Genomic DNA, 144,179 nt, shown 5'->3' with positions numbered 1-144,179 from the left:
ACCATTTAGGAATGTTAGGTGATTTATGCCCTTTATGGATTAAAACGAGACTCTGCATCAACTATGTAATTTTCCATGGGAGTTTTGCCATGGATCCAACTCCGGCACGCCACAGGTGTTAGTCCACTTGAAACAACTTTTAAATCACTATTGTGGCCAGAAAGAGTCCCTGTGGGTTTTAAAATTTGCCTGCCCATTGAACCAAAAATGTTATGTTCGTGACATCACTACTCACATTATGATGTAATTTCACACAAAAGGCGTGTGTATACATGCCAATACATTTTTTTTCTACCCTATTCATTTTTCCGAATTAAATGTAGCATTCTGGAAATCTTCTCCTCAGACAGACAAATAACAATCACATCTGTATCAATCACTATGCCTAAAAATTCGAACCTTGTACAAGGCAAAACTGTCTTTTCAGGCGCCAGGGGAATGTCAAAGTGGTCAGCCACTCTGACCAGAAAAGACTGTAAAATAGACAAACAATCTACAGTACCCTGTCTACCCAAAAAAAAAATCGAAATAGTGCAAAATGCCACCACCTTCAAAAGAAGACCTGACCATCCACTCCAAAAACTTAGAAAAACTTTCAAAATGAAAACATGACAAAGAAAATCCCATGGCTAGGGCCTTATCAAAATAAAAATAACTGTTGAACTGAAAACCCAGGGAACTGTAACCCTTAGCACAAACCGGAAGCAGCCGAGAGGCTGACTTTATGTCAACCTTGGCAAAAAGTGTACCCTGCAGCAAAACCAACGCTGACTCAAAGGAAGCATACTCAACAGAACACAAACTAGGGTCAACCTGATCATTCGAACTATATAAGGTATCAACCTAAATGAATTAGGCTCCCTCTTTGGCACTGAACCCAAGGGGGAAAGTCTAAAATTAGATGGGGGGGGGGGGGGGCAACAAAAGGGCCCCTTAACCCTCCCTAACCTCCCTGTCAATTTTCTACTGCATAATGGCAGGGTTAAGGTGTTCAGAGCGCAAATTGTCCACCCAAGAGCAGCCCTCACCAGCAAACTCAGGGACATCAAAACCATGAGTAAACCCATTCAATAACAAATTAGCCTTCACTCTGTAAGGATACAGAGCGAGCCAGTGAAGCAAGTTTTGAACCTTCAACAGCATCCAAGCTTTTGGATAAAGATTCTTTCGTGGAGGGCTGCTGCTGGGTGGACAAAGTATGTTTCTTAAAACATCTGGACAAGGAGTGAGCTCCCTTGCAATGGGAACACTTGTGTTTTTACTTAATTACCCTGCCATTTACATTGGAATTCATTGTATGCAAAAAATACTCCCTTCAGAAAGGAAGAAGTGTTATTACCTGTCACCTGTCTAGAACGCTGTGGGATCATCAAATTAATCCACAAGCTAACATCTTTCTGTCCCCATTTAACAGATGGATGCCAACTTCTGTCGGAACGTCTCGTTTTAGGTGTGCCACAATGCACCCCCAAAACTATCCACATGCTGGAACAACGCGGCACACCTATGAGGGAACATCTCACCCAACACGGAAGCATATATACAAAAACCTTGCAGCCAGTTGTTAAACATTTTCATTACTGCTGACCTCCTCCTCTCCTCCTCTTTATCCAACTCATCCCTAACAGAAGGTTCCTTGTAAGAAGGCAGTAAGGAAAAAACATCTATATATTTGCCTTTTCATATCTTCTCTTTAACCACTAAACAAAGGTCATAACCCAAAGGTGAAACCTCGCAGGTAATGACCTCCTTCAAGCAAGTCTCAGGGGCAGATTGAGTAAGTAGAGGTACAGGAGAAACATCAGAAGAAACATCAGCAGTAGGAGGAGAAGAAACATAAACCTAAGGTAAAGTATTAACAGCATTAGGTGACACCAACCGAAGAAACAGCATCTCTAACCCCTTCAGTATCATTATTAACAGGTAAGAACTCAGGTCGCACCACTGGAGCCAACAGGCTCGCCACAGAACGAACTATCCCCAACCAATGTTGGTGGATTAACCCATGCTGCAGCACAAGAGCGCTCAGCACTAACCCCATGTGCCCATGCAATAGCGGCTAACATTTGAAAAAGTGCTACCATCCCTAACATAAGCTGTTGGCCTGGCAACCTGTTCTCAACCTCCTCCTTTGACACCAGACCAACAGGCAAACTCCAGTCACCAAGTGAAGGTCCTTTCACTCCAAATGAATTCGGAGCCTGGATGGAAGGTGGTGCCACACCATGACCAGGTGAAGGAGGTGGAGCCGACAGATTCTCATCCTGAGGAAAGGAAGGAGCCGCCCCTCGGCCATTGAGTGTAGCTGCCCGGCTCCTCTGGCTGGAAGATGCACCGGCTCCAACAATACAGGGAGGGAGGAAGCTGCTCTTCTGGACAGCTGCCACTGGACACATAACACCTGCTGTCCGTCCGGCCAGGGGGACTCCGCTCCTGCGGAATCCATGTGATGAAGACCGCACTAGAGTCGGGAAATAACGCCGGCCCTGATGCGCAGCTTGCCTGCTAGAGCACAGCTCCCAACGTCACATCCGGCCGTCATCACAAATCTATCGGCGGCCAGACAAATGGTAGTTTCTTGTACCGACCAGGAGTTTTCCACATTGACAGCAGCTACCGACTCTGCGCTGCTTGTTCCAGTTGCCCCGAGATCGAGGCAGCGCTGCAGCCAGATGTCCCCTCTGAATCCTCTTCCGGGCTTCTGCCCGTCTAGTACTCTTCTGGGCTTCCAGTACTTTTCAGCTGCTGTATGCTCCAAAGTTCTTTTCTTTTTGAATTTATTTTCTGTCTGACCACAGCGCTCTCTGATGACACATCTGTCCATGTCAGGAACTGTACAGAGCAGGAGCAAATTCCAATAACAAATCTCTCCTGCTCTGGACAGTTACTGACATGGACAGAGGTGTCAGCAGAGAGCACAGTGGTCAGACAGAAAAGAGAAAACAACTTCCTCTGGATCATACAGCAGCTCATAAATACTGGAAGGATTAAGATTTTTAAATAGAAGTAATTTACAAATCTGTTAAATTTTTTGGCAACAGTTGATTTAAAAAAAAAAATCTGAATCTACACAAAGCTTTTTTGGTAAAAGTGACACCTTATCTTTATTCTGTAGGCCCATCCAATTAATCCTGCTAGCACTTATCAGCTGCTGCTGTTGAGTTGCTCTTTTCTGTCTGACCACAGTGCTCTCTGCTGACACCTCCGTCTGTCTCTGGAACTATCCAGAGCAGGAGACGTTTGCTATGGGAATTTGCCCCTACTCTGGACAGTTCTTGAGACAGACAGAGGTGTCAGCAGAGAGCACTGTGGTCAGACAGAAAAGAACAACTTAACTTCAGCAGCTAAGTACTAGCAGATTTAAGATTTTTTAATAAAAGTAATTTACAAATCTGTTTAACTTTCTGGAGCCAGTTGATATGAAAAAATAGTTTTTCACTGGAATACCCCTTTAAGGGCCATTCTCAACGGGGAGCAACGGCAGTGTGAAAGGGACCTTATGCTAAGTCTTTACAGAGGACTATTTATAGCAATCTTTTGATTGCTATTACTGTTCAGTGCTATGCATAGCCATAGCACTGATCAGTGATATCAACAATTTACTTATATGGTCTGCCAAAGGACAGACCATGTAAGGGTAGGGTCACATGTAACGAATCTACAGCGTATTTTACGCTGCGGATCCGCCGGTGACCCGACCCATTTTGGTCCTACAGCTGTTAAATACGCTGCAGATGCCTTAAGTGTGACCCTACCCATAAGAGGATCGCTAAAGCAGCCCTGGAGCAGATAAGAGGATCTCTGGCCACCATCTTGACTCCTGATACATAAGTACTGATCGTGGCATTTAAAGAGTAAATGGCATGCAATCAGGTTACCATGGGAGATGGCACCAGTTCTCCTCACTTTTTCTTTTTTTTTACATCATCAGCTGGACCATAGACTTGTGCCAAGATGATACATCTCATAAAACCAAGTGCCCTTTATTCATTTGCAGCAGAACTGCCGTGCCTTCTGATGTGGCAGCTTTAAAACTGGACTTGAGGATCTGAGAAAAGCAACAGCTGTAATGGAAGCAGAAGAAATAAATGAGCTGTGACACCATACAGAGGAAGGAGAGAACATAAGGGCTGTGTGTAAAACCAGGGACATCAGGCAACCTGCAGAAGGTTTACTGACCTGGAGACATGCAACTCTTGCTGGCAAATCCATGGATTTGCAATGAACTTTAACAAAAATGTTAGCGTCTTACCCTGATATCTGCTTATTTTATCTACTGCAGTTCATTAATGCATTCTGACAGTGCCATATAGTAACTTGAAGCTCCTAAGCCCAACTGAAAATATATAACAGGAACTACCTTTCCTGAGATCCCCATGGACCATTGTGTGCCAAGACTTCAAACTATGTAAGATCTATGCCCTATAAGGTTAGGCTCACACTACAGAATTGTCAGCCATTATTCTGCCTAAAAATTATGCTCAGAAATTTAGATGCAACAGAATCCCATTGCTGTCAATGGGATTCCATGCACACTGCAGACTACAGAATTTCTGCTGCAGAAGTTCTGCTGACGAAATTCTGCTGCCAAAAGAATGATCCTGCTTATTATTTTGGAGGAATCTTAGTGAAATATCTATGGGGCAGTGACGAATAAATAGAAAACTGCCCCATAGCAAAGCTAAAAACTGGAGCCATATCAGGTGCACCCACTCCCCTTACATTTACTTCATTGTTATATAATTTCTTCCCAGTTGAAGAGATGATATCACAGCTTCTTAACATTGATATGGAAACGAGACTTATCTGGAACAGGCCCTGTTTTCTCCAGGCATCTCATAGAACCTGTTTGATACTAGAATGCCAGTGGCACTGAAGCAGGAATGAATTTAGTGGTAAGTAAAGTTTTTTTTTCACCCCTGTGCCCATGACAGCACTTTTTAAAGGGGTACTCTGGCCCTAAAACATCTTATCCTCTATCCAAAGGATAGGGGATAAGATGCCTGATCGCAGGGGTCCCACCGGGGGGAACCTCCGCAATCTCTCATGCAGACACCCATCTGTGGCAGCTGCACAGAGCGATGTTCTCCTACGGTGCTAAGATGTCTTAGGGCCAGATTACCCCTTTAAGAGGACCACTGGAGGAGAGGAAACCTGAAAAGATAAAAGTAAGACACACTTGCTGCACTAAGCGATGGGCACCTTGTCTTGCTTGGGTCGGGGGAGCAGTACATTAGAGGGAGGCTGCAATAGTGTGGAAGCCCCTTAGGAGAGAGTGCTGGGCATGTCCAGCTCGCCAGCCTCTGAGTCCAATGCATTATGTTCGCGTGAATAGTGTCTAGTACCGTTTCAGCCCCACTGATGGCAATCTTTGGCCAGCCCGTGCCACTTTCTGTGAGAATTAACAATCTAAATATCAGACAATACTCTTAGGCTGAAAAGACAGCAACCCCCCCCCCCCCCCCATGCCCCCTCAATGCAAGTCTATGGGAGAGGCGGCACGCCCCCTCCCATAGACTTGCATTGAGGGGCGTGGCTGTGATGTTACAAGGGGGCATGACCGTGATGTCACGAGCCTCCGGCACCGCATTGCCAGTTATTCGGCATGGAGATTGGGGTGCCGCAGCTGAGATCGTGGGAGTCCCCAGCGGCGGGACCCCCATGATCATACCTCTTATCCCCTATCCTTTGGATAGGGGATAAGATGTCTAAGGGCGGTATACCCCTTTAAATCATTAGGATTTTTATTAAATCTGAGCTGCTAGAGGGGATTTCACTGTTAACACCAGACATGTCAGCCCATTACATGGACCCTCCATTGATTTTACAGAGAACTGTGTGTAACGTTTTATTTTTCCTGAATGGGGACCCTGTGTTTCCGATCCCTTTGTAACTGATTGTTGGAGGTCTCATCAGCAAGCCACACTTATTGCCAAGGACTGTCTAACAATCTGGGACTGTCCGCACTACTTTAAAGTTTCTAACAAGTAAAGCTTCAGTTAGTGGAGAGCTTTGTGAGGATTACAGGAAAGCAAGGACTATAGAATATTGATACTATAACATCTGATTGCTATACTGTAAATACTATGCTTCTCAAGACAGTTCTTAGTCCCAACTAAGAAGGCCCATGCCAAGTTTTCTAATAGTTTGCAAATCCCAGGAAAACAATATAAAAATCTTCGAAATAAGGAAAAAATAAAACAAAATGCCAATAATTACATTGCTCACAAAAGATTTCACAGTAAATCATAAGTAAATGTTTATGTTCAATGAAGATAATAGAGAACAGAAGAATTCTACATTCTTGTGGAACATTCTCCAGAGCTTAGAGAACTGATAAAGCTTCATTAGCTACAACTATTTTCTGTACTTTATCAGGGATAAGAAGGCCTAATATTAAAGAGTTGCTTCATTTCAGCCTTCTTTTTCAACTCATTTCGCTACTGCCTTTTTTCATTACATGTACAGTCTACAAAACCTGATATTACACATGGCTATAATTTGCAAATCCTGATATTAGAAAAAGCAGCACTAGTCTTCAATTACCTAAGTCAAGTAGTACCGATTTACAGAGAGCGGAAAACAAATTACAAATTTACCAATTATTTAGATCCTCAAGCCCTTGAGAAACTGAGGATTTTTTTTCTTATTTACCTTAAGATCCAGTTGTTCTTACTTTTTTATTTAATTTGTTTGGGGAGGAATGCAGATAAAAGTGATTCCACCAAATGTTATACCATATACCAATAATCCTTAATAGTGTTATAAATTCATTGTTCAAGTTGTTATTATTATATGGTATATCAAAAATGTCAATATTTTGTGGTGGCTTATTTATCATGAAATGTGTTTGACATTTTTATCACAAAAGCGAATTCTTTAAATTTGACTTTTTGTTTCTGAGGGCTTTTGTCTTTGACAACCCTGCACTGTCCATATGCTCTATAAGGGCATAAAATAAAGGAAGCAGCCATGCAATGGCTTCACTCTTAATGTACCCAATCAACATTGCAGAGGAGTGTGGGTAGGTTTCTGATGCATTTGGTTGCCTTCCAGACATAACAAGATTTATTCTCTCTCCTACTTTGTAATACTTATTAGCCCAGATTTGTTAATATTAGGGATGTCCCAATACCATTTTTTTAAGACAGAGTACGAGTACCGATACTTTAATTCTAGTACTCGCCGATACCAAGTATGAGTACTTTTATATTAAAGAGAATATCACAGCAGGGTGACGCGGTTTCTGGCGCTGTTTACCGTATGATATGTGGGTCCTTGTTGTGTACAATGGAGGCGGCTGCTGTAGTATGAGCCAAGATTTCTCTCTTCTCCATTGGACAGAACAGGGAATCTGCATTGGCGTCGAGACCAATGTCTCCGGAGCGTTTGCAACGATGTTCACATGGTGAGCAGCTGTAGAAACCGAGTCACCTACTGTAAGATTAATAGTAGGTAGTAGATCCTTGTAGGTAGTATAGATAGTTGCAGCCCCCCTTGTAAACAGCAGGCCCCCATTGTAGACAGTGCCCCCTTGTAAAAAGCAGCAGCCCCCCCCCCTTGTAGACAGTGCCTCCATGTAAAAAGGAACAGCCCCCCCCCTTGTAGACAGTGCCTCCTTGTAAACAGCAGCATCCCCCTTGTAAACAGTGCCCCTTGTAAACAGCAGCCCGCCTTGTAGACAGTGCTCCCTTGTAAACAGCAGGCCCCCACCCCCTTGTAGATAGTGCCCCCTTGTAAACAGCAGCACCCCCCCCCCTTGTAGATAGTGCCCCCTTGTAAACAGCAGCAGCCCCCCTCTTGTACACAGTGCCCCCTTGTAAACAGCAGCAGCAGCCCCCTCTCTGTACACAGTGCTCCTTGTAAACAGCAGCAGCCCCCCCCTGTACACAGTGCCTCCTTGTAAACAGCAGCAGCCCCCCTTGTAGACAGTGCCCCCTTGTAAACAGCAGCAGCAGCCCCCCTCCCCCCGTAGCTGCTCACCTGCAGTTACCGCCCCGCTGCCCGCATCCCCGTTCTGCTATCAGAATCATAGCCTCCTATGGAGGAGCATGTGACATACACGTCACTCCTCCTTCCTCCGTAGCGTTACGCTGGGTGCAGGGGAGGAGGTGGAGTGACGTGTGTGTCACATGTTCCTCCATAGGATGCCATGATGTGGATGGCAGAACGGGGATGCGGATGGCAGGACGGGGATGCGGACAGCAGAACGGGGATGCGGCCGCAGTGCAGCAGGTATCGGCCTTGGTATCGGGGACATAAAATGAGTCCCCGATACCATGAAAATGCCGGGTATCGGCCACGATACCAGTATCGGTATCTGGACATCCCTAGTTAATATGTTCGAGCCAAAAACTGGAGCGATATTCCCAGGGGAGTATGCAAAATTTTCTTTGCAGGAGAAAAAAAGAAACTATTCTGACACAACATGATCACATATTATTCTCAATGTGAATTCAGGTAGAAAAAACAGACATGGTCACACATATTGTGTTTTGATCTAATTGCTTCTCAGCATAAATTCAAAAACGAACAGGTTGTTAGTGTGCATTTTGATCAAAAGGTACAAGCCCACTCGCCATGTCAAGGCCACCTAATTTGAGTGGGTCCCTAATGTCCCTTGCATAAAATGGTGTAGCACTGGGCGGCGACCACCACTGCCGTGACACCAGTGCCCACAGGGGGAACGACCCAATGGCAAAGCGGCCCCAACGCCACTCAATCCAGTCCATGGGTCACACCTCCCCACAGACACGGCGCCACAGCAGCAATGTGCGGCGTCCATTACTGCCGTGGTGCCGTGTCTTAACATGTGTCTGCACTCTGCCCCACCCCCTCAGCTCAACCCTTTATAAGTAGTAGTTAGCTACACAAGGGCCTTTTCTTTCCTAGCAGCCTCCCAGTCTCACTGGGAGTGCATGGTAAGTGAGCTTTTAGACACTGTTCACACTGGTGTGGTGCTGTGCGGCGTCCATTGCTGCCATGTCTGTGGGGAGGTGTGACCCATGGACTAGTTTGAGTGGCGTTGGGGCTGCTCTGCAATTTGGTCGTTCCCCCTATGGGCCCTGGTGTTACGGCGGTGGTGGTCACCGCCCAGTGCTACGCCATTTTATGATAGGGACGTTAGGGACCCACTCAAATTAGGTGGCCTTGACATGGCGAGTGGGCTTGTACCTTTTGATCAATATGTATATTAACAACCTGTTAGTTTTTGAATTTATGCTGAGAAGCAATTAGATCAAAACACAATATGTAGATGTGCAACCATGTCTGTTTTTTCTACCTGAATTCACATATTATTCTCATATTGTTACTAAATAAAAAAGACTATGCACAGACCAATATCCCCCATGCAGTTCCCAAACCTACTCTATACTGTCTCTGAAGAGCATGTACAGTGGGGATCAAATGTTTGGGCACCCCAGGTAAAAATTTGTATTAATGTGCATAAAGAAGCCAAGGAAAGATGGAAAAATCTCCAAAAGGCATCAAATTACAGATTAGACATTGTTATAATATGTCAACAAAAGTTAGATTTTATTTCCATCACTTACACTTTCAAAATAACAGAAAAAAATAAATTGTGTCTGCAAAAGTTTGGGGACCCTGCAGAGTTAAAATCTTGTACTGCCCCCTTTGGCAAGTATCACAGCTTGTAAACGCTTTTTGTAGACAGCCAAGAGTCTTTCAATTCTTTTATGAGGCATCTTTGCCCATTCTTCCTTACAAAAGTCTTCCAGTTCTTTGAGATCTCTGGGCTGTCTGTCACGCACTGCTCTTTTAAGGTCTATCCATGGATTTTTTATTATGTTGAGGTCAGGAGATTGTGAAGGCCATGGCAAAACCTTCAGTTTACGCCTCTTGATGTAATCCCCCATGGATTTCGAAGTGTGTTTAGGATCATTATCCATTTGTAGAAGCCATCCTCTCTTTAACTCCAGCTTTTTCACAGATGGCATCAAGTTAGCATCCAAAATTTGCTGAAATTTTATTGAATCCATTTTATCTTCTACTCGTGACATGTTCCCTGTGCCACTGGCAATACAACCCCAAAGCATGATTGATCCACACCCATGCTTAACAGTTGGACAGAGGTTCTTTTCATTAAATTCTTTTCCCCTTCTTCTCCAAACATACCTATAAGATGTTTTCTTCTGATGACTCTTCCATGAAGACCATATTTGTACAAGTATCTCTTTATAGTGGAAGAGTGTACCACAACTCCAGTGTCTGCCAGATCTTTCTGGAGAGATTGTGCAGTGAAACGTGGGTTTTGAATTGTTTTTCTCACAATCCTGCGAGTTGTTCTGTCTGATATTTTCTTGGTCTTCCAGATCTTGCTTTAACTTCCACTGTTCCTGATGACTGCCATTTCTTAATTACATTCCGAACAGAGGATATTGACATCTGAAAACGTTTTGCTATCTTCCTATAGCCTTCTCCAGCTTTGTGAGCGTCAACTATTTTCAGTTTCAGATTTCTAGACAACTGCTTAGAAGAGCCCATGGTGCTGATTGTTGGGGCAAGGTCAGATGAGTATGGACATTTAAAACCTTTGAGATTGACATCACCTGGTCTTCCCAGATGATAATTGAGAACAATCCATGACACTGGCAGGTCTATGCTTTGCAAAGGGGGCAGTGCATGCTATAAATTCTGCAGGGTGCCCAAACTTTTGCAGACGTCATTTTTTTGTTTTCTGTTATTTTGAAAGTGTAAATGATGGAAATAAAATCTAACTTTTGTTGACATATTATAAGAATGTCTAATCTGTAATTTGATTGGCTTCTTTATGCACATTAATACAAATTTTTACCTGGGGTGCCCAAACTTTTGATCCCCACTGTAAGTGATTTTAGTGCAGTTGCATCCAGTGACTTACAGGATACGTCTTCTCTGATCAGAGTAAGTCACTTTGCCTTTTTTGTGCCCATCCAGCCCAGACCACTAGAATGACTTCCTCCAGCCATAAGTCCTCTCCGCAGAATCTGCGAATAATATAAGGCTCTGCAGTTTTCCAGCCCTCTCCTTACCTTTCTCTTGTCTATTGTTCCCTAAAAAGAATATATGCCCCCTAGGTGTACTGTCTAGTAAAGTGGTAAAGTGGGCAAGTAAGTTGGTTGGGCGAAAGAGTAGGTAGGTCATTCCAATGGGTAGACAGGCCCCATCAATATGTAATTGGCCCACAGTAGGTACGTAGCTCCTTCAGTAAACAGCATATACATGTGCCCCCAAGTAGATAGGTTCCTCAATATATTGCCCCCAGTAGGTAGTTTCCCCATGTAGATTGGCCCTCAGTAGGCAGCAGATTGCTGTGGACAAATAATACCAGTTTTTACTCAAATTGATAAATCTAGGCCATATTTTCTTTGTATTTTTACAAGAGGCTAAATAAGGAGAAGGAGACAAAATAGATACCTTTTTGGATATATATAGAGGTTTGAGTAAATTGTTGAAGCAAGCTGCATTCATTGTACACACAAAGAGTTATCCGTTCTGCTTGTGAAATACTGCAGTGGAGACCTGCTATGTATAATAAAGAAATGCCACACTGTATATGGTAGAGCTATAAAAAAAAAAAAAGCTCTGCACATGACAAATACTTTTTCACGGGTTGAGTACTGTGAAGGGCAATTTTAACTTCCCCTCCAAAGCAATTTGTCTGGGGCTCCAGGAAGTTCAAATGTATTCTGTTGCTTGCAGGGTCCATGAAGAAAAGGGCTCATATGTCATTCTAGGCCTTTTGTTCAAAGGCTACACTATTGAGATACCACTCTATTGATCAAACTGACTGTGTACTGACGATGAGTCAGGTTTATCCTAAAGGTGTGTGAATATGTCCTGCTGGCTTCTTTCCATCCATTTTGTTTGATGTTCTTTTATGACCACAAGCTCAGTTCACCCTTATTTTATCTTTTATCAGAGTAGAGTGGTATTACTCACATTTTATCAACTTTCCATGAACTATTCCATTCATTCAACAAAATTGCACATATACACCGATTAGCCATAAGACTGAAACCACTGGTAGGTGAACTGAATAATAGTATCACATGACAATGGCACCTGTCAAGGGTAGTGAGATGTTAGGACAGTATAAGATTCCGAGCGACTCTGACCAGGGACAAATTGTGATGGTCTGATGGCTAGATCAGAGCAAAGCAACAGAATGTTCCCAGTATGCAGCAGTTACCAAAAGTGGTCAAAGGAAGTACAACTGGTGGTTACTGCAGCCCATGGCTCACTGATGTGTATGGGAGGTAAAGGCTAGCCTGTTTATCCCAGTCCCAAGGTGGCTTGGCCTGATGAATTGTCACGATTCGGCTTCCAGGTAGTGGATCCTCTGTGTCAGCGAGGGATTGGCGTGGACCGTGCTAGTGGACCGGTTCTAAGAGGCTACTGGTTTTCACCAGAGCCCGCCGCAAAGCGGGATGGTCTTGCTGCGGCAGTAGCAACCAGGTCGTATCCACTAGCAACGGCTCTACCTCGCTGACTGCTGAGAAGGCGTGGGACAGAAGGACTAGGCAGAGGCAAGGTCAGACGTAGCAGAAGGTCGGGGGCAGGCGGCAAGGTTCGTAGTCAGGATGGGTAGCAGAAGTTCAGGTACACAGGCTTTGGACACACTAAACGCTTTCACTGGCACAAGGCAACAAGATCCGGCAAGGGAGTGCATGGGAGGAGGTCAGATAAAGGCAGGGAGCAGATGGAAGCCAATTAAGCTAATTGGGCCAGGCACCAATCATTGGTGCACTGGCCCTTTAAGTCTCAGAGAGCTGGCGCGCGCGCGCCCTAGAGAGCGGAGCCGCGCGCGCCAGCACATGACAGCAGAGGACCGGGACGGGTAAGTGACCTGGGATGCGATTCGCGAGCGGGCGCGTCCCGCTGTGCGAATCGCATCCCCAACGGCCATGACAGTGCAGCGCTCCCGGTCAGCGGGACTGACCGGGGCGCTGCAGGGAGAAAGACGCCGTGAGCGCTCCGGGGAGGAGCGGGGACCCGGAGCGCTAGGCGTAACAGTACCCCCCCCCCTTAGGTCTCCCCTTCTCTTTGTCCGGTAACTGCCTCCCCTGGGATGAGGACACCGGGAAAGAATGGAGGGTTTCCTCAACGGCAGGCAGTACAGCAGGAGTGGGGATGGGGAGGGAGGGCAGAGGGCGAGGCCTGGCACGGGGCAGTGTGACACCAGGACGGGGGCCATGGGGAGGCACAGAGGCTTGCCTGACGGGACTGGGAGGGGGGGAGAGGCACTTCCTGTGGCAGGCAGAGTCCCAGTTCCTGATCTCCCCGGTGGTCCAATCAATGGTGGGGGAATGAAGCCGGAGCCAAGGCAGACCGAGGAGGACCTCAGAGGTACAGTTGGGGAGAATGAAGAACTCAATCCTCTCAAGGTGGGGTCCAATAGACATGAGGAGGGGCTCTGTGCGGTAACGCACGGTGCAGTCCAATCTGGCTCCGTTGACCGCGGAAATGTAGAGCGGCTTGACGAGACGGGTCACCGGGATGCTGAATTTATTAACAAACGACTCCAAAATAAAATTTCCAGAGGCACCGGAGTCCAAGCAGGCCACGGCTGAGAGGGAGGAGTTGGCTGAAGAAGAAATCCGCACGGGCACCGTGAGACGTGGAGGAGCAGACTTGGAACCAAGAGACGCCACACCCACGTGAGCTGGGTGCGTGCGTGCGTTTCCCAGGCGTGGAGGACGGATAGGGCAATCCACCAAGAAATGCTCGGTACTGGCACAGTAAAGACAGAGATTTTCTTCTCTACGGCGATTCCTCTCTTCCTGGGTCAGGCGAGACCGATCCACTTGCATGGCCTCCTCGGCAGGAGGCCCAGGCAAAGACTGCAAAGGATGCTGTGGGAGAGGTGCCCAGAGATCTAAGTCTTTTTCCTGGCGGAGCTCTTGGTGTCGCTCAGAAAAACGCATGTCAATGCGGGTAGCCAAATGGATGAGTTCTTGGAGGTTGGCAGGAATCTCTCGTGCGGCCAGCACATCCTTGATGCGACTGGATAGGCCTTTTTTAAAGGTCGCGCAGAGAGCCTCATTATTCCAGGATAGTTCAGAAGCAAAAGTACGGAATTGTATGGCGTACTCGCCAACGGAAGAATTACCCTGGACCAGGTTCAACAGGGCAGTCTCGGCAGAAGAAGCTCGGGCTGGCTCCTCGAAGACACTCCGGAGTTCAGCGAAGAAGGCCTGGACTGTGGCTGTGGCAGGATCATTGCGGTCCCAGAGCGGTGTGGCCCAAGACAAGGCCTTTCCTGAAAGAAGGCTTACTACGAACGCCACCTTAGACCGTTCTGAAGGAAACAAGTCCGACAACATCTCCATATGCAGGGAACACTGAGACAAAAATCCACGGCAGAGTTTAGAGTCCCCATCAAATTTGTCCGGCAGGGACAAGCGGAGGTTAGGAGCGGCCACTCGCTGCGGAGGAGGTGCAGGAGCTGGCGGAGGAGATGGTTGCTGCTGTAGCAGAGGCAGAAGTTGCTGTAACATGGCGGTCAACTGCGACAGCTGCTGTCCTTGTTGGGCAATCTGCTGCGATTGCTGAGCGACCACCGTGGGAAGATCAGCGAGACTTGGCAGCGGCACCTCAGCGGGATCCATGGCCGGATCTACTGTCACGATTCGGCTTCCAGGTAGTGGATCCTCTGTGTCAGCGAGGGATTGGCGTGGACCGTGCTAGTGGACCGGTTCTAAGAGGCTACTGGTTTTCACCAGAGCCCGCCGCAAAGCGGGATGGTCTTGCTGCGGCAGTAGCAACCAGGTCGTATCCACTAGCAACGGCTCTACCTCGCTGACTGCTGAGAAGGCGTGGGACAGAAGGACTAGGCAGAGGCAAGGTCAGACGTAGCAGAAGGTCGGGGGCAGGCGGCAAGGTTCGTAGTCAGGATGGGTAGCAGAAGTTCAGGTACACAGGCTTTGGACACACTAAACGCTTTCACTGGCACAAGGCAACAAGATCCGGCAAGGGAGTGCATGGGAGGAGGTCAGATAAAGGCAGGGAGCAGATGGAAGCCAATTAAGCTAATTGGGCCAGGCACCAATCATTGGTGCACTGGCCCTTTAAGTCTCAGAGAGCTGGCGCGCGCGCGCCCTAGAGAGCGGAGCCGCGCGCGCCAGCACATGACAGCAGAGGACCGGGACGGGTAAGTGACCTGGGATGCGATTCGCGAGCGGGCGCGTCCCGCTGTGCGAATCGCATCCCCAACGGCCATGACAGTGCAGCGCTCCCGGTCAGCGGGACTGACCGGGGCGCTGCAGGGAGAAAGACGCCGTGAGCGCTCCGGGGAGGAGCGGGGACCCGGAGCGCTAGGCGTAACATGAATCATGTTTGTTTTTACATTTACATAAAGTGTCCCTGTCAATTGAAAAAAAATTGCAACATGTTGCATAAATATTTAATGTTTTGACTTTAACTCTTTAGTGACTGTCCAAATGTTTATTTGTTTTTTTACAGCAGCCACTAAGGGCTTTAGGTTACTGCAGCAGTAGCCCCCCCGATTAATTTCCCCCCTCACATTCACGACATCCCTGTGTTATGAAAGATCTTTTCGGAACACAAGGATGACCAGGTTACCTTTCTGCGGCCCCGCGGCAGGGGCTGCCGGGAGGTAGCACTGACGTCCCGTGCATGCGCCCATAGTAGCAGAACAGAACGGAGTGGAGCAGCGAGGACACGCGCATGGTAAGTTACAAGTGGCAGGTCATCTTCAATGCTCTGACCACCGCTCCTCCGGTCCCTACTGCTATGGCCTATAACAGTAGATCATGACCCCTGACCAGTGGAGCAGTGGACTGAGCACTGAAGTGGGGCAGTACACAGACATACAGCCTCCAGCCATACACTGTATATGGCTGAAGGCTGTATGTCTGTGGGGGAACTATACGGTCAACCGAATGTGGTGGAACTATACTGCCAACCTAATGTGGGGGAACTACACTGCCAACCTACTGTGGGGGAACTACAACCTAATGTGGGGGAACCATACTGCCAGCCTAATGTGAGGGAACTGTACTGCCAACCAAATGTGGGGGAACTACAACCTAATGAGGGGAAACTATACTACCAACCAACTGTGGGGGAACTACAACCTAATGTGGGGGAACTATACTGCCAGCCTAATGTGGGGGAACTATACTGCCATCCTATTGTGGAGGAACTACAACCTAATGTGGGGGAACTATACTGCCTTCCTAGTGTGGGGGAACTACACCCTAATGTGGGGGAACAATACTGCCAACCTAATGTGGGGGAACTACAACCTAATGTGAGAGGGAGAGAGATACGTACATTAGTGTTTACATACAAGTGTTTTAGAGAGTGTCTCTAGTTGTTGCAAAACTACAACTCCCAGCATGGCCGGACAGCAAAAGCCTGTTTGTGTATGCGGGTAGTTGTAGTTTTTCAAAAGATTTCAATACAATATTTGGAAAACACTTATATATGTGTTTGTACATATATAAATGCATATAGCGATGTATAAATATTTATAAAATTATTATTACATCAACATGATTATACTCATGTATCTACAAATAAATAAAGATCTGTGTGTGTATAAGTATAGTATGTGATTGCTATAAAGGTATACTCTTGGATATAAATGCATATATGTCTATGTGTGTTTGTGGACAGTGGGAGGATGATGGGAGTATGGTCAGGCTTCTTTCCCACTACCGTTAGCACACGGCAGCGTGATGGCCACAAGGGGAGCCTGGGGAAATAGAAAAAAGAGAAAATTACTGCTTGTTCCATCCTTATATCCCGCTAATCCCATCTAAATATAATGGCGTCCGGAGGCCCCCATAATAGTAAATGGGAGCCGCCAGGATCCATTGTTGCCTGTTGCTCCCCGTCACAAGAACGACCGTTAAATTAATCAGGAAAAAAGAGCCTTTAATGGCCGTTCTCAATGGGTAGCAATGGCAGTGTGTAAGGGGCCTTAGTATGAGGATGATGGGAGTGAGAAAACTGTCAGAATAATGGAAGTCAGGCAAGTGGGAGGATCAAAGGCTGCAGCAGCACCCATGCAGTAGCCAGTAATACAGAGCGGGGAGGTGGAGGTAAGTAATGTATATTGAAGAGCCGGTTTGGAAATGTCTGGAGACCTGAGGGGAGGAGCGTACGCAAATTTGTCTGGGGCACATGGAACTCCATCACACCACCCTCTCCACCTTAGGATCAGGTGCGATGGTGGTGGTGCCCTCTGGCACAAAGAGCAGTGGCTGCTTGTAGTGGTGATGGGTTGCAGACATGCCATGTCATACCACACACTGGTTCAGAACCTCAATATTACAACACCATTTTGTAAAAGTTGGGGGCATCTGTTTCTACACAGTGCACCTTTCGGAAAAAACGACACACTATCTCTATTTTGTAGGTCCATACGGTTACAACAATACCCAATTTATATAGGTTATTTTTTTTCTTTTACTACTTTCATTTTTGTACAAAAATGAGTATGCTTAAAATTGTACTATTCTGATCCCTATAACTCTTTTATTTTTCTGTATATGGGGATGTATGAGGGTAATTTTTCTGCGCTGTGATTTGTAGTTTTTATCGGTACCATTTTTGTTTTGATGGGACTTTTTAATTGCTTGTTAGATTTTTTTTTGTATTTGAAGTGACCAAAAATGTGCAAATCTGGTTAGTGCACTATTACGACTTTTGGGGCCAAACTTTAGATTTTGCCCAGGGCCACGCTAAGCCTAAAACCAGCCCTGGCCAGAGGCCTGGCTATGTAGATTGCTTGTCAGCAGAACACTGATCAAAGATCACGGATGGAGTTCTGATTCTGCCTCCAATAAACTCTGGTTTTGTCATTCCTCTCTGACCTTCCAGTTTTGACCCATAGGTGCCCCCTATCTAACCTCCAACCGATGGCAACCATTCCAACCGATGACTATTCTGAAGACATGGGAGCAGTTACAGACGTGGGCAAAATTGTTGGTACCCTTCCATTAAAGACAGGAAAACTGACAATGATTCCTGAACTAACTTCAAAAGAGACAAAAGTAATAATCAATAAAAATTTACTGAAAATTCACGGATGGAAATCAGACATTGGTTTTGAATTGTGATTCAACAGAATCATTTGGAAAAACAAAATGGACAAAAATAATGGTACCTGAACATTTTGTTGCATAACCTTTTCAGGCAGTCACTGCTATCAAGGTTTTTTTGTAACTCTCAATGGGACTTCTGCATTTGTCTACAGGTGTCTTGGCTTCAGCTGTCTCCGGTGTGAAGGGTATCTTCCCTATACTACATAATTCAGCTAATTCTACAAATGTTCAACAGGATTCAGAGCAGGGCTCACGAAGGCCACTTTATAATTGTTTAGTGTTTTGCTCGTGCTTTTTTTTTTAGCTGTGTGTTGTGGGTCATTATCCTGATTAGAGATGAGCGAATCGAAACATACAAATTTGAATTCGTTACGAATTTCCTGAAAATCCAAATATCGCCGCGGGTCGATAAAATGAATCATGTCATTAAACTCTATTTAGTGCGGTCCAGGCCAGGGGATCTAGAATGGCGTGTGAGGACATGGGGCAAGGAACTCTGGGAAGGCGGGTAGGCGGTATCACCCTGAATCACATGTGGCATGCAGCTTATCAGCAGCCAGCCAGTCCTATGATGTCACAGCCCTATATATTCGGCAGCCCACATCACTGCAGGCAGGCAGGCAGGCAGATAGACAGGGACAGTAGAGGGAGAGAGAGTACACTTTATGCTGCAACTGTTCTGGGATGTATTACTCTAAAGCTAATAGGGGCCAGTTAGTGTGAGCACTAAAATACCTAGTCACCTGCTTTTAACGCCTAATTCAGATGTAACCATACTGGGGCGTATTTTCCTATCATAAGTGGTATATATACGCACTAAGCACTTTTACGTTCTTTCCTGTTAAAGGGGTACTCCACCCCTAGACATATTATACCCTATCCAAAGGAGAAGGGATGAGATGTCTGATCGCAGGGGTCCCGCCACTGGGGACCCCCGCAATATAGCATGCAGCACCCACCTGTTACTGCTCCGGAAGTGCTGGAGGGTCTGGCTCCCGACCACGGGGACGGAAGATCGTGATGTCATGAGTAACAGGTGGGTGCTGCACGCTATATTGCGGGGGTCCCCAGCGGCGGGACCCCTGCGATCAGACATCTTATCCCCTATCCTTTGGATAGGGGATAAGATGTCTAGGGGTGGAGTACCCCTTTAACCCCTTAAGGACTCAGGGTTTTTCCGTTTTTGCACTTTCGTTTTTTCCTCCTTACCTTTAAAAAATCATAACCCTTTCAATTTTCCACCTAAAAATCCATATTATGGCTTATTTTTTGCGTCGCCAATTCTACTTTGCAGTGACATTAGTCATTTTACCCAAAAATGCACGGCGAAACGAAAAAAAAAATCATTGTGCGACAAAATCGAAAAAAAAAACGCCATTTTGTAACTTATGGGGGCTTCCGTTTCTACGCAGTGCATATTTCGGTAAAAATTACACCTTATCATTATTCTGTAGGTCCATACGGTTAAAATGATACCCTACTTATATAGGTTTGATTTTGTCGCACTTCTGGAAAAAATCATAACTACATGCAGGAAAATTTATACGTTTAAAAATGTCATCTTCTGACCCCTATAACTTTTTTATTTTTCCACGTACGGGGCGGTATGAGGACTCATTTTTTGCGCCGTGATCTGAAGTTTTTATTGGTATGATTTTTGTTTTGATCTGACTTTTTGATCACTTTTTATTCATTTTTTAATGTTATAAAAAGTTACCAAAATACGCTTTTTTGGACTTTAGAATTTTTTTGCGCGTACACCATTGACCGTACGGCTTAATTAATGATATATTTTTATAGTTCGGACATTTATGCACGCGGCGATACCACATATATTTTTTATTTTTTTTACACTGTTTTATTTTTTTTATGGGAAAAAGGGGGTGATTCAAACTTTTATTAGGGAAGGGGTTAAATGACCTTTATTAACACTTTTTTTTTACTTTTTTTTTGCAGTGTTATAGGTCCCATAGGGACCTATAACACTGCACACACTGATCTCTCATCCTGATCACAGGCGTGTATTAACACGCCTGTGATCAGCATTATCGGCGCTTGACTGCTCCTGCCTGGATCTCAGGCACGGAGCAGTCATTCGTTGATCGGACACCGAGGAGGCAGGTAAGAGCCCTCCCGGTGTCCGATCAGCTGTTCGGGACGCCGCGATTTCACCGCGGCGGTCCCGAACAGCCCGACTGAGCAGCCGGGATACTTTCAGTTTCACTTTAGAAGCGGCGGTCAGCTTTGACCGCCGCTTCTAAAGGGTTAATACCGCACATCGCCGCGATCGGCGATGTGTGGTATTAGCCGCGGGTCCCGGCCGTTGATTAGCGCCGGGACCCACGCGATATGATGCGGGATCGCGGCGCGATCCCGCTTCATATCGCGGGAGCCGGCGCAGGACGTAAATATACGTCCTGCGTCGTTAAGGGGTTAAACTCATAGGGGCCAGTTATTGTTAAAGGGCAGAAATCTCTACACACCTGCTTTTAATGCCTAATTCAGGTGTACTGTACTGTACTGGGGAATATTTTCCTATCATAAGTGTATTATATATGCACTCAGCGCTTTTAAGTTTTTTCCTGTTAAACTCATAGGGGACAATTATTGTTAAAGGGCAGAAATCTCTACACACCTGCTTTTAACACCTAATTCAGGTGTAACCATACTGGGGCGTATTTTCCTATCATGATTGTAATATATACGCATTCAGTGCTTTTAGTAACATAGTTCATAAGGTTAAAAAAAGACCAGAGTCCATCAAGTTCAACCTATTACCCTAATTAGTCCCTACTGAGTTGATCCAGAGGAAGGCAAGTCCCAAGTGTGCTCCCATTAAATACATGATCCCGCCCACATTTTTCTTCCCCATGTGCATTACCTTACTGTCACGATGCCGGCTGGCAGGAGGTGGATCCTCTGTGCCAGAGAGGGATTGGCGTGGACCGTGCTAGTGGACCGGTTCTAAGTCACTACTGGTTTTCACCAGAGCCCGCCGCAAAGCGGGATGGTCTTGCTGCGGCGGTAGTGACCAGGTCGTATCCACTAGCAACGGCTCAACCTCTCTGACTGCTGAAGATAGGCGCGGTACAAGGGAGTAGACAGAAGCAAGGTCGGACGTAGCAGAAGGTCGGGGCAGGCAGCAAGGATCGTAGTCAGGGGCAACGGCAGGAGGTCTGGAACACAGGCTAGGAACACACAAGGAAACGCTTTCACTGGCACAATGGCAACAAGATCCGGCGAGGGAGTGCAGGGGAAGTGAGGTATAAATAGGGAGTGCACAGGTGAACACACTAATTAGAACCACTGCGCCAATCAGCGGCGCAGTGGCCCTTTAAATCGCAGAGACCCGGCGCGCGCGCGCCCTAGGGAGCGGGGCCGCGCGCGCCGGGACAGGACCGACGGAGAGCGAGTCAGGTACGGGAGCCGGGGTGCGCATCGCGAGCGGGCGCCACCCGCATCGCGAATCGCATCCCGGCTGGAGGCGGTATCGCAGCGCACCGGGTCAGTGGATCTGACCGGAGCGCTGCAGTAGCGAGAGTGTAGCGAGCGCTCCGGGGAGGAGCGGGGACCCGGAGCGCTCGGCGTAACACTTACATTTATCAGTGTTGAATCTCATGTTCCACTTCTCAGCCCCAACCTCCAACCTATCCAGATCCATTTGTAATAGTGCACAGTCCTCTATAGTTTTTACCGCTTTACAGAGTTTAGTATCATCTGCAAAGATTGCTACTTTACTATTCAACCCCTCTACAAGGTCATTAATAAATATTAGAGATGAGCGAATTTCAAAAAAACTTCAATTCGGGCGATTCGCCGAATTTTCCAAAAAAATTCGGTTTGGTCTTAATTTATTCATGGCGAATCACTATTAATAACGGCTATTTCTGCCTACAGAGAGACTCAATAAGGGTGTAGAACACTTTGCCTTGTCCTAACACGCATAGGAAGCATGCTGTGTTAGTGAAATAATACTGTTACTCAGTAAGACATGCAGATTACAGGCATCACTATTAGAATCACTTCCGCAGAGCAGAGCGTCTGGATGTGGCAGATTTTTTATTTAATTTTTATTTAATTTAATTTTAATTTATTTTCATTTTTTCAATTACCCATTGTGGTGAGCATCGAGCTGGCGGTCCTCTGCCAGGCAAGATACACACCTTTCCTTTTGTTTGATTTAAAAAAAAATTTGGGTCCATATATTTTATCCTAAGAATATTATTAAAAGTAATGTTTTAGCTAATGCATATCCTCAATACTTACTTGTGCACACCAAAACTATGACAAAAGAGACTGGTTTCGTCTGCCTACCTGCCTCAGCTACTATTCTGATCCTGCCACCCGCCTGATGCCACACCTCTGATGCAAAGTGCTCCTTCTTTCACCCACCTTCATCAGCGAGTACTGGTATTGCCACCCACCGCCCCACTCTGTCACCAGGTTACTTTCAGGACTCCTGATGCTACTGGTGCCATGTGGTCTCCTCATGCTGCCGCCACCTCCAGGCTGTGTCATCTGCCGCCATTTGGTCTCTTCATGCTTCCGCCACCTCCAGGCTGTGTCATTCTGCCACCATTTGGTCTCCTCATGCTGCCGCCATTTGGTCTCCTCATGCTGTTGCCACCTCCAGGCTGTGTCATTCTGCCACCATATGGTTTCCTCATGCTGATGCCCCCTCCAGGCTCTGTCATTGTGCTGCTCTGCAGCCTACATAGGTTGCCGCCACCTCCAGCCTGTGTCATTGTGCCGCCATGTGGTCTCCTCATTCTGCTGGCACATTAAATTAAACTTGTTAATCTATTCAAAATCTTCAATAAAATTTTTAAAAAATCTATTTAATCTTTCCAATTGTGAGGCCCTATGGTCTCGTCAGACTGCTGCCACCTCCAGGCTGTGTCATTGTGCCTCTATGTCATCTCCTCATGCTGATGGCACATTAAATTAAACTTGTTAATCTATTCAAAATCTTCAATGTAAATGAAAAAAAATCTCTTTAATCTTGTCAATTGCGAGGCCCTGTGGTCTCGACATGCTGCTACCACATCCAGGCTCTGTCAATGTTATATTTATCTTGTAGTTTGAAAGTATTTTTTTCAAAGTAAACGCTTCGGACAGGCTGGGACAGGCGGTAGCTGTCTTCATGACAGATGGCCAGCTCGATTTTAAGATACAAGTACGAGCTTTTCACTGCAGCAACTTATACACTGCAGCAATTATACACTATGGGAGCTGGAACTTTTTTTTATTGTAGAATACAAAGAATACAAAAACTTATATAATACAGAATACAAAACAAAACAAGCTTAACAGGCTATAACATAATTACAAGAACAAAAACAAAAACCCTGCCTAACCGGCCAGCCCCGCTTTACTAAAATGCCTACTTTCTATGCCTACTTTCTTAACCAAACTATCAAATTTATCAAATCAACACACCCAAACACATACGGAAAAAGAACAATAGCACAACTTGACTTATATAAACATAAAAGTTAGCACTACCTGCTGTAACTAAAATTCATCCATACTCTGGAAAAATAGAAAACATAACAGAAACATAACAAGCACACCACTACAAACTTTTTTACAATAATTTTTATTTTTTATTTTAATGTTTTATAATTTTTTTTAAATAAAATATTTATTTATTTATTTATGTAACTAAAATATGCCTACTATACATATGTTTCCTAACCAACCTATCAAGTCAACATGCTCACACACAAAGTGAAAATTAACATAAGTATAGCACAAATTGGCTTATCAAAATATAAAAATAAAATTTTGCACTGCCCAGCTATAACTCAAGCCATCCATACTTGTGAAAAAAACTGAACAGAAAACAACACAGAAACATAACAAGCACACCACTGATATGTATAAAGCCTGCAGGGTTGTATTTGTGCGAGGGGCAGAAGTAATTATCGCTCCTTAAACTTTCAGGTGGGGATTTTTGGGAACAGGTGGGAGCGTGTGTATATAACACGCCCTCTCCTACAGGGGCGGAGCACGTGTCGTTTGTGGAATCCTCTGCTTCCTCCTGTGGCAGTCTGGTGTTTGAATCTCCCGCAAAAATCTTCAGAGCTGCTGCTCACGGCGCCGAGGCCTCGCTGATCACTTTGGGGGTGCAGGCGCGGCATCCCTGGCAGCTCCGCTGGCTGTCTTATCTGGGAATGCTGTGTCTCACTCTGATTATAAGGTAATATAGGGAAGGTATGGTTCTGGCTGGCTTTGCCTGCAGCGGTAGTGGGGTCCAGGAGCGGCAAGCAGGTGAGTTAAATTTGTGCTGGGGGGGCGCAGCCTCAGCATCTCGCGCAGCCCGCTAGCTGCCTCATGGCGGCATGTGGACCGCCCGCAACCCGCACAGCTACAATTGTCTATGCCCTTGAGACAGGTTGCGGCAGCTGCCCAGTTCTCTGCATGGCCGCTCGTTAGGCGGTCCTGTCAGCTTGTCTGCTATTGTTAATCTAAAGTATAGTGCAATGCTCTACGGAGGGTTGCTGTATACAGTAACGTTTGCTGTATACAGTGTGGTGCAATGCTCTGCAAAGAGTCATTTCAATATAACTTTTGCTGTGTGCTGCGGTGCTCTGCGGGGTATACGGTGCCCTTGCAGTGTACGGTACAGTGTAATCCTCTGCAAAGGGTCTCGTTACAATATGTAACAGTATGTACTGTATAACAGTATAGTGCAGTGCTCTGCAGATGGTCTCGTTACAATATAGTATACATGATATACAGTTATGGTGCAATGCTCTGCAGATGGTCTCGTTACAATATAGTATATATGATATACAGTTATGGTGCAATGCTCTGCAGATGGTCTCGTTACAATATAGTATACATGATATACAGCTATGGTGCTATGCTCTGCAGATTGTCTCGTTACAATATAATATGTACAGTATAGTGCAATACTCTGCAGATGGATTCAATACAACCAAACTTTATACAGTTAGTGCAATGCTCTGCAGATGGGATGGTTTCAATATAACATACTATGTAGGGTATAATGCAATGCTCTGCAGAGGGTCGTTACAGTTAGCATGTGCAGTGTGGTGCAGTGCTCTGCGAAGGGTCTCGTTGCAACACAGGGTGGCATGTACTGTGTTTGGTGTGGTGCAATACTCTGCAGAGGATCTCGTTGCAGGGTAACATATGCTGTGTGTGGTGGTGCAATGCTCTGCAGAGTGTCTTGTTTCAATATAGCATACTGTATACAGTAGGGTGCAATGCTCTGTAGAGATATAACGTAGGCTACATCTAATTAAATCATAGTATACACAGTGTAATACTTGTTATCTGCACGATCATGGTATCCATACGGTTAATACGCTTGGTTTATAATGGGCATACACGCATTACTGGTACAAGGTGCACACGAGTAGAGCATCTTCACGGTTTGATAACTACATGAGTTTCTTATCGTCCGTACTCTCATGGCTAATTCATACGCTTATGGCACACTGCTCGTACGCGCATAGCATGTATACAGTTTCATGTGCTAATATCATTATACAGTACATATACTCACTGACGATATATTCACAGCATTTATACTGAGCAAACTTGTTTATGCTGTTCACCTCATGGTTATTCTCTCACTCACTGGTGTTTTACACGGTCCACAAACTTGGCATTTATGCTGTTCATATATTCTTGGCATGTTCATGGTCTTACATTCTTTCTATCCATGTTACGTTCATGGCAGTCAAACACCTCGTACTTATCACTGGTTCATACGCTCAAAGTGTCATTCGGTTCATATGTTAATGGTATTTCATACTGGCTACGACAGTATACTGCCTATGGCAATTATACGGTTCATACACTCATGGCACTTATAGTGGTCACACGCTCACGGTTCTTAAAGGGGTATTCCGCCCCGAGACATTTTATCCCCTATCCAAAGGATAGGGGATAAGATGTCAGATCGCCGCGGTCCCGCTGCTGAGGACCCCTGGGATCCCCGCTGCGACACTGCGTTATCTTTACAGCACAGAGCTGTTACGCCGAGCGCTCCGGGTCCCCGCTCCTCCCCGGAGCGCTCGCTACACTTCCCTCACTGCAGCGCCCCGGTCGGTTCCACGGACCCGGGGCGCTGCGTTACCACCTCCGGCCGGGATGCGATTCGCGATGCGGGTAGCGCCCGCTCGCGATGCGCACCCCGGCTCCCGTACCTGACTCGCTCCCCGTCAGTTCTGTCCCGGCGCGCGCGGCCCCGCTCCCTAGGGCGCGCGCGCGCCGGGTCTTTGCGATTTAAAGGGCCACTGCACCGCTGATTGGTGCAGTGGTTCCAATTAGTGTTTACACCTGTGCACTTCCCTATATCACCTCACTTCCCCTTCACTCCCTCGCCGGATCTTGTTGCCCTAGTGCCAGTGAAAGCGTTCCTTGTGTGTTCCTTGCCTGTGATTCCAGACCTTCTGCCGTTGCCCCTGACTACGATCCTTGCTGCCTGCCCCGACCTTCTGCTACGTCCGACCTTGCTTCTGTCTACTCCCTTGTACCGCGCCTTTCTTCAGCAGCCAGAGAGGTTGAGCCGTTGCTAGGGGATACGACCTGGTCACTACCGCCGCAGCAAGACCATCCCGCTTTGCGGCGGGCTCTGGTGAAAACCAGTAGTGACTTAGAACCGATCCTCTAGCACGGTCCACGCCAATCCCTCTCTGGCACAGAGGATCCACCACCTGCCAGCCGGCATCGTGACAGTAGATCCGGCCATGGATCCCGCTGAAGTTCCTCTGCCAGTTGTCGCTGACCTCACCACGGTGGTCGCCCAGCAGTCACAACAGATTGCGCAACAAGGCCAACAGCTGTCTCAACTGACTGTTATGCTACAACAGTTACTACCACAGCTCCAGCAATCATCTCCTCCGCCAGCTCCTGTACCTCCTCCGCAGCGAGTGGCCGCTTCTGGAATACGACTATCCTTGCCGGATAAATTTGATGGGGACTCTAAGTTTTGCCGTGGCTTTCTTTCCCAATGTTCATTACACTTGGAGATGATGTCGGACCAGTTCCCCACCGAAAGGTCTAAAGTGGCTTTCGTAGTCAGCCTGCTGTCTGGAAAAGCCCTGGCTTGGGCCACACCGCTCTGGGACCGTAATGACCCCGTCACTGCCTCTGTACACTCCTTCTTCTCGGAAATTCGAAGTGTTTTTGAGGAACCTGCCCGAGCCTCTTCTGCTGAGACTGCCCTGTTGAACCTGGTCCAGGGTAATTCTTCCGTTGGCGAGTATGCCGTACAGTTCCGTACCCTTGCTTCAGAATTATCCTGGAATAATGAGGCACTCTGCGCGACCTTTAAAAAAGGCCTATCCAGCAACATTAAAGATGTTCTGGCCGCACGAGAAATCCCTGCTAACCTACATGAACTCATCCATCTTGCCACTCGCATTGACATGCGTTTTTCCGAACGGCGTCAGGAGCTCCGCCAGGATATGGACTCTGTTCGCACGAGGCGTTTCTTCTCCCCGGCTCCTCTCTCCTCTGGTCCCCTGCAACCTGTTCCTGTGCCTCCCGCCGTGGAGGCTATGCAGGTCGACCGGTCTCGCCTGACACCCCAAGAGAGGACACGACGCCGCATGGAGAATCTCTGCCTGTACTGTGCTAGTACCGAACACTTCCTGAGGGATTGTCCTATCCGTCCTCCCCGCCTGGAAAGACGTCCGCTGACTCCGCACAAAGGTGAGACAGTCCTTGATGTCTACTCTGCTTCTCCACGTCTTACTGTGCCTGTGCGGATGTCTGCCTCTGCCTTCTCCTTCTCTGCTGTGGCCTTCTTGGACTCTGGATCTGCAGGAAATTTTATCTTGGCCTCTCTCGTCAACAGGTTCAACATCCCGGTGACCAGTCTCGCCAGACCCCTCTACATCAATTGTGTAAACAATGAAAGATTGGACTGTACTATACGTTTCCGCACGGAGCCCCTTCTAATGTGCATCGGATCTCATCATGAGAGGATTGAACTGTTGGTCCTCCCCAATTGCACTTCTGAAATCCTTCTTGGACTTCCCTGGCTTCAACTCCATTCCCCAATCCTGGATTGGTCCACTGGGGAGATCAAGAGTTGGGGGCCCTCTTGTTCCAAGGACTGCTTAAAACCGGTTCCCAGTAAACCTTGCCGTGTCCCTGTGCTTCCTCATGTAACCGGTCTCCCTAAGGCCTATATGGACTTTGCGGACGTTTTTTGCAAAAAACAAGCTGAGACTCTACCTCCTCACAGGCCTTATGATTGTCCCATTGACCTCCTCCCGGGCACTACTCCACCCCGGGGCAGAATCTATCCTCTGTCCGTCCCAGAGACTCTTGCCATGTCTGAATACGTCCAAGAAAATTTAAAAAAGGGCTTTATCCGTAAATCCTCCTCTCCTGCCGGAGCCGGATTTTTCTTTGTGTCCAAAAAAGATGGCTCTCTACGTCCTTGCATTGACTACCGCGGTCTCAATAAAATCACGGTTAAGAACCGCTACCCCCTACCCCTCATCTCTGAACTCTTTGATCGTCTCCAAGGTGCCCATATTTTTACCAAACTGGACTTAAGAGGTGCTTATAATCTCATCCGCATCAGAGAGGGGGATGAATGGAAAACGGCATTTAACACCAGAGATGGACACTTTGAGTATCTGGTCATGCCCTTTGGTCTATGCAACGCCCCTGCCGTCTTCCAAGACTTTGTTAATGAAATTTTTCGTGATCTCCTATACTCCTGTGTTGTTGTATATCTGGACGATATCCTGATTTTTTCTGCCAATCTTGAAGAACACCGCCAGCATGTCCGTATGGTTCTTCAGAGACTTCGTGATAATCAACTCTATGCCAAAATAGAGAAATGTCTGTTTGAATGCCAATCTCTTCCTTTTCTAGGATACTTGGTCTCTGGCCAGGGACTACAAATGGACCCAGATAAACTCTCTGCCGTCTTAGATTGGCCACGCCTCTCCGGACTCCGTGCCATCCAACGTTTTTTGGGGTTCGCCAATTATTACAGGCAATTTATTCCACATTTTTCTACCATTGTGGCTCCTATTGTGGCTTTAACAAAAAAAAATGCCGATCCCAAGTCTTGGCCTCCTCAAGCGGAAGACGCCTTTAAACGACTCAAGTCTGCCTTTTCTTCGGCTCCCGTGCTCTCCAGACCTGACCCATCTAAACCCTTCCTATTGGAGGTTGATGCCTCCTCAGTGGGAGCTGGAGCTGTCCTTCTACAAAAAAACTCTTCCGGGCATGCTGTTACTTGTGGTTTTTTTTCCAGGACCTTCTCTCCGGCGGAGAGGAACTACTCCATCGGGGATCGAGAGCTTCTAGCCATTAAATTAGCACTTGAGGAATGGAGGCATCTGCTGGAGGGATCAAGATTTCCAGTTATTATTTACACCGATCACAAGAACCTCTCCTACCTCCAGTCTGCCCAACGGCTGAATCCTCGTCAGGCCAGGTGGTCTCTGTTCTTTGCCCGATTTAATTTTGAAATTCACTTTCGGCCTGCTGATAAGAACATTAGGGCCGATGCTCTCTCTCGTTCCTCAGATGCCTCTGAAATTGAACTCTCTCCTCAACACATCATTCCTCCTGACTGCCTGATTTCCACTTCTCCAGCCTCCATCAGGCAAACTCCTCCAGGAAAGACCTTTGTTTCTCCACGCCAACGCCTTGGGATCCTCAAATGGGGTCACTCCTCCCATCTCGCAGGTCATGCGGGCATTAAGAAATCTGTGCAACTCATCTCTCGCTTCTATTGGTGGCCGACTCTAGAGACTGATGTGGTGGACTTTGTGCGAGCCTGCACTATCTGTGCCCGGGATAAGACTCCTCGCCAGAAGCCCGCTGGTTTTCTTCATCCTCTACCTGTCCCCGAACAACCTTGGTCTCTGATTGGTATGGATTTTATTACTGACTTACCCCCATCCCATGGCAACACTGTTATTTGGGTGGTCGTTGATCGATTCTCCAAAATGGCACATTTCATCCCTCTTCCTGGTCTTCCTTCAGCGCCTCAGTTGGCTAAACAATTTTTTGTACACATTTTTCGTCTTCACGGGTTGCCTACACAGATCGTCTCGGATAGAGGCGTCCAATTTGTGTCTAAATTCTGGAGGGCTCTCTGTAAACAACTCAAGATTAAATTAAATTTTTCTTCTGCATACCATCCTCAATCCAATGGACAAGTAGAGAGAATTAACCAGATCTTGGGTGACTATTTACGACATTTTGTTTCCTCCCGCCAGGATGACTGGGCAGATCTTCTACCTTGGGCCGAATTCTCGTATAATTTCAGAATCTCTGAATCTTCCTCCAAATCTCCGTTTTTCGTGGTGTACGGCCGTCACCCTCTTCCCCCCCTCCCTACCCCCTTGCCCTCTGGTCTGCCCGCTGTGGATGAAATTTCTCGTGATCTTTCCACCATATGGAAAGAGACCCAAAATTCTCTCTTACAGGCTTCTTCTCGCATGAAAAGATTCGCAGATAAGAAAAGAAGAGCTCCTCCCATTTTTTCCCCTGGAGACAAGGTATGGCTCTCCGCTAAATATGTCCGTTTCCGTGTCCCGAGCTATAAGTTGGGACCACGCTATCTTGGTCCTTTTAAAGTTTTGTGTCAAATTAATCCTGTCTCTTACAAACTTCTTCTTCCTCCTTCTCTTCGTATCCCTAATGCCTTTCACGTCTCTCTTCTTAAACCTCTCATCCTCAACCGTTTTTCTCCTAAATCTGTTCCTCCCACTCCTGTTTCCGGCTCCTCGGACATCTTCTCTGTCAAAGAGATCTTAGCCTCAAAAAAGGTCAGAGGAAAAACTTTTTTTTTAGTGGATTGGGAGGGTTGTGGTCCAGAAGAGAGGTCCTGGGAACCTGAGGACAATATCCTGGACAAAAGTCTGATCCTCAGGTTCTCAGGCCCCAAGAAGAGGGGGAGACCCAAGGGGGGGGGTACTGTTACGCCGAGCGCTCCGGGTCCCCGCTCCTCCCCGGAGCGCTCGCTACACTTCCCTCACTGCAGCGCCCCGGTCGGTTCCACGGACCCGGGGCGCTGCGTTACCACCTCCGGCCGGGATGCGATTCGCGATGCGGGTAGCGCCCGCTCGCGATGCGCACCCCGGCTCCCGTACCTGACTCGCTCCCCGTCAGTTCTGTCCCGGCGCGCGCGGCCCCGCTCCCTAGGGCGCGCGCGCGCCGGGTCTTTGCGATTTAAAGGGCCACTGCACCGCTGATTGGTGCAGTGGTTCCAATTAGTGTTTACACCTGTGCACTTCCCTATATCACCTCACTTCCCCTTCACTCCCTCGCCGGATCTTGTTGCCCTAGTGCCAGTGAAAGCGTTCCTTGTGTGTTCCTTGCCTGTGATTCCAGACCTTCTGCCGTTGCCCCTGACTACGATCCTTGCTGCCTGCCCCGACCTTCTGCTACGTCCGACCTTGCTTCTGTCTACTCCCTTGTACCGCGCCTTTCTTCAGCAGCCAGAGAGGTTGAGCCGTTGCTAGGGGATACGACCTGGTCACTACCGCCGCAGCAAGACCATCCCGCTTTGCGGCGGGCTCTGGTGAAAACCAGTAGTGACTTAGAACCGATCCTCTAGCACGGTCCACGCCAATCCCTCTCTGGCACAGAGGATCCACCACCTGCCAGCCGGCATCGTGACAAGAGCGAGTTCGCTCTGTGCGTAATGACGGGCGATACAGGGGACGGAGCCGCGTGACCTCATGGCGCCGCCCCTCGTGACATCACGGCCCGTCCCCTTAATGCAAGTCTATGGGAGGGGGCGTAACGACCGCCACGCCCCCTCCCATAGACTTGTATTGGAAGGGGCGGGCCGTGACATCACGAGGGTCGGAGCTGGGACATAACGATGCTCCGGCCCCTGTACCGCCCATCATTACGCGCAGAGCGAACTCGCTCTGTGCTGTAATGATAGCGCGGTGCCGCAGCGGGGATACCAGGGGTCCCCAGCAGCGGGACCGCGGCGATCTGACATCTTATCCCCTATCCTTTGGATAGGGGATAAAATGTCTAGGGGCGGAATACCCCTTTAAGTTGTTCACATGTTCACCGCATTCATACACGCAGGGTTCATACGGTTCATACGCTCATGGCAGTTATATTGGTCACACGGCCATGGTTTTGTTGTTCACATGTTCATTACATTCATACATGCAGGTTTCATGCGGTTCTCACACATAGTGTCATGCTGTTTCGTGCTCATAGCATGTTTACAGCATTATACTGCTCATAGTACTCATAGCGTCATACCACATATTAATTCATAGCACTCATGCCGCACATATGCTTGACGATTATACTGCACATGTACTTGTAGCGTTTATACTGCACATACACATGGCCTACATTAGGCACATATGCTCTTAGCATTGATAACGCAAGTATACTCATAGCATTATACTGCTCATAGTATCATAACACTATATGATCACAGCATTTATACCACACATAAGCTCGCTGTATTCACACCACAGACATGCTCACGTCATGTATATTGCAAATATAATTGTAGCAATACACTACACGGACATTCGTAGCATTCATTCTGTACATAAGATGGTAGTAATTATTATGCTGACACGTTGTAGTACTTATTCTGCGTACATGTAGCATTCGTTCTGTTATTTTCTCTTCACTAACATCCATAGCGTTTACTGCACATGGGTAATGGTATTTATTCTGCATGTTCATCTGTAGCGTCTACACTACACACATGCTCCCGTAGCTTTACTGTACGTAAGTTCGTAGCATTCATTCTGTGTATTCGTGCATAGTCTTAATACGGAAAGTTTCACTCAGGTTTGTCTGGATGTTGCTCTATTGCCTGACTCCTCTTCAGGTTAAGGGGTCAATGTCGGTTGCTACTGACTCGTTCAGAGCAATCGCATTGTTGTTTATTGTCATGACCTAACACATTTTCAGGTCAGATACAACCTCCTCTGTTGTATTTCACGACTACGTTATCAGTTAGTTATAGTACACATATTCAACTATCCGGCACAGGTGCTCGTTCAAAGGGTGGTCATCATTTTAGTGGCACTAATCGGCTGTTCAATACCCAGTCACCTGACTCGTTCCTTCAGGAATAAGGGTTGAATCACGGTTGTTACTAACTCACATTCAGAGCAACCAATTTCAGGAATACTCACAATGTTACCCTGTTGCCTGACTCCTCTTCAGGTTAAGGGGTAATGTTGGTTGTTACTGACTCGTTTTCAGAGCAATTTTGTCGTTTGTGTATTTGTCACGACCTGACACGTCAGATACAACCTCGTCTGTTGTATTTCTCGATTACGTTATCATTTCGTTATAGTACACAGATTCAACTATCTGGCATAGTTGCACGTTACGCTCATAGTCTCATATTAGGCAGCACATAGTTAGAGCCCCCCTTGAGGCAGCACATAGTGGGATTTGAACCCAAGGCCCCAGCGCTGCAAGGCAGCAGTGCTAACTTCTGAGCCACCATGCTACCCTTAGCATACATGTAATATCCACAGTAGCTAAAATGGACAGAGATGTCAGCAGAGAGTACCAGAAAAAATTAGGCATGTACGCATGGATGAAAAATTTGGTATTGTTGCAGCCTCTTCTGTAGCAGCGGCCAGAAAAATTGCAGCACCATAACAAGTGCAGCAGCAGAGGTCAGAAAAATTAGGCATGTACACATGGATGAAAAATTTGGTATTGTTGCAGCCGCTTCTGTAACAGCAGCCAGAAAAATTGCAGCACCATAACAAGTACAGCAGCAGAGGCCAGAAAAATTAGGCATATACACCTGGCTGGAAAATTTGGTATTGTCGCAGCTGTAGCAGCGGCCATAAAAATTGCAGCACCATAACAAGTGCAGCAGCAGAGGCCAGAAAAATTAGGCATGTACACATGGATGAAAAATTGGGTATTGTCGCAGCCGCAGCTGTAGCAGTGGCCAGAAAAATTGCAGCACCATAACAAGTGCAGCAGCAGAGTCCCGAAAAATTAGGCATGTACACCTGGCCAGAATAATTTCTGTTTGTTTCGCCAGGCAGAAAGTGTCCTAAAACATTGCGGCTTGAAAACCTAGTTGGTGGCGGATAAGTCACGCAAGTCATCCGGCATTCAGAGTTCAAATACAGCAGCGTGTGGACCATTTTTAGCCCAAGGCAGCTCATCTGATCAGGCCTTGTTCAGTCAAATGTTTTGCCCAGTGTCAGTCCCTTCGGGATCCATCTCTCATTCATCTTAAGAAAGGTGAGGTGATCCAGACTTTTTTGACCAAGGCGACTCCTCTTCTCAGTGACAATACCTCCTGCACTGAAGGTCCTTTCTGACAGGACACTTGAAGCGGGACAGGCCAGAAGTTCGAGCGCAAATTGGGATAGCTCAGGCAACAGGTCAAGCCAGCACACCCAGTAGTCAAGGGGTTCATCGCTCCTCAGAGTGTCGATATCTGCGGTTAAGGCCAGGTAGTCTGCTACCTGTCGGTCAAGTCGTTCTCTGATGGTGGACCCCGAAGGGCTGTGGCGATGCGTAAGCTCCGCATGTCTTCCATCAACAGCATGTCTGTACAGCATCCTGTCCTTGCCGGCGTGTTCGTGGGAGGAGGAGGATTACTTTCACCTCTTCCCCTGATAGATCACTGTTGTGCTGTGACATGACCCTTATACGCTGTGTACATCATACTTCTTAATTTATTTTGGACCTGCTGATTCCTTTCCGCCTTGCTGTAATGGGGTAACATGTCAGGCACTTTATGTTTATATCGGGGGTCTAGTAGCGTGGACACCCAGTACAGGTCATTCTCCTTCATACGAGGGTCCCTCAACAGGTATGACAGCATGAAAGACCCCATTTGCACAAGGACGGATGCCGAGCTACTCATGTCCCGTTCCTCGTCCTCAGTGATATCAGGGAAGGTATAATCTTCTTCCCCCCAGCCACATACAACACCACGGGAACCAGATAGGTGACAAGGAGCACCCTGGGATGCCTGCTGTGGTTGGTCTTCCTCCTCCTCTTCAAAGCCACATTCCTCCTCTGACTCCTCTTCCTCACAATCCTCTTCCAGCGTTGCCGCAGGTCAAGCAAGCGATGCTGATAAGGCTGTTTCTGATGGGGATGGTGTCCACAACTCTTCCTCTTCACTCTCACCTACTGCCCGACCCAGCACTCTTCGCAGGGCATGCTCCAGGAAGAAAACAAACGGTATGATGTAGCTGATGGTGCCTTCGGTGCGACTGACCAGGTTTGTCACCTCCTCAAAAGGACGCATGAGCCTACAGGCATTGCGCATGAGCCTCCAGTAACATGGAAAAAAAATTCCCAGCTCCGCAGATGATGTACTAGCACCCCGGTCATACAAATATTCGTTGACTGCTTTTTCTTGTTGGAGCAGGCGGTCAAATATTAGGAGTGTTGAATTCCAATGTGTCGGGCTGTCGCAAATCAATCGCCTCACTGGCATGTTGTTTCGCAGCTGGATATCTGACAAGTGCGCCATGGCCGTGTAGGAACGCCTGAAATGGCCACACACCTTCCTGGACTGCTTCAGGACATCCTGTAAGCCTGGGTACTTGAGCACAAAGCGTTGTACAATCAGATTACACACGTGCTATGCACGGCACATGTGTCAACTTGCCCAACCTCAATGCCACCAACAAATTTGTTCCGTTGTCACAAACCACCTTGCCGAGTTGCTGCGGGGTCAGCCACTGGTCCACCTGTGCGTTCAGGGCCGACAGGAGTGCTGGTGCGGTGTGACTCCACTTTGAGGCAAGTCAACCCCAAGATGGCATGACACTGCCGTATCCGGGATGTGGAATAGCACCTGGGGAGCTGGGGGGGTGCCGGTGATGTGGAGCAAGACGCAGCAGTGGAAGAGGACTCGGCCGAGGATGTTATGGAAGAGGATGGAGTAAGAGGAATAGAGGAGGTGGAAGCAGGCCTGCCTGCAAGTCGAGGCAGTGTCACTAACTCCTCTGCAGAGCCACGCATTCCATGCTTGGCAGCCATCACCAGGTTTACCCAATGCGCAGTGTAGGTGATATACCTGGCCTGACCATGCTTTGCAGACCAGTTATCAGTGGTCAGATGGACCCTTGCCCCTACACTGTGTGCCAGACATGCCATAATTTCCTTTTGCACAATGGAGTAAAGGTTGGGGATTGCCTTTTGTGCAAACAAATTTTGTCCGGGTACCTTCCATTGCGGTGTCCCAATGGCTACAAATTATTTAAAGGCCTCAGACTCCACCAGTTTGTATGGTAAAAGCTGGTGGGCTAGCAGTTCCAACAAGCCAGCTGTCAGACGTTGGGCTAGGGGGTGACTTTGAGACATTGTCTTCTTGCGCTCAAACATCTCCATGACAGACACCTGACTGTGGGCAGATGAGCAGGAACTGCTCAAGGCAAGAGACGGAGAGGCGTATGGTTGAGAGGGGGCAAGGAGGGCAGCAGTGGTTGACCTGGCTGAAGATGCTGGACCAGGAGGAGGATGGCGGCTTTAACTTTTGTGTGCTGCTTGTACTGACGTGTTGATCCCATAGGCTTTGTGATGTGACATCATGTGCCTTCGCAAAGCAGTTGTGCCTAGGTGGGTGTTGGACTTCCCATGACTCAGTTTCTTCTGGCACAGGTGGCAAATGGCCTCAGTTGTCAGAGGCAGACACACAAAAAAAATGCCACACTGCTGAGTTCTGCGATGACAGCATTCTGGTGGTGGCCACAGCATGCATTGATTGGCGTCCCGTCTGGCTGACCCCGGGTGCCGATGCATGCTGTCTGACTGTGCCACTAGCTCCTTGTGACGACCTCCTCTTGCTTCCAACTCGTCTCCTCCTCCTCTCTGTCTCCCCATCTGAACTTTCCACCTCTTCTTCTCTTCTAGCTGGCACCCACGTGGCATCCACGGACACATCGTCATCATCAACACCTTTACCGCTATCTGACACCTCAAGAAAGGAAGCAGCAGCGGGTACAACATCATCATCACACCATACGTCCATGTGTGTAATGCTGCCTGACTGAGACATATCCCTGTTAACTACATCCTCTTGCAATAATGGTTGTGCATCGCTCATGTCTTCAAACTGATGTGTAAATAACTCCACTGACGGATCAAGTAAAGCTGCTGTGGTGCTAGTGTTGGTGGTGGCAGCAGGCGGGCAAGTGGTAGCATGAGAGGTGCCCAAAGCTAAGCTAGAGGAGGAGAAGGACGGTGCGTCAAGGTTCCAAGCGGAAGCTGTAGTAGATTGGGTGTGTTGTGAAGATTGGGTGTCTTGTTAAGTCCTCAGAACTTTGGGGGTTCAGGGTACATGGCCTCTGAACACTGGCCATTCTAGGGCCAATGGGAATCCCAGCACCACGACGGCCCCTGCGGGGTGGCCTTCCTCTGCCTGTAATTTTTTTGGTTAAATTTGCACAAGTGTCACACCAAATGTGATTTGCACTAGGGTGACACAATTTGCCCTGCAGGAAAAAAAACTGGCAACTGTGACGTGAACTGACAGTGACGACTGGTTTTATTTAACAGCCAAAAAAGGTATTTTATTTTTTTAATTTGCACAACTATCACACCTAATGTGATTTGCACTAGGGTGAAACAATTTGCCCTGAAGGCAAAAAAAATGGCAACTGTGACGTGAACTGACAGTGACGACTGATTTTATTTAACAGACAAAAAAGGTACCGTATTTATCGGGGTATACCACACACCGGCCTATAACACGCACCCTCATTTTACCAAGGATATTTGGGTAAAAAAGTTTTTACCCAAATATCCTTGGTAAAATGAGGGTGCGTGTGTGTGCATGCATATACCCCGATACACTGTTTCTGACCCCGCAGAAGCCCCCAGGAAAGGCAGGGGGAGAGAGGCCATCGCTGCCCGCTTCTCTCCCCCTGCCTTTCCTGGGGTCTAGAGCCCTGCTGCCGCCGCTTCTCTCCCGCTGGCTATCTGCGCCGCTGCCCGTTCTCTCCCCCTTACTATCGGTGCCGGCGCCGGGGGAGCAACGCCGCCAGGGGGAGAGAAGCGGCGCCAGCAATGGGGCAGCAACGCCGACAGACAGGGGGAGAGAAGGGGCAGTGGCACCCATTGCTGGCACCGCTGCCCCGCTGCCTCCCCCATTCCCGGTTGTATAATTTCCTGTTGCTGGGGTCCGCGCTGCTTCTGGCCTCCGGTGTGCGTCCCCTGCGTCGTTGCTATGCACTGCACGGCGCGGCGCAATGACGAGTGACGTCATTGCGTCTCGCAGCGCATAGCAATGACGCAGGGGACGCACACCGGAGGCCTGAAACAGCGCGGACCCGACCCCGGCAACAGGTAATTATACATCTGGGGATGGGGGAGGCAACGGGGCAGCGGCGCCGGCAATCGGTGCTGCTGCCCCTTCTCTCCCCCTGTCTGTCGGCACCGCTGCCCCATTGCCAGCGCCACTTCTCTCCCCCTGGCTATCGGTGCCGGCAATGGGGCAGCGGCACCGATAGCCAGGGGGAGAGAACGGGCAGCGGCACCGATAGCCAGGGGGAGAGAACGGGCAGAGGCACTGATAGCCAGGGGGAGAGAATGGCCGGCAGCAGGGCTCTAGACCACAGGACAGGCAGGGGCAGAGAAGCCAGCAGCGACGGCAGGTCTCTGCACCTGCAAAGCCGCTACAGTTCATTGATTTAAAGCGCCCGCTTTAAATCATTGAATTGCAGCTGCTTATCGGCGTATAACACGCAGATAGACTTTAGGCTAAAAATTTTTGCCTAAAAAGTGCGTGTTATACGCCGATAAATATGGTATTTTTGTTTTTGTTTGCACAACTGTCATACCTAATGTGATTTGCACTAGGGTGACACAATTTGCCCTGCAGGCAAAAAAAATGGCAACTGATATATTTCAGCCCTTTGAATACTGTAGTAGTTAGTTGCTTGAAGGAACTTAAGTTTGATTCTGGAGTACCCCTTTTAACCAGCGGTTCCCTCCCAACCAGGACTGATATCTTTCAGCCCTAAAAAGGGCTTTTTTGGGTGCTGTCCTAAAAGCAGATGTTACACTAGTGCTTTAGAAGTAAACTGGACCCTGAATACACCACCTAGCAGCAACCTAGCTATTGCTTTCCCTATACAGCAGTAGCAGCTTCTCTGACCCTCCACTCCCTAAGCCTGCAGCATGCTAAATGGGGGGAAAATGGCGTCCGTGCAAGAGGTAGGAGGGTCTGGACGGGAGGGACTGCTGCTGATTGGCTGTAATGTGTCTGCTGACTCTGACTCACAGGGTCAAAGTTTACTGCAATGTTAAGGTATAGGGGCGGATCGAACTTCACATATGTTCGCCCGGCGATGCGAACGCAAACATGCTAAATACACCGGGAACTGTTCGCCGGCGAACAATTCGTGACATCTCTACCTGTCAGTTCTACAGGCATGATGTTTCACCAAACACTGGTCACGTCTACAGGTACATTGCTCACACAGGGAGCTGTCATCTGCAACGGGTCATCACTCCCAAGTCCAGTTGGGTCAGTACATTGGCTAGTTAGATATGTCTGTTGTTACAGTCTCAATCAGGTAAGGTGCCTTTGTGAACCTTGTCAGGCGACATGACTCACACGGTCTATCAGGTAGATAGGAATTTCTTGTTATTTACATGTCAGTTTAGTTTTTGCCTCTTAAATAGCAGGAAATTGGTGCTTGTCAGACCTGCCATGAAGTTAGCCTTTCCGTGTCCATTTGAAGTAATGTCACAAGTAGGGATGGTAATAGGTATAGTTCAGTTAGTATATTTGGCAGGGAATGTTATCATTCTCAGGTCGTTTCTTTACAGATGGACGTTACTACCACAGTTTCCAAGGTATGGTTACCACCTCTATTAGTCACTAGTTGGTCGGGGCTACTCTTTCAGCACACTAGGTATAGTCTACTTCGGGTATGTGAAGAGTGATGCTGGGTGTAGGATGTGTTATTTCAGCAATTGTATTTATCCTAGCATGGTTGTTTTTTGCCCTCTATAGGCGTGTCATAACAATAACATACACCACACACACACACCAACTAAAACATAACAGATACTTTTTTTTTTAAATACACACACATCATACACACCATACACGCATTAATTTACAAACTAGACCAAATAAACTAAAGCCTTATCCAGGACTAATAAAAGTATAACGGATAATCATAAAAATAATTGTGACACCGCACACACACACACACATATCAACATAACATCAGGCACCGCCTTTTCTACTATAATAATGTATGACAAAACAAAGGGCCTCATTTACTAAGCTGAAACCGACCAGTTTTTGTCTGCTTATTTTGTCTGAGACATGTCTGCGCCAGTGTGCGACAATGTGCGCCTGAAAAATCCGACAAACCCGAAAAGGGGGCTTGGTCTGACGCAAAATGGGGCGTGGCCACCCTAAAGGGACATGGTTTCACAACCCGACCGATTTACTATGGAATTCACAGAAAATCGTGTGGGTAAATGGCTGGAAAAATCGACCTAGAAAAAGCTGGTCAGAAAATGTTCCCGACTTTTCCCAATAGTAAAAAGAGAGGAATCCTGCATGTCTGAAACAACTTTTCCGACTAGTAAAAACCCGACAATCTTAGTAAATGAGGCCCATAATATACATATAAAACACAATATATATACTAAATAACATAAATATAATATAATAATATATACTGCAGAAACACCTACAAAAACAATAGAAAACCATAGAAAAACCCTACACTAAAACTGACCCCTCACCCACACCTCCCCTCCTGTACATGGGTCAGAGTCCATACCATCCATACTGTTCACAAAGTCCAGTCCTTAACTGACCCATGTCAGGTCCCCCAAAGAAGCAAAACACCACCACCCACAAATACACCCTCTCCACCTAGCACTCCTCCCAACCAACTTATACACACACAAACTCAACTGACTTTAGGCCCAGGTTTGGTCTCCTGTAAGCCCTTTATACCACATCATCCTAAAAAAAAACAAAAAGCTAGCGTGCACATGCATTAGCCCACCACCAGGAAGAAGGATGGCATACTTGATAAATCAAATTTAAACTCTTCCCCTAACTCTTCACCCTACAATTCTTCCTAATTCTATCCCTCCATTAAAACTGACCCTGCTCTTACCCTATCTCTATCCCTATAACACTGCCCCCAAACAAAATCCAAACCCAAAATCCTACCCAAAAGGTCTAGTACCTAGGGCACATCAAAAGAAAATCCTCTCCATAGAGATGCCCTACTGGTACCAAGACGGCCATACTCCAAAGACCTGATCTTCCCAAGGTCACCAGTGATGTTCCTACACACCTTCACCTCGGAGAGGACCTTCTGCTGAGTAGACACTAGACACCGTGCATTCCACGTGTAGTACCTAACCAGTAAACTGACTGGAAACAAAGTGCCCCTATCTCGGCCACCCAGGTTTTTGAATGCCCCATAAGCCCACTCGGAATAAGCAAGGCTGGCAAGTGGACTCAAGCCAATGGAAGCACCCACCCATTTGTAAACCCCTATATTAAAGGGACAATGAAGCAGGAAGTGGTCCATGCTCTCCAACGTGTCCCCACACTTTTCTTGGGGACAATCCCAGTCATCAGAGTTCCTGCACTTCAAGTTGTCCCTTACATATAGTTTCCCCTGAAAGCAGTGCCAGGCCAAGTTCCAAAACTTCTGGGGGATCCTTTTCATGTATAAAAGATACAGCCCCACCTCTAGATCCTGATCTGGGCAGTCACTGATTGCCTGAGGCTTCTGGAAGTGGGTCAACAGAACTTGTTTGTCAAGGAACTGCCTTGAATGAGTCCTGATCTCCCTGAGGATAAAAGACCATCCTTTTCAATGGTCCACCCTCTGAGCGGCATCCTTAAGCTTACCATCCCAGTTTTTGGTGGGATAATCATCCTGAATGTGATGCCCAGAATTTTTGCAGAGTCCTGGGGCTCTGGAAACATGGGATCTCCCCCTCCCAGCACCCAGCATGAGACTTTCATACTTCTCCTGGTTGATCTTAAACCTGGAAGCCTCCGAGTAGTGCTCCACCTCCGACATCGCCACATCGACATCCTCTCTCGAGGACACGAAAATGGTGACAGCATACGCCACTACTCTCTGGGCGACACCTGGCTCTGCCAAACTTATCCCGACTCCCGCCAATGGACTGCAATCTACCCTCCGGACGAAGAGATCGATCGCAAACACACATCAAAGTGGGCTCAAAGGACAACCCTGACGGACTCCGGACCCCACCTCAAAAGGGCGGCCAGACCACCCGTTCACAAGCGGGAAACTCTCTGCCCCTGCATATAAAGTCACAAGCCAATTCACAAAGGTACCCGGTAAGACGGACTAGAGGTTCAACAGAACAAATGCTTTGGCCTGAACCAAGGAAAGCATGTACCCCTTCCAAAGACCCGCCCTACCCCGCTCCACTGCCTCCCGGACACCAAAAACAGCACTTAAGGTGCAAGGCCTGGAACAGAGCAGTGCTGTGCCCCCAAAAGGAGCTGGGGTGCAAACTTGACCAACCGATTAAACAGTATTTTGCCCAGAAACTTCCTATCCATATTGAGAAGAGCTATGGGCCTCCAGTTCTCAATACGGCTCGGATCATTACTCTTTGACAGAAGAATCAGGGCTGACCTCCTCATTGACATTGGCAGAGTGCCCGAGGAAAGACACTCATTAAAGACCTCGGTCAAGAAGGGAGCTAAAGATTCCTTAAAGGTCCTGTACCACTCAGATGTTAAGCCATTCAGACCTTGCGACTTCTTAGGGGCAAGCCCCTCGATCGCCAGTCTCATTTACTCTTCCCTGATTTCCTTGTCCAAAACGTCAAGAGAGGGGTCTACCCCTGGATCCTCAGGAACAGTTTCAGCCAAGAAAGCCGACATCCTGTCTCGATCTAGATCCTTCCTTCCCTAGAGGTGCGAGTAGAAGGATCTGATGACCTCCAAGATCCCTGATCTGGACCGATTCAAGGATCCCGTACTTATAGAAACATAGAAACATAGAATGTGTCGGCAGATAAGAACTATTTGGCCCATCTAGTCTGCCCAATAATCTGAATACTATGAATAGTCCCTGGCCCTATCTTATATGAAGGATAGCCTTATACCTATCTCTATCTTATATGAAGGATAGCCTTATGCTTATCCCATGCATGTTTAAACTCCTTCACTGTATTTGCAGCGACCACTTCTGCAGGAAGGCTATTCCATGCATCCACTACTCTCTCAGTAAACTAATACTTCCTGATATTACTTTTAAACCGTCGCCCCTCTAATTTAAAACTATGTCCTCTTGTGGTAGTTTTTCTTCTTTTAAACATACTCTCCTCCTTTACAGTGTTGATTCCCTTTATGTATTTAAAAGTCTCTATCATATCCCCTCTGTCTCTTCTTTCTTCCAAGCTATACATGTTAAGGTCCTTTAACCTTTCCTGGGAAGTTTTATCCAGCAATCCATGTACTAGTTTAGTAGCTCTTCTTTGAACTATATCAAATGAAGAAAAGGTGCAGATGCTCCAGCTCCCAAATAGAAATGATATTTAAAAGTCCAAAATTTAATTAATCCATATTAAAAATAGGGAACAACAAAAATCCATGTGAGGTTAAAAACAAAGCTGAAACGCCGACGCGTTTCAAATCGTGCGGTTCTTAGTCATGGCACAGTATCCAGAGTAAACCGTTCACCTTATATACCTACTGATAAATGGACATGTGTCAAAAAAATCCCAAAAAGAGAGAATGCCCACTTCATGACATCGGTTACGGTTCTGCATTGTCATGTGACTTTATGTTAACTCTTTATGTGAATGACGCTTCTTTCTCAGGAACCGATATCATGAAAAAATACAAAATAAAAAATAAAAAATAAATAAAATATAAACAAGAGCGTGCATGCACTGAAAACACTCATATCTGTACTAGAACAGAATTCTGCATGCATAATTATCAACATGCAGACATAACACATTTATTTTCCCTTCTGTATATTTATGGCATGGTCACAGTGTGCGGTAATAATAATTGCATATGAACTACTAGAAGCGATTTACAAATATACACTTATTTTGCAAAACCGCAACACAACCGCATTATGTGGTTTATAACCAAAGGCAAAAAAAAAAAAAAAGGAAAAAATAGTGAATAATACAGAAAATGAAACAATAACAACATGTCCAACATCTCTTGGGTATCAAATATATATATATATATATATATATATATATATATACATTTAGTAACTCCATTCAATCCATATAAAATGGAGGGATAGAGAGATTTTATGTTTTATCTCTATGTACTGGGTAATTGTAATGTATATTCGCTATATACTACCTATATTAACCATATGATGCCCAAATACAAAAAATGAAAAAATATTACTAAATAAAAATTGCATATGAAAAAATGAATGAAAACTCGCAACATGCGGTGTCTGAAAGAAACCGCATGATGTGGCCAGGAGCTAACCAGAACCATAATTTGACTATAAGATTCAAAAGATAAATAAACCAATAAAAAGGCCAACAAAAAATCAAACCAACAAATGTTACCAACAATAAGGTGACAATAAAGGACAAAAGGCAGAAAAGGTATGAGATTAAATATTAATAAATGTAATGTAAGTCATGACGATGATTTAAACCTTGTGAAAACCTGGACTGTAGACGCAGTATCCAAAAGGCCTCTCTCATGAGTACCTTACGTGCCCAGTCCCCTCCCCTTGCTGGGCGAGACACTTTTTCAATTCCCATGATCTCAAGGGAGGAGGAATCACCATTATGAATTTCCAAGATATGTTTGGATAAACCTGACAAATTTCTAGTATGAAATGGTGTCACACTTGCCGCATGAAGATGTTCATATATGCGGTGTTTCAGTTTCCTAACTGTGCATCCAATATACTGTAAACTGCAGGACTTGCATGTAACAGAATAAATCAAACGTGTAGTTACATTTTATAAAAGAATTGATGTTATACGCACTATGTGTAACTCCTGATTTGAAAGTCTGTGATTTATGCATAAAGGGACAAAGATTACATCTTTTTTTGGGAACATTTGTAATTGCCCGTGGTTTGTAACCATGTATGACTAGTATGACTAGCTTCTATTGTACAGTAATCACTAGGACATAGTTGATTAGATAATGTGCGGCCTCTCTTGGCCACACACTTAACACCAGTATCAAGTATTTCGGACACAATTTCATTATCCCGCAACAAAGGTAAGTGTTTGAGGAAAATGTTTTTTATGTCCGTAAAATTAGTACTGTAGGCAGTTGAAAATACCAAAGGTGGACGATTTTTGTGTGTTTTATTTGTGACAGATGATAGACACGATTCCCGTGTTCTGCATGCAACTTTTACCTCTGCTCTCCGGAGAATGTGTTTTGGGTAACCTCTGTTGCTTAATCTATTTTTATATATGTGCATGTATTGGAATAAGTATCATCATCAGAAGATGCTCTTTTTGCCCTTATAAGTTCTCCCACAGGGAGGTTGTCCATCACATGTTTGGGGTGGCAGCTGCTGTAATGTAAGATATTATTACCTGAGGTAGGTTTTCTAAATAATTGGGAGTATCTATATCCTTCTGGAGATAAGGCCTCCAGTACTGCGCACAATACTCCAAATGAGGTCTCACCAGTGTTCTGTACGGCATGAGCACTTCTCTCTTTCTACTGCTTATACCTCTCCCTATACATCCAAGCATTCTGCTAGTGTTTCCTGCTGCTCTATTGCATTGTCTTCCTACCTTTAAGTCCTACCTGAAATAATTACTCCTAAATCCATTTCCTCAGATACTGAGGTTAGGGCTGTGTCAAATAATCTATATTCTGCCTGAGGGTTTTTACGCCCCAGGTGCATTATCTTGCACTTATCCACATTAAATTTCAGTTGCCAGAGTTCTGACCATTCTTCTAGTTTGCCTAAATCCTTTTCCATTTGGCGTATTCCTTCAGGAACATCAACCCTGTTACATATCTTTGTGTCATCAGCAAAAAGACATACCTTACCACCGAGACCTTCTGTAATATTACTAATGAAGATATTAAACAATATTGGTCCCAGTACAGATCCCTGAGGTCCCCACTGGTGACAAGACTGTGCTCTGAATATTCTCCATTGACTACAACCCTCTGTTGTCTGTTACTCAGCCACTGCCTAATTCACTCAACAATATTGGAGCCTAAGACTGTAGTTTATTGATAAGTCTTCTATGTGGGACAGTGTCAAAAGCCTTACTAAAATCTAGATATGCGATGTCTACTGCCCCTCCGCCATCAATTATTTTAGTTACCCAGTCAAAAAAATCCATAAGATTTGTTTGACATGATCTCCCTGAAGTAAACCCATGTTGTTTTTCACCTTGCAATCATGGGATTTTAGATGTTCCACAATCCTATCCTTTAGTAGGGTTTCCATTCATTTCCCCACTATTGATGTCAGACTTACTGGCCTATAGTTGCTTGATTCCTCCCTACTAGTGTTGCTCGCGAATATTCGCAATACAAATTTTATTCGCTAATATCGCATATTCGCGAATTCGCGAATATTCGCGAATATAGCGCTATATATTCGTAATTACGAATATTCGTTTTTTTTTTTTGTTTTTTTTCCACAGTACACATCACAGTGATCACCCCTCTCTGCTTCCAGCTTGTGTGGTATAAAGAAGGCTCTAATACTACTGTGTGAGACTGGTGTGCGAATTTTCGCATATGCGAAAATTAGCATATGCAAATTTTCTCATATGCAAATTTTAGCTTATGCTAAATTAGTACATGCTAATTTTCGCATATGTTATTTTCGCGTACGCGAATTTTCGCATATTTTTTCGCATATATGAAAATAAAACGAGAATATTACGAATATGCGAATATTCGCGAATATATGACGAATATTCGTCCATATATTTGCGAATATTCGCGAATTCGAATATGGCCCATGCCGCTCAACACTACTCCCTACTACCTTTATTGTGAATGGGCACAACATTTGCTAATTTCCAATCTTCCGGGACAGCTCCTGTTACCATTGATTGGTTAAATAAATCTGTTAACGGTTTTGCTAGCTCACCACTAAACTCTTTTAATAATTTTGGGTGTATCCCATCAAGCCCCTGTGATTTATTTGTCTTCCCTTTATATAAAAAAAGTGAAAAATCACCAATAGGGTTTAGATATCAAATCTTAATTTATTTCACTGATAAAATCGTTATCAAAAAGTGTTAACTAATAATGGGAGGGGGGTGAGGGTACAGGTGAATGCCTACACTCAGATCCCTACCTATTCTAGGGGGGGGTTTCCTAAACTAAGTGTGGATAGGAATGGGGAACATAGAGACAATATATACAGATAAGTTAGCCTCTTCTACCAACGCGTTTCGCCTAATGTGGAAACATAGGCTCATCAGGGGACAAGAGGGTAACAAATATATACAACGATGACAAGGTATTAGTACATTGAAGCATAGATGAGTTAACACTTAGGTACTAAACGATTGACATAGAACAGATACAATCTGATAAGTAAAAGAAGATAGGAATTGGTCACAGTGGTCAGGGTAGCTTGTTAGATGAAGATATGATGTCTGCTACCGGAGGTGGTGAGCGCTCACCACCTCCGGTAGCAGACATCATATCTTCATCTAACAAGCTACCTGGGATTTATCTCGGGCTAAATGGCCTTATCTTGTCTATGTACACGCTGACTCTATTTAGTGGCTGTGGACAGTTATCAACTTAGATTTGGAACCAATTGAATCTGGTTTATATGGGATATCATACATGTACAGGTTGTCGCATCAGGACCTAACGGTACCTTCTTGATTTATCATCATTTTCTATTGACTATGGCGTCTACCACATATTCACATCTGTGTATGAAATTTTACATGGAGTGAATCTAAATACTCTGAAGATTATCTCTTTATTAATACCTTAACCTGTATAGGACACCATTATACATCATTTAGGTCTAATACTGTACTGTATCTGATATCCCATTTCTAAATGTCTCTATGCATCTATATTTTGACAATTAGACACTGACAACATATACCCAAGTTTGACTGTCCCTGACCACTGTGACCAATTCCTATCTTCTTTTACTTATCAGATTGTATCTGTTCTATGTCAATCGTTTAGTACCTAAGTGTTAACTCATCTATGCTTCAATGTACTAATACCTTGTCATCGTTGTATATATTTGTTACCCTCTTGTCCCCTGATGAGCCTATGTTTCCACATTAGGCGAAACGCGTTGGTAGAAGAGGCTAACTTATCTGTATATATTGTCTCTATGTTCCCCATTCCTATCCACACTTAGTTTAGGAAACCCCCCCCCTAGAATAGGTAGGGATCTGAGTGTAGGCATTCACCTGTACCCTCACCCCCCTCCCATTATTAGTTAACACTTTTTGATAACGATTTTATCAGTGAAATAAATTAAGATTTGATATCTAAACCCTATTGGTGATTTTTCACTTTTTTTATATAATATTTACTTTCACCAAGGGATACCTTTATCATTTTATGGATTGAGAAAACCAATTATCTTTTTTTTCTCCTGAGTTTCTTGTCTTCCCTTTAGAAAGCAAACGTAGAACCTCTTCCTCTGTAAAGACACATGCATCAAACGATTCCTTAGTTTTCCTCTCTAATGGAGGTCCTTTTCCTTCTTTTTCTTCTGTGAAAACTTAACAGAAGTATTCATTAAGGCAGTCGGCTAGCCCCTTATTCTCTTCTACATACCTTCCTTCCTTTGTTTTTAATTTAGTTTATTCCTTGTTTTAATTTCCTTTTTTTATTTATATATCTGAAGAATGTCTTATCCCCTTTTTTCGCAGACTAAGCTAGATTTTCTTCTGCCTGCGCTTTAGAAATTCTTATAACTTGCTTGGCCTCTTTCTGCCTAGTCTTGTAGATTTCCCTATCTTCATTGTTCTGGGTTGTTTTATAATTACTAAATACTATTTTTTAGTTTTTTATGATTTTGGCCTCTTCTGCTGAGTACCACAGTGGTCTCTTCCTTTTTCTGCTTTTACTGACAAGTCTAGTGCAATTTTCTGTTGCCTTCAATAAAGCGTCTTTTAAAGGGAACCAGTCACTAGTTTTACCCTATATAATCAGTGGCAACACATAATAGCGGTTAATATCACGTGTTCTGCCATGTCTGGATGTACTGGTACATCTATAAATGTGAAGTAAACAACTTTTATAAAAGGTCACATGCTGTATGTAAATGAGGCTCAGTTGGGCGTGCGGCTGCCAAAGTAGTCATGGCTACCGGAGCAGTAATCATGCCTATTCAGGCTCAAATGATACCTATCTAGGTATGATTGAGCAGCTCAGTCAGGGTCTGATGTCATTTCTCAGAGGTAGGCTGTCAATCATGTCTAAATAGGAGTGATTAGAGCCTGAATCAGCGTGAGTACAGCGTTGGAAGCGGTGACTTCTTCAGCAGGTCGCATGCCTGGTGACTACTTGAGCATGCCTGGTGACTGTTACGCCGAGCGCTCCGGGTTCCCCTCCTCCTCCGGAGCGCCCGCAGCATCTTCTGCCCTGCAGCGCTCCGGTCAGCAGCGCTGACCGGAGACGCTGCTCTGTTGTGCCCGGCGTGGATGCGATCCGCCTAGGGGGACGTGACCGTCCGCGGATCGCATCCCGTCCCACTCACCTGTCCCGATCTCCTGCTGGGTTCCGGTGCGTGCGGCCCCGCTCTCTAGGGCGCGCGCTTGCCGGGGCTCTCAGATTTAAAGGGCCAGCGCACCGCTAATTGGTTCCTGGCCCAATCAGTCTAATTAGCTTCCATCTGTTCAATGTGCATTAAAGTCTGCTTCCCCTTCCGTTCCCTGCTGGATCTTGTTGCCTTGTGCCCTGTGAAAGCGTTATAGTGTGTTCCCAAGCCTGTGTACCCAGACCTTCTGCCGTTGCCCCTGACTATGAACCTCGCTGCCTGCCCTGACCTTCTGCTACGTCTGACCTCGCCTCTGTCTACTCCTTGTGTACCGCACCTGTCTCAGCTGTCAGGGAGGTTGAGTCGCTATCGGGTGGAACGACCTGGGGGTTACCTGCCACTGCAAGTCCATCCCGCTTTGCGGCGGGCTCTGGTGAAAACCAGTAACCTCTTAGATTCCGTTCCCCTGGTACGGCCCACGCCATCACCTCACTGACACAGAGGATCCACCACCAGTGTCTTCTCCGCATACCAGTCCGGATCCTGACAGTAGATCCGGCCATGGATCCCGGTGAAGGTCCCGCTGCCCAGTGTCGCTGACCTAACCTCCGTGGTCACCCAGTAATCACAGCAGATCGCGCTACAAGGACAGCAGTTGACTCAGTTGACCGCTATGCTGCAACAGCTTCTGCCGCAACAACAGCAACCATCTCCTCCGCCAGCTCCTGCATCTCCTTCGCAGCGAGTGGCAAGCTTCGCAGCAAGTTTGATGGGGACTCTAAACAGTGCCGTGGATTCCTGTACCAGTGTTCCCTGCATCTGGAAATGATGTCAGATCAATTCCCTACAGAACGGTCTAAGGTGGCGTTCGTGGTCAGCCTCCTGTCTGGAAAGGCCTTGTCATGGGCCACACCGCTTTGGGACCGCAATGATCCTGCCACTGCTACAATCCAGTCCTCCTTCTCTGAAGTACATAGTGTATTTGAGGGGCCAACCCGGGCTTCCTCAGCCGAGACTGCTTTGCTGAATCTTGTCCAAGGGAGTTCTTCTGTGGGCGAATACGCCATCCAGTTCCGCACCCTCGCCTCGGAGCTATCCTGGAATAATGAGGCCCTCTGCACGACCTTCAAGAGAGGCTTATCCAGTAACATGAAAGATGTCCTGGCCGCACAAGAAATTCCTGCTAATCTGTCTGAACTCATCCATTTGGCCACCCGCATCGACATGCGTTTCTCGGAAAGACGCCAGGAACTTCGTCAGGAAAAGGATCTTGTTCGCACCAGGCGGTTTCCCTCCCAGGCTCCTCTCTTCCAACGTCCTTTGCAATCTGTTCCTGTACCTTCCACCGAGGAGGCTATGCAAGTGGATCGCCTGACCCAACAAGAGAGGACTCACCGCCGAGACGAGAATTTGTGCCTGTACTGTGCTAGTACCGAACATTTCCTAAAAGACTGTCCTATCCGCCCTCCGCATCAGGAGAAACGCACGCACCTAGTTCACGTGGGTGAAAGGACACTTGGTGTGAATTCTGCCTCTCCACGTCTGACTGTACCTGTGCGGATTTCTCCTTCCGCCAACTCCTCCTTCTCAGCAGTGGCCTTCTTGGACTCTGGTTCTGCAGGAAACTTTATCTTGGCCTCTTTCGTTAATAGGTTCAGTATTCCAGTAACCCGTCTCGTCAAGCCGCTCTTAATCTCTTCAGTAAACGGAGAGAAATTGGTCTGCACTGTGCGCTACCGCACTGAACCCCTGCCAATGAACATTGGACTTCACCATGAAAAAATAGAATTTTTCATTCTGCCTAACTGCGCCTCTGAAGTTCTTCTCGGCTTGCCGTGGCTCCAGCGTCAGGCTCCTACCCTCGACTGGACCACCGGGGAGATCAAAAGTTGGGGTCCTTCTTGTCTCAAGCGATGTCTCAAGTCTGCTTCCACTAGTCAAACCCCCGCGGCGGCTTCTTTACCGGGCCTTCCCAAGGCTTACCAGGACTATTCTGATGTATTCTGCAAAAAGCAAGAAGAGTTCTTACCTCCACATAGACCTTATGATTGCCCTATTGACCTTCTTCCTGGTACCACTCCGCCCCATGGCACGATTTACCCTCTTTCAGCCCCAGAGACTTAAGCCATGACGGAGTACATCCAGGAGAACTTAAAGAGGGGTTTTATTTGGAAATCCTCATCCCCTGCTGGAGCAGGGTTCTTCTTTGTTTCTAAAAAGGATGGATCCTTACGCCCATGTATTGACTACCGTGGTCTAAACAAGATTACCATCAAAAAACGCTATCCCCTGCCTTTGATCTCCGAACTCTTTGACAGTCTTCGCGGAGCTAATATCTTCACCAAACTGGATCTAAGGGGCGCGTATAATCTTATTCGCATTCGTAAAGGTGATGAGTGGAAAACCGCTTTCAATACCAGAGATGGACATTTTGAATATCTAGTCATGCCCTTTGGGCTCTGCAACGCCCCTGCAGTTTTCCAGGACTTTGTTAATGAGATCTTTCGGGACTTATTGTATACCTGTGTTGTGGTCTACTTGGATGACATCTTGATTTTTTCCTCTAACTTAGAGGAACACCGTCGTCATGTTCGTCAAGTGCTCCAAAGACTCTGTGAAAACCACCTATACGCTAAATTTGAAAAATGTCTCTTTGATTGCTACAGTCTTCCTTTCCTAGGTTATCTAGTCTCTGGCCAAGGGCTTCAAATGGATCCAGATAAACTGTCAGCGGTTTTGGATTGGCCACGCCCTTCTGGACTCCGTGCTATCCAACGCTTCCTGGGATTCGCCAACTATTATCGACAGTTTATTCCCCACTTCTCCACCATTGTGGCTCCTATTGTGGCTCTGACTAAGAAGAATGCTAATCCTAAGTCTTGGCCTCCACAAGCAGATGAGGCCTTCAAACGTCTTAAAGCTGCCTTCGCCTCTGCACCAGTTTTGTCCAGACCTGATCCGTTGAAACCATTCTTCCTGGAAGTAGATGCCTCCTCAGTCGGAGCCGGAGCCATTCTTCTACAAAAAAAAGCTACTGGATGGAACATTACTTGTGGTTTTTTCTCAAAGACTTTCTCTCCGGCAGAAAAGAACTACTCTATTAGAGATCGTGAACTCCTGGCCATCAAGCTAGCACTCGAGGAGTGGAGACATTTTTTTGGAGGGTTGCAAACACCCCATTGTCATTTACACTGACCACAAGATTTTTTGCTACCTCCAGTCCGTTCAGCGTTTGAATTCGCGCCAGGCTAGATGGTCGTTGTTTTTTGCCCGCTTCAACTTTGAGATACACTTCCATCCCGCTGACAAGAATGTCAGAGCTGATGCCATATCTCGTTCTTCTGATGCCTCCCAGTCTGAAGCCCCTCTGCAGCATATTATACCACCTGAGTGCCTGGTCTCCTCTGCTCCAGCTTTACTGGGGCAAACCCCCCCTCGAAAGACTTTCGTTCCTCCACGCCTTCGCCTCAGGATCCTCAAATGGGGGCATTCTTCTCATCTGGCTGGTCATGCTATCATTAAAAAGTCTATTCAGCTAATCTCCCATCTGTATTGGTGGCCTACACTGGAGAGTGACGTTACTGATTTTGTTCGGGCTTGTACTGTTTGTGCCCGGGATAAAACTCCTCGCCAGAAGCTTGCTGGACTCCTCCATCCTTTGCCCGTCCCTGATCAACCATGGTCCCAAATTGCCATGGATTTCATTACAGCTCTTCCTGATTCACATGGTAACACAGTCATTTGGGTGGTCGTTGATCGTTTCTCCAAGATGGCCCACTTTGTTCCTCTGCCAGGTCTTCCTTCCGCACCTCAGTTGACTAAACATTTTTTCCTCCAAATTTTTCGCCTCCACGGACTTCCCACGCATATTGTTTCTGACAGAGGCGTACAATTTGTTTCTAAATTCTGGAGGGCTCTCTGCACCCAGTTGAAGATTAAACTAAAATTTTCATCTGCCTACCATCCACAATCTAATGGACAAGTGGAAAGAGTGAACCAGGTTTTGGGCGATTATCTTCGTCACTTTGTTTCTTCTCGCCAAGATGATTGGGTTGACCTCCTGCCCTGGGCCAAATTTTCTTATAATTTTAAAAATTCTGAGTCCTCCGCTAAATCTCCATTTTTTGTGGTGTACGGCCGTCATTCTCCCCCCCCCCCCCCCTCCCGTTGCCCACTTCTTCTGGTGTTCCTGCTATGGATGAGCTGACTCAGGATTTCCCCTCCATCTGGCGTGACACCCATGATTCTCTCCAATTGGCTTCCTCCCGGATGAAGAAACATGCTGACAAGAGCAGAAGGGCTCCTCCCGTTTTTACTCCGGGTGACAGAGTGTGGCTCTCCGCCAAATATATTCATTTCCGGGTCCCAAGCTACAAGTTGGGCCCGCGGTTCTTAGGCCCGTTCAAAGTCCTAAGACAGATTAACTAACTATTCCTAACTCTTTTCATGTCTCGTTACTTAAACCTGTTATCCTTAATCGTTTTTCTCCTAAGGTTCCTGTTCCTGTCCCTGTCTCCGGTGCCTCTGATGTCTTTTCTGTCAAACAGATCCTCGGCTCCAAGGTGGTCAGAGGTAAAAAAAAACCTGGTGAAAACCAGTAACCTCTTAGATTCCTTTCCCCTGGTACGGCCCACGCCATCACCTCACTGACACAGAGGATCCACCACCAGTGTCTTCTCCGCATACCAGTCCGGATCCTGACAGTGACTACTTAAGTATCATTTACATACTGTATGTGACAGTTATTAAAGTTGCTTTTGCCACATTTACAGACGTGCAAGCAGACATCCAAACACATGATATTAGGACACATGATATTAATCTCTATTACGTGTTGCCACTCGTTATATATGGTAAAACTTAATGACGGGTTTCCTTTAAGTAGCCCCATTTCTCCTGAATTCCATGTATTTGTTCCAGTCTGATAGGGACTCATTTATGACTAATCTCATTTTTGAAAAGTCTGTTTTTCTAAAATCTAAAACTTTTGTTTTTGTGTGGTGTGACTCCTTCACTGTTCTCATATTAAACCACACTGATTGGTGATCACTAGATCCCAAGCTTTCGCCAACAATAACATCATATACCAAATCCCCATTTGTGAACACCAAATCCAAAATGGCCTCCTTCCGCGTTGGCTCCTCAATCACTTGTTGTAGAGATAATCCCAGTAGGGAATTTAGAATATCTGTACTCCTGGCAGAACTAGCTATTTTGGTTTTCCAGTTTATATCCGGAAGATTGAAGTCTCCCATAATGATAACTTCTCCTTTCATTGTCATTTTAGATATTTCTTCAACTAGTAGATCATCTACTTCTTTAACTTGGCCAGGTGGTCTTTATATCACACCTACACGAGTTACTGCATGATTACCAAACTGCAACGTAACCCAAACTGACTCTGTGGTTGCCTCACTAACTTGTATTAGGTTAGATTTTATGCTATCTTTCACATATAGGGCCACTCCTCCTCCTTTCTTGCCTTCTCTGTCTCTTCTGTATAAAGAGTACCCTGGTATGGATATGTCCCAGTCATTCCTTTCATTAAACCATGTCTCAGTAACAGCCACTAAATCTACATTCTCAGATGCCATTATTGACCCAAGTTCATTGATTTTATTACCTAGACTGCGGGCATTTGTAGACAGGACTCCGAGCTTGTCATTTCTTAACTTCTGGGCTACTGACATGTTCTGGCATTGTTTCGGGGGGCAATTGGACTAATGGATTTTCACTCTTTTGCCCCCCTTCCTAGTTTAAATACTCCTTAGCAAATTCTTGGAATTGTTCACTGAGTACATTTGTTCCTTTGAGAGAAAGATGCAAACCATCTTTTTTGTACAGTTTCTTCTATTCCAAGTAGAGCTATCATGAGACACAAAGCCAAATCCTTGCTCTTGACACCATTTACTAAGCCATAAGTTGAACTCTTTAATGTGCCTCTGCCTATCATGCTGAGCATTATGCACAGACAGAACTTCAGAAAATGAAACAGTGGATGCAAAATCCTGTATATCATTACCAAGTTTGATAAAAGATTCCTTCACCTCTGAAACTTCATTGCAAGCCAGATCATTTGTCCCTAGATGGACAAGAATATCAACTTCCCCTTCCTGCTTTGCTTGCTTAACAATATTAAGAATATGTCTTCTATCTCTTCTAGCAGTAGCTCCCGGAAGACATCTCACAAAACCATTTTCCTTAAGCTCCACACTTCTTATGACTGAATCACCCAGCAACAGCTGCTTCCTTTTAGATTTTACTTTATCTTTTTTGTCCTTGGCTGCAGTCTTGTATACATTAGACATAGGAGTCAATGGTTCCACACCTTCTGAGCTTGAGACAATATCCATGTTGCCCTTACATTCTGAAAGTGCTGCAAATGAATTACGGAGACCCACAGACTGTGGGACATGTCTTCTATCCACAACTCTAAGTCTTCCCGAACCAACAGTAACCCATCTGCCATTTCTAGGGATCCTCTGTGGCAGTGGAATTGCAGCAGTCCCAGTCTGAGTTTAACAGTTAATTTAAACATCACAGATTTAAAAAATGCTATTTCCTGCTAGAGTAAGGAGAACTGTCTACAGATCAGACAGCATCCGAACCTCCTAAGAGTCCAAACTCCCAGTCCCTCACTGACATCTTGCAGTTTCTGTAAGGGTGGGGCGAGCGGTACCTCCCGAAAACCTTTCAAAAACCAAAGATGCGTGCCTATTGTACTGACACTTCATCAGCAAGGATTTCACTTTGGAGATATCCTCCCGGCTACCCCCAGTCGAGACAAGGAGCTTGAGTTTCCTCCTCAGACCCCGATACAGATGATACCTGTTCAGGGACCTGAGGCTTGAGAGCTGGCGGAAGAACCCCACAACCCACTTTTTGATCATCTCCCACCACTCCAGCTTATTATTACAAAGGCCTAGCAAAGGTACCTGACTCTGAAGAAAATCCTCTAAGGACTGTCATATCTCCACTTCCTAGAGACGAATTAAGCTTCCAGTAACCTTTGCCAATTCTTCACCACATCATAGTTCGACCAGAAGAGCTCCAGCGCCTCCGGACAAACGAAGTTGATGTTGAATTCAGAAGCACCGTAGGGGTGAATCAGGGCAAAGATGTCACTTGCCTTGACCTCCATCTTGAGGAGGAGCTCAACCACCTTACCCCGAGGTGGGCAAATATCGTCCCTCCAAACCAAACGGCACACATTCCTACAGCCACTCTCCGGCCCTGGTGTCAGGAGGGACCAGACCACCTTCCCATTCTACTCTCGAAAGGCCCCCAACCCGTGTCTCTCTATCCAGAAAGAGAAAGACAGGTTAACCGAGCCCCTCCCCTCTACTTAGATCGACCTATTTCCCCTACGCAGAGCCTCCAGGAAGCGCTGTTGCAAATGACCATTCTCAGAGCCAGACCGAGACGAGGACCCCCAGATCCCCCAGCAGCGACACTGACATAGCTTCTTGGAGAAACAGCCGCCACCTGGGGGGGGGGGGGGGGCAGTCTACGAGGCCCCAAGCCTGCACACACATCAGAACCCTCTCAATCACTCCACTAGCACCTCTCTCGTTCACTCCACTAGCACCCCTCTCATTCACTTCCCTAGCACCCCTCTCGTTCACTCCACTAGCACCCTTCTCATTCACACCACTAGCACCCCTCTCATTCCTTCCACTAACACCCCTCACATTCACTTCATTAGCACCCCTATCATTCATACTGCTGGCACCCATCACTTGCACACTGCAATCACTACTACTCTCAGCCTCCACCTTTCATTTATTAGATTCACAGCTCTTATTTACACCTTCACCTTTGCTATCTGGGCCGGCCTCTATCTTCTACTGTTTCTTTGCAGCAGGCTTGTTGGATCCCTCGGAAAAAATGGAAAATCAGGCTCAGGGACATCTTCTGGCATGTGCGCAGGTGGCCCCACCCCCTTTCTTGACACCACCACCACCAGCGTCACCGACCTGGGAGGGAGTGCGCCCCTCCGAGCACACTCCTGCCCCAACTGCTGACGCACAAGAAGCCCCCTCCATGGGTGGAGGAAGCTCTAGCACCAGCTGCCTGGACACCACCCCCCCCCTCACAGGCAGGAGTGCCCTGCAGTGCCAGGATCATTGCTGGAAACCTGACCCAGGGGACCACCCTGCGAGCAGGTGACACCCGCGACACCTGGTTCATCCTGGGGACCGCTCCCCGAGCCGACAAGGTCCGATGTGGGGATGCCCTACAGCGCCATGACCAGAACCGCCCATGTCACCCAGGGGACCATGCCCCGAAAGAGTGATTCCGCCTACAGACCCCAGCACCAGGACACCCCCCCCCCACTCACAGGGGGATGCGAAATAGCACCAGAGCCGCTCAGGGGACCATAACCTAAGCCACTCTGGAAATGCGCAGAGACCCCGAGCATGCCCTGCCCATCCCTACCGACAGGACATTTGACTGGGTCTCCGGCACCCACTGTAGTAGTCGCAGTCATCTTGAGTGTACCACTGTACCCCCTCATGCTGGCCCCGTTCCACTTCAGAAATGGAGTCTGGCAGTTTGGGGAGGCAGCAGCCTGAACCCACTGCTGGAAAGAATAAAAAACAAACTTGGTTACTTCTTCCTTCTTCGTTTTTTTTTCTTTCCTTTCTCCCTCTTCTTCAAAGTCTTGTCAGATCCCATCTTGTTACCAAAGGAGAAGTTCTCAAACTGAGTGGGGGACTCCTGGATGACAATGGCCTGGAGCACCCCACCCTCCAGGAGACCGCTGTTGCTGTCCATCTCGTATTCACTATCATCCGAGGAGGAAGGCAGGGCGACCTGCTGGGCTGCATCCAGATGATCCTCACTGAGGGGAAAACTGGGAGTAGGGGTGACACGGGCACCAATAGGCACAGAATCAACAGTCACTGCTTTAGCTTCTGCACCCCTCTTACTACCCCCTGCCACTTCACCACCTTTTCCACCTTTACTGCCATTATCTTCACTGAGGGGAAAAGCAGGGATGGGGGTGACACAGACAACAGCAGCGTCACTATTGCTAGCCACTGCATTAGCTTCTGCACCCCCCACACCTCCCCCAGCCACTTCACCATCTTCTTTGCCATTGCTATCTTCCATAGCCTCCACCTGTTTTTCTTGTTTACCGCCACTACTCTCCCCATCATCCTCCACTACAACCTCCTTAACTGGGGTTTTCATGGCAGCAAATCTGTCATCATTCAGCAGGTTCTCCCTGAAAATGCTGCTGCCTTCCACAAGCTCTTGCCTCTTTTCTTCCAGTTTTTTAATCTCCAGTTTTAGAGCCTCCATGTGGATTTTAAGTTCTGGCCTCTTCTTTTTGGAACCTGTATTGTGGAGATTCCTGACCAGCTTCAAATCTTCTCTCGCAGCACAAAGCTCTTTACCACATTTCTCAGATTCTTTGAATTTTGCAGTCATGCGAGAATAAAAGGTGTCTGTAGATTCCCTCTGTTCCCCCACATCTCCACATCAACTACACCATTTTTACTTGGCTTTTTCTTTGCCATCGCCTGGGAAGCAGAGCCTGCATTGCTGCAGACTCTGCTTGATTTTCTCCCACCGGCCGGAATGGTGGCTGTAGCAGGCTGCTCTCCACCCCCCTGCCAGCCTAGAACGGGAAGTGAAGACCCAGGACTCCATGCAGGAGGCCTTTTCCATGAGGCTGCCACACTCCTGGGAAGATGCTAGCTGGCTTTGGCCTATTTCCCAGAAGTCTGGAGCTCAAAAGACACACAACCTCCCTCTAGCTGTTGGAACTGGAATTACTGAGGCTGCTGGCAAGAGACTTGCCCTCCAATGGGTCCTGAAAAAAGCATTTAAAGTTTGCTCATTCCAATTACCAGGCTCTGTTATTGTGCTGCCATGTGATCTCATGCTGCTGGCACATTAAACTTGTTAAATTTTTAATCCATTCAAAATCTTCAATTACAATTTAAAAAAATCTCTTCAATATTTTTAATTGTGAGGCCCTATGGTCGTCGTCATATATTAGCTCTGGAATTACCACAAGAATCAAAAGGAAACAGGTTGGAGCGATAAAAATAAATCATAACTGATTAAATGACAAATTCACAGTTTCACAGTACCAGCCGTATTTACTTACACGTGTATGACTTAATATTTTAGAGCATATGATACTGGCAGGATCTACCCAGTAGCCCTCCTGGGTCAGGCCTGCACCACTGAGATGGAGGACAAACTGACATAGGCTGCCGCCACCTTCAAACTGTGTCACTGTGCCGCCATATGGTCTCCTCATACTGCTGCCACATCCAGGCTCTATCACAGTACCGCCCTATGGTCTCGTCATGCTGCTACCACCTCCAGGCTCTGTCATTGTGCCGCCATGTGATCTTCTTGTTATATTTCTTTGGTTGTCATACAGTATTTTTTCAAAGTAAACACTTCGGGCACCCGGGACACTCAATCATGAGCATTTGGGGGGTGGAGGGGTGATGGCTGAGAGGCAGGGACTGGAACAGGTGGTAGCTTGCCTCGCAGCAGACCGCCATCTCGATGCTCACCAGACTTGCCCTCCAATGGGTCCTCAAAAAAGAATTTAAGAAATTAAATTAAAATTGATCAAATAATCTCTTTAATCTCTTCAATTGTGATGTCATATTGTCTACCGACCCTGCTGCCACACCCAGACACTCTGCGGCAGTGATTCTAATAATAATCTGCATGTCATACTGAATAACAGTATTATTTCACTAACCCAGCACACTTTCTATGCGTGTTACCGCAATGGCAAAGTTTTCTACACCCCTATTGAGGCTCTCTGTAGCCCGGAAATAGCTGTTTTTAATAGCAATTTGCCGCAAGTAAATTCTGATCAAACCAAATTTATTCAGAAAGTTCGGTGAATCGGCTGAATGGAATTTTTCAAAAATTTGCTCATCTCTAATCCTGATGGAGGACCCATGACCTGCGATTCAGACTAAGCTTCCTGACACTGGACAGCACATTTAGCTTTAGAATACCTTGCTTGCCTTGAGAATTCATTGTACCCTGTACAGATTCAAGACAATCTGTGCCAGATGCAGCAAAGCATCCCCAAAACATAACCGAACCTCCTCTATGCTTCCCAGTAGGTGCAGTGTTCTTTTCTTTGTATGCTTTATTTTTGTGCCTGTGAACATAGACCTGATATGACATGTCAAAAGCTCCAGTTTTGTTTCATGTGCCCAAAGGACATTCACCAAAAAAAGCTTTGTAATTTATCAATATGCATTTTGGCAAATTCCAAGCTACCTTTCTTTTTCATTTGCTGGCATGTTAGTGTTCTCAAATGTCCCTTAGGTCCACTTTGGCCAAATAGGGACGGATAGTGCAATCTAACACTGATGTTCCTTCCCTTTGGAGTTCACCTCTAATGTCTTTGGAAGTTATTCAGGCTCTTTGGTTACCATTTGTATTATATGTCTCTTCTATTTTTATAAATTTTCCTCTTGTGGCCAAGTCCAGAGAAGATTAGCTGTAGACCTTTAAATTCTGAAAAATATGTGCAACTTCATAGGAACATAAATCTGCTTGTAGATAGTCTTATAGCCTTTACCTTTAACATTCTTATCTATGATGTTCCTTCTAATCTTCTGAGACAGCTCTTTTCTTGGCTTTGTGGTCCATGTTTAATGTGATAAACACCATGATACCAAACAGCACAGTGACTACATTTCACCCCACAAATAGGCGACTGACTGATGACAATTTTGGAGACTCCTGTGACACTTATTGCAGGAAACACCTTAGTTTACCATGTCTTTATTGTCAAATTATTTCCTACATTTTCTAGGGGTACTATCAGTTTTGTCAGGGCCAGTTTCATTTTTTTGTTTTTTAAAATTATTCTGTTGAACCACAATTCAAAAGCAATGTCTGAAGTTTCAGTTTTAAGTTATTTCAGGGACCATTGTGGGTTTTTAGGTCTTTAATAAAAGGGCATCAACAATTTGTCCACGTCTGTATTAATAAACCTTTTTGTAGGATCACTGTTGAAAAATAAGAGGATCTTTTATGGGTACTCCACTGTAGAACTTTTTTTAAACATTATCCCCAGGCTGCTGGCCTAAAAAAAAAAAAAAGACTTAGACTCACCTGCTGCTGCTCCCTCAGTGCCCCAGTATAGCTGCTAATGTCCCCCATGCGGTCCTGGTTGCCACATCATACTGACATGCCGCTAATTCCCGGCCACAGCGATGTCCCACCTCGTGTGGTGATGGGCTGAGCTGCAGCTGGCACCAGGAAAAAGGCCAGTATGCTGGCTGAGGTGTGATGCTTCCACAGACAACCTAGAAGATCACTGTGTCAGGGGATGGGAACAGTGATCGTGGGGCATCTAGGGAGTGGTTTTAGTTTTTAAGCCAGCAGTTCTATAGCAGAATAAACCTTTAAACACTCCGCACCCAACTTTGGTCAGATTATGTGACACTATGGCCTTTTTTTCATGAAGGAACCTCTCTGGCCTTGAAACATGGGTTTTGCTTTGAAGTGCTGTTTAAAGAGAAACATAGATTATACTTTAGTTTAGTTAAAGGGGTACTCCGGTGAAAACCTTTTTTCTTTTAAATCAACTGGTGGCAGAAAGTTAAACATATTTGTAAATTACTTCTATTAAAAAATCTGAATTCTTCCAGTACTTATTAGCTGCTGAATGCTACAGAGGAAATTCCCTTCTTTTTGGAACACTGATGACATCACGAGCACAGTGCTCTCTGCTGAAATATCTGTCCATTTTAGCAACCATGCATAGCAGATATATGCTAAGGGCAGCATGGTGGCTCAGTGGTTAGCACTGCTGCCTTGCAGTCCTGGGGACTTGGGTTCAAATCCCACTAAGGACAACAATAAAATAAAGTGTTATTATTATTATAATAACGTCAGCAGAGAGAACTGTGCTCGTGATGTCATCAGAGAGCATTCCAAAAAAAAAAGAATTTCCTCTGTAGTATTCAGCAGCTAATAAGTAAGGATTAAGATTTTTTAATAGAAGTAATTTACAAATATGTTTAACTTTCTGACACCAGTTGATTTAAAAGAAAAAAGGTTTTCACCGAGTACCCTTTTAAGATAAATTAAATCTAAGATGCAATACAAATCAGGTAACTCTGGTGGGTGTTTTGTGTCAAATGGATCATGGTATTTCCGTAAAGAAATAAATTCAAATGTAAAGAACATGGGTTTTGATCATAAAACAAGAAGCACAGTAGCAAGTTATATTTCTAAAGATTTTTTTTTATTAACAGCATTAATTGACCATGGTAATACAAAGGACAGCTTCAAAACCTTTTCAAATATAATAAAGATATGGTTTCTATCAATGAGAGACTGGTCTCAATAATTATTTAATATATTCTTCTAACATTTGGTTTGAATTGCAAGTACATCATTGAATGTACACAGTTTACAAAACAGAAGGGTGGAGCTGCACAAAAAGGTCAGAGAAGTTTGCATATTGTTAGCATAAATAGGAGAACATACATCAGGAAATAAATTTTAACATATCACTATATACACTTATTTGTTATATAAATTAAAAAAATAAACCACCTCTATCCCATTAAACTCTGAGTATGTAACTCTGTAATTAAATTATACAATGCCTCCCACCCCCTCACCTCTAAGCAAACAAGCACACAAGAGAACAACACAAAGAAAAAAACTGAGAAATATTGCTTTGGAGACCCATCAATATAAAGTAATAGTAGCAGATTTACAAACTGTAACAAAAAAATGTAAAAGGTCTTATCGAATATTATAGAAACATTGTTGCTGTAATCCAGAAATAGCGCCACTCATGTCCTCAGGCTTTGTCTGATATTGCCGCTCTGCTTCGTTATTTTGAATAAAACTGTAATACAACACAATACCCATGGGCAAGAGTGTCAAGGTTTCTGGAATGAAGTAACCACAATCTTAGAAAACAATTATTGAGATGGAAAACTAGTTAAAAGAAAATGATGTCTAGTATCCTATTTGGTGTCAATATTATGTTTCATTTCAATTACCCGTACACTAAAGTTTTATCACACTTTGCTTCACCTGCACCTGTTAGAGAAGTGTCCTTGTGTATGGTCACTTAAAGTGCTAATCTCAAATTTAGATAACCTCATCCTGAGACCCTAGCCTCAAGGTCTCATATGCTTCTAGTGTCTAAGAGAAAACAAATATACATATTTATAAATTTTACCCACCCATTAGAAATACTTATTTTTACCAAGGTTTGACTTCTACTGCTCTACGGAATGTTTACAGTAGACAAATTTAACCCCTCACTCTATTCCCAATATCTGTGTAAGGGTACGTTTATACATATTTTACGCTGCAGATCCGCTGCTGAAGGACCCCTACAGGGTGTCTCAGATGTGCCTGCTTGTAGGGGCAATACGCATGCGCGGTGTACTCGCAAACATCGTGGCTGCTCCCCCTGCTCTCTGAGCTAGGCCAAGAGCAGCCGCGATGTGTAAGTATACTGCGCACGCGTGAGGCGAGTTGCACATCGCAGTGTGTCTGCTCGTAGCGGTGTATTGCAGCTCCGAGCAGGCACAATTAAAGGCACCCTCTAGCGGTCGTTCGGCAGCGTAAAATACGCTGTGGATCTGCTCACCTGAACGTACTCTAAAGCTTATTTTGAGCAATGTCTCCCACTTATGTGTACTGCACTGCTGAAATGGGAGCTTAAATAGTAACACAGAGGGGGGAATCCTATTTCAACAATATGATTACCATATTAGTGGCGTGGCTTTAAAGCAGTCAATTTGCAGAGTAAGGCCATGTTCATACATTATATTTATTTATGTCAAAGGCTTTACAAAGCATATTGTTCTAAATCAGATATGAACGCAATATCTTCCCACTTCTTGATGTGAAGAATGCATTGTTAGCCTGGACTAGATTAGCCCCATCATTTGTTCAAAGAGAATCTGTGGCAGAAAGATGCCACTGATTCACAACAAATTTTTGTAATGGAAAAGCCCATTGTCAGAACATACTTAAAGTGTACCTGTCAATTCAGTAATTTTTGTATCGCTGCTCAACTATAAGTCTATGGGGCAGAGAGACAAAGATTGCCAAAGGCTGAAAAGTATCCCCGTTTGCTCTCTTGATTTGTGGGGGTCTCAGCATTATGACCCCGAATGATCAAAACTTTTTTTTAAATGACAGATAAACTGTAAACACCAAGACATAGGTCCCTCTGCTGTACACAGCAACAATGTTATGCTTGTTTGGCACAAAAGATATATATATATATATATATATATATATATATTTATTAAAAAAAAAAGTTATATTTACTTATTTATTTTTCCCCCAGAAACAGCACCAGCGTATTTCATGTTTTTTTTTCTGCTATTGCATTTTACCCTAATTCAAGATAACTGAAACATGCAAAACCAGACACAGCCCATGGACAATAAAGATGTTGTTCAAGGAACAAAATATATAAAAAAATTTCAATGTCATAAAACCTTGAATACTCTTGTGACTTTTGTTAACACATTACTGCATTATACTGCACAATCCCAACCACAAGGAATGGCCTACAAAACCCTACTCTGGACTTATGCTAATTCAGGCTCATCACAGTGAAGGAGGGCAATCATGGATCACAGATTGCTGCACCTTTGCATCTGGCATGCTAAAGTCTTTAAAAGCCGTAAACACTGGCATTTATTTGCTTTCTTGTCCCAAAATAAGCAACACTGTTACTTTAAACACAGACATGCCGGTACAAAGCGCACAGGAAGTCTGCAGCCAGCTTGCTTCATTTGCTTAAATGAACTGGTAATTAAAGCACAGATGAGATCTTGCAGTCATTAAATAGCTAATCAAAAAGGAATGACAAAGTACTTGGACTCTATTTTTAGCTTGTTTTTCCTTACAATCACACAACATGGAACACGAAAAAGCTACGGGTAAGACAACACAGATCACATAGCAGCTAACTGAAAGAATTACAATCACATCCTTGTGGATATTTGGCAGTGTCACACACTTCCCAGAAAGGAAGAGCTTTTTTTTTCTTTTCTTTGGCCTAGCTGTTAACTCTTTCCTAGCACATTATCCCAACTCCTATTCCTAGTGAGCTAAAAGGGTTAAACATGCCTGAAATTAATTGGTAACACATACAAATAGCTGCTCAAAATAGCGTTACTGGGTCAACGCCAAGCTCACTTGTGTGCACTGTAAGTGTATTGGTTCTCTGCCTGCAATGAAAAAAATAAATAACTCCAGGGTTGGCATAAAAGCATCGCATGGTTTGACTCTTTTGTAATAAGAGTAATAGAACAATATGTCTTCAACTGAAATGCTATAGTAGAGTATCAGTGTCTGTTAACTATAGTTCAACCGGACAGAGTGTCAGAGAACTTTAAAGGGGTATTCCGGCCATAAACATCTTATTCCCTGTCCAAAGTATAGGGAATAAAATGTCTATTTGTGGGGGGGCCCGCCGCAGGGGCCCCCAGTGATCTCTGTGCAGGGCTGCTGCTCCAGTCTCGGAAACCTCTGTTTCCGGGACTGGAGATGTGACGTCACACCACACCCCCTCCATTCATGTTTATAGACATGAATGGAGGGAGCGTGGTGTGATGTCATGAGGGGGCATGGCGTGACGTCATGTCTCCAATCCTGGGCCCCACATGATCGGACATCTTACCCTCTATCCTTTGGATAGGGGATAAGATGACTATGGCCGTAATACCCCTTTAACAACTACTATCTTATGTAACTCCTGCTGAATACAGCTGTGGATCAATGGCTGCTACCACTGCATTGTCTAGTTCTAACTACAACACTATGGAATAAGGATTTTGCAATTGACACCAATATTGTGATTTTGGACAGTATTTAGACCAATGGTCTAATTGCCTTTGGCTGTCCAGGCATGCTAGGAGTTGAAGTTTTGCAACATCTGCACGGTCACAGTTTGAGACAACTTATTTATTTAGACCAAGGTGGAAGAACAGAAAGAGGTTAATTCTAAACTCTGCTTTTCATAAAAATCCTATTTCAACATGGACCATCCACATATGTTTGACACAGTCGTGTTTTGTTTGAAACAAACTCATGAGTCATAACCATGTAAACCCCAACTACACAACCCATATCATGTATCCATGAAGAGATCTGTAATATGGCACACATAGCCTGCTATGGGCCAATACTGCAGCTCAATGTGCTTTCTATTTCATACATAAGTGAATAAGTGAAAATATATTGTAGCATACTACACTAAATGTTATACTATAGAGCTACTTTCCTCTAAAAGCATTACTTCTAGGAGGGCGTACAATGCCTTGTGCGTCTCCATAAGGGACTCCAGAAACATCTGATATCACTAGGTGCATGAGAGTTAAGACAGTATAGTTGAATTCCATCAAAACACATACATATTACAGAATAAAGCACAAAATATTGTAGTTACATATTATGCATATTACCCCATACATCCCAACACCCCCATATTGCTTACATTTACAAAAATAACACATTTCACATATTATTGAGCTAATCCTTATTAATACAGCTCAGTAGAGAAAGTAAAGAGAGCCATTGGCATTGAGGTGTTCAAGGAACTTTCTAACTGCAGATGACTAGGACCTAGTCTTATTTTATATTTTAAGGCAAAGATTATGTAAAAAAGCATATTTAAGGCAAATTAAAGGAGTAGTGCAGTGAAATATAACTTATCAATGATATATGATAAATTAAAGATTGCGGGGGGTACGACCACTGTGACCACCCGTGATCTCCTGAATGGGGCCCCGGCAGTCTGCCGGAAGTGGCCGTTCTGACCCCCGCAGGAATCCGTGGCTAACACGTCCCTTCCATGTATCTCTATGGGATACGTGCAGGAGTCAGCAAGCCCCCTTCCAACAGACTGCCAGGGCCCAGTTCAGGAGATTGCGGGGGGGGGTCCCAGCAGTCGGACCCCCCGCAATCTATAACTTCTCCCCTATCCTTTAAAACCACAAGCTAATCTACAGAAAGTAAAGCCACAGAACCTGGATAGCACACCAGACATTGCATAAGAAGGCATTCATTTCTTAACATAAAGTAGTCAGGGCTTCTGCCCACTTATAACTAAATTTAGGTGAAGACATAAAAACCCTCCTAACCAAACCATGTGGTTTTTGGAGAATAAAGCTATTAATGAAAGACAGCAATGTAATATTATAATAGAACAATGAGAATATAATTCAACACATTGCAAACAGCCATATATCTAAACAATGGAGTCATCGATTCATATAATACAGGGGTGTCAAACACCCCGACCTCGTCATGTGGCCCGCCGCCAGCCTTCAACTTTAATCTTGCTTTTTTTTTTTTCTTTTTTAAAGAAAGCTGCCTCTTCAGCATGTTCCCCCACATTAGTTGCCAGCATGTTCCCCCACATTAGTTGGCAGTATAGTTCCCCCCCACATTAGATAGGCAGCATGTTCCCCCACATTAGTTGGCAGTATAGTTCCCCCCCACATTAGTTGGCAGTATAGTTCCCCCCCACATTAGGTAGGCAGCATGTTCCCCCACATTAGTTGCCAGCATGTTCCCCCACATTAGTTGGCAGTATAGTTCCCGCCACATTAGGTTGGCAGCACCCCCCCCTCCCTCCCTCCCCACAGACATACAACCTCCAGCCATATATAGTGTATGGCTGGAGGCTGTATGTCTTTGTGCTGCCCCCACTGTGATCCGGTCACCGCTCCTCCGGCCCGGGGTCACATCTACTGCTATGGCCTATGGACCATAGCAGTAGGTGCCAGGACCGGTCGAGCGGTGACCGGAACGCTGAAGAAGATAACGCACCGCCGGTCACCCACCAGGGCCTGTGCGCGTCCTCCTGCGATGATCCTGCCGTCCTCCTGGTCCTCCGCCTCTATGGTTGTACGCACGGGACGTCAGTGACATCCAGTGCATACAACCATAGAGACGCGGGAGGAATAGGAGGACGGCAGGATCATCGCAGGAGGACGCGCACAGGCCCTGGTGGGTGACCGGCGGTGCGTTATCTTCTTCAGCGTTCCGGTCACCGCTCGACCGGTCCTGGCACCTACTGCTATGGTCCATAGGCCATAGCAGTAGATGTGACCCCGGGCCGGAGGAGCGGTGACCGGATCACAGTGGGGGCAGCACAAAGACATACAGCCTCCAGCCATACACTATATATGGCTGGAGGTTGTATGTCTGTGGGGAGGGAGGGAGGGAGGGAGGGGGGGGGGTGCTGCCAACCTAATGTGGCGGGAACTATACTGCCAACTAATGTGGGGGAACATGCTGGCAACTAATGTGGGGGAACATGATGCCTACCTAATGTGGGGGGGAACATGCTGCCTATCTAATGTGGGGGGGAACTATACTGCCAACTAATGTGGGGGAACATGCTGGCAACTAATGTGGGGGAACATGCTGCCTACCTAATGTGGGGGGAACTACAAGGTACTGTACATTGGGGTAGTCTTATATGGCGAGTATATCCCAAATTCTACATTTTAACTGTAAAAGTTGGGGGTCGTCTTATACACCCAGTCGTCTTATACGCCGGCATATACGGTATGTAGGGAGGGGGGGGTCCTACAGATACAACCGGCCCTTTGAGGGTGACCAAACTGCTGATGCGGCCCCCAATGAATTTGATTTTGACACCCCTGATATAGTACATTTCTACTTATTTCTTCCAGCTAGGGAAACTACGGGTTAGTAAATAATTGTACTGATAGCTGATAATCGGCCTTCATGGTTATTTAGATCCTACTAAAGGTTCACTCTTCAACATATGTCTAAATGAACTATACTTCCTTTAAGGTTACAAAGTGAACATTTGGCAAGGTAGAATTCACATGTGAAATACAGAAGTGTACTGCAGATTGTTTCAAGATAAAACATGTAAGAGCCAAACATCAGTCTACAAGAAGGTCACAGAGATGAAAGTCTATGCAACGTTACATAAGATCAATAACTATACAGGTGGAACAAATACTCCTTTCCTCTACACGCATGGATGTGTGCCAGATTCCAGCCCTCATGTGAGTTTTTCTGAAAAGCACTGGAGCATAATTTTAGTTTAACTAATTTTGTGCTCTCTTGTGCCTGAACAACAGTGGTTTCACAGGACAGGTTCCGATCAGAACAGGCCATCATATCACATATAAAATTTGCATATAACAAAAGTAACAGGTCTACATAAGGTCATCACTGAAGGACAAAAACAGACCCTATTCTTGAATTTATAATGGCTAAATCACAATGTGGAATGGTTAAGGCACAGAATACAGTATTTCAATTTTATCATGATTGTAATATAGGCCACGAACATTTACATGCAAATATCAATGTAAGAAAACTGTACCCACTGGGTCTCAGCCCTTCTCTTATTAACAGAAATAAGATTTATAACAATTAGGCTGTGTTCACATGTTGTGGCTTATTACCGTATGCATTTTTGCCAAATATTAATTAAACCGATAATGTTTCCGCAATTTGCATAATCGCTAACCTTATGACTTGGCTTTTCTATGTATGCTTCTTATATGAATTTATACATAGAATCACAACAGAAAGCTAGGAAATTAGTGCATGTAATTTAAAGTTATGCATAAGTCAACTGAAGGTCAACAAGCCCCTTTAAAAATGTGCAACTTAATGTTTAACTCATATTCCTGATAAAATGCTGCCTTCCTGATGAAAATATAGAAATATTTAAAGATATTAAATTTTTGTGATAAAAGGACGATCCTATTTATAAATCCACTGATTTACTGGTGAATTAAAAAGAAGTCCATGTTGTGAACAAATTCACATGCATTTAAAATAAATAATGAAGACATTTTGCAAATAATTTTAATTTAAAGCTCTTCTTGTTATGAGTCTACAGTTTATATGCAGATTTGTATGTCTCCATGGTAACAGACTACAAACTGTAGTCTGGTCCTGCAGTTAAACTGACCATTCCCTAAAGAAAGTTAATATAAAGTAGTGAACAGCTGGAAAAGATGCTATGCCTATAGAGACATGTAAGTATGTATAGAATATGTAGGCACAAAGCATATTTTAATCAAGACTAATTTTAAAGTTGCTTCAATTTTCCTTCTATATACAAAAGAGGAAAAAATAGTGACAATAGCTTTAAATTATTGTCCCCTTAAACAAGTGGAGTGTCAACAATAGTATTACCCATTTCCTATTAAGCACTGTTTGTATTGGAAATTCTAACCTAGTAATATTATATCTTTGTGTGGTGCTGCTACTAATATGGAAAGTGTTGCATTCTAGAAATCACAGCTTTGCTCTTATAACCTTATACAAATATATATTTAAGTATTGTGTCAATTCTCCCACCGTTAAAAGCCAGTGCTGCCTATGTATCCATGCAGTAGTTCACCACCATTTGGGGACATCGACTTTGTCAACCATGCTTTACATTTTTTAATAGATAACACATATTTATATATATATATCACATACTATGTTGTTAACATAGAAAATATTAAAATATATTAATGTAAATTATGATTCCTTATATACCATAGTGACCTATTCTGACAGGAGTTTTCTGAAGTTAAATATATATTTAAAAAAAAGTCAAAAAAGGAAGAAATGTAAAAAATAAATAAAAAAACAAGAAAAGAACAATTACCTCATAATTCTATCTCTCTGGTAATTCCCACTCTGTGTTTACTTGGCAGCATTTGCGACCACTGTAACCAATTACTGGCCTCAGTAGTGAATGGCACACAACCACTGAAGGCAATGATTGGCTGCAGAGTTTACGTGGGTATAGGGGCAGCAATGCTCTAATGAAAGGGGATTTATCTGGTCAGTAATGGTTCTTTTGTTATTTTATTACATTTCCTTCCTTTTGTCAATTTATTCTTTTAAGTCAAAAACCCTTTAAAACATGGTACGCCCACTATTTTTACCACACCACAAGGTTAATATCTTTTGCTTCAACTATCTGTTCCAAACAGATGCCAAAAAAAATCAATAAAACAAAAAAGCCACCATTGGCGGCAACAGAATATTGGAGAATATTGGAGATGATCATCTAAAAACATTCTTCATCTATTCCTGAACGGTATAGAAAAAAATCAATAGTGAATATAACTACAGGAAAAGGTTGCAAAATGTTCCCGTACCATACACTATGACAGGCTATGAACAAATATGTGCATACAGGCTGGTAGCGATCGTGTTGTGATTAGGCAGGGCACCTACATGTGTCTAAAACATGTTGAAATGTAGCCAACACTATTAAAAAAGAAGGGCACACTGATGTCAGATATACGGTTTTCTCCATTTCTGGATGTAATTGGAGTGGATACAGTATAACAGTAGTGCTTAATTCCTAGAATCTCTGTCATCTGGATATCATTGTTTCTTGAGTAGCAAATTGTTGGAGCTGGTAGCAGATGATGTGGAACATAGATTTTGCTTTATCAGAAATGTTTCCAGTTTTGTGTAAGGTCCTCCAATGTAGTTTTGTGTAAGGTCTTCTAAAATTCAGCAGGTCTTTGGTTTTATAAAAATATATATTATTAGAGACCAATCCCCGCAACACACAGAAAGGAATGATCCAGTTAGATAGCAGTCCAATCCTTCCCCATTTTATCTGAAGTCTTCTGGTATAGTACATAAATATGGATTTTAGCTTAAGGAGAAACTCATCTATCCATGTCATTTTCTTGCAGATGAAGGTGTGTGAAGAAAGTGTTCTCATCTTTTTTCCCTCCCAAAGATAAAAGTTTCCAAATCTGCTTCAGACTTTTGGCGTCACTAGAATTGTGCCCAGATGTTGCAACATCAGATGTTCTTACCTGTCATGAAAAAAAGGGGGAAAAAGCAGAATAAATGTTATAAAGTATGTAAATCATAATCATGTGTTAATTATTTACATTGTGGTTGGGTTTTACCACAAGGCCAACAATTAAATTTTCCAAGCAATTTACAGGAAGGCATTTTGTTAAAAAGATAATCATACTTAAAACGAAAACCTATCCCAAGTCAAGAGATTTTTAATACTATTATCTTAAACTGTCTTATGGAAAATAATGTCTGATTAGTAAAGCTACTAGAACTTCATACATAACAGATCTAAGAAGCCCAATCCAGAAGAGCACTGTGTTCTATAGGGAGTAGTTCCAGTCTAAAGAACTAGCCCTGCTATTTATCGTTGCATAAATAAGGATCACATCTTACACACTTCATTTTATGCTAGCTGTAAACTCGTTTAACCATAAGTATCTCACATAAGTGAGTACACCCTTTCATATGTTTGTAAATATATATCCTTTTATGTGATAACAGTGAAGAAATGATACCGCTACAATGTAAAGTAGTGAGTGCATAGCCTGTATAACAATGGTTATTGTTACATATTCATCACGGGGATGGGCTATGCGGTAAATATTGGAAAAGACAGGGGAGCTGCCCGAGTTGGCTCCCTGCCTCAATTGCACAGAGATGCCCAATAGAAATAGAAGAAAAAAATAATGTACGTAACCCCTCTTTTTAAAGCTGTTCACACATATTATAACTATAAGACTGTTGAAGTCTTTACATACTTGAGAGCAAGTATGACTGAATATAAATCCAATAAGAAAAAATTTAAAAACATGAACCAAGCAGAAAGCAGGTGCCTCTTATTCATCCATGGCACATGCCGTGATGAAATAAATAACACCTGCTTTTAATTATACCTGCCTGGTGTTATCAGAATGCTAATCTTTTGGACATGGGGATTGGTAATTCTATTTTTGGACTGTTTGATAATCCTGTGAATTACTTTATCTGAACATAGATCTAGTTACAATTCAATCCATTCTGAGCAGGACTGTCCTGGTTCTGCTAGTAAACATAACAATTAAGTATTGAGTCAATATAAATCCGCTATAGCAGCCTTTTTGCGATTATTTGAAGAAATACATGGACAAAATGTAACAAAATCCCAGATGAGTAACAAATGCAATTATCCCTCAAGTTACACTATTAAATGGTTCCAGGGTGACCATTGTATGTTGAAATCATTGTATGTTGAGGCCATAACTCTAAGGAAACCTGGTAATCGGTTCTGAAGCCACCAAAATGTCATCCAAAAATAGGAAAAAGTGATTAAATTAAAATAAGTAGATAAATAATAGAGATAAAGCAAGTCCTCACATAAAAAAGTAAGAAAGATCTGCTGGGAACTGTAAATCACTGTCTATGTAGAAGACAGGAGCTTCTCCAGGGTCCTGTACAGTACACACAGTGTCCAAAAGTAAAATGGAGCCACTCTTACCTGGTGTCCAAAGGAGCAGCTAACCCTGGCACAGGAAAGAGTAGTAGAGAACATGTAGTACCTCTCTGTACTGTAGGAGGCGCTACCAGACAGGAATTCAATGCATACACTTCTGTAATGCAGGTGTTTTACCAGTAAAATTCCCATTCTGATTGGTCAGTTCTTTCAGCCATTGACACGTTTCACAGATCTGGACTGTCCGTAGCATTGTATGTTGAGTCTGGTTTCAAGTTACAATGGTCCAGAAAAGACCATTGCATGTTGAAAATATTGAATGTAGAGGCCATTGTAAGTTGAGGGAGCACTGTATCAGTTTCTAGGATATTTATATAGGGAACATTCAGAAATACCTAGTTTGCAAGATAAAACAAAAATAGGAGTAGTAGGCCTCAACACTGAAGCAGAAGGAACATCAGTGAAGCACACTAACCAAGCAAGCACTAAAAAACTGAAACTGAAAAACATAAAATTCCTGGATATTGTGGAGATAAACTTTCACCACATCTTGATGTTGCCTTACAGTGACTTAGTCAATGCTGAGATATTTGTTCATTTCGCTTTGGTCACAGTCATATGACTCTGCATTGCCGTTGTTACCAGTTTAAAGCTTCTGGCAATACAATATTTATTATCATAAATGTTGGGTTTTACAGAAGTTTCTGCATTTTTTTATATGAGAAAATACAGGGCTTGGTTTTGGAATGAAAGCATCAAATAATATAAAACACTTTTCAAAACACACACACTCTATTTTAGGTACATTATGTAATTTTTTTTAAAAACAGGAAACAAGTTGACTAAAACATTTAATAGCGTAGCGGGCCAGGACTTAACAAGCTCCTAAACAGAACATGTGGTGGAATGGTTAAAAACTGGAAGAAGCCAATCATTAAGCATCCTGAATTCTTTTATGGGAGGACGAGCACGCAACAGAGCAACAAATCATGCCAATAAGCCAACATTAGAAAGGAGGAAGAACTAAAACAAGAATGTTCTGATATTACAAATATGTAAATTTATGTCAGCTTCATTCTGTGTTCCCTATAATGTTCATATAGACTAAATCTAAATAAACTAGATCTATGTGAGAAGGAAAAACACATAGGAAATGTGGGTACACATTTATCAGTAAAGAAAGTTTACACTTATATTGCATCCAAAAAGCTTTAAAGGGGTATTCCGCCCCTAGACATCTTATCCCCTATCCAAAGGATAGGGGATAAGATGTCAGATCGCTGCAGTCCCGCTGCTGGGGACCCCCGGGATCCCCGCTGCGGCACCGCGCTATCATTACTGCGCAGAGCGAGTTCGCTCTACACGTAATGATGGGCAATACAGGGGCCGGAGCACCGTTACGTCACGGCTCCGCCCCTCGTGATGTCACGGCCCACCCCTTTCAATACAAGTCTATGGGAGGGGGGGTGGCGGTCGCTCCGTCCCCCGTATCGCCCGTCATTACGCACATAGCGCGGTGCAGCAGCGGGGATCCCGGGGGTCCCCAGCAGCGGGACCGCGGCGATCTGACATCTTATCCCCTATCCTTTGGATAGGGGATAAGATGTCTAGGGGCGGAGTACCCTTTTAAAGTGGAAAACATTTTTTTTTTTTTTTGTCAACTGGTGCCAGAAAGTTAAACAGATTTGTAAATTACTTCTATTTAAAAATCTTAATCCTTCCAGTACTTATGAGCTGCTGTATAATACAGAGGAAGTTCTTTTCTTTTTGGATTTATTTTCTGTCTGACCACAGTGCTCTCTGCTGACACCTCTGCCCATGTCAGGAACTGTCCAGAGCAGGATAGGTTTGCTATGGGGATTTGCTCCTGCTCTGGACAGTTCCTGACATGGACAGAGGTGTCAGCAGAGAGCACTGTGGACAGACAGAAAATAAATTAAAAAAAGAAAAGAACTTCCTCTGTATTATACAGAAGTTGATAAATACTGGAAGGATAAATTTTTTTAAATAGAAGTAATTTACAAATATGTAAAAAAAAAGAAATGTTTTCCACCGGAGTAACCCTTTAACCCCTTAACGACCACGGACGTAAATGTACATCCTGGTTTGGCGGGACTTCCCGCACCAGGACGGACATTTACGTCCTGTGTATGACGGCGAGCATCAGAAAAGTGCTCGTGTCATAGTAGCAGCCGGGGACCGCTGGTAATGGCCGACATCCGCGATCGCGCGGATGTCCGCCATTAACCCCTCAGATGCCGTGATCAATACAGATCATGGCGTCTGCGGCAGTGCGGCACTTTGAATGGATGGTCGGATTGCCCGAAGCACTGCCTTCCGTCTCCCGTGGTCTTCTGCTCTGGTCTGAGATCGAGAAGACCAAAGCAAAAGATCACCGATAATACTGAGCAGTGCTGTGTCCTATGCATAGCACTGCACAGTATTAGCAATCAAAGGATTGCTATAGATAGTCCCCTATGGGGACATAAAAAGTGTAAAATAAAAGTTGAAAAATGTAAAAATAAAAAGTAAAAAAAATTGAAAAATCCACTCCCCCAATAAAAATGAAAATTGTCAGTTTTTCCCATTTTATCCCCAAAAAGCATAATTTTTTAAAAACAAACATATTTGGTATCGCTGCGTGTGTAAATGTCCGTGCTTTCAAAATGTTAATTATCCCGTATGGTGAATGGCGTAAACGTAAAAAATAAAAAATAAATACTAAAATGCAGCTTTTTTGTCACATTTTGTAAAAAATTTTTATAAAAAATGATCTAAAAATGTTATATATGCAAATGTGGTATCAATAAAAAGTCAATTTTTACCGTAAAGTGTATAGTGTGAAAATAAAACCCTCCAAAATGTGCAAAATGTTGGTTTTCATTTAAATTTCCTCCCTAAATTTATTTTTTTGGGGTTTGCCGTACATTTTATGGTAAAATGAGAGGTCTCATTACAAAGTACAATTGGTCACACAAAAATCAAGCGAGGAGGAAAAAAAGAAAACACAAAAATAAAATTAGCCTGGTCCTTAAGGTTAAAATGGGCTTGGTCCTTAAGGGGTTAAGCTCAAGAGAAAGATAGTAACAAATGCTCAGTAGACATTACAACAGATGGAGTATATAGATATAACATATAGATATAGCAGTTATGGGGTGCAATTGCAAGAAAACTGGTAGTAAAGCTTCATACACATTTTTCTTGCTGCTCTATTTCTTAAAAAGTGACTGGCAGAATTGGTAGTGTGATAAATATTGCCATTTTACCAGTGTTAAAATACAAGAAAAATCCACAAGGGGATTGTAAAGACTTTATGCTCAATCACACATATCCCCATTCTATTCACAATTTCTCTAATGTCAATATACACAAAACAGCAAAAACAACCAGGGTAGAATTTGTGATTAGTGGTAGAGCAGTCTATTTTAGGAGCACATTTTTGTGCAATGGCTACATTTATTACAAGCTGTAGCTGTAAGTGATTTCATAAAAAGTGATGTAGTAGAAAACATTTCCAGCTGTGATTTGCAGTGGTAAGGTATTTAAAAACTGCACCTTTTCATTTATGGGTGCAATTTATTGGCACGACACTTAACACTTAATTCCATATCCGTTCCTAGATAGTTTTCACGTCTTAAAGGGGTTACCCACTATAAGGGGATTTAGTAGGCACCTGGCAGACAGTAATTGACATGCTTAGGAAGGATCCATGCTTGTCTTGGGGCTAAATGGCTATGTTGTGAGATTACAATAGAGCTGAAGCTATTTTTTTGTGAACTGAGTACTTCCAGTTGGAGTTTCTTCCCTCAAACTTCAAGTCCCCTAATACCTTGTTTGTATGTGTGAGGTCTCTTTTATAACTCACACACATCAGCCACCCTAGCCATGTAAACACACCTGTGATTATTTCCATGCCAAAGACCAGTGTTTTCTAACCGGGGTGCCTCCAACTGTTGTAAAACTACAATTCTTGCTGAATGACTTCCCTCTCACCAAGTTTATTTAGTTTATTTTTGCAGCCCAGGCACAAGGAATATGTAGTACAGTACAGATTTCCAGTGCCGGCGGCCCACAACTCACAGGAAGACGAGGTGACATATGATTAGTTCCCCGATGTGGGGACAGCGCGCTGCGGCTGATAATTAAGTCATTCGAGGGGTGGGAGGGGCCCAACCGGTATTACGGTATGGGAAAAATTCATATTGTGAGGGAAAAAAAATTCGGTATTCAGTATGAACCGGTATACCGCCCAACACTAATAGCAGGATATGGAGAGGCTAACTGGTTTTAAAACTATTGCCTTTAAAAAAGAAAACCCACAAAGTATTTTGTAGCAAGATCCTTGATCTGTGTGGTCAGAAATATAATGTTCAACATGCATCTATGTCTGTGAACAACTCCTGAAGTATATCAAGAAAAAACAAGACGTTATGAGTTCACATTCTGCAAAAAAAATTTCCCCTTCAGAAAACAGTGGTATTCTCTTTTCTACAGAAAACATGCAACAGATTGAAAGTCTGGAACATATTCAGATATTCAATGATATTACACAATACATCACGCTCCTTCCCACCCAAACAAACAGTTGTCTTCATTTGGCAAGATTCTTAACATTTCAATCACCAGTTAAAGCCATCTTGAATAAATAATAAAAAAAAAAATAGGAGGATTACTGAAGCTTAAAGGGGTACTCAATTTTTTTTCACATTAACTGGCTCCAGAAAGTTAAACAGATTTGTAAATTATGTGAAAAAGAAATATATTGCCCGGACCTTCCAAGGTAGTGTAATTTAATTATATGAACGATAGAAAACTGGGTCGTACTCCAATAATAATTCAATGGTTATTTATTTAAAATGTATAGTGCATTATTCCTCACAGGGCCCTTGTGAGAAGAAACACATATAGTAGATATACAAAATTAGATATATAAAATTAAAATATAGAAATATTATAAAAATGTATCACTGGCATATAGAATAGCTCTATGTTGATGAATTCATATATCGTCTTTAGAGTATTGTAAAGGTATAAATGTCCTTTTGTATGATAATTATAAGTCAAAGTGGATACTCTGTTACCGGTCCTGGGTGATGTGGCTGTGTCAGCTCCCGTGCCCGGATGGCGGTTAACGGTCCCAGATGGTGCTGTGGCTTTATCTTTCAAGATCCAGGTGTTTATGCGGTAATGGTCGTCCCAGGCTAGTGGCACTGGCAGGTGCCGATGGTGAATTTGCCGGGAGGCCGTGCGCTGGCAGGCGCTGCTGGAAATTTGTCAGGAGACCAAGCGCTGGCAGGCGCTGATGGTATCGATCTCCTCACCGCTGGACTTGGAAGCCGGAGACTACACGCTGGGTAGATGGAGCTTGCCTCGTGTAGATGGCGTGTGACGTCAGCTTGAGCCGGAGCTGACCAGGTAAAATCAGGACCGGACACTAGTCTAGGTCGACTAATGCGTGGGGAATCCACAATGTGATGGATTTGCTCCGTAAACTAGAGCTTAGATTCATAAAGAGCATAAATGCCAGTGAACAAAATCGGTGCATAAGACTAGACGCGTTTCAGGGTTCTCAGATACGACCCTTTCCTCAGTAGTCATAATTTTATATATCTAATTTTGTATATCTACTATATGTGTTTCTTCTCACAAGGGCCCTGTGAGGAATAATGCACTATACATTTTAAATAAATAACCATTGAATTATTATTGGAGTACGACCCAGTTTTCTATCGTTCATATAATTAAATTACACTACCTTGGAAGGTCCGGGCAATATATTTCTTTTTCACATATTTTATTATTTTTGCAACTGTGGTATAGTTGCATGCCCTGTTGACCTCAGGCAGTGTTTATACACTAATTGTGAGCTGCACCCTTTTTTTCTTTCTTCAGATTTGTAAATTACTTTTATTACTATTAAAAAATATTAATTATTCCAGTATTCATCAGCTGCTGTATGCTCCAGAGGAAGTTGAGTTGTTCTTTTCAGTCTGACCACAGTGCTCTCTGCTGACACCTCTGTCCATGTCAGGAACTGTCCAGAGCAGGAAAGGTTTGTTATGGGGATTTGCTCCTCCTCTGGAAAGTAGGTGTCAGCAGAGAGCACTGTGGTCAGACTGAAAAGAAAAACTAAACTTCTTCACGAGCATACAGCAGATGATAAGTACTTTAACCTCCCTGGCGGTATGATTCTGTCTGGAAATTTGTACCAAAAGCGGTACAATTTTTTTAACTGAATTTCACATCTCCCTCCGCCCATTTCACATCTCCCCTGTCACATTCCCCTCTCCCTTGTCACATCCCCCGTCACATTCTCCCCCCTCCTTGTCACATTCTCCCCCCTCCTTGTCACATTCTCCCCCCTCCTTGTCACATTCTCCCCCCTCCTTGTCACATTCTTCCCCCTGTCACATTCCCCCCCCTGTCACATTCCCCCCCCCTGTCACATTCCCCCCCCGTCACATTCCCCCCCCGTCACATTCCCCCCCCTGTCACATTCCCCCCCCTGTCACATTCCCCCCCTTGTCACACCCCCCCCGTCACATTCCCCCCCTGTCACATTCCCCCCCTTGTCACATTCCCCCCCCCGACACATTCCCCCCCTTGTCACATTCCCCCCCCCTGACACATTTCCCCCCCCCCCTGACACATTCCCCCTTGTCACATCCCCCCCCACTTGTCACATTCCCTCCCCTGACACATTCCCCCCCCCTTGTCACATTCCCCCCTGTTACATTCCCCCCTTTGTCACATTCCCCCCCTAACCCCCCCCCCCCCCTTGTCACCTTGTCTTGTCCTGCAGCAAATACACTAGGTTTGCCGGGCAGATTTCAAACCTAGTGTATTTCCTGCAGAACAAGTCCTTGTTGGGAGTAGTAGTTTCACAACAGCTGGAGGCCCCCTGTTAGAAAAACACTGAGCTAAGTGTAAAAGGAAGAAGTAGTAAAATAAAAAAAAACTTTTGCTCACCTAGTCCCGGTCCCTGCAGATGCCGTTCCCCTCCGTGCGGTCCGGGGTGTCCTCTCTTCACTATTCATCTTCTAGGACCTTTCACTTTTCAGCCAATCACAGGCCACAGTGGTGTAAAGCCTGTGATTGGCTGAAAAGTGAAAGGTCCTAGAAGATGAATAGTGAAGAGAGGACACCCCGGACCGCACGGAGGGGAACGGCATCTGCAGGGACCGGGACTAGGTGAGCAAAAGTTTTTTTTTTATTTTACTACTTCTTCCTTTTACACTTAGCTCAGTGTTTTTCTAACAGGGGGCCTCCAGCTGTTGTGAAACTACTACTCCCAGCATGCCCGGACAGCCTTTGGCTGTTCGGGCATGCTGAGAGTTGTAGTTTTGCAACAGCTGGAGGCCCCCTGGTAGGGAAACACTGACTTTTAGTATTTTTCTTTACCTGCTCTGGCCGGCCCCCGCAACGGGAGCCGACCAGAGCAGATAATCGCATGTTTTCCCGGGGGCCGCATCGCTATATCGCATTGCTTTTGCGATATATCGTGCAGCCCGGCCGGGAACTCTGCAATTCTACCCCGAGCGTGACTCGGGGTTACCGATCCTGGCAGGGAAAATTAACCCCGAGTCACGCTCGGGAATACCGCTCAGGAGGTTAAAGGGGTTATCCACCATAAGGTTATTTTAGTATGTACCTACCAGACAGCAATGCACATGCTTAGGAAAGATCTGTAGAGATTACCATAACACTGTGGCTAGCTTTTTGTGAACTAGTATTTCCTGTTTGAGTTTTCTTCTTTTGCCTACAAATCCCATAATTCTATTTTCCTTCCTCCCTCCCACACATCATCCACCCCACTAATTAAAACATAAATGAGCTGCATCCATTCAAAAGACCTGTGGTTTTCAATTAGGGTGCCTACAGCTGTTGCATTAGTTGCAGATTGCTCTCTCTCCCACCAAGTGATCACTCCGCCCATTGAAGCAGACAGGCTCCCTGTCATCAGCTGACTAGTAAGTCAGGTCTCGGCCACATTGCAACCTGGGAAAAATCTAATTTTGTATGCTGCAAAAAATAAATATTGGGGTGAAAATCACATAAGAATTGTGAGAAAACCGTCACACACAGGTACAGACACTATATCATGAACTACACTAACTTTACAGCCCCTGTAGCATAGTCAAATGAAAAAAAAAAGAAAACAGGGAATACCCCTTTAAGGATTAAGATTTTTTTAATATAAGTAATTTACAAATCTGTTCAACCTTCTGGAGCCAGTTGATCTGGAAAAAAATGTTTCCCACCGGAGTACCCATGTAAGAAAATAAGTAATTTTTTGCTTATGCCCACAGTCTACATCCTAAGTGTTTTAACAAAAGTCTTAAAACCCTCCACTAGGTGCTAGAGATTATTACTTAAATGGCAACAGCTGTCAGAGATGCTTTTCAAATTTAAGATAACCATAATAAACAATCCAGAAATAATATAAATACGTATTTTTTGCCACTGAGGCAGGGCCGGCCCTACAATGGGTCCTGCTGGGTTTAGTGGACCCAGGGCAGCACCTTCACAGGGGCAGCAAATTTCCACCCCGAGAAGATTTTTGGCCTCTGTCGAGACCCATGACGGACCTAGTCTGTCATGGTGCTGCTCAGGGTGTATGGAGAGGGTTCCTGACTCAAGCCAGCTCCATACCCAGTGACCCCCAGCTTTTTTTAGTAGTTGGGGGCCGCCGCTAATAGCCAGCATGCAGCAATTGCCGCAGCCAGCCATTAACCTCATAAGGACCAAGCCCATTTTAACCTTAGGGACCAGGCCAATTTTATTTTAGCATTTTCGTTTTTTCCTCCTCGCCTTCTAAAATCCATAACTCTTTTATATTTCCATCTACAGACCCATATAAGGGCTTGTTTTTTGCGTGACCAATTGTACTTCGTAATGTAATCTCATTTTACCATAAAATGTACGGCGAACTTTAAATGAAAACCACAATTTTGCACATTTTGGAGGGTTTTGTTTTCACACCGTACATTTTACGGTAAGAATGACATGTGTTCTTTATTCTGTGTGTCAATACGATTAAAATGATACCAATGGCTAGATATTTTTATATTTTTGTACTGCTTAAAAAAATCTAAAACTTTTTGTACAAAATCAGTAATCTAAAATCATCCTATTTTGTCCACCTATAACTTTTTCATTTTTCCGTATATAGGGCAGTATGAGGGCTCATTTTTTTGCACCGTCATATGTACTTTTTAGCCATACCACATTTGCATATATAAAACTTTTAGATAATTTTTTATTAATTTTTTGGGAATAAAATGTGACCCCTTTTGGGATCATTAACACTATATTTTGATAGTTTGGACATTTACGCACGCAGCGATACCAAATAGGTTTATAAAAAAAATAATTACGCTTTTTGGGGGTAAGATGGGAAAAACTGACAATTTTCATTTTTATTGGGAGAGGGGATTTTTCCCTTTTTTTTCTTTTACATTTTTCTACTTTTTATTTTATTTATTTTTTTACACTTTTTATGTACCCATAGGTGACTATCTATAGCAATCATTTGATTGCTAATACTGTTTAGTGCTATGCATAGGGCATAGCACTGATCAGTATTATTGGCTATCTTCTGCTCTGGTCTGCTCTATCTCAGACCAGAGCAGGAGACGCCGGGAGACGGACGGAGGCAGGTGAGGGGACCTCCGTCCGCCATTACAGATGATCGGATCCGCACAGCAGTACGGCAGGCGATCCAATCATCTATTTTAACATGTGCATTGCCTCAGATGCCGTGATCTGTACTGATCAAGGCATCTGAGGGGTTAATGAAAGACATCTGCACGATCGCCGGCCATTACCGGCGGGTCCCCGGCTGCTGCTAGCAGCCAGAACCTGCCATATGTGACGCGAGCACCGCTCCGATGCTCGAGGTCATACACAGGATGTAAATGTACGTCCTGGTGGGCTAAGTACCGCCACACTAGGACGTTAAGGGGTTAGCCCTGTTAATAGTGCAATCCACTGTAGAGGTAGTCGGAGGGCTTACTTTTCCTCTCCTTTTGGTCCATGGCTCTTCATTTGATAGAGCCTGGCTGCACTAGGCTCTACCAAATGATCACAGAGCACACAGATCAATGAAGTTCTATGAAACTTCATTGATCTGTATGAAGAATCTATTGGTTCCTCCTAAAATTCCCCTAAGGGACCAATAAAGTGTAAAAGGTTTAATAAAGGTTTAAAAAAAACACATTAATCCCTTCAATATTAAAAGTTCAAATCACCCGCCTTTTCCCATTTTCCATATAAAAAACATATGAGGTATAAAAATAAACATATGAGGTATCACCGCATGCGTAATTGTCCAAACTATTAAAATATAACATTATTCATCCCGTACGGTAAATGGCATTAACCCCTTAATGACCACGGGCGTAAAAGTACGTCCTGGTGCGAAGATACCTCACGTACCAGAATGTACATTTACGCCCTGTACATGACCGTGAGCATCGGAGCGGTGCCAGGGCTAATGTCATTCTGGCCGGCACTCCATGTCCCGGACGGTATTTTTTATACAAAGTTACCAAAGAAAACTTCAGAAGCTAATAACTATTGGAAGGATTAAGATTTTTTAATAGAAGTAATTTACAAATCTGTTTAACTTTCCGGAGCCAGTTGATATATATAAAAAAAGGTTTTGCCTGGAATACCCCTTTAAGGATTCTATATGATCAGAATTAAACAAGAATTTTTTCAAAGAGGAATCTTCCTCTTCATGAGGATTTTCCACAAATGCTCCTTCTTCCAATTCTGGAGATAAACTTTCTTCAGAATCCGAAAAATACACCATTTTAGTCTTTTTTTTTATAGCTGAGGCATTAACCGAAGTAGTAGGAGCCACAGGGGTAACAGGTGTAAAAGAGGCCAATGCAGAGTGTATCTCTGAATGAATCATGGATTTAATTTCTTGCATAAGAGTTGGGTCATCTTTTACTACTGATGCAATACATGATTTACACAGAGGTTTAGAAGCAGATTCAGGAAACTCCTTATAGCAAATAACACATTTCTTAGGTTTTGATTTTTTCGGTTTAACCCAAGAACCTGCAGAATCCTTGCAAATTCTCCACCCGAGTGCGGCCGGAAGTGACGTCAGACGCCAGCATCTCCGGCCAGAAGAGCCGGAAGAAAACAAACTAGAAGCGCTCGCGCGAGGAGAGAACTCCTCGCTGAAGGCAGAGACCGCTGAAGGAGACCGTACAGAGACCCGTACACTAGAAAGTATTCCCGCGGTATCCCTCCACCTCCATGCTACCGGAGCGGACCTACAGAGAGGACCGGACCACGGGGAGAAAAAGACAGGAGGTGTGCTATGCTCACACCCCGAGTCCGCAAGGCCCCGGTAAGGACCTTAATTTCTTCATGCAGGAGAGTAAGAAACCCCCCTGCACCTCTCAGCTCCTTCCCTGACAGGGACAGGAAAAACACTGGTGTGGACAGGAAGGGGTGGGGAATTTAACCTCTCAGTGTTTTTTCCTGTCCCAATCAGGAGGAGGAGATAATCTCATGGGTGCTGTTGTGGAGACGTGGGGGGAAAAGCCCTGTTTCCGTGCCTCGCACCTGTCTGCAAGGGCAAGTCATCACAAATGCAAAATACATACATATTTGTGCCCTAGATGCCAGTATTCCATGCCTCTATACTGCAACCGCACCTGTCTGCAAGAGCGAGTCATCACAAATGCAAAATGCATACAGATTTGTGCCCTAGATGCCGTATTTAGTGCACTAGCCCTGTCTGGCAGGCTATATTCAGAGTGAAAACAACTCATGTTGAATTGATCTGTAATGCCGCACCCATTCAAATCACAAATTTAAAACAGAGGCTCAAAAAGTTATGAAAAGTTTCAATGCTTGTAGGGGAGGATACAAAGTATTCTAGGGTGTGTTCACACTGAGTAAATCAAGAGGAATTCACGCTGAAAAATTTACGTGCGGAAAAAATAATTTTCTATCCGCGCGGAATTTGCACGGAATTCACGCGGAATTGCGCGCGGAAATGGGGGAGAAATAAGTGAAGGGTTTTTCAGCGATTTCTGCACGAATTCCATGCAAAAACAATGTCGAGCGATTTTTTTTTTTTACCATTGACTTCTATTGATTTCTGCTAGCGGATTCCGCTTGAAGAATGAACATGCTCTTTCTTCAAGTGGAAAGGAATTCAGCGTCGGAATTCCGCTAGCAGAATTACCGATGTGTGAACAGGACAGTAGAAAAAACATTAAAGTCAATGGGCAGAGAACATGTGCATTAATTTGGAGCGGAGAATTCAAGAGGAATTACCCTTACACAATTTTTTTTTTTGTTTATCAAATTGCTGCAGATCTCTCAACATCAGGCCAGCATAAGCAATGTTCAAACCTCTAAGAAATATACTGTCTCAGAATCACTGAACAGCAGGATTTTTTTGAAATTTTTTTGAAATAGTTGTCTTAACACAATGCTGGCTGGCATCACAGCTTACACTACTCAGTGCTGCTGTTTAATGTACTCCATGTGGTTGCTGCAGCTTTAGGGAGTTGGGAGAGTTGGTATCTGGTGTTTTTTTTGTGTAAGAGATATAAGAAGCTAGTCTCTAGACTCTAAAGTGGGTGGAGATGAGCTGATAAGGGCCCCTTCTCATACCGGATTTTCCAAGAAGAATTCTGTGGAAAAATTCCACTCAAAAATTTCGTTGCAGCAGGCTCCCATTGTTTTCAATAGGATTGTGCTGCATTGTGCACATGAAAAGATTATGAGCTATGACCTAGAAGAGGAACTCTAAACCAAACACATAAAAATACATGCCATGCCAAACAGCTACAAAGCAGATTTCACAAAGGTACTTTACCTATATCTATATTTTACATCAAACACTGTGGAGTCTTCATCTTCAAAATTGTCCTCATTGAGAGGAGCCATTTCTACTCGCTCAGCTGGTGTTGTTATGATGTCATATTTACGTGTTTTTCGTATTCTCTTTCCAGACCTAGGAATAGACAGTTAATAGTTTTAGTTGTAAGACAAACTAATCTTAGACTGAGTCATATTCAATTTGCTTAAAACATCGGCATTGGTAATAAAACAACATGTCAAATTATACAGATCTCTCAATTATCATATTAGTAATTGCTATTGAACTGATACATCATGTCAGTAATAAATCCAATTTATTATTTAAAGAGAATCTGACAGCTAGTTCACCCACACTAAACCCAATATACTGGGTCACTACATTTACACATATGGAAGAGTCCTTTTCTTACTTTTACCACTTGAATTGTTATTGGATTCCAGTGGGTTAAAAGGGAAGCTGTTAGGCAAGTTATGCCCCTAAGGGCAAAATAACACACCCACAGACACACTGTAGTTTACAGGAACTTACGTTCAAAAGCATGTAGCCCGCACACAGAACTAAAAGAAAAGAGCCAATAGTAGTATTCAATAGGCACTGCTGCGCCTGCCCACCCCCTGATAATTGTCAGATTTCTTCCCATGCACAAGGATATAGTGAAATCGCTATATAACAACTCTCTCATTGCCACTGGCAGCATGCTTTTTTGCCATAAGTGACAGACTGCTGAAAACAGGGCGTCTATCATTATATTATGCTGACCTCCGCGAGGACAGAATAACTAGACTGGCAGGTTGCTTTTAAAAAGGTACCTTTGATTTTGATAAAAATTATTTTGATAAAAATTATTTTTACATCCATCACTGGTTACCAGTTTTTTGGTATAAAAGACTGCTTTATAAAAAATAAAAATAATGGAAGACAAAACCAGCAGTCACCTCCTTATCATATGCAGGTATACAGAGAAAAGTGACACTACTAGATAGATAAGAAAAAAAGCTTAAAGGGGTACTCCACCCCTATACATCTTATCCCCTATCCAAAAGGATAGGGGATAAGATGTCTGATCGCGGGGGTCCCGCCATTGGGGACCCCCGCAATATATGGGTGCTGCATGCTATATTGAGGGGGACCCCCGCGATCAGGCATCTTATCCCCTATCCTTTGGATAGGGGATAAGATGTCTAGGGGTGGAGTACCCCTTTAAGCTCAGAGGTCAGTAAGCCATTCTAGTGAATAGGGTCTGGATTAGGCTATTGTGTCATTATCTATGTGGTTTGCTGAAAAGCATCTCTCTAAATGCTGTTATAAACGACCCCCATAATAAGGCACAAAAAGTGAAATAAATTATTTAAAATGAAAATAGAAACATTAGAAGAAAAAATAATAAAATAAATTTTAGTATAAAACATTGCAAGTAAAAAAAAACATTAAGATACACATTCCATTCAAGTAAAAGCAATTTATGTCAGTAACTTCATACTTGTCTGTGTATGGAAATTCAAGACAAATTTGGTTAAATTGAATCACAATTTACCACTCTAAAAATAGAAAATATTTGTAACAATAAGGCAGGGTTCACACAGAACTGGTGGTCTGGAGACACCCAAGATGGGAACACCCGCTGCAACAAGCTCGATGTGTTGCACTCAGCTTCCCCTGAAATGTGGTACATGCCGAAAGTATTTACTTGCTGGATTGAATAATGCCACATTTTCTGATCTGAAACAACCACTTCAGAGAGCAACCATGCCAGATCACCAGACATATGTAACCCCAGCCTTACAATCATTGCCTATAGTGGAGCAGGTCAATACTGCTTAGATAATACATACCTTCTTTATGTCTATCATTAGCTGTCAATACAATGTTGTCTGAAATGTGTGATAAGATGTGCATAAATGAGAAATGCAATACACCACTGGGCAGTTTTTCTTGGTTTATATTATATATTGAGACAGAAAGTTTTACGGCTGAATACAGGTCTTGGGAAGGAAGCAATAATGGGAGGAAGTGGTTAACACACTTGCACACCAGGCCTCGTATCTCAGTCTTCCCTAAATTAGGTTATAAAAATGCCAGGCCATTTAAAAAGAATCAAATGCTCTTAAAACCAGTGTTAAGTAGTCACACAGCGTGTGTAAATCAGACATATAAAAATGTTCCCTTGGGGAACCGGATTAAGTATTGTCCTGTTTGTTCCAATCTGTTCATTACCACGTCCGTCTCTTACTGCGAAGATTACAGGAGACGTAAAACTTCCAAGGTTGTTATCGTGAGCAATGGCAATCAATCTATAACATTTCAAAGACAAAACCTATCATATAAAACCATCTCGTTTCCATCCCTAATAGGAAAATCATGACACCCAAATATCCATTATTCCACATAATAACTATGTCTTAGACTATATCTGGTGTACAGCTTGGTTACCTATTACCCTCCATAGTAGATTTTTATTTTTATTTTTTGGTTTAGGACTATGAGCATATAAAAGGCAATTGAAGGTAGTGATAGAACAGCCAACTTGAGAAAAAACAGACATGGTCACACATCCACAAAATGCACCTCGATCTAATGCTTCTCTGCAACATTTATTAAACTAAAAGGTCGTTAGTGTACTTTATGATCCTGAAGTGCAAGCCCGCTAGCCACCTCACAGCTACCTGTAAGTAGTGGATCCCTAGCAACCCTAATGGCACTGAGTGGCGACCACCACTGCCTCAACACCAGTGCTCACAGGGGGGAATGATCCAACTGGCAGAGCAGCCCCAATGCCACTCAAACCACAGACACAGCGCTGGGGCAGCAAACACAGTGCCATGGACCCACTACTTGCAGGTGGCCGTGACGTGGCTAGTGGGCTTGCACTTCATGATCATAAAGTACACTAACGACCTGTTAGTTCAATACATGTTGCTAAGAAGCATTAGAAGCATGTTGTGAATGTGCGACCATGTCTTTTTTTTCTCAAGTTGAATTCACATTGTGTTTTCTATCCCCCCTTTTTTTTTTTTCTTGGTCAGCACTCTGCCCCTTCCCCTCAGCCCAGTCCTATATAATTGGCAGGAAGCTGCATTAGGGCACTATTCCTCCTGGCAGCCTCCCAGTCTCATACTGGGAGCACATGGTGAGTGAACTTTTTATCTTTTTACATCTGTTCCCCCTGGTTAGGAGCTGCTTGGCATCCGTTGCTGCCCCGGCGCTGTGTCTGTGGGGTGGTGCAGCCCAGGGACTGGTTTGAGTGGCATTGGGGTTCCTCTGCCAGTTGGGTCATTCCCCCTGTGGGCACTGGTGTTAGGGCAGTGGTGGTCACCACTCAGTGCTGCACTATTTAATGCTAGGGATGCTAGGGACCCACTACTTACAGGTGGCAGTGACGTGGCTAGTGGGCTTTCCCTTCATGATCATAAAGTACACTAACGACCTGTTAGTTTAATAAATGTAGCTGGGAAGCATTCGATCAAGGTGCATGCTGTGGATGTGCGACCATGTCTGTTTTTTCTCAAGCTGAATTCATAGTGATAGTATAGCCTTCTATCTTTCATTAATAGTCATATTTGAATGTAGAACGCTCTGGCACTGAGCCATTTTTACAATAACCCTTTAAAGATATGATGTCTGATCGCAGGGGGCCCGCCGCTGGGACCCCACACGATCTTCCTGCAGCACCCGCATTCTATGCAGGAGCTGCGTCTCCAGTTTCTGAAACCTCCGGGTTTCTTTGACTGGGGACGTGACGTCATGACACGCCCCCTCCATTGATGGCCATCACGCCCCCTCCCATAGACATGAATGGAGGGGGCATGGCATGACGTCATATCCCCAGTGCTGGAGGTTTCAGAAACTGGAGACACTGCTCCCGCATAGAATGCGGGTGCTGCAGGGAGATCGCAGGGGGTCCCAGCGGCAGGCCCCCCACGATCAGACATCTTATCACCTATCCTTTGGATAGGGGATAAAATGTTTTTGCCCGGCATACCCCTTTGAAGCACAAGCACATGCTCATATGTTCATATCAAATCCATTGTGATGGTGTATAGAGTTACAGGAGTTGTAGGACTTTTTAGGGCTCATGCACGCAGCATTGTACAGGTCCTGTATAATCTATGTATAAGCCTCCATGAATCATGTGTATAGTCGTAAAGTCCTTCCTAGTCTGCCATTTCAGGATTGCAATCCACAGTGTGTAATTTTAACCTGAGGGTGTTTTGCTGCATTTCCTTTCATATGTGGCTTTTTAGAGCAATCTGTAAAGCATCATGTGACAAAATAAACATAGGCAACAAAGTAAACAAAAATAAATCTACTGACTAGTCTTTTTGTGCCATATTTGTATTTAACTTATTTTTACATCCCGAATAATGGGTAAGACTGTGTCACATCAAGATTAGCAAAGTATAGAAGGTAACATAGCACTCACCCTCCAGCTGGTTTATATGTAGAATGCTTTATTCAGACATCACAAAGTTGCACAGGAAATGAAGAACAAAATCACTGCGGCTCTCCACAAGCCCGTCCCGGACTTCTTTTCCCTTATGTCCTGTGCAACTTTGGGATGTTTGAATAAAGCATTATACATATAAACCAGCTGGAGGGTGAATATCACATTACCATTTCTATACTTTACATTCCAATCGTTTATATCAACGCAGGCACCGTTGATCTACCTGGACACACTAAGTAGGGATAGACCGATTATCGGTTTTACCGATATTATCAGCCGATATTCACGATTTTGGATGTTATCAGTATCGCCAATTACCTTGCCGATCATCCAATAATGCCCCGCCCCCGCACCGGCCAGAGACCGCCGCGGCCCCATTGACTCCCCATCCCTGGTTTTATAATTACCTGTTCCAGGGGTCCGCGCTACTTCTGGCTCCTGCGGCGTCCTGTGTTACGCTGTGCGCTGTGTAATGACGAGTGATGTCCTCAACGCGACGTCACCGTCCGTGACAGCTCAGGACGCCATTGAGCCAGAAGTAGCGCAGACCCCGGGAACAGGTAATTATAAAACCGGGGATGGGGGAGGCAATGGGGCAGCGGCGGTGGTTGGACTAAGGACCGGCAGGGGGAGAGAAGCGGGCGGTGGCGCGGTCTCTGGCCCCGCAAAAGCCGCTGCAGTTCATTGATTTAAAGCGCCGGCTTTAAATCGATGATCTGCAGATGCTTCTTCGGGGCCGGTGGGGGGGGGGAGGAGAAATAGCCGATAACTTATACCGGAATATCGGTATAAGTTATCGGCTATCGGCCTGAAAGGCCACATATTATCGTATCGGCCCTAAAAAAATCGATATCGGTCGATCCCTAATACTAATGTGCGCTTCCACTATTCACGGCTGCATAGCATTATCTGAATATATGATTGCTCTGGTGCTGAGCTCTCTCCATCTCCATTTGAACTGCATCAAGATTAGTGCCTCCTTGGCACAGATATGATTTCTGAGCACAGACAGTCATGGACACATTCAGTCCTATGGCCCACACAAACCCAATTGTAGTCAGCTTTTGACTACTTTCAGGTCATTTTTCAAGTGCCTCAAACTTTGGACTCGGACTGAAAAACTTGGTACGTCCACCGGGAAAAGGTGTATGTGTTAACAGAAAAGGGGCGTATCCCTGACAGTTTTGGAAAATTGTAACTAATTTACTTATGTGAATTTGAGCTCTGGAAAACCAGACAGCTCAAAGCAGTTGCAAAAACAGTAAAACCTTGGGGAAAGCATCACATTAGTAAATACCATGAAAAACTACCCATCAAGGAAAGGTTTCTACAATGAAAAACACACTCCACTCTTAGTAAATCACCCCCACTGCGCGAGAGTCCTGCCTATTGTTCCCTGCACCCTGGACATTACAAAACCCAATGCTTTTCAGAAGAAAGGGATATAAATGACAACAAACTACTATGCATTGACTGACTTCCACTGTTCATAGTCCTGCAGACAGAACCGGAAAACTATGGACATCTCTTAGTGACAGGGATGAAATCACCTGTCAGTTCAGTAGATTCTGTAGGACAGGCTGCCCTGTGTGTACATGAGCAGCAGCATCATTTCTGGCAATTATATAACATATATGTATATGATATTTTTCTGCAAGTTTCTGCTCTGCAAGCTTCATCTCTAGTTTGCAGTTCTCCCAATGCTGGTGGACAAGTCTCCCCCTATTCCTCCATAGATTTGTATTGCTTGTCTTGCAGACAGAGGACAAAGCTGAGCTGCGAAGATCTGAGTGGCAGGAGGAGGGTATAGGAGGAAAAAAAGTTTGATAACAGGAAAAAAAAAAAAGCATTTTTGGAAAATAAAATATGTTACAATGTTGCAGCGCCAGAAAAAAAAAAATAGCAGCACCATTTAAGTAATCCAAACCAAAAAGGGGGTGCACAGAAGTCGATGCACTGGCTACTGGTCGACTCATATAACAAGCACAGAAAAAGTCCATCAAGGCATGAGCAACATTTCAACCTCTAAGAGGTCTTTTGCAAGCATTCCCCACTATGGTAATGGGTGATACAAATATAATCATATATGTAGAAGAGCAATTGATAGTTTTATAGAAAATATCCAAATCATGGTAACAAATATACAAAACTTGTGCAAACTTATACAAATTTATATAATGTACATAATTGAATTAATATTTTAACCCCTTAAGGACTGGACCAATTTTTTTTGAATGGGGGGGGGGGGGGGGGAATAGGTTGTTTTTTCCTTCTAATAGTCATAACACTTTACATTTTCCACCTACACACCCATATGAGGGCTTGTTTTGTGTGTCACCAGTTGTACTTTGTAATGACATCACTCATTTTGACATAAATTATATGGTGTATTGTAATGCAAAAAAAATATTTGTGGGAAGAAATAAAAAAAATAAAAAAATATAGCTGTAGTCATTGATAAAGAGGTAATAGACCTCAAAACGCATCTGGCAAAGCAAAATAAAGGATTACTTGAATATACACAAGTCTGCCTTGGAGTTCCTCTGATGGTCTGCGCCGATCACCCGGAATTATTTTTCCAGCTCTTTCTTTCCTAGAGAATATACCTATCGAGTGTGGAGATAATCCCCCTCGAATTATCCGGACGGCTGCACCGCTACCCACATATGCCTAAAAGCTACAAAGGTTGTTGTATGCCTAATACAACCCAATAAGGTGAGTGGCAACTCTATACTTCTCACTTAAATTACCCATACGATCTAACATACCGCGCAATGGAAGCTCTGTGTTGTGCTTTTTCTTGTCTATAGTATATACCGTATATATATATTATATATATATATATATAGTGCTTGTCATTAAGGAGTTAACATGCATATGTAATTTTATAAATATCTGTAACACATGAAAAAGTCTTGCCTGATTTAGAAGTGTATTCTCAAAAAACCCATTAGAGCATTCTGAAATAAAAGAAGGCAGTCACTTTCTTAGAACATCCTACGAGCCAGGGTGGGGGTGGATTGAAGTGGAGTAAGATGGAAGGCAAGGTTGAGAACGGAGGGGAATTGCGAAATGTTTTTGAGGTGGAGGCGGCAGTAGGTGGTAAGTGTCTGGAGTTTGGTTTCAAGGACAGATCTATAATTTGCAGAGACCATTTTCTCTATGGAAAGGACAGCTCCTGGCAGCAGCTGATGGGTACAGGAACCCCCTTATTTCTTATCTAAAAAGTGACTAAATGCATTACTGGCATTAAACACTGCTTTAGGTAACGTCCTGATATAAGCAAGGCTTCTACTCCTGTAAAGTGTTGACCAGTCAGGGCTTTCCCTTAGGAAATTTTTCCGAAGCGGTGACCTAAGCAATCACTAGAGATGTTAGCGTAGTAAGATGAAAAGGAACAAATCTATATAGTAAGTTATGCACAATAAATGAATTTGCTGGTGAATGTGCTCAGTCCTGGATGGTTTGTATCACTCAAATTAGTTATTTTTTATCTACTTTTGTATTCAGCAGATTTTAGGTTATTTGTAGACTTCAGTTACATTGTTGTGGCAGCAGTTAGAAATAACATACCACCTTCATGTACTCATTTTATATACTTAAAGGGGTTATCCAGGAAAATACTTTTTTTATATATCAACTGGCTCCGGAAAGTTAAACAGTAAATTACTTCTATTAAAAAATCTTAATCCTTTCAGTACTTATGAGCTTCTGAAGTTTAGGTTGTTCTTTTCTGTCTAAGTAATCTCTGAGGACACCTGTCTCGGGAACCGCCCAGTTTAGAAGAGGTTTGCTATGGGAATTTGCTTCTAAACTGGGCGTTTCCCGAGACATGTGTCATCAGAGATTACTTAGACAGAAAAGAACAACCTTAACTTCAGAAGCTCATAAGTACTGAAAGGATTAAGATTTTTTTAACAGAAGTAATTTACAAATCTGTTGAACTTTCTGGAACCAGTTGATATATAAAAAAAAGTTTTTCCTGGAATACCCCTTTAATTGTAGTAATACAAACACATTCAAGTAGGAAAAAAGAAATGACAAACTCCTTGCTATCAGAATTTCCAGATGGCAGGGGTATTTTTTGTCTAATACTTGTTCATTGCACTTTAAATTAGTCAATACACGGCCAGTTACTATCTCCAGAACCCAAAATATATTGTGCTAAATAAGCAGGAGGGTCATCAGAAAATAACACTTTATTGACTGAACGTCATGACAAATGTGCTTGTGCTCTTACAGGGAGAAAATATAAGGTTCTAGGATCACATGCAAAGCCATCTGTGGGAACAGCAAAGACATAACTTCTCTAGTCTTTGACTTGAAAGGATAAAAAAGGTGCTAACAAAGGTTTGCAATGCTTTGAGGTGTGTGGGGGGGAATTATCAATATGGAAAAACAGTGAATATATTGACAAACATATTAGAATCCTGCACATGACATCATTTATTTGGCACAATTTTCTAGGCTTGTTAGATACATGTTTCTTCCTTACATCGTCTCATGGTTGGTGGTTGTATACACCTATAATCTGCAGCAATTATGCGTATATTTAGTACATTATAAGACTTCTCTTAGCGTCTACAAGTTTCTCTTTGCAGGGAGTGAGTATTGCCGTGGTTGTAGAGAATATCACTCATGAATCATGTCTAATAATCGACCAAGATCTGAAGAGTTTAATAAACATTCAGGACCCATGGAGATTGCCGGTTGCAGCTACAATAGAAGCAAGGTCTGCGTGTACAAAGCTACTTAGGAGCTTTGTATTTTTACACTGCACCCTCTAGGCTGGTCAGCTGTATGGCTGAAATAAAATGGAACCTAGCAGCATCAGGTTTACATAACGTGTGAAGTCTTTTGTAGGATAGGAACAATCTCTCAGCAATGACATAGTTGAGCTCAGGGGAGCTTCTAAGGCTGAATTCACATCACGATTTCTCCATCCGACCTGAGTACACGATTTTTATAACTTAAAATCGTATGAAATCGTATAATATAAAGTTGGATCCAGTGACCTCCATAAAAAAATCGGATCCATTACACACATCCGATTTGATCTGCATCCGATTTCACACGATTTTTGTTCGGGTCTGAAATCGGGGTTGACCACGATTTCAGACCTGAACAAAAATCGTGTGAAATCTGATGCGGATCAAATCGGATGTGTGTAATGGATCTGATTTTTTAATGGAGGTCAATGGATCCGACTTTATATACGATTTCATACGATTTTAAGTTATAAAAATCGTGTCCTCAGGTCGGATGGAGAAATTGGAGAAATCGTGATGTGAATGCAGCCTTAGTTGTTTTTATACTGTAAACCAATAGGGCAGCAAGAGCTCTGGTCACAGAATGAAGCTTTATCACCTTATACAACAGCCATTCTTCCTTTTAAAACAAAGTCAGGCCATTTTACTGCAAATATTTCCAACATAGACATGTATAACCTGCAAAGTGTCCGTCTCTCCAGATGCAGTCACATAATATCAGAGGTGCAAGGTCTGTCTCGCAGTCTGCAGTCACATTACTAGAGGTGTGCTGTCTGTCTCAAAGGCTGCAGTCCTATTATACTATATGCATGGTCTGTCTCACAAGCTGCAGTCACATTATCTTATATGCAGGGTCTGTCTCACAAGCTGCAGTCACATTATCTTATATGCAGGGTCTGTCTCACAGGCTGCAGTCACATTATCTTATATGCAGGGTCTGTCTCACAGGCTGCAGTCACATTATCTTATATGCAGGGTTTGTCTCACAAGCTGCAGTCACATTATCTTATATGCAGGGTCTGTCTCACAAGCTGCAGTCACATTATCTTATATGCAGGGTCTGTCTCACAGGCTGCAGTCACATTATCTTATATGCAGGGTTTGTCTCACAAGCTGCAGTCACATTATCTTATATGCAGGGTCTGTCTCACAAGCTGCAGTCACATTATCTTATATGCAGGGTCTGTCTCACAAGCTGCAGTCACATTATCCTATATGCAGGGTCTGTCTCACAAGCTGCAGTCACATTATCTTATATGCAGGGTTTGTCTCGCAAGCTGCAGTTCCATTATCTTATATGCAGGGTTTGTCTCACAAGCTGCAGTCACATTATCTTATATGCAGGGTCTGTCTCACAAGCTGCAGTCCCATTATCTTATATGCAGGGTTTGTCTCACAAGCTGCAGTCCCATTATCTTATATGCAGGGTCTGTCTCACAAGCTGCAGTCCCATTATCTTATATGCAGGGTCTGTCTCACAAGCCGCAGTCACATTATCTTATATGCAGGGTCTGTCTCACAAGCTGCAGTCACATTATCTTATATGCAGGGTCTGTCTCACAAGCTGCAGTCACATTATCTTATATGCAGGGTTTGTCTCACAAGCTGCAGTCACATTATCTTATATGCAGGGTCTGTCTCACAAGCTGCAGTCACATTATCTTATATGCAGGGTTTGTCTCACAAGCTGCAGTCACATTATCTTATATGCAGGGTTTGTCTCACAAGCTGCAGTCCCATTATCTTATATGCAGGGTTTGTCTCACAAGCTGCAGTCCCATTATCTTATATGCAGGGTCTGTCTCACAAGCTGCAGTCCCATTATCTTATATGCAGGGTTTGATCTCACAAGCTGCAGTCCCATTATCTTATATGCAGGGTCTGTCTCACAAGCTGCAGTCCCATTATCTTATATGCAGGGTCTGTCTCACAAGCTGCAGTCACATTATCTTATATGCAGGATTTGTCTCACAAGCTGCAGTCCCATTATCTTATATGCAGGGTTTGTCTCACAAGCTGCAGTCCCATTATCTTATATGCAGGGTCTGTCTCACAGGCTGCAGTCCCATTATCTTATATGCAGGGTTTGTCTCACAAGCCGCAGTCCCATTATCTTATATGCAGGGTTTGTCTCACAAGCTGCAGTCCCATTATCTTATATGCAGGGTCTGTCTCACAAGCTGCAGTCCCATTATCTTATATGCAGGGTCTGTCTCACAAGCTGCAGTCCCATTATCTTATATGCAGGGTCTGTCTCACAAGCTGCAGTCCCATTATCTTATATGCAGGGTCTGTCTCACAAGCTGCAGTCCCATTATCTTATATGCAGGGTCTGTCTCACAAGCTGCAGTCACATTATATTATATGCAGGGTCTGTCTCACAAGCTGCAGTCACATTATCTTATATGCAGGGTCTGTCTCACAGGCTGCAGTCACATTATCTTATATGCAGGGTCTGTCTCACAAGCTGCAGTCACATTATCTTATATGCAGGGTCTGTCTCACAGGCTGCAGTCACATTATCTTATATGCAGGGTTTGTCTCACAAGCTGCAGTCCCATTATCTTATATGCAGGGTCTGTCTCACAAGCTGCAGTCACATTATCTTATATGCAGGGTTTGTCTCACAAGCTGCAGTCACATTATCTTATATGCAGGGTCTGTCTCACAAGCTGCAGTCCCATTATCTTATATGCAGGGTCTGTCTCACAAGCTGCAGTCCCATTATATTATATGCAGGGTCTGTCTCACAAGCTGCAGTCCCATTATCTTATATGCAGGGTCTGTCTCACAAGCTGCAGTCCCATTATCTTATATGCAGGGTCTGTCTCACAAGCCGCAGTCACATTATCTTATATGCAGGGTCTGTCTCACAGGCTGCAGTCACATTATCTTATATGCAGGGTCTGTCTCACAGGCTGCAGTCACATTATCTTATATGCAGGGTCTGTCTCACAAGCCGCAGTCACATTATCTTATATGCAGGGTCTGTCTCACAAGCCGCAGTCCCATTATCTTATATGCAGGGTCTGTCTCACAAGCTGCAGTCCCATTATCTTATATGCAGGGTCTGTCTCACAGGCTGCAGTCACATTATCTTATATGCAGGGTTTGAGGCTGAAGTCTCTCTCATATTACAAAGCGCCCTGACATTCGGCCTATGAGGGCTGCCGATATATACGGTATCTTTATATATGCTGTTTCCACGAGTTGTGTTGGAAATAGAAGTATTTTGATAGTGTCCTTATACACTCTCAGGATGTGTTCCTATTTTTAGTTACCATTTTACGGTACCGCTGCGGTTTACCCTTGGCTGACTGAAATCACGGGTATAAATGACACGTTTTTACCTCGATTGCCGCAATAAAATAATAGTTTTGCAAAAATGCAGCAACATGGAAACACAGTGTTAGTCCACTAATTTTGAAAGTGTCCATTTTAAGACACCCTGCTTCTTGCTCCCCATCCTTGTTTCTTAGCCTGCGAGGTATCACAAATTGTGCGGCCCTTTCCAGGTGCCCTGTGTGCTGCAGGGTCTTACAGCTATAGTCACCTCACAGATAGTTCATCCATATGATGAGGAGACAGGAATGAAGAAAATTCATAAAGGTAACACATATATCTATATCATTAGTAATGGACACCACTATGCTGCACGTGATGTACCATTGAAACCTAGTCTGCATGTTCATAGGAAAATTCCAGTATACAGTTGTAAGAGCCATTAATAGTATATGGTTTCTATAGTTACACAGTATATATCTAATAATACAAATAGAACTGAATAATGACTGTGATATACAATATGTTAGGTAAGAAAGATCCTAAAATATGGTTACAAGGAAAAATGACTAAAATACTGACTAAAAATACAGTGTTTCCAGAAACGGCAGATCTTTTTTTCACTAATGAAGATCTATATTGGCATGGCTTATAAAATTTTCTTATTGACTCCTGAGCATTTTTGACAAATATGGTATTTTTGGACAAAATCGGCACGTCTGTTTCTAGTCTTGAGCTGGCGGGGCCCGACTCAGCACGCAATTCAGAGAAGATAGAGGCGGATCTTCGGTGGGACATATCTCCGGACTGAAGGTACATATTTTAGTCAGTGACCCCCTCATCGGTCTTCTGTTCACCCACACTATAACCCAGTGTATTGGGTTTAGGGCGGATGAACAGGATGACAGTTTTCTTTTAATTACCATTTTGGGAAACATTTGATACAATTCTGTAGTAAAAACCCACAGAATTTTGTTGCTATACCACAGGACATTGTATTGTATAGGATTGTATATGAAGCTACCCAACAAAGCCCTGAATGGTCAGAACTTCACCTGAGAGAGAACTTCTCTCCCACAAAAAGGACTTAGCTGAGGGAAAGCATCATCCATATTAAAGGACAATCGTAGTAGTACACATTTATATATGCCCATGCCCGTGCCTCAAAAATAAACAAAATAAACTCATACATACCTTCCTATGAGCCACCGTTGGTCCGGCACAGGCCTCACGGTCCGGCAGTGCTGACGTCATTCCACTTCCTGGGGACAGGGGCACCGCAGAGCCATCGGCGTATCACTGGCCGTAGCGATGTACCGCCCGGGTCTGTGATAGGCTGAGCCCACTGTCATGTAAGGAGCTCTGGCTGGCTTCTTTCATGACAGTGAGCTTAGCCTATCACAGACAGGCGGGACATTGCTACGGCCAGTGATACGCCGATGGCTCTGCGGCGTCCCCGTCCCCAGGAAGTGGAATGACGTCATCACTGCCGGACCGTGAGACCTGTGCCAGACTAACACGGGCTCGTAGGAAGGTATGTATGAGTTTATTTTGTTTATTTTTGAGGCCCGGGCACGGGCATATGTAAATGTGTACCACTACAGTTGTCCTTTAAGGATTTCAAGTAGCTGTTGCCTCTACCCATTAGATGTAGCTAAGAAAGAGCTCTCAGCACATACACCAGATGTAGTTATAGTTCATCTATTATCCTGGTAGAAGCCAGAAAATGTTTCTTTTAGCCTCTAGGTGGCATACATCTGCATACTTCTTTATGTTCTGTTGTATACGCTGGAGATCTATATCTCACCTTATACCTCTGACGTATAGTAAAACAATGTGTAAATAGCCATGATATCACTTTCCACATACAGTAAGATGACGGCCAATTCACATGTATTTCTGACCAAAGCATGGATTTCCTTGAACATGAGAGAGATAAAGGGTGGACTGATTCACAGTGATCGGTCAGGTACATCCTTCACACATCCTTTATGAGCAGACCTATCCATGAGCCTGGCTTCACGCAGTTTGCTGTTTAGTTTTTAAACATAACTACTACAAAAAATTGACATTTGTACATGCTGTTTTTGCTGCAAATTTAGTATAATCTCTATCCAAAAAGATAAGAAAGCAGCACGCATTGATCCATGATCTTCACTTTCTTCTGTAGCTATATTTATACACATAGGGGGAGATTTATCAAAACCTGTCCACAGGAAAAGTTGCCCACAGCAACCAATCAGATCGCTTCTTTAATTTTGCCGGGGCCTTGTTAAAAATGAAAGAAGCGAGCTGATTGCTTGCTATGGGCAACTTTTCCTGTGGACAGGTTTTGATAAATCTCCCCCATAAGCCTGGTGTTTACACTGGTGCTATAACAGGTAACAGTCATTTCAGCACATCAGACACTTTTTGTAGTGGCGGCGCTGAATAATTTGCAGGGCAGATCCTACTGAAGTAAATGGGAGCTGCTTTGCACTTACCCAGCACCTCCACTAGTTTATAAAATCAAGGCTTCAGACCAGGGGTGGACTAACAGGTCAAGCACTGTCCGAGGGACAGAGAGGGGGCTAGCTGCCACCAGCCTTCTCTGCCACACACACACTGTAGTGCGCCAGAAGCAGGAGCTGCCTCCTCCTGAGCCCCATGTCCCTACTGAACTGCACAGTGCAACACTGTCCCTCCTGTGCTTTCTACATAATGGCTCCATTAGTCCGTAGTCCCTTTCTTTGGTATATGCTAATGAGCCTGCTTTGTGCATGTGGTGCCTTATAAATAATCATATTAATCCTTCTGCCTCCTTTTGGAATTTACTGTGGGACCGGGAGGATATCACAGTGCACTTAGGGGATTACAGGCCAACAGAGACCAACAGAAAGGTAAACTCCATTTTCATCATTGTCTTCCAGGCTACTAGCCTGTACCCACAGGTTAGTGTAGGTAATAGAAATGACAGATTCCCTTTAAGAAGTCTTTTATGACCTCTTAGGGGGTCTCTGGTTGTTAAGGGGTTATGTTTATTGTATTTCAAAATTATAAATATGCATAAAATCAGTTTTTTGGGCTTTCAAGCGATAGTGATTGGATTGTAATTATGCATAGTAATCTATAGCCGAAAAGTGACCCTCTGAGCAAAAAGTCACATAAAAAAAAGATAAAACACTTTGAAAGAAATGTCAAAATTTTTTCTAGATGACTTTGTTCTCTGCCTTACATCTGCTTTCTATTAAAACAACATGTTAAAACTTACTTTTTTCCATATAGTTACCATATGGGATTGTATTTTACCAGCTGAAAGCAGTGGGACATACATGGCGACACATATCTAATGCCATCCCATAACACATATTCTTCCACTGCTGATCACCCCACCTTTATGGATCCAATCCACTTTAACTTTTCTTAAATACTAACTAACTGGGGTAAATATGTAAACGACTCCCATGATCAAACTTGTTAGAAATGTCTTGTGTCACGATCACACCCTATCGGTCCAGCTAAGACGCTAGAGAGAGTGTGATGGTGCAAGGGTTAAGGCCACCAGACCTCTGGGTATCCACTACTGGTCCCAGCAAGTCACCAAATTAACCCTGAGATAAACGTGTTTCCACCAGAGCTGCCTTCAGAAAGGTGAGCTCATATATTTAGAGATCAAAGACCAGAGCTGATTAATTAAACATTTAATCTGATAAAAGGTATCACAGTGCTATATATATATAAAAATAAACAAATGACATACAGTTACAAAAATATGAAAGAGTTTAGCAAGGCAAGTTCAGAAAACAAAAGATGAAGTTCTTACAGCATGATGATATAGCAGTCCATGAAAGTGCTGTTCTTAGGATGGTCTTGTCAGCTTGTGGCACAGCCTTGAACAACAGTTGAGTCCAGCATTTTAAGTCTTATCTGCTTCTTTGGAGGGAAACTCCATCCCCCCCCTCCCCTATGATCCCACCAGGTGGGGCATCTCTCTTCTTGACCCCTTATCTATTTGATTATATGATGGGACCAGAGTGCATGACTTCAAAGGAGATACCAAACAGCCAGACCCCCAATAAAATGCAATACACAAACCCACAGTCTGAATGACCTCTCACCCCCAGGTCTTAGTTTATACACAGATACAATAAAAACACATGTATGTTTCCATAATCAGGTCTTGGGCCTGACATCTAGTATGTTTGTTTTTTAACCTTAGTTTAAAAAAAAAAAAAAAAAAGTATGTAACTGGCTCTTGGTTCTGATGTGTAAATCACAAATTAATCAATACCATCATTTTTCCAGTTGCTTCTTTCAGGAGACAAGTAATTAAAAGGGGGGGGGGGACACATTTGTTTCCTAAAGAAACCTTGGATGGGGTTATTTAAAGGTTACTTTCATTTAACATTTTAAAGTTACTTTCATTGAAATGTTGCCCAGACATATCAAAAGTTGTGATTGCACCAGCTCTCACTCCTGAAACAACCGTGAGATATTAGCCTGGGAAGTGTGCACTGCTGCGTATTTCCCTGACTTACTTGATGTTACATCCACCTATACAGGCCAGAGAAATGCATCCAATGACCTCCTTACAGACTCTTCAATACAGACCTTACCCTAACAAGGACTTCCTACTACCACTTTCCCCACAATACAGACCGTCCTGTCACCCCTACCTCGAAGCAGAACCCACCACCCCAATACAGATTTCACTCCCCCAATTTAGAACCACTAACCACCCTTACTACAGGCCCTCCCCCTTCACCTCAAAACAGCTCCTCACCTTAATACAGACCTCTCATCAATACAGACTTCCCTACTCACGCCGACCCCAAGGGGGGCTAATGACCAACGGAATGGCAGCTGCAGGGAATCAAGTACAGTCTGGCCACTTTTAAAAATAAAAAAGAATCACCCCCACTTTAGTGGAAGGCAACATATGCAAAAATGTCCCCATTTAGCCTCCAGCTTTCAAGGAACCTTTGCAGTCATGCAAAAAAAAACAAAAAAACATAAAAGAAATAAATGTAAAATCTCTAATATTGGAAAAGGCTTACATTTTAATTACCATTGACACTTGGAGTGGAGAATCCCTATGCAAACAGCACAATGATTAAAGTCGGCAGAGACAGTGACAGTAAATTACATTCTGCTGTCACGGGCCCATCTGCTCCGGCTGATTTCTATATTATTTGTGCCTGAGTTTATTTGTGCCTGTTTTCTGCTTTTTAGTTTCATTCCAATTCGCAAAGCAGAATGTTGAGAGGTTGGTTCCTGAGGCACAGTTATTATTCTTTGGTTAAGTAATCCATGATGTTGTTGTAACAGCGGAGGTCTCCAACAAGAGCAAAGAAGACTCACGTCCTGTGACGTCACCACAATTACTGTTTAGAAAGAAAAACACAGGATGAAACGGAACTACTTTAACCCTCCTCAGTCTGACAGGCCATAAGGCTTGCCAAACTCTAGAAAGAATCCAGGTCTACACAGAAGTGCAGGAAGTAGGATAGAAACCAGTGAGCTACACAAACCCCGTAGCTCCCACAGCCTACAAGACACAAACCCTCTATGTAACCATACTTTGAAACTTGGAGTAGAGCTGACCGTTACCTCTTTGGTTGCATCATAAATGTCTAATATGAAGAAAAAAATACTTTTTAGCACCTATTTTAATTGAATTTTTTTTCGCCAGAATAGCTGTTTTTGCTAATTTCATTTCACCTTGTAAAGAAATAAAGAAATTAAATAAAATTTGATGAAAATGGAGTATTTACCCTATGATACCAATGAAAAATATTTTTATAAATATAGGTGGTTGTTGTAAATTATAGAACACAGTGAATGACGTAAAATCAAAATGCTAAAAACAAAACCCAAAAAATATTGGATTGCTGTATTTTTTTTTTCACATTAACCCCCCCCCCCAAAAAAAAGAAACTACTATATATTTATTTATTTTTTTAATACATTACATACACCCCCAAGATTGTACCTTTAAACATGCTACTTGTTGCCATGCCATCAAGACACTAATATGGTAATGAGCCTTCAATACACTGGGTTATAGTGTGGGTGAACAGGATTCTAACGAGGGGTCACTTACTTATTTCGTTCCACTGGCTGCCGAGATATTTCCTGTAAAGTTCCGGTATTTCTTCCCTGGCTAGCGCTTTGAAAGCATTGCCCCCACCGGCTGTCCGCCTCTGCCTCCCGAGTGATGGTCCTAAGCCCGGCCCCGCTATTAGCATATGTATTATTTTCAACTCCATGCCCTAGTAATGTGGAGTCATAGGTCACGTGAGCGCAGCGCTCTGCTGAGCGCATGCGCCAGAAGATTTCAAACAGCTCTAGGAGAACGCTCTACTGTTGGAAATCTTCCGGCGCATGCGCTCTGCAGACAGAGCTCTGCGCTCACATGAACTGTGACTCCACATCACTAGGATGTGGAGTTGAAGATAATTAATATGCTAATAGTGGGGGCGGGCTTAGGACCGTCACTTGGGAGGCATAGGGGGCCAGCCTGCGGGGGTAACGCCTTTAAAGCGCTAGCCATTGTCAAGCGCTAGCCATTTATCATTGTCTGTAGAAATCAAGTTATTTTTACTCCTTTTTTTCCTGTATACTATCAAATTTAACAAAAAGGTACATGTTCTTGTAAAATAGCTATACTGTATAGTGTAGATCTAAGCAAGACTGAAAGTGTGGTCCTGGCTGGAGAGAGACAATTAAAAGAAAATCATAGTTGATATATCCCCAAGCACTGCAGAAAGCTAAACATGCCACCATACATTTAAAATGTTATCTCAAAAAGAAATATAAAACAGAAAGTCACCTTTTTTGCGCAAAATAAGCAAACTTTTAACACACTTTTTTAAGACCAATGATGAATTCCCCCCATGAAACTTTATGAAATCTACACACTTCAGCATCAAATAGCGCTACTACTCCCCTCAGCTCCCAGATGTAAATAAAGAAAAATGATAACTTTTGTAACTGGTGAAGCATAAAGATCCATTTTTCAAGTGAAGATAAGAAATGTTTAAAATGTGATGTACAACAGCTGCAGATCGCGGTGATCTCCTAATCACCGACTGGTGGGGCCGTGTCCAAAAGCTAAGAGCAATTTCATGCTTTGTTGTCCTACAAATGAGCTCGGGTAAAGAAATAAAATACTCTGGGATTATCAGACAACAGCCAGAAAACCTGAAAGCCCCCACTTACATGTTTACTAATATAAGAAAATAAAGGGAAACATGTTAATATATTTTTCGGTTCCATATTTCTTATTTTGCCTTAGAAAGACAACTGATGATATGGTTTTCATGTCTATGATAATGTGGCTTGTTGTTGCCCATTCCAGATATTAAAGGGGTACTCTGTTAGAAAACTTTTTATTTTTTATTTTTTAACCCCTTAAGGACGCAGGACGTAAATGTACGTCCTGGTGCGGTGGTACTTAACGCACCAGGACGTACATTTATGTCCTAAGCATAACCGCGGGCATCGGAGCGATGCCCGTGTCATGCGCGGCTGATCCCGGCTGCTGATCGCAGCCAGGGACCCGCCGGCAATGGCCGACGCCCGCGATCTCGCGGGCGTCCGCCATTAACCCCTCAGGTGCCGGGATCAATACAGATCCCGGCATCTGCGGCAGTGCGCGATTTGAATGAATGATCGGATCGCCCGCAGCGCTGCTGCGGGGATCCGATCATTCATAACGCCGCACGGAGGTCCCCTCTCCTTCCTCCGTGCGGCTCCCGGCGTCTCCTGCTCTGGTCTGTGATCGAGCAGACCAGAGCAGGAGATGACCGATAATACTGATCTGTTCTATGTCCTATACATAGAACAGATCAGTATTAGCAATCATGGTATTGCTATGAATAGTCCCCTATGGGGACTATTGAAGTGTAAAAAAGAATGTAAAAAAATGTAAAAGTAAAAAAAAAAGTGAAAAATCCCCTCCCCCAATAAAAAAGTAAAACGTCCGTTTTTCCTGTTACCCCCAAAAAGCGTAAAAAATTTTTTTATAGACATATTTGGTATCGCCGCGTGCGTAAATGTCTGAACTATTAAAATAAAATGTTAATGATCCCGTACGGTTAACGGCGTGAACGAAAAAAAATAAAAAGTCCAAAATTACTACTTTTTTAATACATTTTAAAAAAATTATAAAAAAATGTATTAAAAGTTTTTTATATGCAAATGTAGTATCAAAAAAAAGTACAGATCATGGCGCAAAAAATGAGCCCCCATACCGCCGCTTATACGGAAAAATAAAAAAAAGTTAGGGGTCATCAAAATAAAGGGATAATAAACGTACTAATTTGGTTAAAAAGTTTGTGATTTTTTTTAAGCGCAACAATAATATAAAAGTATGTAATAATGGGTATCATTTTAATCGTATCTACCCTCAGAATAAAGAACACATGTCATTTTTACCATAAATTGTACGGCGTGAAAACGAAACCTTCCAAAATTAGCAAAATTGCGTTTTTCGTTTTCATTTCCCCACAAAAATAGTGTTTTTTGGTTGCGCCATACATTTTATGATATAATGAGTTATGTCATTACAAAGGACAACTGGTCGCGCAAAAAACAAGCCCTCATACTAGTCTGTGGATGAAAATATAAAATAGTTATGATTTTTAGAAGGCGAGGAGGAAAAAATTAAAACATAAAAATTAAATTGTCTGAGTCCTTAAGGCCAAAATGGGCTGAGTCCTTAAGGGGTTAATCAGCTGGTGCCAGAAAGTTAAACAGATTTGTAAATGACTGTCCATATCAGGAACTATCCAGAGCAGGAGAAAATCCCCATTGCAAACCTATGCTGCTCTGGACAGTTCCTGACACGGACAGCAGGTATCAGCAGAAAGCACCGTGGACAAGACAAAAAAAGACATTCAAACAGTATAGAATTTTCTCTGTAACATACAGCTGATAAAAAGTACTGGAAGGGTAAAGATTTTTTAATAGAAGTAATTTACAAATCTGTTTAACTGTTGATTTAAAAAAAAAAAAAAAAATGTTTTCCACCGGAGTACCCCTTTAATAAGAATACCAGCCCCAGGCTGTATAGACAAATGGAAAGTACTATAATCTACATCAGTGGTCTTCAACCTGATGTTGCAAAACTACAACTCCCAGCATGCCCGGACAGCCGTTTGCTGGTGCGGTATGAGGGCTCATTTTTTGCGCCGTGATCTGAAGTTTTTAGAAGTTTTTGTATTTATCAGACTTATTGATCGCTTTTTATTCCTTTTTTCATTATATAAAAAAATGACCAAAAATACACTATTTTGGACTTTGGAACATTTTTGCCCATACGCCATTGACCGTGCGGTTTAATTAACAATATATTTTTATAATTCAGACTTTTCCGCACGCGGCGATACCATATGTTTTTATTTTTATTTACACAGGTTTTTTTTTTAATGGGAAAAAGGGGGGTGTTTCAAACTTTTATTAGGGAAGGGGTTAAATTATCTTTAATAAAACTTTTTTTTTTTTTTTTTTTTGCAATGTTATAGCTCCTATAGGGACGTCCTGGGTCCTTAAGAGGTTAAAGGAGTTCTATAAAAAAAATATATATATTCCCTATCAGGATAGGGGACAAGTGTCATCAGATCGCTGGGGGTCCGACCACAATCTCCCGCCTGATGCCATAAGGGGGCACAAACGTATCTCAGGCTCTCCCATAGAGATGCATGGAGGCTACAGCTTTGTTCTGTGGTCAGCACACTTTAATTGGGCAGGGAGCTAGGATGCCGGGTGAGAAAAAGCAGGGGGGTCCCTGCAGTCAATTCTCCCATGATCTGACACACCTATGGATAGAGGATATGTTTTTTAATACTGGACTACTCCTTTAAGCAGATTACTATTTGGTCTAAACTAGAATAGACAATCTAATATGAAAGATACATCAAACAGCCTGATCTGGCACATCTCTAGAATGTCTAGAATTAGATAGCTTCAGTGAATCTAGACGTACCGTATATACTCGAGTATAAGCCGAGTTTTTCAGCACGATTTTTCGTGCTGAAAACACCCCCCTCGGCTTATACTCGAGTGAACTCCCCCACCCGCAGTGGTCTTCAACCTGCGGACTTCCAGAGGTTTCAAAACTACATCTCCCAGCAAGCCCGGGCAGCCATCGGCTGTCCGGGCTTGCTGGGAGTTGTAGTTTTGAAACCTCCGGAGGCCCGCAGGTTGAAGACCACTGCGGCCTTCAACATCATCCAGCCCCCTCTCACCCCCTTTAGTTCTGAGTACTCACCTCCGCTCGGCGCTGGTCCGGTCCTGCAGGACTGTCCGGAGAGGAGGTGGTCCGGTGGGACAGTGGTTCCGGGCTGCTATCTTCACCGGGGAGGCCTCTTCTAAGCGCTTCGGGCCCGGCCTCAGAATAGTCACGTTGCCGTGACAACGACGCAGAGGTGCGTTCATTGCCAACGTACTTCTGCGTCATTGTCAAGGCAACGCATCTATTCCGGGCCGGAAGCGCGGAGAAGAGGCGCCCCCGGTGAAGATAGCAGCCCGGACCACCTCCTCACCGGACCACCTCCTCTCCGGACAGCCCTGCAGGACCGGACCAGCGCCGAGCGGAGGTGAGTACTCAGAACTAAAGGGGGTGAGAGGGGGCTGGATGATGTTGAAGGCCGCAGTGGTCTTCAACCTGCGGACCTCCGGAGATTTCAAAACTACAACTCCCAGCAAGCCCGGACAGCCGATGGCTGCCCGGGCTTGCTGGGAGTTGTAGTTTTGAAACCTCTGGAGGTCCGCAGGTTGAAGACCACTGAGGGCGAATGATGAGAAGAGGATGATGAAGGGGGGTGGGGATGATGAAGGGGGGGTGTGGGATGATTACAAGGGGATGATGAAGGGGGGATGTGTGGGATGATAAGGGGATGATGAAGGGGGGATGTGCGGGATGATAAGGGGATGATGAAGGGGGGATGTGTGGGATGATAAGGGGATGATGAAGGGGGGATGTGTGGGATGATGACAAGGGGATGATGATGAGGATGTTAATGACGGGTCTGGATGATTACATGGGGGGATGAGGTATTTCCCACCCTAGGCTTATACTCGAGTCAATAACTTTTCCTGGGATTTTGGGTTGAAATTAGGGGTCTCTGCTTATACTCGGGTCGGCTTATACTCGAGTATATACGGTAAATGCTTAGTGTCTATAGCTTTGTACATTGGAATCATAGTAACTCCATGTGTCATCACGTAGGCTCCATACACAAAAACCTTTAGGTGAGTGATTTCTGTGAAATATCAGACAGTTAGGGCTCATTTACACCTAGAATATCTGCTAGAATATCTCCGGGTGGAGATTCTGTAAGGTGAATGGGCCTTTATATAATGCCTGCTTCATGTACCCGCTCCTTCCCCTTTATATTTCCATCCTCCAATTTATCTGACTTTTACATTATTTTATTATAATATTTTTTTGCTCATTTTATACTATTTTCTTTCCCTGCACCAGAAGGGATTTGCAAACCCTAGACAATCTCCTGATCACTGCACATTAAGCAAATTATTATTGCAATTTGGCACTAAAATATTTAAAAGAGGATTTTAATGGAATAGAAAGACCATCATCTTCTATTGTAAAAAATGTTTATTTTTAATGAAAAAGGTTGCACAAACTCCATGACCATGGAAAATGTAAATTTAATTTAAAGTTTGGACAAGACAAGATGTAAAACAATGTCACAGTGGCCACATTCAGTGATGACATTCCCTAACCTAGCAACAGACTGACCCAGCAAAGCTTTGATGCACGGGCACTGCTACATCAAAGAAACTTTAAAGGGGTACTCCAGTGGAAAACTTTTTAATATTTTTTAAATCAACTGGTGCCAGAAAGTTAAACAGATTTGGAAATTACTTCTATTAAAAAATCTTAATCCTTCCAGTACTTATTAGCTGCTGAATACTACAGAGGAAATTATTTTCTTTTTGGGACAAAGTGCTCTCTGCTGACATTACGAGCACAGTGCTCTCTGCTTACCTCTCTGTCCATTTTAGGAACTGTCCAGAGCAGCATATGTTTGCTATGGGGATTTTCTCCTACTCTGGATAGTTCTTAAAATAGACAGAGATGTCAGCAGAGAGCTATGCGTTCCAAAAAGAAAAGAATTTCCTCTGTAGTATTCAGCAGCTAATAAGTACTGGAAGGATTAAGATTTTTTAATAGAAGGAAATTCCAAATCTGTTTAACTTTCTGCCACCAGTTGATTTAAAAAAAATTTTTTTTAAAAATAAAAAAATAAAAAGTTTTCCACCGGAGTACCCCTTTAAGAATAACATGAGAATTCCCACTGTAAGCAGATCATAAATCCACCACATAATAGCAGAAATGTTACACTTTTCAGTATGTATCTCATAACAAAGACAAATAAAAGCATCAGTCAGAATGCACAAGTCGCGGACCCCACTGTTACTAGAGTAACATTACCCAACAGATGTTCTCTGCACAGCATTAAATCACTGGACTTATTTACTGTGAATGGAGATGATCTGAGCGCATTCAGCTTTAAGTGCTTACAAGTTATCCGTCCTGTAATACACAGCAGCAGAGTATGTACAATACAAGCAGTGTCACCTATCTATTCTGGGGATAGTGGAAGAACTGCAGAAATATCAGGCTTGGAAGGTAAAAAAAATACACTGCTCAAAAAAATAAAGTGAACACTAAGATAACACATCCTAAATCTGAATGAATGAGCTAATCATATGAAATACTTTTGTCTTTACATAGTTGAATGTGCTGACAACAAAATCACACAACAATGATCAATGGAAATCAAATTTATCAACCCATGGAGTTCTGGATATGGAGTCACACTCAAAATCAAAGTGGAAAACCACACTACAGGCTGATCCAACTTTGATGTAATGTCCTTAAAACAAGTCCAAATGAGGCTCAGTAGTGTGTGTGGCCTCCACGTGCCTTTATGACCTCCCTACAATGTCTGGGCATGCTCCTGATGAGTTGGTGGATGGTCTCCTGAGGGATGTCCTCCCAGACTTGGACTAAAGCATCCAACTCCTGGACAGTCTGTGGTGCAACAAGTTTGTTGGTGGATGGAGCAAGACATGACGTCCCAGATGTGCTCAATCGGATTCAGGTCTGGGGAACGGGCCAGTCCATAGCATCAATGCCTTCCTCTTGCAGGAATTGCTGACACACTCCAGCCACATGAGGTCTAGCATTGTCTTGCATTAGGAGGAACCCAGGGCCAACTGCACCAGCATATTGTCTCACAAGGGGTCTGAGGATCTCATCTCTGTACATAATGGCAGTTAGGCTACCTCTGGCAAGCACATTGAGAACTGTGCGGCCCCCCAAAGAAATGCCTACCCACACTATTACTGACCCACTGCCAAACTAATCATGCTGGAGGATGTTGCAGGCAGCAGAACGTTCTCCATGGTGTCTCCAGACTCTGTTACGTCTGTCACATGTGCTCAGTGTGAACCTGCTTTCATCTGTGAAGGGCACAGTGCCAGTGGCGAGCCACTTGTGTGGGTTGTAGACTCTGTCTCATGCTACCACTAGAGTGAAAGCACTGCATCAGCCAGGAATCATAGGAACTGAGAAGCGGTCTGTGTTCACCACCTGCAGAACCACTCCTTTATTGGGGGTGTCTTGCCAATTGCCTATAATTTTCACCTGTTGTCTGCTCCATTAATGGGCAGTATATCGGTATAAAAAAAATAAAAAAATTATTTTCCTGTACGAAATGAATTTTTCCCATACCGCAATACCCAGCATGGGAGTTGTAGTTTTGAAACCTCTGGAGGTCTGCAGGTTGAAGACCACTGCGGCCTTTGTCATCATCCAGACCCCCCCCCCCCCCCCTTTAGTTTTCTACTCGCCTCCCCTCGGTGGGAAGGAAGGGTGAGCTGGTCCGGGCCATCTATGCTGCAGGGACCTTCCGGTGGGGAGGGTTAGTCGTTCCGGGCTGTCCATTTTCACCGGGGGGGGGCCCTCTTCTCCGCGCTCCGAGTCTGCCCCGGACTAGTGATGTTGCCTTGACGACAACGCACAGGGATGCGCATGAACGTCCCTGTGCGGCGGCGTCAAGGCAACGTCACTAGTCCGGGGCAGGCCTGGAGCGCAGAGAAGAGGGTCCCCCCCGGTGAAAATGGACAGCCCGGAATGACTAACCCTCTGCAGCATAGATGGCCCGGACCAGCTCACCCTTCCTTCCCACCGAGGGGAGGTGAGTAGAAAACAAAAGGGGGGTCTGGATGATGACGAAGGCCGCAGTGGTCTTCAACCTGCGGACCTCCAGAGGTTGGCCGATGGCTGTCCGGGCATGCTGGGAATTGTAGTTTTGCAACATCTGGAGGTTCGCAGGTTAAAGACCACTGATGAAGGGATTGACAGGGGTGATGATGAAGGGGGGAGGGGATGATGACGTAGTCTGAATGATGACATGGGGGGGGGGATGATGTATTTCTCACCCATGGCTTATAGTCGAGTCAATAACTTTTCCTGGGTTTATGGGGTGAAATTAGGGGCCTCAGCTTATATTCGAGTCGGCTTATACTCGAGTATATACGGTAGATATACTGTATGCTTTACGGTAGGCCCGATAGACATAGGCAAACACAAACGAGCTGTTAAATTGACATGAATCACTATAAAACTGTAATATAAAAATGAATGACAAAGCCAAAAATATTATTTATGTGGGGAAATGGAAAAGAAAACCACAATTTTGCAACTTTTGGTAATTTTGTATTTACACGGTGCACTTAACGGTAAAACTGACATCTTTTCTTTAAATAAAATAATCCTGAAATCTTATGGTTTTCATTCTGGCCATAATGCCTAGTATTAAGCTGACAGTTCATGTTCTGTGCAGATCACTTTCCATGTGATCTTTATTTTTACAGCTTACAAAATGAGTATCGTCTCAGTTTTTTCCAGGTTGTAGTGCTACCAAGACATTACATCACTAGTCAGGTGTTTAGAGGGAGCTTGTCCTTGCTTCAATGAGTGGAGCGACCACTGGGTGGAGGAAATCATTCTCCACAGGGCTGCAGGGAATTGTCCCAGGTGTGCTGCAATGGGTGGGGTGGCTGATGTGTGGAAGGGAGAAAGGTGACCTCACACTTGGAGGGTACTCCAACAGGAAATAGCCATTTCACAAAAAGAAATAAGCAGCATTATGGTGGACTCACAACACAGCCATTTAGCCCCAAGACAAGTACGGATGTTTTCTAAGCATGTCCATTACTATCTGGCAGGTACGTACTAAAATCATCTTATGATGGATTGACTGTTTGGCATGCAGAACTTCTCAGCTTAACATCTCCTAATATATCTTATATAAAGCAGAGGAATGCGCTCAGACTTCAAATATGACTCAAAAATAAAAGGGTTAAACTAGATCAAAATGGTGTCCAATCTATTGATAGCATGTTATAGAGCATGAAAAGCTGAACAAGTTGTGGTATAGTTTTGTGTAAAAAGATTCAGTATACCAGCAGGGATGTGGAATTCCTATCACTTGACGCCCGGGACATGCAGTGAATTTTTCAGGCCCTTAGGCCTGCTTCGGGCAAGCAGGGCCAGATCGGAAAGCACCCGTCAAGCACAGCGCACTCAGGGTGTATGGAGCAGACTCCGGACTTGAGCCCGCTCCGTACTCTGCAGCCCCCAGCTGTTTTCAGTAGCTGGGGGCCGGCGCTGATAGCCTGCATGCGGCAATCACTGCGGCTTGCTATTAACCCTTTAGATTGCCGCTGTCCAAGCTGACAGTGTCATCTAAAGGGACATGTGAATGCTCCCTGGTGGACTAGTGGGATGGAACGCAGCGGCCGATCCACTATAGAGGTAGCCAGTGGGCTTACCTCTGCTTTCCTGGTGTCCGTGGCTCTGTTATTGATAGACCCTGGCTGGAATAGGCTCTATCAATGGATCACAGAGCACACAGGTCAATGGAGTTCAATAGAATTCTATTGATCTGTATGAGCAATCTAATGATTCCTCCTAAAAGTTCCCTAAGGGTCTAATAAAATGTGTGTAAAAATATCCTATATAAAAATATGTAAACAAAATAAAAATAAACATATTTGCTATTGCTGCGTGCGTAATTGTACGAACTATTAAAATAAAACATTATGGGGGACATTTATCAAAACCTGTCCAAAGCAACCAATCAGATCGCTTCTTTAATTTTTGAAAAGGCCTATGAAAAATGAAAGAAGGAATCTGACAGGTTGCTATGGGCAACTCAGCAACTTTCCCTCTGGACAGGTTTTGATAAATCTCCCCCTATGTATCCCGTATGGTAAATTACGTAAATGTAAAAACAAAATACCAAACCACAGAATTGCAATTTTTATAATATCCCAGAAAAAAAGTTAAAAGCGATTAAAAAGTCAGATCAATACCAAAATGGTACTGATACAAAGAACAGATTATGGCGCAAAAAATGTGCCCTTACACAGCCTCATATGCAAAAAAAATAAATCCACGGGGGTCAGAAAATATACATTTTTAAAAAAAAATTGAAAAAGTTCAGAATTTTTTTTTTTTATTAGGAAAACATGACGGAAACTATACAAATCTGGTATTGTTGTAACCAGGCCGCCCTAAAGTATCAAACTAACATGTTAGCTCAACCACAAGGTAAATGGCGTAGAAAAGAAAAACACCAAATTTACTAAATTATCTTTTACTATTTCAATTTAACTTCACCAATGTTTTTTTTTTGTTTTTTGTTTCGGAGCTTTTATTATAGAAAAATTAAAAAGTATCATTATAGTAGTTAGTTATGGCTTTTATAGGGCAAGGAGGAAAAAACGAGAGTGTAAAAGCGAAAATTGGCTCAGACAAGTGGATCGTCAAGTAGATTTTGCTCCATGGACAAGTAGTTTTTTATTACATTTCCACACCCCTGATACCAGTAATTTATAGATTGATATCCCTGCTAATCCTGGGCTTAGGAGTCCTGTGGGCAGTGTCACTCAATGATTGATAGCTGTCAGTCACTGATTAGGACCGCCCACTGGACACATAAGGGCAAAACAAGCAGGGATTTAAATGAATAAAATACAATTTATATTGAATCTTTTCCAACAATAATAAATATCTCAATCTGCCCTGTTTCTCTTTCTCTATAAGACAAAGATGGAGAATGATACTGCTTGTTCAACATGACAGGCTCCCTTAAACTGTATATAACAAAGCACATATGGACGTACTGTTTCCCATTCCCAACCCTGCAGTCATCATCTCCAGCACTTAGGGACTGAACTTTAATAAACTCTACATCAGGAAGTATATACACTTCTAGGGCTCTTTCCTTTTAACCCTGACATCACCTCTAAGACATAGCAGTACATCTGCTGTAGGGCTACAATTATAGTCTAGATCAGTGGTCTTCAACCTGCGGACCTCCAGATGTTGCAAAACTACAACTCCCAGCATGCCCGGACAGCCAACGGCTGTCCGGGCATGCTGGGAGTTGTAGTTTTGCAACATCTGGAGGTCCGCAGGTTGAAGACCACTGGTTTAGATGAATACATGGATTAAAGGGGTGCTCCGGTGAAAACCTTTTTTCTTTTAAATCAACTGGTGGCAGAAAGTTAAACATATTTGTAAATTACTTCTATTAAAAAATCTTAATCCTTCCAGTACTTATTAGCAGCTGAATGGTACAGAGGAAATTCCTTTCTTTTTGGAACACTGATGACATCATGACCACAGTGCTCTCTGCTGACATCTCTGTCCATTTTAGCAACCGTGCATAGCAGATGTATGCTAAGGGCAGCATTGTGGCTCAGTGGTTAGCACTGCTGCCTTGCAGTGCTGGGGACTTGGGTTCAAATCCCACTAAGGACAACAATAAATAAAGCGTTATTATTATAATAACGTCAGCAGAGAGAACTGTGGTCGTGATGTCATCAGAGAGCATTCCAAAAAGAAAATAATTCCCTCTGTAGTATTCAGCAGCTAATAAGCACAGGAAGGATTAAGATTTTTTAGTAGAAGTAATTTAGAAATATGTTTAACTTTTCTTTTTTAAAGAAAAAAAGGTTTTTACCGCAGTACTCCTTTAATGTGCCATTACCATGTGCTTCTGACCACCACTGTCCTGGGACAACTATAGTACTATCCTAGTGGTTCAGAAATCGCCTTATAGCATGTTGCTGTATAAATAGAAAAATGGTCAGATAATCCAACCAGATAATAAAAACTCTGTAAATATATTGCTTTACTTATCTTGCTGTGATCCACAATTCAGCAAAATCTCCCTCCACCCCCTGCTGGCTCAGTGTATGCACATAACTTGCCCTGGTGATCTGTATCCTGCTGGCACTGTAGAGTAACTATCCTCCAGGCACACGGGATTTCAGCTGAGCTGTTAAAGATGTCAGAAGATGAGATGTGAATGTCAAGAGGCTTGCTGACTGCTTAAAGGGGTACTCTGGCAGAAGGGTGTATTTTCCTTTACTTGCCTCCAGTATACTGCTCCAGTCCCCAATACAATCCTATTCCTGGTGCTGGGGGTCAATGCATTATTACAGTTCAGTTTAGCGACTAGGCCAGTGATTGGCTAAGCTGCACTGTGATGTACTGACCCCAGAAAGATGATCGCATTGGGGACTAAAGTAAAGGTTTGGGGTAGGGATCGACTGCTTATCGGTTTGGCCGATATTATGGGCCGATATTCGTGATTTTGGACGTTATCGATATCGGCAATTACCTTGCCGATAATCCGATAATGACCAGCCCCCCACACCGCACCACCACCCCCCCACCGCACCGCACTGCCCCGGCCAGAGACCATCGCCACTGCCGCTGCCCAATTGCTTCCCCCATCCCCGGTTTTATAATTACCTGTTCCCGGGGTCCACACTACTTCTGGCTCCTGCTGCGTCCTGCGTTACGCTGTGCGCAATGATGAGTGACGTCCTCAACGCGGCGTCACCGTCAGTGCGCACAGTGACAGCTCAGGATGGTGGAGGTAATGGGGCAGCGGCGGCGGTCTCTGGCCGGGGCGGTCTTTGGGGGGTGTGGTGGTTGGACTAAGGATCGGCAGGGGGAGAGAAGCGGGCGGCGGGGGGGGTAGGGAGTCAGGGGGATGTGCTGAAATAGCCGATAACTTATATCGGAATATCGGGATAAGTTATCGGCTGTCGGCCTTAAAGTCCACATAGTATCGGTCCTAAAAAATCGATATCGGTCGATCCCTAGTTTGGGGTATATATATATATATATATATATATATATATATATATAGATAGATAGCAGAAAGGCTGAGCATTAGGGGGGGGAGGGGGAAGGGGGAGAAGAAAAAAAAACACCATTCTGTCAGAGTACCCCTTTAAGTAACAACCTTCTAGGCTCGGATTCAAGATCTGGGATCTGGACGATATATTATAAATACATAATAATAATTATTGTATTATTATTATATATCTATATCCATATATATTAAGCGACTACACTTTTGATGAAAATTTAAATTAAAAGGTAAACATAGACCTAAATATCTGGTCCTCCTCCAATCCTGAGGGGCTTGTTGTGGGCCACGTACATGATAGCATACTTTTCTATGCTTGATATGGATCTGGAACAGTAGTAAAAGTAATTCATATCTGTACCATGGAAGTCTATACACCCACAATGTGTCTGGGCCAATGCAGGATCAGAATACCTCACATTTAACCCTATTTATATGGAAAGTGGAGCCCCATAATCACCTGTTGGGGCCCTGGATTAGACTGACAAAGCAGATTCTGACCAGGTTGAATTATGGCCACCTTCATGTCTGCCATGTGACTGGTGCCACCTGGATGTCACAATTCACTGTAGGTAATGGAAATCCACACCGTCCATAAAGCCACTCCCTTCTAGGAAAGCAGTGGTCTCCAAACTGTGGAGCTCCAGATGTTGCAAAACTACAACTCCCGGCATGCCCGTACAAATTGGAAATGACAGAATTATTATGGGCACCATGTGACTGGTGCCATCTGGGCATCACAATTCACTGAAAATCCATACTGTCCATATCTCCACTCACTTCTAGTCAAGCAGTGGTCTGCAAAATATGGAGCTCCAGACTTTGCCAAAGTACAACCCCAGCAATGCCCGTACAGATAGGAATTTACAGAATAATTATGGGCACAATGTGGCTGTTGCCACTTGAATGTTAGAACCCACATTGTCAATGATATTTCCACTCACTTCTAGTAAAGCAGTGGCCTCAAAATTGAGAAGCTCCAGATGTTGCAAAACTACAACTCCCAGCATGCCCGGACAGCCAACGGCTGTCCGGGCATGCTGGGAGTTGTAGTTTTGCAACATATGGAGCTCCACAATTTGGAAACCAGTAAAGGGAACAAGCTGCCCAGCATTTAGTGTCCACCTAGGTCTAGCCTTAGCTACATGGCATATAAATGGCAGCTGGCACAAAATACAGAGCAGCATGTAACACGATCTATAAGTGATAGTCACCAGACAACTGCATAAGTTTGCACCCCCCTCAGTGCATGCTACATTACTCCATATGCTACATAGCGAGTACCTGAAGATCTTGACGATGAGGCAGCCGATGAGGAAGGTGCTGAAGCCGCACACGAAGATGAAGACGCTCTTGATGGTTGGCATGTACTGCCCGATGTTGCTGAAGCGGGTCACCGTGGTAGTGTCATTGCCCTGTGTGTCCGGAGTGTGCACGGTGCTATTGGTGGGTGAGGGGGAGAGGGCTTCCTCCTGTCTGTACACCGCGCTGCCCAGGGCTGCACAGAGCAGCAGCCACAAACAGCGGCTCAACCCCACGGATCGCATCTTCTGCAGCCTCCACTACCGCAGCACCAGGAGGGGTAATGTGAACGGGAAGCAGCCGCTGTGAGGTGCAAACCTTGTGTCCTATGCAGGTCTGTGTTGTCTCCTCCCCTCTGCTCTCCGGAGATTGCCGAAAGGAAACGAAAGCAGAAAGGAGAGGACGTACACACCTCCCTCACATCCCCTCCCTCACCTCCCTCACATCCCCTCCCTCACCTCCCTCACATCACCTCCCAGCAGCTTCACTGTACCCTCCGAGGACGTGAAGATAAACGCACAGTGTTTGTGTACAGCATCCGTACGGAGGACGTAGAAATACACAGTGGTGTCCATAACATTGTATACAGGACGTATAAATGTACAGTACATGTCAGTGTTCATTGTATACAGTATACAGGATGTATAAATGTACAGTACATGTCAGTGTTCATTGTATACAGTATACAGGACGTAGAAATGTACAGTACATGTCAGTGTTCATTGTATACAGTATACAGGACATAGAAATGTACAGTACATGTCAGTGTTCATTGTATACAGTATACAGGACATAGAAATGTACAGTACATGTCAGCATTCATTGTATACAGTATACAGGATGTAGAAATGTACAGGACATATCAGCGTTCATTGTATACAGTATACAGGACGTAGAAATGTACAGTACATATCAGTGTTCATTGTATACAGTATACAGGACATAGAAATGTACAGTACATGTCAGCGTTCATTGTATACAGTATACAGGACATATAAATGTACAGTACATGTCAGCGTTCATTGTATACAGGATGTAGAAATGTACAGTACATGTCAGCATTCATTGTATACATTATACAGGATGTAGAAATGTACAGTACATGTCAGCGTTCATTGTATACAGTATACAGGACATATAAATGTACAGTACATGTCAGCGTTCATTGTATACAGTATACAGGACATATAAATGTACAGTACATGTCAGCGTTCATTGTATACAGTATACAGGACATAGAAATGTACAGTACATGTCAGCGTTCATTGTATACAGGATGTAGAAATGTACAGTACATGTCAGCGTTCATTGTATACAGTATACAGGACATATAAATGTACAGTACATGTCAGCGTTCATTGTATACAGTATACAGGACATATAAATGTACAGGACATGTTAGCGTTCATTGTATACAGGATGTAGAAATGTACAGTACATGTCAGTGTTCATTGTATACAGTATACAGGACATAGAAATGTACAGTACATGTCAGCGTTCATTGTATACAGGATGTAGAAATGTACTGTACATTTATACATCCTCTACACTTTATACAATGTCAGCGTTCATTGTATACAGTATACAGGACATAGAAATGTACAGTACATGTCAGTGTTCATTGTATACAGTATACAGGACATAGAAATGTACAGTACATGTTATTGTTCATTGTATACAGTATACAGGATGTAGAAATGTACAGTACATGTCAGCATTCATTGTATACAGTATACAGGACATAGAAATGTACAGGACATGTCAGTGTCCATTGTATACAGTATACAGGGCATAGAAATGTACAGTACATATCAGTGTTCATTGTATACAGTATACAGGACATAGAAATGTACAGTACATGTCAGTGTTCATTGTATACAGGAGGTAGAAATGTACAGTACATGTTATTGTTCATTGTATACAGTATACAGGATGTAGAAATGTACAGTACATGTCAGTGTTCATTGTATGCAGTATACAGGATGTAGAAATGTACAGTACATATCAGCATTCATTGTATACAGTATACAGGACATATAAATGTACAGTACATGTCAGTGTTCATTTTATACAGTATACAGGATGTAAAAAAGTACAGTACATGTTATTTTTCATTGTATACAGGATGTAGAAATGTCCTTTACATGTCAGCATTCATTGTATACATTATACAGGATGTAGAAATGTACAGTACATGTCAGTGTTCATTGTATACAGTATACAGGACATATAAAAGTACAGTACATGTCAGTGTTCATTGTATACAGTATACAGGATGTAGAAATGTCCAGTACATGTCGGCGTTCATTGTATACAGGATGTAGAAATGTACAGTACATGTCAGCATTCATTGTATACAGTATACAGGATGTAGAAATGTACAGTACATGTCAGCGTTCATTGTATACAGTATACAGGATGTATAAATGTACAGTACATGTCAGCGTTCATTGTATTCAGTATACAGGATGTAGAAATGTACAGTACATGTCGGCGTTCATTGTATACAGGATGTAGAAATGTACAGTACATGTCAGCATTCATTGTATACATTATACAGGATGTAGAAATGTACAGTACATGTCAGCGTTCATTGTATACAGTATACAGGATGTAGAAATGTACAGTACATGTCAGCGTTCATTGTATACAGGACATAGAAATGTACAGTAGTTGTCAGTGTTCATTGTATACAGTATACAGGACATAGAAATGTAAAGTACATGTCAGCGTTCATTGTATACAGTATACAGGACATATAAATGTGTATCTGGTGTGTATGTCCTCTCTGGTGTGTATGTCCTCTCTGGTGTGTATGTCCTCTCTGGTGTGTATGTCCTCTCTGGTGTGTATATCTTCCCTGGTGTGTATGTCCTTTCTGTTGTGTACATCCATCTGCTGGCTGCAGCTCAGATCACAGACTGCAGGAAATGGGAGTTTTTACACCACGTTGCAGTGAATCATTTGAAGAGGGCACAGGGGAGGGCACCAACAGGATAACCTGGGGCTGATGTCACCACTACCTGCCTCACTCCCCAGGGTGTCACTATTACTGGAGATACGAGAGGCATTACAGCTACCAGGGTTATTTAATCAATAATATTATTATAATGGTTTTAATTCTTGTTTATTATTTTATCATTGCTATTTATTTTCCTACTGTCCTAACCTATTCCATTCTCTCTCTGTTTAATATGTATAATAAATTATCATAATAATTTCTAAGGTTAAGTTCACATGGCTGTTGTACTACAACCACTTGAGGGTCCATTTAGCTCTTTTTTTGGGGTCAGAGCACAACTGATACTAACGGATGCCATTAACATAAAGGGAACTAAGCACTACAGTTTGTATATGGTAATATCTTTATTCTCACCATCCCCAGGTGACAATTTTTCAGGGATGGGATGCTGCTCTGGCCGTAGTGACGCCCCCTCAGTGTGATTGACAGCCCACATCACTGCTGTCTGCTTAGGGAGCAGAACGATGACATGGGCTGTCAATCCTGCCAAAACCATGAGAAGTATTTTAAGCTTCAAGAATTGGCATCTCAATTCTTGAAGCAAAAAATATTCCTTCCCAGAACCTTCCATTGACATCAATAGGGCTTTGATTCCAGGTAGAATTTCCACATGGAAATTCTGCTTTGAATCTGCTTTAAATTACTTGTGTGCCATGCTTTTTGCATGGAAAAGTAGAGGAAATTCAGTGAGTACATTTTTCTGTGTGAACATAGCTTAAGTTCATCTGCTCTTAGTTCATCAGCTTTCGAGCAATAGTGGCTGTTTTGCAGATTGCCAGTGGATCCATTGAAGAGATTGGTACCGTAAACTGCAGCGGAGTTACAATTGTTTGAGCATCCAGAGCACCTGCTCTGCATTACGAGGATGGGGCAGGCAGAGCGGGTGCCATGATTTTAGATTCTTTTTTTTTTTACAGCCATGAATGTTTAAATGGTCTCGACCAATCACGGCACCGGAATATGAAATCAAATCGCCATGATTTCATTTTCCCCACAAACAGCAGTGATTTCACATTCCCTACCAGGAGCCGTGATTATTCGGACAATTCTGGCCAATCATGGCTCTCAGCGGGGAATATGGAATCACAGCACTGTAATTTCATATTCCTGTTGGGTGTCGTGATTGCTTGGCCAGCATTATAAAGGGGTATTCCAGGATTTATCAACTTTGAAATACGCTCCCATTATGCAAAGATATGTGGGTTATGCATTTGCTTTGGTTATCAGTCTGCCACGGATCATCCACTTTTTCAGCTTTCTCTGTTCCCCCCCAGGTTCAGCATTCATGGCGGTATTGATGTCTGTTGTTCCGAGCTTTTCCCGCGATACTGTTCAGCCCAAGATAACAGCTGGTCAGAGGGGGCTTTATCTGGACGTCCTGACGTGCCTATGTTCACGGACAATCATGTGATGCTGGTACATCAGGACGTTGGATGTATGGAATGGATTTTTTTAAAACATTTCTGCAACAAGTTTGCACGTGCACAATTCTTGAAGTTACAGTATTTTGAGGTTTATTTAATTTTTTTAAGGGCAGTAAAAAAGATGACAAACATTTTGGATGTAATACGGCCATTGTATGCATGTGTTATGCACATTTTTTATGTATAAAAATACCTGAAAATGGCAAATAAATACCCAAGTGTTTTCCTTCATCTGATAAAATAAAGGAAAACACCCATAAAACACACTGAAAATCACAAAAAAGCTCTGTAAATAAAAATATGCAGAAATAAAACGGTAAAGCAAATAAAAGAAAACCTTAAACATGTTATGCTTGTTTTGCTTATAAATACAAGCATATTTTGAGCCTACTCTGTGTGACCACAGCTTTAGGCTGTGTTCACACTTTTAAAGATATCTACATGGGTATACATCTGCATGCCGCCAGAAAGGTATGCTGACGTATACCATAGCATACCCGAACTGAGCCCATTTACTCAAATCGACTAAATATAGTCTACCAGTGACTTATCTGAATGTATAAGTTGACTTTACAGATTTGTATATTGCTTCTATTTAAAAATCTTAACCCTTACAGTCTTTATCAGCTGTTGTATGCTCCACAGTAAATTATTTTCTCTTTGAATTTCCTTTCTGTCTGACCACTGTGCTGACACATCTGTCCATTTAAGGAACTGTCCGGAGCAGGATAGGTTTGCTATGGGGATTTGCTTCTACTCTGGACAGTTCCTTAAATGGACAAAGGTGTCAGCAGAGAGCTCTGGTCAGACAGAAGGGAAATTCCAAAAGAAAAGAACTTCCTCTGGAGCATACATCAGCTGATAAGTAGTGGAAGGATTAAGATTTTTAAATAGAAGTAATTTACAAATCTGTTTAACTTTCTGGCACCAGTTGAAAAATGTTTTCCAGTGGAGTACCCCTTTAAATAAAATGGACATAGCACAGTTCATAAAAACGGTCTAGCAGTGAGAAGGTTAAAAACGACAATATGTAGGGATTAGACATATGTGTCATACTAATTCACACATAATGTCACATCAATTAAAACTTTTTATAGAAAACAATTGTACTATGACAAATGAGTGAATGTTCTGGAGTAAGACATTTTTATACTGCTTTCATTTAAATATGGTTTATGGCATATTTCTGCAACATAAAGCATTAAACAGTCAGCTACATGACACAGCTAATAAAACATGTTTTAAAATAGCACACTTGTCCTTTCATGTGGCCGTGCCATATTTTCCTGGTGGTATAATTACTGTTATTTTTAATACACTTTCATCACACATACATTGTTGCCTGGGAATCAGGAATTTTGCTACAGGGCACACAGAAAAATAACATGTTTTTTTTTTAAAGATATTCTATAAATTAGATGCTTTAAAAGTTAAAGGGGTGCTCCAGCAGAAGACAACTTATTCCCTATCCACAGGATAGGAGATAAGTGATTGCGGAGGGTCCGAACACTGGGACCCCTGTGATGTCCCATCTCTCTGTGAAGAGCACATGCAGCAGATGGCTCGCACTCCATTTATTATCTATGGGGGACATTAATCAAAACCTTTCCAGAGGAAAAGTTGCTGAGTTGCCCATAGCAACCAATCAGATCGCTTCTTTCATGAAAAGGCCTCTGAAAAATGAAAGAAGCAATTTGATTGTTTGTTATGGGCAACTCAGCAACATTTTCTCTCGACAGGTTTTGATAAATCTTCCCCTATGGGATTGTTGAAGAGACCTGAGTGTTGTACTCAGGCATCTCTGGTGCTCCTAAAGAAAATAATGGAGGGCGTGTCATCTGCTGAATGCGTTTCGCACAGAGAGCCTGGGCCCAGTTCAGGAGATTGTGGGGTGTTCCAGCAGTCAGACTCCCTGCGATCAGGCACTTATCCCTAATTCTGTGGTTAGTGGATAAGCCGGACTACCCCTTTAGTGGCCTATCATCGGAGTACAACATCAATATTAGATTGGGTTGGACTTGAAAAAATAAAGAACTGTGTACTCATCTGCTAGACAGTCAATCAGTGACTGAGGTGAATACCACTGTGGATCGTGATTGGCTGATCATAGGACTTGGTACTCTGAACAGATTGCAGGAGGTAAGTATACAGTTCTTTTCTGACATATGATGTCCAGTTATATTATTTGCTGGGTGGGGGAAGTATGGGGCGGGCTCAGAAGCTGGACACATGCCACACATGGCTGGTGCCAGCTGCTATCTGAAGCGGACAACCACCATCTGCAGTCGGATTGAAGCTCAGTCCAATTTAATTCATTTAAATGTTACCTGTCATTAGTAATAAAAATATGTTATAGAATAACCTATTTGAATTTCCTTTCTAATATTCCTCTTTATATAATTTTGTAACTTTGTGTGTTAAATTAACCACTAAAGGTTTGGCCACAACGGGTCCTTCTTCTGGTCCTGCCTGCAGTCCTGCTTTCAGATTGTCTCCTACAGCAGCCTGGCAGAAACAAAAGTAAAAAAAAATGCAGGTGATACCCCAGCTCAGCACAGTATATAGAGTGTACAGTACAGTTCAATGGTAGAGCTGAGGGGGGTGGGGGGTGGCCTCAGCCATTCACAACCCATCTCACATTGAACTGCTCTGGGCTGTGTGTGGGATTAAAAAGGATGGGCTTCAATGAAGATAATCGGCTCACACGGCGCTGACCGAGCAGGACTGTAGCAGAGTGAGGGAGGAAGTTCTCCCCTGTATGGTTTCAGATGATGTCACACCTGTTGGGGAATGCCCCTTCTCAGTCTGTAGAGCTCACCTAGACTGAGCAAAAAATACAGCACAATATCAAGGTAGAAAACTATGGTACTGAACTGGGAGGATTAAAAAAGTGATCAAGCTCATGACAGGTCATTTTTTACTTCTCCTTAAAGGCCGCTAGATGGCGAATTGTTGTCATGGCAACCTTAGGTCTTCTGAAGTCCTCCATGACTACAATTTCAGATCTGATAGTAAAGCCAGCCATAGGCACCCAACACCGCTTCTAGAGTGGAATGGTGGTCTGTAACCTAGGCAATGAGTTGTCAACAAGGGGAGGAAAGGAGCAGGAGTATATTAGGAGAAGGGAGCAAATTTGTTACATTTGTGTGTATGCCCTAAAAGTTAAACTATGTTAGCTGAGATGGAAATACCTCTGTAAGGCTAGGTTCTCATTGGGAAAAATGTTTCAATTATTTTGCCAGAAAACTAATGTAAAAAAGTAAGAAATGTTTGTGAAAAATTTGAGCTCACTTACTGGACTTTGTCTCAGCCTGTGCTACTTCAGCTTGGACAAAGATCATGCTGCCACTGGACAGGATTATGTTCTGGATGGTATGGCGACCCCTAGTGGTCTTTTTATAAGCTATGATTTCTAACAAAGGAGATACATTTTTTATGAAGTATATTAGGTTAATGTTTTGCCAAGATGTACAGCATTTAAAACGTATTTAATTCTTACTGTGGCCATTTAAACAAAAAAAAACAAAAAAAAAAAAATATGGGTAGAATCAGACACACAGCTTTTGACTACAAGTACCAAAAATAAACTATACCTATAGTATAAGGGTATGTTCACACTGAGGAATTGGGGCGGAAATCAAACAGAAATTTTCTGCCTCAAAATATTGTTACTTTTCCACAAGAACTCACAGAGATTTTGCGCGGAATTGGTGCGGAATTCGAGCTGAATTCCACACGCGGAAATGAAAATTTCAAGCGGAGGAGAAGAGTATAATATATATATATATATATATATATATATATATATATATATTATCCTCTTTTTTTTCATGCGGAAATTCCTCGCCAATTCCACGCCATTTCTGCGCCAATTCCGTGTGGGAATGATTCTGACTGAAAAAAAAAATTAACATTGATCTCTATGGGAGTAAGGCTAGGTTCAGACTACGGAATTTCCGCCGGAATTTTCGCTTAAAAATTTCCGGCAGAAATTCCGCTTACTATAATGCATAGTGTAGTGAATGATTTTCCGTTCACAAATTCACACTTCGGAATTTGTGAAGCGGAAAATCCGGATGAAAAATCCGCTAGAAAACTTCCGCCTGAATAAAGGGGTTGCTCTTCCTTCAGGTGGAAATCCTAGCAGAACACATAGCAGTCTATAGGAGACTGCAGTGTCCGCGCGGTCCTAGCGCCGACTAATTCAGACGGCGCAGGCGGAACTCGGAATCTCCGGGCGGAAATTTTCTGCCCGGAGATTCCGTAGTCTGAACCTAGCCTAAGACGCTGATTCCGCCTGAAAGAAAGAACATGTTCTTTCTTCAAGCGGAACAGACTTCCTCGTCAGAATTCTGCTTGAGGAAATTCCTCAGTGTGAACTGAGGGGCAGAAATTCTGCACAGCTCTATGGGGATTTTCACTGCTGAATGATTTGGAGAGGAAAAAGCAAGCAGAGTTACTCGTGGAAATTCCTCTCCAATTCCACAGTGTGAACATACCCTAAAACACTATACCTACATGGCTTTTTATTAATTTTTTTATTTTTACTGTTTTGTGAATGTGCAATTTTTGAAAATGGCCTTGGCGTCTTTTTTCCAAATTTTTGCGTCTTTTTTCCAAATTTTCAAGAATGTTTCTTTCCCTAGCCCTTTATGAGTTGAAACACAAAAACTGCATTACTGAGGACAAAAAAGAGGGGCCAAAGAAAATTTGTTTCTGAATAAATCCTAAAACAGGTTGAACCTGTCTTTTGACATCCTGCTGATCTTCATGTTTAGTCAGTAAATAGTAATTTTAACACCTCAGGTGCATAGTGTTGTAGTTTCAGACTTAAAACTTGTTATTAAAACAAAATGTGTATACCTGAACAAAATGCCTTTTTTGTGGTATTTAGGCATGTTAGTTTCAAAATTAATTTCAGACTTTAATCTCTCCAATCTTTCCACCAATTATCAGAGAACTACACATTTTTACACTAATGTGGGGAGTCCATTTCTATATCAATGCAGTGGTTTCTAACTTAAAAAGTTCCCACAAGCACTCACCTTTTACAAAACTGAACAGATTTCATGTGTACTTTTGTATAAAGGGGTATTTCTTGCATAAAGTGATGGTTCTAGTTAAGAGGTCAGAGCAGTGCTTATGCAACCACCAGAAAAAGCTGGGTACTTTGGTCAGTGCCAGTCAGAAATGAAAAAAGAACACTCTAGATTCCAGAAGTACGATTCTTGGTTTATTGAATAGCAGACGATGCATTTCGAGGGGTTTACCACTCTTTGTCAGGTCTGAATGTGTACATACCATCCACATTTGTCAGGTCTAAATACAGTCATGGCCGTAAATGTTTGCACCCCTGAAATTTTTCTAGAAAATGAAGTATTTCTCACGTAAAAGGATTGCAGTAACACATGTTTTGCTATACACATGTTTATTCCCTTTGTGTGTATTGGAACTAAACCAAAAAAGGGAGGAAAAAAATAAGCAAATTGGACATAATGTCACACCAAACTCCAAAAATGGGCTGGACAAAATTATTGGCACTCTTTCAAAATTGTGAGAAAAAAAAAAAAAAAGTTATCGGTATCGGCAATTGCCTTGCTGATAATCCGATAATGTCCTGTCCCCCGCACCGCCCCCACCCCCACACTGCCGCGCCGCACCCCCCTGCTGCACCGCACTACCTCCCCCCGTCGCCGAACCGCCTGTATTGTCATGCAAAATTGAGTGGCTCCGCCCATTTTAGTCCCTCCCCTTTTATGGCTCCAACTTTTTTTAAAGCCACACCAAGTTACAATGCTATCCCCCCAGATTTTTGGCGCTTCCTACACCCCTGTATGATATGAACATAATATGTATCTAACATGTTGCTTTCCTGTACAGTTATAAAAACTATGTGTTGAAACATTCATGTTTCTTTTGAAGATTGTTTGATGGTGATTTGTACCAACATGATCGGAATAACATTCAATAACATAACGGAAGAAATTCAAACGTATTTTTGATTTATATAAATCTATGACACAGTATGAGATATTCTAACTGCCTTCATAAAGCTTAAAGGAAGGGTGGGGTAGTGTTATTAACCTTCATGTGTGTAGCCTTAACCAATAGCCTTAGCCGTCTTGTGATGTGGAAAGGTTTGTGGCAGTGTGGAGTAGGTATCGACCGATTATCGGTTTGGCCGATATTATCGTCCGATAATCACGATTTTGGGCATTATCGGTATCGGCAATTACCTTGCCGATAATCCGATAATGCCCCGAACCCCGCACCGCCCCCACCGCACCGTGACCGCCCCCCCACTGACCCGCCTCACCGCACCTCGTCGCACCCCCCACCGCACAGCCCCAGCCCCATTGCCTCCCCCATCCCCGGTTTTATAATTACCTGTTCCCGGGGCCCCGGTTCCATGCTACTTCTGGCTCCTGCTGCATCCTGCGTTACGCTGTGCGCAATGACGAGTGACGCACCGTCGGTGATCACAGTGAAAGCTCAGGAGGACGCCACCGGAGCCAGATGTAGAGGGGGCCCCGGGAACAGGTAATTATAAAACCGGGGATTGGGGAGGCAATGGGGCCGGGGTGGTGCGGTGGGGCAGTAGGGGGCGCGGAGCGGTGCGGCGGTGGGGGGGGGGCGTTCGCGGTGGCGATGATAGGACTCAGGACCCCTGGACAGGCAGGGGGAGAGAAGCGGGTGGCGGCGTTGGTCTATGGCACAGCAAAAGCCGCTGCAGTTCGTTGATTTAAAGCGCCCGCTTTAAATCAATGATCTGCAGCTGTGTCGCGGGGGGATAAATAGCCGATAACTTATACCGGAATATCGGTATAAGTTATCGGCTATTGGCCCTAACCTGCACCGATTATCGGTATCGGCCCTAAAAAAAGTGATGTCGGTCGATCCCTAGTGTGGAGCGAACTTACAGTAAATTGGTTCGTAATGAACCTCGCAGCTCGGCTGTTTATTACTTTAGTCTGCATAAATTAGTTCAGCTTTCCAGTGCTCCGGTGGCCTGGAAAAGTCTGGGGTGACAGTTTTAGGTCTTCTCTAAGACTCTATCCACCTTTTCCAGGCCACCAGAGCACTTGGAAAGCTGAACTAATTTATTAAGACAGTTCATGCATTTCTTTCAAGTTCTTTATGTACAGTAAGGGCACTGATAAAGGCTAGGCACAAGCCCACATAGTCAACTCAAAACACATATCAGTACAGAGTGATATAATTCAGCTGAAATACACTGCTCAAAAACAGTCACACTGTCCACTCAGGAAGCAACACTGATTGACAATCAATTTCACATGCTGTTGTGCAAATGGAACAGACAACAGGTGGAAATTATAGGCAATTAGCAAGACACCCCCAATAAAGGAGTGGTTCTGCACGTGGTGACCACTGACCACTTCTCAGTTCATATGCTTCCTGGCTGATGTTATGGTCACTTTTAAATGCTGGCGGTGCTTTCACTCTAGTGGTAGCTTGAGACAGAGTCTACAACCCACACAAGTGACTCAGGTAATGCAGCTCATCCAGGATGGCACATCAATGCGAGACGTGGCAAGAATGTTTGCTGTGTTTGTCAGCGTAGTGTCCAGAGCATGGAGGCGCTACCAGGAGACAGGCCAGTACATCAGGAGACTTGGAGGAGGTCGTAGGAGGGCAACAAACTAGCAACAGGACCTCCACCTTTGAGCAAGGAGAAGCAGGAGGAGCACTGCAAGAGCCCTGCAAAGTTACCTCCAGCAGGCCACAAATGTGCATGTGTCCGCTCAAACGGTCAGAAACAGACTCCGTGAGGGTGGTATGAGGGCCCAACATCCACAGGTGGGGGTTGTGTTTACAGCCCAACACAGTGCAGGACGTTTGGCATTTGCCGGAGAACACCAAGATTGGCAAATTTGCCACTGGAGCCCTGAGCTCTTCACCGATGAAAGCTGGCTCACACTGAGCACGTGTGACAGACGTGACAGAGCCTAGAGATGCAGTGGAGAACGTTCTGCTGGCTGCAACATCCTCCAGCATGACCGGTTTGGCGATGGGTCAGTAATGGTGTGGGGTGGCATTTTTTTGGGGGCCGCACAGCCCTTCATGTGCTTGCCAGAGGTAGCCTGACTGCTGTTCGGTTCCGAGATGAGATCCTTGTGAGACCATATGCTGGTGCGGTTGGCCCTGGGTTCCTCCTAAAGCAAAACAATGCTAGACCTCATTTGGCTGGAGTGTATCAGCAGTTCCTGCAACAGGAAGGCATTGATGCTATGGACTGGCCCACCCGTTCCCCAGACCTGAATTCTATTGAGCACATCTGGGACATCATGTCTCGCTCCATCCACCAATGCCACGTTGCACCACAGACTGTCCAGAAGTTGGCGGATGCTTTAGTCCAGGTCTGGGAGGACATCTCTCAGGAGACCATCCACCACTTCATCAGGAGCATGCCCAGGCATTGTAGGGAGGTCATACAGGCACGTGGAAGCCACACACACTACTGTGCCTCATTTTGACTTGATTTAAAGACATTACATTAAAGTTGGATCAGCCTGTAGTGTGGTTTTCCACTTTGAGTTTGAGTGTGACTCCATATCAAGACCTCCATGGGTTGATAAATTTGATTTCCATTGATCATTTTTGTGTGATTTTGTTGTCAGCACATTCAACTATGTAAAGAAGAAAGTATTTTTTACGATTAGTTCATTCAGATCTAGGATGTGTTATCTTAGTGTTCCCTTTATTTTTTTCAGCAGTGAACATGTTAACTAACCAGAAAAATCAGATAGAGAAGATAACGATAAGACAGAACAGGTATGAACCAGGTAGGAACCAGGTAGTGTAGGATAAAGGGTAATAGAATCTGGAGGGGACTCCAGCCCAAGGTTATGAGAAAGAAAGAGTAAGACAATGTGAGAGAAAAGAGGAAGACAGACAGAGTGAAGATTAGGTATAGAGTAGAAAGGGAAAGAGGAGAAGAAATAAATATTTATATTTGTTTAACCTCTTAAAGGGGTACTCCAGTGGGAAAAAAATGTTTTTAAATCAACTGGTGCCGGAAAGTAAACAGATTGGTAAATTACTTCTATTTAAAGATATCAGCTACTGTATGCTCCAGAGAAGGTTGTGTAGTTCTTCCTTTCTGACCATAGTGCTCTTTACTGATACCTCTGTCCATGTCAGGAACTGTCCAGAGCAGGAGAGGTTTGCATGTGAATTTGTTCCTACTCTGGACAGTACCTGACATGGTGGCAGCAGAAAGCACTGTGGTCAGGCTGAAAAGGAAATTTACAAAACTTTGTGGCACCAGTTGATTTGAAAACATTTGTTTCCACCAGAGTACCCCTTTAAGGACTCACGTGGTCATTAAAAAATAGGCAATTTTCATTTTTGCATTTTCGTTTTTGTTCTCATTGCCATAACTATTATTTTTCCTTTCACAGAGCCATGTTAGGGCTTGTTTTTTGCATTAGCAATTGTACTTGTTAATAACCCCTTTCATTTTACTTTACAATGTATGAAAAAACTAAGAAAATTGAAAAATCCTAAACGTTTTAAGCTTTTGGGGTTTTTGTTTTTATGCAGTGCCATTTACAGTAAAACTTACACAGTATCTTTATTCTGTGGGTCAATACAACAAAAATTATAGCCATGTTTACATATTTTTTTAAATTGCTGTACTATCGTATTTATCGGGGTATACCACGCACCGGCCTATAACACGCACCCTCATTTTACCAAGGATATTTGGGTAAAAAAAGTGTGTGTGCATGTGTATACCCCGATACACTGTTTCTGACCCCGCAGAAGCCCCGAGGAAAGGCAGGGGGAGAGAGGCCATCGCTGCCCGCTTCTCTCCCCCCACCTTTCCTGGGGTCTAGAGCCCTGCTGCCGCCGCTTCTCTCCTGCTGGCTATCTGCGCCGCTGCCCGTTCTCTCCCCCTGGCTATCGGTGCCGCTGCCTCATTGCCGGCACCGATAGCCAGGGGGAGAGAAGCGGTGCCGGCAATGGGGCAGCGGCGCCGATAGCCAGGGGGAGAGAAGCGGTAGCGGCACCCATTGCTGGCGCCGCTGCCCCCCCCCCATCCCCGGTTGTATAATTAACTGTTGCCGGGGTCGGGTCCGCGCTGCTTCTGGCCTCCAGTGTGCGTCCCCCGTCATTGTGTCTCGCAGCGCATAGCAATGACGCAGGGGATGCACACCGGAGGCCTGAAGCAGTGCAGACCCGACCCCGGCAACAGGTAATTATACAACCAGGGATGGGGAGGCAACGGGGCAGCGGCGCCGGCAATGGGTACCGATAGCCAGGGGGAGAGAACAGGCAGCAGCACCGATAGCCAGGGGCAGAGAAGGGCCGGCAGCAGGGCTCTAGACCCCAGGACAGGCAGGGGCAGAGAAGCCGGCAGCGACGGCCGGTCTCTGCACCTGCAAAAGCCGATGCAGTTCATTGATTTAAAGTGCCCGCTTTAAGTCATTGAACTGCAGCGGCTTATTGGCGTAGAACACGCAGATAGACTTTAGGTTAAAAAAATTTGCCTAAAATGTGCGTGTTATACGCCGATAAATACGGTACTTTTATAAAAAGTTTAACTCTTTTTTTTAAACATAAGTTTGCTTTAAATTGCCCTATTCTGACCTTGAATAACTGTATAGAGGCTAGTTTTTTGTGCTGTGATCTGTAGTTTTTATTGGTACCATTTTTGTTTTTGATCACTTTTCAACTTTTTTCCTGATATATGAAGTTACCAAAAATCAGCAATTTTGCCATTTGGTATGTTTGTTTTTGTTTTTTTGATTGATGGGAACCCATTCTTACCTAATCAGTGTTCAGAGTTTATGGGTATGTTCACAAGGCAGAATTTCTTGCAGAATCCGGTGAAAAAAAAAAAAAACAAGCTCAGAAACAATTTTCCTCTAAAAATACTATACCAAGGAGCGCCCCAGCATTTTTGTCTGTTTTCTACCTCACTGAGGAAAAGAGAGGGAAGTACAATTGATAGACACAAAAGGTGATATAAGATCATGGGGAGGATGTTTATTTTAAAATCCTATATGCTCAAGACCAATATATGATGGGTACATTTTACAATTTAAACCTATAGGTCACTAAAGTGACCAGAAATACCCTATTTCCCACATATAAACTAACTTCTCTTTATTAAATAAACACACCTAACAAAATTGATTAAAATTCCAGTGTGACTCACTTCATGTAAGTCATATTGTCATATAATAGTGCCAAACTGGCCACTCTACCTGGTATATTTGTTTCGTTCCCCTGTGTATCTGCAATATACATTGGGGTTCGGAGTAATCATTGTAATAAAAACCAATGACTCAGCCCCCCCCCCCCTCTCTGAGGGGGGCCAAGTGATTGGTTTTTATTACGTTTTTCTCCATTTGAAGTCTATGGGAGGGAAAAAAATGCCCCAAAAAAATGCCATGTGGGTTTAACATTGAAGTTTATTTTGTCGCTTTGTGAAAGAAAAATAAAAGCCAGCTGGCAGCACCTAAGGAGATAAGTAGTGATGCATTTTATTAGATGATAGAAACATGGATAGGTAAATAGATGTTTTTTGACATAGGAAAAAGTAAAGAAAAGATCCACAATGCCTCTTGCATCCTCCATTCTGAAATCCAAGAGACATGTTTATTGTCACGATGCCGGCTGGCAGGTAGTGGATCCTCTGTGCCAGAGAGGGATTGGCGTGGACCGTGCTAGAGGATCGGTTCTAAGTCACTACTGGTTTTCACCAGAGCCCGCCGCAAAGCGGGATGGTCTTGCTGCGGCGGTAGTGACCAGGTCGTATCCCCTAGCAACGGCTCAACCTCTCTGGCTGCTGAAGATAGGCGCGGTACAAGGGAGTAGACAGAAGCAAGGTCGGACGTAGCAGAAGGTCGGGGCAGGCAGCAAGGATCGTAGTCAGGGGCAACGGCAGAAGGTCTGGAATCACAGGCAAGGAACACACAAGGAACGCTTTCACTGGCACTAGGGCAACAAGATCCGGCGAGGGAGTGAAGGGGAAGTGAGGTGATATAGGGAAGTGCACAGGTGTAAACACTAATTGGAACCACTGCACCAATCAGCGGTGCAGTGGCCCTTTAAATCGCAAAGACCCGGCGCGCGCGCGCCCTAGGGAGCGGGGCCGCGCGCGCCGGGACAGAACTGACGGGGAGCGAGTAAGGTACGGGAGCCGGGGTGCGCATCGCGAGCGGGCGCTACCCGCATCGCGAATCGCATCCCGGCCGGAGGTGGTAACGCAGCGCCCCGGGTCCGTGGAACCGACCGGGGCGCTGCAGTGAGGGAAGTGTAGCGAGCGCTCCGGGGAGGAGCGGGGACCCGGAGCGCTCGGCGTAACAGTACCCCCCCCCTTGGGTCTCCCCCTCTTCTTGGGGCCTGAGAACCTGAGGATCAGACTTTTGTCCAGGATATTGTCCTCAGGTTCCCAGGACCTCTCTTCTGGACCACAACCCTCCCAATCCACTAAAAAAAAAGTTCTTCCCCTGACCTTTTTAGAGGCCAAAATCTCTTTGACAGAGAAGATGTCCGAGGAGCCGGAAACAGGAGCGGGAGGAACAGATTTAGGAGAAAAACGGTTGAGGATGAGAGGTTTAAGAAGAGAGACGTGAAAGGCATTAGGGATACGAAGAGAAGGAGGAAGAAGAAGTTTGTAAGAGACAGGATTAATTTGACACAAAACTTTAAAAGGACCAAGATAGCGTGGTCCCAACTTATAGCTCGGGACACGGAAACGGACATATTTAGCGGAGAGCCATACCTTGTCTCCAGGGGAAAAAATGGGAGGAGCTCTTCTTTTCTTATCTGCGAATCTCTTCATGCGAGAAGAAGCCTGTAAGAGAGAATTTTGGGTCTCTTTCCATATGGTGGAAAGATCACGAGAAATTTCATCCACAGCGGGCAGACCAGAGGGCAAGGGGGTAGGGAGGGGGGGAAGAGGGTGACGGCCGTACACCACGAAAAACGGAGATTTGGAGGAAGATTCAGAGATTCTGAAATTATACGAGAATTCGGCCCAAGGTAGAAGATCTGCCCAGTCATCCTGGCGGGAGGAAACAAAATGTCGTAAATAGTCACCCAAGATCTGGTTAATTCTCTCTACTTGTCCATTGGATTGAGGATGGTATGCAGAAGAAAAATTTAATTTAATCTTGAGTTGTTTACAGAGAGCCCTCCAGAATTTAGACACAAATTGGACGCCTCTATCCGAGACGATCTGTGTAGGCAACCCGTGAAGACGAAAAATGTGTACAAAAAATTGTTTAGCCAACTGAGGCGCTGAAGGAAGACCAGGAAGAGGGATGAAATGTGCCATTTTGGAGAATCGATCAACGACCACCCAAATAACAGTGTTGCCATGGGATGGGGGTAAGTCAGTAATAAAATCCATACCAATCAGAGACCAAGGTTGTTCGGGGACAGGTAGAGGATGAAGAAAACCAGCGGGCTTCTGGCGAGGAGTCTTATCCCGGGCACAGATAGTGCAGGCTCGCACAAAGTCCACCACATCAGTCTCTAGAGTCGGCCACCAATAGAAGCGAGAGATGAGTTGCACAGATTTCTTGATGCCCGCATGACCTGCGAGATGGGAGGAGTGACCCCATTTGAGGATCCCAAGGCGTTGGCGTGGAGAAACAAAGGTCTTTCCTGGAGGAGTTTGCCTGATGGAGGCTGGAGAAGTGGAAATCAGGCAGTCAGGAGGAATGATGTGTTGAGGAGAGAGTTCAATTTCAGAGGCATCTGAGGAACGAGAGAGAGCATCGGCCCTAATGTTTTTATCAGCAGGCCGAAAGTGAATTTCAAAATTAAATCGGGCAAAGAACAGAGACCACCTGGCCTGACGAGGATTCAGCCGTTGGGCAGACTGGAGGTAGGAGAGGTTCTTGTGATCGGTGTAAATAATAACTGGAAATCTTGATCCCTCCAGCAGATGCCTCCATTCCTCAAGTGCTAATTTAATGGCTAGAAGCTCTCGATCCCCGATGGAGTAGTTCCTCTCCGCCGGAGAGAAGGTCCTGGAAAAAAAACCACAAGTAACAGCATGCCCGGAAGAGTTTTTTTGTAGAAGGACAGCTCCAGCTCCCACTGAGGAGGCATCAACCTCCAATAGGAAGGGTTTAGATGGGTCAGGTCTGGAGAGCACGGGAGCCGAAGAAAAGGCAGACTTGAGTCGTTTAAAGGCGTCTTCCGCTTGAGGAGGCCAAGACTTGGGATCGGCATTTTTTTTTGTTAAAGCCACAATAGGAGCCACAATGGTAGAAAAATGTGGAATAAATTGCCTGTAATAATTGGCGAACCCCAAAAAACGTTGGATGGCACGGAGTCCGGAGGGGCGTGGCCAATCTAAGACGGCAGAGAGTTTATCTGGGTCCATTTGTAGTCCCTGGCCAGAGACCAAGTATCCTAGAAAAGGAAGAGATTGGCATTCAAACAGACATTTCTCTATTTTGGCATAGAGTTGATTATCACGAAGTCTCTGAAGAACCATACGGACATGCTGGCGGTGTTCTTCAAGATTGGCAGAAAAAATCAGGATATCGTCCAGATATACAACAACACAGGAGTATAGTAGATCACGAAAAATTTCATTAACAAAGTCTTGGAAGACGGCAGGGGCGTTGCATAGACCAAAGGGCATGACCAGATACTCAAAGTGACCATCTCTGGTGTTAAATGCCGTTTTCCATTCATCCCCCTCTCTGATGCGGATGAGATTATAAGCACCTCTTAAGTCCAGTTTGGTAAAAATATGGGCACCTTGGAGACGATCAAAGAGTTCAGAGATGAGGGGTAGGGGGTAGCGGTTCTTAACCGTGATTTTATTAAGACCGCGGTAGTCAATGCAAGGACGTAGAGAGCCATCTTTTTTGGACACAAAGAAAAATCCGGCTCCGGCAGGAGAGGAGGATTTACGGATAAAGCCCTTTTTTAAATTTTCTTGGACGTATTCAGACATGGCAAGAGTCTCTGGGACGGACAGAGGATAGATTCTGCCCCGGGGTGGAGTAGTGCCCGGGAGGAGGTCAATGGGACAATCATAAGGCCTGTGAGGAGGTAGAGTCTCAGCTTGCTTTTTGCAAAAAACGTCCGCAAAGTCCATATAGGCCTTAGGGAGACCGGTTACATGAGGAAGCACAGGGACACGGCAAGGTTTACTGGGAACCGGTTTTAAGCAGTCCTTGGAACAAGAGGGCCCCCAACTCTTGATCTCCCCAGTGGACCAATCCAGGATTGGGGAATGGAGTTGAAGCCAGGGAAGTCCAAGAAGGATTTCAGAAGTGCAATTGGGGAGGACCAACAGTTCAATCCTCTCGTGATGAGATCCGATGCACATTAGAAGGGGCTCCGTGCGGAAACGTATAGTACAGTCCAATCTTTCATTGTTTACACAATTGATGTAGAGGGGTCTGGCGAGACTGGTCACCGGGATGTTGAACCTGTTGACGAGAGAGGCTAAGATGAAATTTCCTGCAGATCCAGAGTCCAAGAAGGCCACAGCAGAGAAGGAGAAGGCAGAGGCAGACATCCGCACAGGCACAGTAAGACGTGGAGAAGCAGAGTAGACATCAAGGACTGTCTCACCTTTGTGCGGAGTCAGCGGACGTCTTTCCAGGCGGGGAGGACGGATAGGACAATCCTTCAGGAAGTGTTCGGTACTAGCACAGTACAGGCAGAGATTCTCCATGCGGCGTCGTGTCCTCTCTTGGGGTGTCAGGCGAGACCGGTCGACCTGCATAGCCTCCACGGCGGGAGGCACAGGAACAGATTGCAGGGGACCAGAGGAGAGAGGAGCCGGGGAGAAGAAACGCCTCGTGCGAACAGAGTCCATATCCTGGCGGAGCTCCTGACGCCGTTCGGAAAAACGCATGTCAATGCGAGTGGCAAGATGGATGAGTTCATGTAGGTTAGCAGGGATTTCTCGTGCGGCCAGAACATCTTTAATGTTGCTGGATAGGCCTTTTTTAAAGGTCGCGCAGAGTGCCTCATTATTCCAGGATAATTCTGAAGCAAGGGTACGGAACTGTACGGCATACTCGCCAACGGAAGAATTACCCTGGACCAGGTTCAACAGGGCAGTCTCAGCAGAAGAGGCTCGGGCAGGTTCCTCAAAGACACTTCGAATTTCCGAGAAGAAGGAGTGTACAGAGGCAGTGACGGGGTCATTGCGGTCCCAGAGCGGTGTGGCCCAAGCCAGGGCTTTTCCAGACAGCAGGCTGACTACGAAAGCCACCTTAGACCTTTCAGTGGGGAACTGGTCCGACATCATCTCCAAGTGTAATGAACATTGGGAAAGAAAGCCACGGCAAAACTTAGAGTCCCCATCAAATTTATCCGGCAAGGATAGTCGTATTCCAGAAGCGGCCACTCGCTGCGGAGGAGGTACAGGAGCTGGCGGAGGAGATGATTGCTGGAGCTGTGGTAGTAACTGTTGTAGCATAACAGTCAGTTGAGACAGCTGTTGGCCTTGTTGCGCAATCTGTTGTGACTGCTGGGCGACCACCGTGGTGAGGTCAGCGACAACTGGCAGAGGAACTTCAGCGGGATCCATGGCCGGATCTACTGTCACGATGCCGGCTGGCAGGTAGTGGATCCTCTGTGCCAGAGAGGGATTGGCGTGGACCGTGCTAGAGGATCGGTTCTAAGTCACTACTGGTTTTCACCAGAGCCCGCCGCAAAGCGGGATGGTCTTGCTGCGGCGGTAGTGACCAGGTCGTATCCCCTAGCAACGGCTCAACCTCTCTGGCTGCTGAAGATAGGCGCGGTACAAGGGAGTAGACAGAAGCAAGGTCGGACGTAGCAGAAGGTCGGGGCAGGCAGCAAGGATCGTAGTCAGGGGCAACGGCAGAAGGTCTGGAATCACAGGCAAGGAACACACAAGGAACGCTTTCACTGGCACTAGGGCAACAAGATCCGGCGAGGGAGTGAAGGGGAAGTGAGGTGATATAGGGAAGTGCACAGGTGTAAACACTAATTGGAACCACTGCACCAATCAGCGGTGCAGTGGCCCTTTAAATCGCAAAGACCCGGCGCGCGCGCGCCCTAGGGAGCGGGGCCGCGCGCGCCGGGACAGAACTGACGGGGAGCGAGTAAGGTACGGGAGCCGGGGTGCGCATCGCGAGCGGGCGCTACCCGCATCGCGAATCGCATCCCGGCCGGAGGTGGTAACGCAGCGCCCCGGGTCCGTGGAACCGACCGGGGCGCTGCAGTGAGGGAAGTGTAGCGAGCGCTCCGGGGAGGAGCGGGGACCCGGAGCGCTCGGCGTAACATTTATTACTACTACATCAAACTGTTTACATGTACGGATTATTATAAAAGGACTGTGCACTATTTACTTATCTATGCCTCATACAACCTAGCGGAATGCTGAATAAAAACAAACTCTAGAATGCCATTCTGTTTATTTCCTTTTCTGAATCTTCAAAGGTCTCTGTACGCATAGCTTGTTTGTAATTTAAGACGTTTTCTCCTGAAAGGGCCGCAGAGTTCCCACTAATGCATTACAGGCCCCCTAGATGGGGAAAGCATTTGCCTACATATGCTTTAAGCTACAGGTAAGATGTAGACTAATAACCAACTTCCACATGTATTTGGATTTGCTTTGTCATTCCCCAATTGTCTTTCATTTAACTGTTTGCGTTATAATCCTGTGTGATCTTAGAACAGAATATAGCTACTTGTTCACATGAGGGGATATGCTTTGGGTGTTCCAGTACTAGTAAGCTGGATGAGATTTGAATAAATCTGTGTGGAAATTGATTTGTAGGATGGATTTCCAGGGATATTTTGGAGGGAAAAAATGTATACAAACACATTAATAAAGTTATATACATTGTAGGGAACAGCTCACACGGTGGGGGTCGGCAATGACAGTATTCACACAGGCAGTAGGTTTCTAACGTCCAAGAGGATGTTTATTTTAAATGAATTTTAATCACAAAGCACAGTGCAAACAAAACAACAAAATCTAAGCCTGTCCGGCTCTAACTAAACATCAGGTTACCTCACTATCCTACTGTGGGCCTAATGTCTGGCCCCAAGCAAACACAGTGTATATAGAGGAAGGTTCAGACCTGGTAGGTTTTCAGCTGCAGTCCTGATTGTGTCTGCTTCTCCTCTGTCTCTCCAGCAATCTCCTCTGTCTCTCCAGCCACCCTACCTCACCTGAGGACACCATGAAATAAGGAAACCCATAGTGGACTAGGGGTGTGGACTGGAGCACTCCCAAATCCAACCTGTCCTCCAGTCCAGGAAATCCAGCCCATGAAGTTTACACAAAAGAGCTCTGCTAAAGCAGCATATCCTTCTGGATTTCCTTTATCGTGCCTGGCTGAGGAAACCAGGTGAAATATACACCCCATCCAGAACTTTCCCGTACACTTTACCACAACTTTTGAAGTATTCCATTAGAAAAAATAAAACAAAAGTACCCTTTTCTGTGTAATATACTTAAGACATAGTGTGGCAGCAGTAAGGGCCAACATATGTCCCTGCTAACACACTGCCAACGTACAAAGCGCTAGTGACACAGAGCCTACCCCAGAATATTGTAAATTTGAATGTATTTTACCTGGGCATTAGAATATACAATACCCTGTGGAAGGCTCACTGTGTATGTTGCAGTGTTTAACAGAGTTAAGCAGTGATTACTAGATACAAATATAGCTCGCTCTGCTAAAGGCTGCAGTGAACATTACGCTAGTAAGGCTGGGTTCACACTATGTTTAAGTCATACGGGAACCGAATCAGGCTGGGAAATGTGCGAACTGGGCGCTCCCATATCCCTACCGGACCGGACCCGCATCTCATTCATTTGAATCAGCCGAGCGGAGTCAGATAGTGACTCAGGTCGGGTCATTTTTGCCCCTTATCCGGTTTTCTGGCCAGACTGAAAACTGCAGCATACCACGGTTTTCAGTCCGGTGACATAACCGGATATGGGGCAAAAATGAACCCACCGGAGTCACTAACTGACTCCGGTCGGTATGGGGCAAAAATGAACCCACCGGAGTTACTAACTGACTCCAGTCGGTATGGGGCAAAAATGAACCCACCGGAGTCACTAACTGACTCCGGTCGGCTCATTCCAATGAATGAGATGCGGGGCCGGGTCAGGCTGGGATATGGGAGCACCCAGTTTTCACATTTCCCAGACGGATCTGGTCCCCGTATGACATAAATGTAGTGTGAATGCAGCCTAACCCAGAGCCCCCCCCCCCCTAGTGTATTTTGTTTTCTAATACCCAGCTAAAATGCATTACAATACACTGAAAGGAGGCTCTTTGATACTGACACTGCAGCAAACAGTGACAGAGTGGGGACCAGAGCATGAGCTGAGATCCCTGCAGTCCCCAACATGGACATTGGTAGCAGCAAAGAGCCCTGCGGTATCCTGGTTCCTGTATCTCAGCTACAGAAATATGTAGATATGTGGCTGATGAATCTCATTCTAAATTCCAAAATCTGTGTTTGGGGTATCGTGATTTAACATGTATAGCTGTTCTTTTATATAAAAAAACACAAAAATATAACAGCCAAATGAAACGCTGCTGCGTTATTGTCACAAGAGTCAGGTACCTGGTACATATATCTGGAATAAACCCCATGTATGCTGAATGCAGACACCTACAAAGTGGCATGGTCACATGCATGCAAAGTAATCAGGAAAATAATTAACACCTGTCAGTGCAGGACCAGACATATTTCATTTGCGAAACCAACATGAAAATGCAAGTAAATAAACAAAAATAGGTACATATACAAAAATGGATAACTAAAATTATTTTCATTCGGCTTTATTATTTTTGTACCACTTTTTTAGTGGACTAATTAAAG

General features: G+C 44.1%; 1 protein-coding gene across 1 annotated transcript; it reads right to left on the bottom strand.

Moving 5' to 3' along the window:
• Positions 1-70,767: 70,767 nt before the first annotated feature.
• FAM174B (family with sequence similarity 174 member B) lies at positions 70,768-120,346 on the bottom strand. Its single transcript, XM_056571874.1, has 3 exons — positions 119,886-120,346; positions 86,848-86,985; positions 70,768-72,576 (listed from the first exon to the last, which is right to left on the bottom strand). Exons 1-3 carry the CDS (start codon positions 120,146-120,148, stop codon positions 72,573-72,575), a joined length of 405 nt encoding a protein of 134 aa, XP_056427849.1. The 5' UTR covers positions 120,149-120,346; the 3' UTR covers positions 70,768-72,572.
• Between the last annotated feature and the right edge of the window lie 23,833 nt (positions 120,347-144,179).

The sequence above is a fragment of the Hyla sarda genome, chromosome 4, assembly GCF_029499605.1.
Source record: "Hyla sarda isolate aHylSar1 chromosome 4, aHylSar1.hap1, whole genome shotgun sequence".
NCBI classification, from domain to species: Eukaryota; Metazoa; Chordata; class Amphibia; order Anura; family Hylidae; genus Hyla; species Hyla sarda.
This window is presented reverse-complemented; position numbering and strand designations above follow the sequence as displayed.

Coding starts and splice junctions, on each gene's coding strand:
- FAM174B (XM_056571874.1), bottom strand. CDS start 120,148: ATGCGATCCGTGGGGTTGAGCCGCTGTTTGTGGCTGCTGCTCTGTGCA. Junction 86,986..119,885: donor CTCATCGTCAAGATCTTCAG/GTACTCGCTATG, acceptor GTCTATTCCTAG/GTCTGGAAAGAGAATACGAA.